Consider the following 117,424-nt stretch of genomic DNA (forward strand, 5'->3'; position numbering starts at 1 on the left):
GAAAAGGACCTTCTTGCATGGCACGGCTTTATTTTGGGGATTTTTGTCTCGTTTTTTTGTTTTGCCGGCCTCCGAAAACTTTATTTATTTATATATAGATTTACCCCATAGTTCAGCCTAGTCTCATGTTTGTTTGTTTATTTTGTGATATCATCATAAAAATGGGTCCCATTTTCATGATGGAGTCAAATTTCAGTCACTCTTTTAACCCTAACAGGAACCCCAGTACCTCCATACCACCTCACATTTCATGATGCCACCACAACCTAATAGATTAAATCAGTTTTCATGATGCCACACGAACGTGGCATGAGATTGGGTTGATACCGTGAGTTCAACGAGCTAAAGCTGTGACTAACTCGGGCAGATGATCAAAAAATTCCATGGGAGATGCTTGTTTCCTTAACATCTCACTGTAAAAAAAAAAAGAAAAAAAAAAAGAAATAACAGAAAATGCACTCAACTCAATTCAATTATGTGCAGGATTTCCATCTAATAAATATATGTAGCTCCAACTCAAATAAAGCACATCCATGAAAGATAATTTAATTCAGTTGGGGCTACATATATTTATTAGATGAAATCCAATCCAATGAGTCAGTTTTTTTGAGTTGCTTTAGTTCGATCAACTTAGATTAACAAGTTTCTTCAAAGTCATACATTATGTTTGACTGAGTTAAAACGGCCAATTAAGTCAACTCACAGTCTTAAGTTTAGTTAAAGTCCTAAATTTTGTTAAACTTGAGTTTACATATTGACTACACTGAAAAAAGAAAAAAAAACAAAACCCTACAGAAATTGTTTCAGTTGATGAAGCGTTAATGTATAAAGTTTATCTAAATCTAGTTAGATATTAAGTTTTAATTTAATTTAATTCCTACCAGGCTGCTCAAGGAAGCCCTACCATTATTTAATGCTTCGATCTTAAATATGATCAATCTATCTTTGTTAGTTGGCTATGTACCACAGGCTTTTAAGGTGGCAGTAATTAAACCATTACTTAAAAAGCCATCACTTGACCCAGCTATCTTAGCTAATTATAGGCCAATCTCCAACCTTCCTTTTCTCTCAAAAATTCTTGAAAGGGTAGTTGTAAAACAGCTAACTGATCATCTGCAGAGGAATGATCTATTTGAAGAGTTTCAGTCAGGTTTTAGAATTCATCATAGTACAGAAACAGCATTAGTGAAGGTTACAAATGATCTTCTTATGGCCTCGGACAGTGGACTCATCTCTGTGCTTGTCCTGTAGACCTCAGTGCTGCTTTTGATACTGTTGACCATAAAATTTTATTACAGAGATTAGAGCATGCCATAGGTATTAAAGGCACTGCGCTGCGGTGGTTTGAATCATATTTGTCTAATAGATTACAATTTGTTCATGTAAATGGGGAATCTTATTCACAGACTAAAGTTAATTATGGAGTTCCACAAGGTTCTGTGCTAGGACCAATTTTATTCACTTTATACATGCTTCCCTTAGGCAGTATTATTAGACGGTATTGCTTAAATTTTCATTGTTACGCAGATGATACCCAGCTTTATCTATCCATGAAGCCAGAGGACACACACCAATTAGCTAAACTGCAGGATTGTCTTACAGACATAAAGACATGGATGACCTCTAATTTCCTGCTTTTAAACTCAGATAAAACTGAAGTTATTGTACTTGGCCCCACAAATCTTAGAAACATGGTGTCTAACCAGATCCTTACTCTGGATGGCATTACCCTGACCTCTGGTAATACTGTGAGAAATCTTGGTGTCATTTTTGATCAGGATATGTCATTCAAAGCGCATATTAAACAAATATGTAGGACTGCTTTTTTTGCATTTATGCAATATCTCTAAAATTAGAAAGGTCTTGTCTCAGAGTGATGCTGAAAAACTAATTCATGCATTTATTTCCTCTAGGCTGGACTATTGTAATTCATTATTATCAGGTTGTCCTAAAAGTTCCCTAAAAAGCCTTCAGTTAATTCAAAATGCTGCAGCTAGAGTACTGGCGGGGACTAGAAGGAGAGAGCATATCTCACCCATATTGGCCTCTCTTCATTGGCTTCCTGTTAATTCTAGAATAGAATTTAAAATTCTTCTTCTTACTTATAAGGTTTTGAATAATCAGGTCCCATCTTATCTTAGGGACCTCGTAGTACCATATCACCCCAATAGAGCGCTTCGCTCTCAGACTGCAGGCTTACTTGTAGTTCCTAGGGTTTGTAAGAGTAGAATGGGAGGCAGAGCCTTCAGCTTTTAGGCTCCTCTCCTGTGGAACCAGCTCCCAATTCAGATCAGGGAGACAGACACCCTCTCTACTTTAAGATTAGGCTTAAAACTTTCCTTTTTGCTAAAGCTTATAGTTAGGGCTGGATCAGGTGACCCTGAACCATCCCTTAGTTATGCTGCTATAGACGTAGACTGCTGGGGGGTTCCCATGATGCACTGTTTCTTTCTCTTTTTTCTCTGTATGCACCACTCTGCATTTAATCATTAGTGATCGATCTCTGCTCCCCTCCACAGCATGTCTTTTTCCTGGTTCTCTCCCTCAGCCCTAACCAGTCCCAGCAGAAGACTGCCCCTCCCTGAGCCTGGTTCTGCTGGAGGTTTCTTCCTGTTAAAAGGGAGTTTTTCCTTCCCACTGTAGCCAAGTGCTTGCTCACAGGGGGTCGTTTTGACCGTTGGGGTTTTACATAATTATTGTATGGCCTTGCCTTACAATATAAAGCGCCTTGGGGCAACTGTTTGTTGTGATTTGGCGCTATATAAAAAAAAAACTGATTGATTGAATTGATACATGATGTCCATTTTCTTATCTGTCTTATGATATATGATTATGATATGTCCATTTTCTTGAGCCGCTTAGGTGGATAGGGAGAGTTCCCATGGGGTAAAAAAGCTTTTCAACCTACCAACCCTGGTTCTCAAGACCAGGCACCTAAGTGGCTCTACTCGACTCTATTCTACTCTTTTTTTTTAGATATTTAGATATACCTCAGTATACACTAGTAGAGTTCTACCTTAGAATTGGAATGTATTATAGAAGACATACCTTACTGAATTTTCATGAAGCGGAAGCGAGTCTACGACTACCCCAGGATGGTGCAGGTTACTTCCCCAGCCAAAACTGGTACCTGGCACACATTTACACCTGGTTGGACTCAGATACAATGCAGATGAAACATCTCATTGTTAAAAGGTCCCGGAGCTCTCCTTTCAGTGGAGTAAACCTAAAAACGTTGGCTGTGTATCTTCTAACCTGCTGCAGGAGAGATTCAGCACAACCTCCGCAGTGGGGAACCTGGTGCTCCACTCAACCTACAGTTACAGTGGCGTCTCAGATCGCAGGGCTGACCTGATATGCATTATCTGCTGGTATTTGAGTTCTGACTCACTGTGTATTTTGGTGCCCAGATGCTGCTTCCTTGATTTTTTTTTTTTTTTTTTTTTTTTGGACATGCATGCAGCGGTATGCTTGAATCCCTGCAGGACTACTTCCTATTGGTGTTAAACACTGTGAAATACAACACCACGGCGTGTAAAACCTGGCAAGATGAGCTCCATCGGTACTCCGCTCAGGCAACAGTTTCTCATTCATTCTGGGTGACAAAGCGCGAGGAGCTAGGCCTCAACCTTAGCTCAGTCCGTCTTTGGCGAGTACCAGAGGTGTGTGTTAATAATAGATGCATTTCTGAGGAGGGAAAGAGAAACAGAGAAACATGGGGGGGACAAGAGGAGGCGAAGCAGGAAAGAGGAGATAGAAGGTTTTCGAGAGCGGGAGGTGGCGAGGAGAGGGTGCGCGAGGTACGGAGAAGAAAGGCAGCGAGCTGCGAGTGAAAAGAGGGCACGGAGAAATATGAGTGAGAAACACATGAGGAGTGCAGGAGAGAGAACAGCAGGATTTGGAACACAGCCTACGGGCCTTCAGCGCATCTTCATGCAGAGAGGAGGAGGAGGCGATCCGGCCCTTATAGAGCCTCACTTGGAGGTCTGGCATGGAGCACATCAAAGTGACCAAATCAAGAACGCACAATCCTGACCCACTCCCCTGCTTCCCTCTTCACCTCCTCCATCACTCCCTCTCCTTCTTTGATTCATGCTCGCTCACTCACTCGAGCGATTCTCACAGCGTCATTGAAAAGGCCTCCAAAGCCCTGACCTCACGCATGTCAATCATTCCGAGGCCGACCTCCAGACAGACGGTCCGATCAGCACAGGCTGATTAGATATGCTGCCTGCCACGGGGTCAGGATCATGTGTTTTGATTACCACCCCCCACCCCCATCTCAACAGCAGCATCAGAGTTCCGTCGATTAAATCCATTATCTGCCGTCACTGCTAATGGACTTTGCGTTCCTTCATGAGACTTCAAGTTTATTGTGACGGCTTCTTTCTGGAGCACTTAAACTAACATGGACTCTCACGCCACAATAGCCCACTTTAATGACAATCATGATGTGGCGGGTGGGGGGGGGGGTCACATTGTGGTGTCTAATTTGTGGTCAATTGTCTTATTTAAGAACATCGAGGAGCCTCTTCTCACCAACTGAAGGGTCTATTAAAACCTCGCTGTAATGGGAATGTTTAATCAAAGAAGACCGAGGTCCTTCAACAAGTGTGTTTGCACGTTTCGCCGACCGTGGAGCTCCATTATCTCTGCGCAGCAGGCGCTCTTAGTCACACACGAAACATTATTGTTTCCCTGGCAGTTCAAGTCCTACGAGCTTCAGGCCAAATGTGACCAAAACACCAGTGATGTCCCTCACAGAGGGAGGCGTGGCGCCGTGTAAAATATGCACAGCCAATTCCAAAGAGTATGCATTATTGAGAGAAGTAAATGGGTCCAGGATGAACATCATGGCTCATTAATAGTGAATGTGATTACCGTTTCTGGGAAAACCAGCGACCTGGGCGAGTGTGGAGATAATTGAAATGGTCAAATCTAAAACTAAAGACTTCCTTGTTTACGCAGCAGCAACTGTTAATGTCCCATCAAACTCGCGATGAAAGCTGGTAACTAATGTCTCCTGCTACCTGCGAGCTCATACCCAAACCGAAAGGTGTTGTTTATTGAGGTCACTGTCCACCAGATGTCCACCAGATGTCACTCTTATAGTGTTTTGAGATATTGAAATGAATCATTAACTGAAACAATTGGTTGGTTATGTGCTTCAAGCGCTGATCCGGAAAGCAATTATCTGTTTTGATTCATTTAGTGACAGTTATTTCCAAAAGTGATTATTTGATTCAAATAAAACAAAACAAAACACTAAATGAATCAATTGTTTCAGGAAATAGTTTCAAAACACTTGAAACTCTGGTTTTTTTTTAAAGCAATTGTTTCATTTTGTGTTTTGTAAAAAAAAAAAAAAAAGAATCGTGTGCTGAATCAATTGTTTGGAATAGTTTTTGAGAATTTAAAAATGGCAAATAATTGTCTCTAACAGTTTAAAAGTCCTTTGAAACAGTAAATCATCTTCTGAAGCAATGTTTGCATTCAGAGTTTCAAAATTGCAAAATAGAGAATTGTTTCACGACATGATGCAATTGCTTCAGTTAGCAGAGAGCACCTTTTGAAACAGTGAATCGTTTTCTAAAATAACATTCATTTAGTGTTACAAGCTTTAAAAACAGTAAATCAATTTCTGAATAAACTATTATATTAAGTCAGACAATTCTTAAAAGGAAATCATTATCTGAGTCACTTGCTCTTTTTTATTTATTTTTAACTTTATGAAACAGTGACTCATTTATGAACCAAATCTCTGCTGTCCAATACTAGATGTCTTGAGCATTTTGAACCACTTTCTGAAACAATTGTATGTGTTGGTGCTGTGAACATTTCAAAACACATTTTCAAAAACAGTTAAAAAAAAATCATGTTTCAATTGTTTTGGAAGAGCAAGTCAGTTTTTAAGTATTTGGTTCATTTTGCTTGCCAAACCTTTTTGAAACAGCGAATCATTTTCTGAAACAAGTGTTACTTTAAGTGTTTTGAGCACTTCAAAACAGCAAATCATTTAGTGAAGCAAATGGTCACCTTCACGTTTCTGCCTCCTTTGACATAGTGGATCATTCTTCAAAGCAATTGCTTCATTTGCTGTTTTGAACATTTCAAAAATAGCGAATCATTTTCTGAAGCAATTATTATTTTACACTTTTGAGCACTTTCAAATATAAAAACATTTAAGCTTTTCTCATCATGGATCATATTCTTAAGCAATTGTTTTCCAAAAGAAATGTTTCATTCACTGTTTTGAGCCTCTCAAAACCGTGAATCATTAGCCAAAGCATCTGTTTAATTTATGCCTCAAAATGCTTGTGGCTTCCCCTCGGCTGGCTTTGCTGGGTCAACAGTCTGGAGGAGACTCATCCACTTTTTACAGTCTCAGCTTTTGGCTCAGCTATGCTTCAATTACCAGCAAAGCTTTGATGAAGCTGAAACGAGTGAAAATCCCATTAGAAAGTGGAGGGTTCTTGCTGAATGAAGGTCACACTCCAGGGATGCTGACTGAGTGGCTTCAACGCACACACGAGGAAAACAGACACCAGATTTGAGTTGACGTGAACCCAGATTATCACAGTGGCCCCCCCCCGAGGGGTTCCCACGCTGAAGTAACAGATGCTTCATCCTCTTCCTTTCCTCTCTTGCTGCCTCCCCTCCTTCACTTGCACATGCTCCAGGGTGATGGACGACAAAAAGGCCGGCTGCAGTTTACACCAGACATACCAGGCACCATTAGGAAGCATTTTCTCCCCATTTGCCTGATAGCTGCTATCGCTTATGGAGGTGATTTGCTCTCCATCTCTGCACTAAGAGTCCCCATTGATGGATCTCTCATTGATTAGCTGGTGTTTGGGATCACTGACAGAACGCTGCAGCGACCAAGATGTTCACATCAGCTGCAGCTATGTATCAGCTACCGGGGGGGTGTTTACACCTCTTTAAGGATCTGTTTTACAGTGACTTAGTAAAAGTGCTGATGCTGAGCTTGTTATTGCTTCAGGCTTCTGATAATGGAGGACGGGGAGCTGGTGGAGATAGTGGACAACATGGTTTTGACACCCAGCAGTGTTGTGTTCTAGTCCCCATCTGTGCCCTTCTGTTAGTTGTCTATCTGTTCTGTCTCCTGTCTGTCTGTCATCCCTGTTAGTTGTCTTTGTGTTCTGTCCCCTGTCTGTATGTGTCATCCCTGTTAGTTGTCTTTCTGTTCTGGCCCCTGTCTGTGCCTGTCATCCCTGTTAAGTTGTCTTTGTGTTCTGTCCCGTCTGTATGTGTCATCCCTGTTAGTTGTCTTTGTTTGTCATCCCTTTTAGTTGTCTTTGTGTTCTGTCCCTTGTCTGTATGTGTCATCCCTGTTAGTTGTTTTTGTGTTCTGTCCCTTGTCTGTATGTGTCATCCCTGTTAGTTGTTTTTGTGTTCTGTCCCTTGTCTGTATGTGTCATCCCTGTTAGTTGTCTTTGTTTGTCATCCCTGTTAGTTGTTTTTGTGTTCTGTCCCTTGTCTGTATGTGTCATCCCTGTTAGTTGTCTTTTTGTTCTGTCCCTTGTCTGTGTGTCATCCCTGTTAGTTGTCTTTCTGTTCTGTCCCTTGTCTGTGTGTGTCATCCCTGTTAGTTGTCTTTGTGTTCTGTCCCTTGACTGGGTCAGTCATCCCTGTTAGTTGTCTTTTTGTTCTGTCCCTTGTCTGTGTGTCATCCCTGTTAGTTCTTTCTGTTCTGTCCCTTGTCTGTGTGTGTCATCCCTGTTAGTTGTCTTTGTGTTCTGTCCCTTGTCTGCGTCTGTCATCCCTGTTGTCTTTGTTTCTGTCCCATGTTTGTGTCCCTATGTTGGTTGTCATTATGTTTCAGTTCTGTGTCCTCATGTCTGTCAGTTATGTGGTTTCCCTGTTTGCACTCTGTACACTTTTGAGTTCCATGTTAGCTTCTTATGTGGTGATTTGGTGTTTTTTTCCTTTTAGTTGGATTATTATTCTGAGATGTTTTTGGTTCTTCTCTCCTGTGTTTCTTTTGAGATTTGAGTCATTTTTGTGTGCAATAGTTTGTGTGCATGTGTTGTTTTCTGGACTCCCCTATTTCCCATGCACTCCACACCTGTCACTCGTTTGTTCATTTGTGTTTTTGTATTTAAGCCTGCACTGTTTTCTTTTCTGGTTGCCGGATTATTCTTTGTCTCTTTCCATTGATCAGTCATGACTTGTGTGTATCCCTAACACCCGCGTGTTTTGTGACACATAAATCACCTGTATTTCCACCTTACTCCTCATATGATTACTGCCTGCATTCTTGGATTCATTCAGAAACTGCAAACGCAACAAGTAGTCTCGAACTACTACATGTCAATCGGGTGCAATTCCTGCACACACAAATCTGTTGTTGGACTTTCACAACCAACCATCTGTCTTCCTGCACACTAATCTTACAGTGTTGCTGCAAAAAAAAAAAAAAAAAAAAGGTTTGTGCCCCTTGAGCATTTACATATACATATTTACATACTTTTTTATTACATCAAATGTGGTGGGAGAAAAAGAATTCAGGCTTCTTCATATCAATTCATTTTTTTGTTAAAATAATGCCATTTAAACTCACAGTGAAAGCCAACCATGACACCATGACAAAAACGCAGTAAAAATTCTTCATTATGTTCCCTAATTAATACGATGCAACTAAATCATCACTTTTACAGCCAGTTTTCTTTAGACAAGTCAGAGTCAACAATCATTAAGAAATATAAATGGTATGGCACTGTGTTGTAAATATGTCTGGAGTTGTCAGTTTTCAAAATCTGAGTGGCCATGCAAGGAGGAGACTGCAGGTGAGGGGAGCCACCAAGGCACCTATGACAACTCTGAAAAAGTTCTAGGCTTCTGTGGTTGTGACTAATGAATGCATACATAATGCAATGTTTTCCATCAGTTCTCCAGCTTCATGGTGGAGTACCACAGGGAAGGATTTTCATCTGAGAAAACAGATTTCCTCTGAGCTCAAGTCTCACATCTGTCTTCTGGCAAACTGTAGCTGAACTTTCTTGTCCTACTCTGTGCTACTTCAACATGAATGAAGCTGTGACTGGTGATGCAACAGATAAAAGCTGCATCATACCAGTCCTTCAGAGATATCTTGGTGGCTTCCCTCACTAGTCATCTTCTGGCAAGCTCACTCATATTTTGAAAACTGCCTACTTCAGACAAATTTACAATAAAGCCCCACACTGCTTGTTTTTCTGAATGATTGATGATTTGGAAATGTTCATCCACTCAACTTGCCTGAAGACAACTGGCTGTAAAAGTGATCATTTAGTTCTTGCACACTGTCAATTCTGCTTTGATTTTTTTGAATTATGTGACGTGACAGACGTGTTATGACTGAGTGTTTTAAAGGGCGTAATTTTGTAAATTTGAATATAAATAAGCCTTAATTCTTTGTCAGAAATGTGATGTCATAAAGCACCAAGCTTTTCACCGCACTGTATTTATTACTGAGTGATCCTGGTAAAGTGCACCTCTTAAGTTGAGAGTACTGCATTCAACGCAGGTTTCACACTAATGAGGAGTCAAAATCCCCACATATTGGCACGTTTGGAGATTTGCCCAAAGAACAAAAGTTGAGAACGTCTGGCATCTCTTCAAACATGAGGCTTTAAAACCCGAACTCGCAATGACAAACCTGAAGCGGCAAGGCCAAACGCATCTCTTGAAATGTAGATAGAATAGTCTTTTGAAGCTGGATCAACTTTACCGGCTGGGTGGGTCCACATCAGGACGTGATTAAGATTCTGAAACGAGCAGCCACCGAGTGAGGTGTGGTAAGAAAAAAATGTGATTTCATGACATTATCGGCATACACTGGTATATTCTACCTGTATATGTTCTTAAGAAAAGCACAGAACTGGTGATGCTGTAAGTTATAACATAATATTTAAAATTTAAGTGCGTTTTTGTGGCCCCCAGGAGGTGGAACAGAGTGTGAATACCACCACAGTACAATGTCCAAATCGCTTTAATTCAGCCAGTCAATAGGGCAGGTCAGTCTGAACTTACATATGTAGTATGTGATGTCATAAAGCAAAAAATGTTAATAAAAGAGAGGTTTTTTAAAGGGAAACCTGGATCTGAAGAACCATCTCTCCAGATTTTTGACTTAGTTTGACATTTTGGTTAAGATCAGAGTTTGTTCAGTTGGATCCTCCAGCATCTTGTTGGAAAATATTCCAGATGAAATACACACATGAATATGCACAAATTTTGTACATTACCTTTTTGTATGTTTCACTGTGTTTTTTGTGACATTAGGCTGCTTTCTGGCCATAATATTTCACCTCATGTTTGGATCCAGCCCTCGGGCCATCACCCGGAGACCTTTTAAATGAAGCAAATAAAGAGGATGAGAGATGAGATGGGTGCTGGGTAACGGAAAACAGAAAGTGAGATGAACAGAAATAAAAAAGATGAGCAGCTTTCCCTGCTGTGACACATGCTATTCTGACAAAAAAAAAGAAAAGAAAAATGGTCGTGACATTTAAATCTTTCGAAGACAACATTGGGATGTGTAATTATTGTTGTACACAGGCTGAGAATCTGCTGTACTGATGCTGACAGGGTGGAGTGTGCAGCAGTCATCCCTCTCTCTCTTTCTGTGTTACCGTGGCAACACATTTTCTGCATGGAAATAGCATCTCTTGCTGTGCCCACTACAAAAAAGGGGCCGTTTGGAAGGTTGAAACATAACTAGAATGGATTCAAGTTCAGTGACTTGACCTACAAATGGAATGGAGTTGCAGCAAGTGTTAGCAGGAAACCGGCCGCGCAATGAAGCAGCGGGTGGGATTAGTCTAACAGTAACCGACACCCAGGGTTGTTGTGGAATGCACAAACCAAATTCTGTACTTACACATATGAGTCTTGTGTACTGTCTTGAAACAATCCTGCATTTTAAATGCTTTGCAAGAAGAGAAAAATGAGTCCATGCTGTGAATTTTGTTAACGTAACTCAAAAACATTGAATGTTATCTATCGTCTTGTTGCTCTCCAAATTAAAAGACCATATCATGAGGATCAAACAAAAAGTTGCTTATGTAATATGCCATATACCTGTCTGCCAACTGCTGGACATTTCCAGGTGTGTTTCGGGGAATATTCTTATGCATGATGGAAATGAGGAGCAGGTGTGAATGATGTTACACAAGCTTGTCAGTTTTTTAAATTTTTAAAGCCTGGGTCTGATGATCTGAAACAGTCTGCAACGTCATTAGTTCTCCAAGTCAGTGGACAACTGTGAACGATGTTCACTCTGGTTGATTACTGATGACTGTTAAGTTTGCCATTGGTGACAAGGTGTTACAGTAAAAACCTGAGGTGAGGAAAAGTTTTTGCTGAGCTAGACTTCCCAGACGATGCTGTGCTCTTTGCAGAATCATTGGGCACCCTGGTTGCAGGATTTGAGAAGCTGAAGTAAAGTGTCTGGGTTTGTGATTTTCCTGGATCATGACTAAGATCCAACCTTTCAATGACTTCCTGGACTCGGCCACCAGAAGTGTAGCTCTATGTTGTAGAGGAAGAGCTCATAGTTGTGAGGTCACCAGACGGAGGTGTTTAGCAATGCCACTATTTTTGCAGGAGAACGATGGTCTAAGTGCTTTGAGTTCTGGTGCTTCCTGCCTTACTCTGCGGTTGAGACTTGGGCACTAGCTATTTAAGGCTAAGACTAGATGTCTTCGAGAACAGGTCTCTTCAAAAGATGCTTGGGTACCACTAGAATTACTTTGTGCCAAACTAACAGTTACTTCAGGAGACTCAAACGAGAAGCATCGCTTGCATTGACAGTCAGTGTCAACTCCAACATTTTGGCCCACGTGACGCATTTCTCTCGATATGATCCAGCACACAGGTACCTTAACGTTGAGGACCCCAGTGAACGGAGAAGACCAAGATGACACCCACCTCACTGCGGCACTTTGAGCAAGCATGAGTCCGGATTTGGATTTTTTCTGTGTTACCTAGCCTAAATTTAGCTTTAAGCTGGAGAATTTCCACATGCACTTGAAATCATAACTAGATAAACAAAATTTTCACATCGAATCAAAGTTTAAACATTGCTCATGCATGCTTTGCGCTGTATTCATATGTGCAAAATCGATTCCTGTCTGAGCACGTCCAAGACGCAAAGAAGCTCCTTGTATGCTGAAATAATAAAGCACACATCCACAATAATGTTACGAATTCATCGATATTCACAAGTGAAACGGTTTATTGAAAGAGTCTGGTTGTCTTATTGTTTTGCTAGCTGAAACGGTTTCGCGTGGAAAAACCTTTATTTGCTTGCAGCCAGAGACAAACTAATAAAGAGGATGCAGGAAGCCGAGACCGAATACGACACGGTGCTCTATTGCAGATAATCTGACACTTGGTCCAAGGCAGAGAGAGAGAAAAAGAATGCAAGACTAACACTGGAGGTAAACCAGCACCTCTGAATGCTGAAAAACAAACAAGTGTCTTGACTCCTTGGAGAGAGGAGCTGTAATGAAATAAGCATCTGAAAGAGAGCAGGTGTTGGAGGCTTGACAGACTTCAGCTGCATAACAAGTAGTGTCTGCTGTTGTCAATCAAAACAACCAATCCCGCGAGGAAACGCTCCCTTGGAAGAAGGAAAAAAGACACAGAAGCCACTCATCTCTCCCCCCAAGCGGAGTCTATGTCTGAATCAAGTTTGACCTGATTGTCTGTCTCATGGATTCAGAGGGATGGCAGACAAGTTAATAGTTAGTTATTCTCAGGTAAAGAACAGCACCTCAGGTTGTGAATTTCAAGCAGCCGTTCAGAGCTGCATGGAGTCTGAAGAGCACATAAACATCAAGAAATGCAGCAGAGCCGACTCGACGTGTTCGACAGCACAAACACCACGCTGCTCAGCTCCCTGTTGCAACCTCTTAATCACATCCTTCTACACAACAGACAGCGGGGACAAGCTTCCAAAAAGTCAAAATGTAGAAAAATGAGACGCTGTCCTTTCGATTATAACAGTGACAGTGGAAAAGAGATTCAGCACCATGGACAGCTCTAGCATCTGACTGAATATTATTGTTTTGCCAGCAGGGGGCAGTGAGAGCTGACGCAGGAAGGCCAGTATCAAGCCAGTTTAGCTAATCCCGCTGCCTGAGCAGAAAAGTACCGGATTTAGGGGTAAATTTAAAATTGTACGTGGACACCAGATGGAAGGAAATCTCAGCAAGCTGCCACAGCTTTTAAGTTTATTCACCTGAGATGCCGAGTGAGAAAGACTCCAGCGCAGGAAAGATTTTCACTTTAATCTTTAGGTTGCTCAACAGGCTCTGCTTTTATGTTTTCACCAACAAACTGTGCCTTGTGACATCATATAGAAAACATTGCAGGTGTGCCAGGATTTCAAACTACACATGTATAAACACATTACTGAATTTTCATGTATAAATTCTGACTATCCTCCACATGCACATATCAAGCATTTCAGTTGATTATACATAATTATAACTGAATTATCGTATTTACCTGAAAATGGAGTTGGCTGCCAAAGAGAACAGTATTTACATGTTGCTGCTATGATTAAAATCTAAATTATAGCTCAATAAGCAAACAATCAAATCTATCCTGACACTATGATGGTGCCACAACACTTTCAAATTAAAACACCATGAGCAAAAGCTGCAAAAAGCATCTGCATCAATTCAATAACAGGTAGCTGCATTATTCTTTTTTTTTCTGCAAATCTTCATAACTGTATTCTCAGTGTCTGCAAGTATATATTTTTTGGGACGCAACTATCCTTTGTTGCATTGCCGCATTTATAAATTCTGTATTTTCCAGTGTTTTCTTAACTTGGCAGTGCAGTAGCGCTTACAGGCCACCATACCTTTATAACCACCAAAGCTAAGCTTTAACCAGCAAAAACAAACAAACATTTCCCTGGAATGTTAGAATTAAATCACAAGTAATGTTCTTTGGTCAGTGCTCAGAAGCAATAGGACTACCTACTTTGTACCAAATAAACCACATTGTGATTGGTAATCTAAAGCAGGATAAATAATTGAACAGATGCAGCAGATTAACGTGCTTTTTCGACAGGGTTGGAACGACCTGTTTTATTGTGGGAAGCTGGGATACATGGTTGTTAATATGAATAAAGTAAGTTAAAGTCTGACATCTGCACAATACATTCTAACAGAAAATAAGTGATGGTCTTTCAGTCCATTCAACGTCGATTTTGGCTAGTTATTGAGACGAGCTCTGACTATATTACTCATTTGTCTGTGTAAGGACAGTTTACAGAAAACGAAGCAATTGTGACAAAGTTTCATCGCTTAACAATTTAAATCACACCTCTATATGCCTATGCAATTCAGTACAGCCATACAAGTATACACGATTATTTTATGGTTAGAGAAAAATACACCACCCCCATCCCCGTAAAAGGCAAGAAAATGCAACCGTACAAACTTTTAAGCTTTTGTGTGTAACACACAAAGGCCAGTGCTGTTTGTGATGAATGTGGCCTCAATCAGGACAAAAAAAAAAAAAAAACTTTTCACCATATGTAGCCTGAGTCAAGTATACAATATGCACACTTGTTGAAAATAAAAACTATGCAACAAAATAAAAATACCAATAACCACCGCATCCGTTTGTGGTAAAAATAAGTCTCTGATGTTTGTCCACTGGTTCCATCTTCTGGCAACAGAGTGCCACTGGAGAAAGACAGGGACTGTGGAGACCAGACTTTGGGAACGCAGCACTGTGTTCTTTGTCCAATGTGGCAGCAGAAGAGGGAGAGGCAAGAAAATCAGCTCAATGTCACTGCTAATCCAAGTCCTTTGATCTGTCATAAAGTTAGAGAAATCAAGAAGTCTCAAGCTTTTGAATCCACCTTCAAAAGACGTGTCCCGTGTGCTGCTGGGAAGTTTCTTCTTCTGCGAGGATGGCGTCTCATTGGTTGTTTTTGGCTTTGGCGTGTGTGAGAATGTGAGATTTTAGGTTGGTTGACTGAGCGAACTTCTTATTGCAGCCGTCGAAAGGGCAGACGTAGGGCCGGTCTCCAGTGTGGATCCGCACGTGTGTGCGCAGATTGAAGTCCAGAGAAAACCTTTTCCCGCAGCCCTCAAAGGTACACTAAAGGAAGAGACAAATGGAGTTGAATTTTGTGGGAATACATAGCCTTAAAATCTTGCACACTACAACATCTTCAGAAGAATGAACTCATTCATAAAATGGCTCATGTTACAGGTTTTCTTAACTGTGCACAGCCCCGATTTGATCACAGTCATGGAACACTGAAAATAGAAACTGTGCAGGTGTTAATTGGGATGCTAACCTGGAAGGGTTTCTCTCCTGTGTGAACAAGCTGGTGACGTTTGAGTTTAGAGCTCTCCACAAAGGCCTTGCCACACTCGGCGCAGACGTGCACACGTGGCCCGTGGGTGTGAAGGTGCTTTCTCATGGCTGAATTATCCCTGAACATCTTTGTGCAGCCCTGTGAAGCACAGAATTGCTATGTTCATGTTTTCGATTTGGTAATATGGGGAAAAAAAAAACTGATTGTGTTGGTTAATATTTGAGGGAAAACACCTATTATTTAAATTATGAACTGTGTGGCCCTCAGTGTTCCAGTTCTTAAAAACACGTAAAAAAAAAAAAAAAAAAAAAATCCAAGTAATTTTACTGATGCAAGGGCACACATTCATAGAAACCATTTACTCACTTTATGAGGACAAGCTATCGTCCTGGGTGCATCGTCCTCTTTGACCTTCCTGGGCTTCATTCTGTCCAAAGACAAGACAGGAAATACAAATTATCAATAGAAAAGCAAAACACAAACACAGATTTGAGTCACCATCACTGTGTAACAGCAGCGTCAAATCTAATCACCACCAAGTCAGCAGCCACAAGTACAAGCAACAGCCAGAATTTTGTTAAAAAAAAAAGTGACACCACCCACGAATGACACATTTGCACAATGACATCTGAAATAATGACAACACACTACACACACAGATCACTATATTCTGGTTTAATACATAACTGATCAAGCGCTGTGATGGTTTTGTTTAATTTTTCTAATCCCTCAAACATGCCTACAGAGCAGCACACATTTACAAACTGATACGTAGGGTTAAAAGTAAAATATAACACACCCATCAATGTAAAAAATAACAAGTACTTGTTATAGTGACTCCCAGGAGCAACAGAATATGAGGCGATCAGTGTCTGATTTAAATTACTCTTTCCCCACCTTGCACATTTTACATTTGTGACTGAGTTTTCCCTCTGCCACATGTTCACTATCTAAGTCCCCCCAAGGAAAGAACAACAAACACACTCACCTGGCAAACTCTGCCAGCTGTTTGGGATCTGAGAGGTCGATGCCTGGGATTCCACCAGGGGGCAGTTTCTTCCCTGTCATGTATTCGGAATAATCCGGTGGAGAGTTGTCCCCCACGATCTGCTCTTCCACCACCGACTCATGGTCAATGTCTTTATTATCATCTAAAAACACATTACAGAGACTGAACCGATAACGTACTACAATTTCTCTCAATACGAGGAGGGGGGCAGACCAAAGACATCTGTAGCTGACGCTGTCCTCACCGTTACCAGGAGTCACACTACTGTTACAACATTACACAGTTAATACGTAAAAATGATAAGCCACACTTTGAAAACATTCAAGTCATGTAACTTAAGATGTAGTACTGTTCTTTATCTATCCAGGGATTAATAAGTACAAAAATAATACTTCAAGTTAAAAATTTCCAGGATTTTTAAATGTTTCTCCTCTAGAATAAAGGACAGAACACAAAGTTCTACAAAAATGGTTGAAACTGGCAGAAAATGCTCTGAAATCATTTCAACATACATTCATACAACATACAAAAATAGATTTTCTGCAGTAGTCAATGTGATTTGTTGTTATTTATCAAATGTTTAATCGAATTTAACGTGATTGTTGTTTATCTTGTCCTGAGTCTGCATAATGTCTTTTGGACATTTTTCCCCAAGGTAGACCACAACCTGCCTAAGAGAAATTAAGATCGGATGATCAATTTCCCGACGGTCCTTAAACTGCTCATACGTACACATGAAAAGGACGAAATGCGAAACACTGACCCCTGCTGGACGATTCAGGATTAGGCACCCGTATTATGCTTACATATTTAAAAATTAGTCAGGCAGCGCAGGATCTGTACGTGCAGTAACACACTTAGCTTTGAAAATTTTAAACAATAAATCGGAAAAAGCTGCCCTCAGTTACAACACTGGAAACTTTACACTCGAGGCAAATTTTCATACGGTACTCAAATATAAAATAGTTGTTTCTCAAAAGACAGACATAGACACCATTTTAAATAAAGAATGAGTGGTTCTATAATTCACCTTACAAAATCTGCTCTACAAAAACAGACATTTACACTCATAAGTTGTTCTTTTATTAGAAGTACCAGCGGGTTTTAATGTTGCTCCAGATTGCCTAGCTAACGCGCTAACTTACCGTGAGCTAAGGCTAACTATGCTGAATCATTTAATGCAAAACAGCACATATTATAAAAAATTATACGCGTATTGTTTTTATATAATTTACAGTGCACTCTGACCTTACACTAGCTGTACGTGTAGATAAAAGTGCGCCGCAGTTTTGCGGCCTGCAGGTATTAGCCTGTACCCAGCCAGAGTCTCCTCCACCGCCGCCATCGCTGCCTGGCCGCGACTATCGCCATTTTTTCGGGGCCGCCGCCATACTTACTCGTCTTGGGGAATATGGCGGCGCCCAGCAACACCTAAAAACATGGCCTCCCTTCAAAACAAAAACATTTCGGTATGCCATAGAGAAGTTTGGAACCGAAAACGAGCATTATTTATCGGCTTTCACCGGCGGCGCGACGGAGCGCTCCAGGAATTAGTCAGGTGCAACAGGACAACGCCCTGGCACGAGGCCTAGCGCGGAGCTAACACCGAAGACGGGGGAAAAAAGCTCGACGTTACTTACCCGAAGCCCACATTGTGACCGAAAATTCCCCTTCCAGAGTCTTTATCTGCACCTGCTTTTGCTCCCATTTTCTCCCGCCGGCCTCGGTGCCGCTTAAATAGCTCTTTTTGCCCGATTTTTTCCCTCCGCCGCTGCCTCCTCGCCTCACACGACCCACCGAGCTCTTCCCGGCCACAGTCACCAGAGTCTGCTCGATGTACTCGTCCTCCACCCCGGGAGCAGGCACCGGGATCAGTATCTGGTCCTCGAAGCCTCCGCTGCCGCCGTCCCCGTGCAGGTCCGAGTCGTCCCCTCCGACCACCTCCTCCCGGGTCTGGACCAGGATCACCTCCTGGTGGTGCTGGATCGAGCTGGGGTCGTCTGTCACCAGCGGCTGGAGCGCGATCATGGGCTGCCCGTCGTCGTCATCATCATCATCATCATCATCGTCGTCTTCGTCGTCGTCTTCGTCGCCGACCACCGTGGTCTCGATGGTCTCCACCGGGATCGTTTCCACCTCTATCTCGTGCAGCTCCACGATCTCGGCCGGCATCTCCGAGCCGTCTGTCTCGATGTACAGCGTATCTCCCGATGCCATGTTGAATTCCGCCAGCTTGCCTGTTTCATTCACGCCGTGTTGTGCTCCTGAGTTTGTTTGTTTTTTTTATTATTATTTATTTATGGGACTCCCCACGCAAAACCACTCACACGCCCCCCTGAGCCTGTCCGTGTTTCTTCGATAACAACTCCTCTTCCCTGTCTCCGTCCCACGCCACTTCTCGTCGCCACTCTGCTCCCTCACGCCGAAGCATCGCGAGACTTCTTCTTCATCGTCGTTCGGGAGATTTGCTGCAGAGTTGGCGCATTACTGCCATCACGTGTTTGCCTTCGATAACTAAAGGAGCACTTAAAGCGCATTCCTCCGCCGTAGAGATTTTACTGTCGAAATTTCTCATACATATTTATGATTAGAGTTAGGAAGGGTATTTTTTAAATATAATAGGCTACAGATTACTAGTTACACTGATAAAAATGCAGTAAGAAATGCATCTATTTTAAATCTTTCATCAAAGTAATGTAATATTATTTTTCAAAAATTTTCTAACAAATGTTTTAAATTGGGCTGAAAAGTCTTAATAGAAATTCAGTCCTGATAGTCTACGTCCTATGACAATAATAAGTGTCAAAGTTTTATTAAAGGTTCATTAACACAATTTAGGAGTGTCACCTGCAGAGAACCTCTCAGTGTCCCCCCTAAGAAGACAGGGTGTGGCGGTGCAAATTCAAAATATGGACTCATCAAATTTGTCTCAGCGGCTTTGGGTGACCCACAGTGTTTGGAAATGTGCCACTTCGTGCAAGGAAATGCGACATAGACCTAATGGACATTTTACACATTAAATTGTTGTATTTTATCCACATGCAAATGTTGTGTAATCACCGATATTTTAACCAAACAGCAAACTTTGACGGCTTCACGAGAAGAAAAAGTTGCAGTTCCTTGACTGGCCACTTGAGGCTGCCTCCAAAACAGAGCACATTCCCATAGGAATCCATGTTAAAATGTCAAACTTTAAGGTACAAACATTCACAGCCTGGTACAAAAACAGTTTTGGTCTTAATAGATAGTCTCCACCTCCATGACAACTTGGGGGGGGCTGGATGAAGGATGAAGTGATCCACAGTGCACCACTATATGTCGCCAGTATCATGAGGCAGTTGGGGGCCAAGAATATCTTTGTTAAATTGTCTATTGTAAAGCATTTTGTTGCGGTACTTTGTATGTTTAATTGGGGGCGGCAAACGACTTTTCAATTATCAAACAAAATTTCCAGATCTTCTTACTTTTTAACCCCACAGTTCCTCCTTGTATGTTTTCAATTTAAGTTGAATATTGTTTGAATTCAGACTGTTTAACAACCAAATAAAATAATTATATCACACTGGCAACAGAAAATAGTAATTTCCATTTTTTTGTTTGTTTTTATAGATTAATTTATTTTCCAGAGTATGTCACTTTTTTCTTTTTCTTTTTACTAATTTAAGAGGCACTGCGACTTACACTCAAGTGCAACTTATATACCGAAAATCATGCATTTACTATTCATAATAATTAACTATTTATATCACTTTTACAGGAATGAAAGCACTAAACAAAATAAACTGCAATATTAAAAGAATAAATTCCAATAATAATAAGTACACTTCAGCAATGCACAAAAATCCCAAATTAATGAGCTCATAATACAGAAAAAGTTGTGACTTAAGTTATTTATGGGTTTTTCCTCTTCAAGAGGCCTTTTGTAACAAGTACAATTTATACACCAGAAAATATGGTCATTGTAAAAAATAACGAGATTATTGATAAACTGGGAAGAACTTCAAAGTATTTTAAAGTTTTATTTTACCCCAACACGTTCATTACAAAAAGCAGTTTATAAAAAAAAGCAGAGAGCAACATGAGCAGTAAACATATAGTGACAATTTTTTGTCATAATCATTGGGTGGGATAAAAAAAAAAAGAATTCAAGCTTATCCATATTACAATTTCTTTTGTCCTTTAAACGACTCCTAAATAAATCTCTGCAACATGACAGAAATGAGATAAAATGTCAAATCTGCAATATCAGCATGGGTAAGTATGAGCATCCTTTAATATAACACAATTAAATGATCAATTTTAAGGGTTGTTTTCTTTAGACATGTAAGGGGATGAGAACATGAACATCAACTCTGGCAGATTTATTAAAGAAATTCTTTTTAAAAAGAACATTCTTCAGTTTTCTTCTTGTTACATATTGGCATAGATCTCATCATAATTTCCTCCCACTTCAACCTGTGGAGTGGAAAAATAAAATGATCTTACTATTGTGGGGTTATGTCAGGAAGTCATAAAAAACTGCACCGTGACGAAAAAACAAACAAACAAACAAAACAGACATACCTCCATGTTGTTATATATACAGTCATTAGTGTCAATAGCAGACTTGTTGTCTTTGCGGTCATTATCTTTACGTCTTTCTTTCCTAGGGATAGAAAACAAAAATAGCTTAGTGTGAGCATGCGTGCGCACACACACAAACTATTCATTTAACTTCCACTTGAACCTTTGTGAACTTGGTGCAGTGGTGTATTGAGGAGGCCTCTGAGGTTTGTCTGACCCCATGACCTGCAGTGTTGACTGCTGAGCAGGTCTCCCCCTACTGGCAGAAAGAAAACATGCACTTAAGGAACTATTCGCCAGATTCTAACCATATATATATATATATCCAATGAGAACATAAAACATAGCACATAAAAAATATAAAAAATGAGTATGTAATCATATTCAGAAATTAACATTTTCTGGGAATTGCCAGTTTTCAAAATGTAAAGCGCACTGCAGTTCATTCCATACATTCTTATGAATGTTACTGTATGTATTGTACATTTGCAACAGGCCACCACTTCTGGAAGAGTGCTGCACACACACTTTTGCAGTTACAATTAAAAACGGCATTCTGATGTTCCATGAATTGCAAGTAAAATATATGTATGACTGTAAGTTTATATTATTTTGTCAGTATGATAATTGCATTAAGGACCTCTCTGGGCCCCTGTCAAACATGTGCCCCTAGAATTCTTCTTCCTTTTCAGTGCCCCTGATGCAGCCACTTCTGGAATTGCACATTCTTGGAAGTCATCTAGTATCGGAATCACCTCCATCTGCCCCAGCATCTGAAAATATGACAATTCTTGGAAAACATTCATCTCTGTATATCAGTTTTGCAAAACCGTACCTTTTTATAAGCAGCACCACGACTAACAAGATCACAGCTGCAACAGGCACACCAATGGCGACACCAGTGTAAATGTTCTTCATCTCATCTGTCCAAGTGGAAAACATTCTGTCATTTGTGTTGCGTTAACAGTCTGTAAACATCGCCACATACATACAGGTCATGCATGCTGATGTTGAAATATTTATTTCTTACCATGCACAAGTATAGAGAGCGTGACATTGGCGCTGCCCAGAGTGTTGTTTGCAAGGCACTGCACAAACCCAGAGGATTCAAAGTGTTGCCGCAGAGTGGCAAAGGTCAGAGAGCCGTGTGTCTCCACCGTAACATTCGGCAGGATGATAACAGAAAGAAGGAAATGAACAGTGCTTGGAGGACTGGACTCTGCAATGCATGTGCACGTGACCATTGTCTTATCCGAGGAGCAGGTCGAGGCCGTCTTAATCTCAGGAGCATCTGAAAGGATGTAAAATCAAAGGATTATGCTTTACTTACAAATTTGAGCTTGCTGGGAAATTCTAGACGTGTGCCAGGCTTGGTGCTAATCAGAGTGAGCAGCTTCAATTTACCCATAAAGTGTGTATGACTATGAATGTAAGCTCATATTTAGTTTGCTCTGAGCTGTCCGTTTCTCTGCTGTTACATATCGAGCTTCTCTGCACAGAGTGCGTCCCTGAAACGTCCTCTTTGCTATTTCTTTTCCCTTAATATCAACTCACACTGTACAGTGAGGACTTTAGAGGATTGCTGGTGCCGCCCGCCCTTGTACGTGACGTCACACTGCAAGAGCATGTGGTGATCAGCACGAGTAGGGTCAAAGGTCAGCAGTGAGGTGGCTTCCCACTGGCCCCCTTCGAGCTGCTGTGAGTGGAACTTGTGTTTTCCAGGGTGATTCCAAGTGAAGACTGGAGGAGAGGTGGGACAGCTGTGAGTCACGGTGCAGGACGCTGTCACCAATCGACCCATCACGACCTCCTTATCCACAGAAAACCTGATGGGATTTAGGTCATCTAGCAAAACAACAACAAAAAAAAAAAGAGAAAAATTTATTGTTAAATCGTGGAAGGTCAGCAGCTGTCTGCTGGGAGACTCAAAACACTGATGCAATCTTTTTAATTTGTCTCGTCCTCAAAATTACACAAAACTACTTTTAGTAACCTTCATGTTTAATTTTAGTGGCATCAAATTATTTTAATTAACATCACAAAGGAAAAGATATTTGCATTTTTGTATTTTACCCCAAAATAACCATTCGTTTTTTTGATTAATTCAAGTCGCACAAGTCAAAAATTGCATTGTGAAGAGAAAAATGTATACAGATTGTGCCTTTTTTTTTCTATGAAACTCCCTTTGCAACATAACACTTCCCTGAGGGTGAGTTCAACTATGGACAGGAACTCAGTGTAGCACATGTGCACACCACAGCGTGTGCTGTTAATTAACATAAGGACTTTTAAATTCCAAAAATAAGGAAGATGGAGAAATAAATGTGCATTGGACAACATATTGGATGTTACTTGACATCCAAATTATTTGGACAAAAGAAATCATCCATTTGATTTTTTTTAAAATCAGTCTTTAATTTGGGATTTCGTGCATTGTTGTATTGCACTTTTATTTTTTATTAATATTTTGTTTTGTGTTTTGATTCCGGCATAAGCCCTACATAAATAAGAACTGCTATTATTGTTAATGAACGTGTGACTTGTTCATTTATTTATTTATTGCTATATGAGGCCATGTGCCTCCCATTAAGTTAAAAAAAAAAATCATAACTTGTATTTTGGATATCAAGAAATAGTTCTGTTAGTTGTAAATGACGAAAAACTACAAAAATATTGTCATTTAAATTTTTCTAAACTTATAGCGTCAAACAAAAGTGGGTTAAAAATCCAGATATTCACGTGATTTGTGGAAACCACTTCATCAAAATATTACACACTGATTTAGTGCATTTCAAAATGTGAATTTGACTAATAACTCATTTAAACCACTTTAGTCTGTCCCTGTATGGAACAGTGTAAAATCAGATAAATCCAGATGACCTAAATTATAGTTAAATTCAAACAAATTAAAATAATTTGAATGCTGTTGAGACATATAAAGATATTAAAAATATCTTGCATGAAATAGATTATTTGTTCCAAACCCCAGCCCTATTTAACAATTACAGGTCAGTAAAACCAGTTCAATGTAAACTCTTTCAGTCTTGTTGCTGGGCAGCAGACCTTCCACCGTCCAGTACCTTTATTCTAACCCTAATCACAAACAAACCCCAACCATATATAGGGTGATGAACCAGTGTTGCAGAGTAGTTAAATATTTAATTTGTACCTACCAATCATTGCAATAGACACTGCACTCTCTTTGTAGGAGTATTTGTCATGATCTCCAATTTCAACCCTGAAATAAAATGGTCCAGTGTCGCTTAACTGCAGGGGGTCTATCTTTAGAGAACAGTTCTTGACTGTGGGGTCTCCCAGCAGCTCTGTCCGACCACTATACTCCTGCATCATCTGAGACCCCACTGGGTGATAGATAAATTTCATGTGATCCATCCAAATCCCAGAGAAGTGAGTGACCGGGTTCTGCGGTTCTGGGTAGGAGAAGATGCAGGGAATCACCACACAGGATCCAGGCAGGCCTTTAATTGAAGATGGCACCGTGGCCGTCCAAGGCAAGGGCTCAGCTTGAATTCCTGGAATAGAGAATGCAGAATACAACCCCTGGCAAAAATTATGGAATCACCGGCCTCAGAGGATGTTCATTCAGTTGTTTAATTTTGTAGAAAAAAAGCAGATCACAGACATGACACAAAACTAAAGTCATTTCAAATGGCAACTTTCTGGCTTTAAGAAACACTATAAGAAATCAAGAAAAAAAGATTGTGGCAGTCAGTAACGGTTACTTTTTTAGACCAAGCAGAGGAAAAAAATATGGAATCACTCAATTCTGAGGAAAAAATTATGGAATCACCCTGTAAATTTTCATCCCCAAAACTAACACCTGCATCAAATCAGATCTGCTCGTTAGTCTGCATCTAAAAAGGAGTGAACACACCTTGGAGAGCTGTTGCACCAAGTGGACTGACATGAATCATGGCTCCAACACGAGAGATGTCAATTGAAACAAAGGAGAGGATTATCAAACTCTTAAAAGTGGGTAAATCATCACACAATGTTGCAAAAGATGTTGGTTGTTCACAGTCAGCTGTGTCTAAACTCTGGACCAAATACAAACAACATGGGAAGGTTGTTAAAGGCAAACATACTGGTAGACCAAGGAAGACATCAAAGCGTCAAGACAGAAAACTTAAAGCAATATGTCTCAAAAATCGAAAAATGTACAACAAAACAAATGAGGAAAGAATGGGAGGAAACTGGAGTCAACGTCTGTGACCGAACTGTAAGAAACCGCCTAAAGGAAATGGGATTTACATACAGAAAAGCTAAACGAAAGGCATCATTAACACCTAAACAGAAAAAAACAAGGTTACAATGGGCTAAGGAAAAGCAATTGTGGACTGTGGATGACTGGATGAAAGTCATATTCAGTGATGAATCTCGAATCTGCATTGGGCAAGATGATGATGCTGGAACTTTTGTTTGGTGCCTTTCCAATGAGATTTATAAAGATGACTGCCTGAAGAGAACATGTAAATTTCCAGTCATTGATGATATGGGGCTGCATGTCAGGTAAAGGCACTGGGGAGATGGCTGTCATTACATCATTAATAAATGCACAAGTTTATGTTGATATTTTGGACAATTGAAAGGATGTTTGGGGATGATGAAATCATTTTTCAAGATGATAATGCATCTTGCCATAGAGCAAAAACTGCAAAAACATTCCTTGCAAAAAGACACATAGGGTCAATGTCAATGAGCAGATCTGATTTGATGCAGGTATTAATTTGGGGGATGAAAATTTACAGGGTGATTCCATAATTTTTTCCTCAGAATTGAGTGATTCCATATTTTTTTCCTCTGCTTGGTCTAAAAAAGTAACCGTTACTGACTGCCACAATCTTTTTTCTTGATTTCTTATAGTGTTTCTTAAAGCCAGAAAGCTGCCATTTGAAATGACTTTAGTTTTATGTCATGTCTGTGATCTGCTTTTTTTTTCCTACAAAATTAAACAACTGAATGAACATCCTCCGAGGCCGATGATTCCATAATTTTTGCCAGGGGTTGTAAAGACAAATGAAAGGATCGTGTGTGTTTCAAAGAACAAATTTTGTGACACATGTCACGGAAAGTCTAAATTGTCCTTACGGCCAGGTCATTTTTACAAACACAGGCAGAGAATCATGACTAAAATCCAAAGTATACTGACATATAAACCACAGATAATGAAAGGATCTCATAAAACTTCAAACCAAAAATGTAAAATATTGTTAATTTATCAAAAAGAATTTACCTTTAGAGCCCAGACACAGAAGAACAAGTGCCCATTTGATAGCGTCCATCTCGTCGTCTTGGTGTCAGATCTGTAAATAAAGTGGGAAATGTTTCCAGGCTGCTGTTGTGACATTTCCCCCTGATGTGTCCAGTTTCCATTCCACTTTTAAAAATACTATACATCATCCAGACCTTTGAGCTTCTCAGAGTTTTGCTTTGATTCTTGCCCGAGCTCTTCATTTATCACATTTTCTCTCTCTCTCTCGCGCTCTCTCTAGTAAATTAATTAAACATAAATGGAAATGCAATTTAAAAATGCTTATTTGATATCATAATAATTTCTGATATGGCTTATTGTATTTTCAGTATTTCCAGTATACTCTCTGTGTCAGCCACTTCCTTCTTTAGCAGAAAATTAGTTTTATTTTAATAATCATAGTTTCTGTAATTTTATTTTTATTTTTTAGATTTTAACCACTACGCAAAACCATAACCACTTACAATCACCATCAGTCCTACTGTTTTGTCCTGGGAGATAAAAATATAAAAGCATGCCTTAATTCTGAAGCACATTTAGCCTGCATAAATAAATAAAGAGGGAGAATAATATATATATATATATATATATATATATATATATATATATATACAAGGGCTGTCCGTAAAGTATAGGTCCTTTTTATTTTTTTCTAAAACTATATGGATTTCATTCATATGTTTTTATGTCAGTCATGCTTGCACCCTCGTGTGCATGCGTGAGTTTTTCCACGCCTGTCGGTGACATCATTCGCCTGTGAGCACTCCTTGTGGGAGGAGTCGTCCAGCCCCTCGTCGGAATTCCTTTGTCTGAGAAGTTGCTGAGAGACTGGCGCTTTGTTTGATCAAAATTTTTTCTAAACCTGTGAGGACACATCGAAGTGGACATGGTTCGAAAATTAAGCTGGTCTTCAGTGAAAATTTTAACAGCTGATGAGAGATTTTGAGGTGATTCTGTTGCTTTAAGGACTTTTCACGGTGCGAGACGTCGCGCAGCGCTCTCAGGCAGCGTCATCAGCCTGTTTCAAGCTTAAAACCTCCACATTTCAGGCTCTATTGATCCAGGACGTCGTGAGAGAACAGAGAAGTTTCAGAAGAAGTTGGTTTCAGCATTTTATCCGGATATTCCACTGTTAAAGGAGATTTTTTTAATAAAAGACGTGCGGACGGGTCCGCGCGTCGGGACGCAGCCGACGTGGCGCGGCGGCACAGGAAAAACACCTCCGTGTTGATAACCATTTGTAAAATCCAGTTGGCTTTTGATGGCTTTCAGTGGAGTGAGTATATGAGAAATTGTTTATCAGCTGGAGATGTTCCAACTTGTCCTTAAGGCTTCCAACAGAGGTGTTTTTTCCTGTGGCGGAGCGTCGCGGCGGCTGCGAGCCGACGCTGCAATCTGCCCGCACGTCTTTCACAACAAAAAATCTTCTTTAACAGTGGAATATCCGGATAAAATGCTGAAACCGACTTCTTCTGAAACTTCTCTGTTCTCTCACGACGTCCTGGATCAATAGAGCCTGAAATGTGGAGGTTTTCAGCTTGAAACAGGCTGATGACGCTGCCTGAGAGCGCAGCGCGACGTCTCGCACCATGAAAAGTCCTTAAAGCGACAGAATCACCTCAAAATCTCTCATCAGCTGTTAAAATTTTCACTGAAGACCAGCTTAATTTTTCGAACCGTGTCCACTTCGATGTGTCTCACAGGTTTAGAAAAAATTTTGATCAAACAAAGCGCCAGTCTCTCAGCAACTTCTCAGACAAAGGAATTCCGATGAGGGGCAGGACGACTCCTCCCACAAGGAGTGCTCACAGGCGAATGACGTCACCGACAGGCGTGGAAAAACTCACGCCATGCGCACGAGGGTTCAAGCATGTCTGATGTAAAAACATATGAATGAAATCCATATAGTTTTTGAAAAAAATAAAAAGGACCTATACTTTACGGACAGCCCTCGTATGTAAAAAACAAAATAAAAAATGAAGAAATCATTACAGTGTTTACTATAAGAATTATTATATCTCATTATGCACAACTAGGAAATGTGATGTAGACAAAAAATATATCACAATTGTTGGAATATCACTGGAATTGCAACTTTACATAAAATAAAAATAAAAAAATCATAAAATTATTTTGCCTTTTTTCCCCCCTCACATATTTAACAGAACAGCAGATAGCAGAAGATTTACAGAGGAATCTTTCAAATAGCGATACACGCCCCAAATTCGCCACAAATACTCCTTCGACATCACTTTTTGAAAAAGCAGACTATCCACTTGAATTTTCAATAGGTGGTCAAGTAGGGAGGGGTAAATGAATTTTGAAAAATGCAAATTTTGACACAGGAGTTAAAATTTAAAAATGCTCCAATCATACAGTATTTGTCTGATTATAAAGATTTCAAAAAGGTAAACTTTGGTCTGTCTGTGATTGAATTCTATGGAGTTATGGGGTAAAAACAGCAGAAATGGTGAAAAAGATCAATTTCAGTTTGTACAGGGGTTAAAGTTGCTCTATTTTCTGTAGAACATGATGCAAATGATTGATTAACAGGCTTTTACTTTGAATAGTAAACAACACAGTCAAAACTATATCGCTATATTTGTAGAGCGATATATAGAACTTTTAAAAAATTTAAAATCAGAAAGACAATTTATTACATTTCTACATAATTTTCATTTTCATGTCTGCTAACTGACTTTTCTGTAGAAATATTAATAATTGTGAACCTTTCACCGCAAACTCAACACACAAAAACCAAAATTCAAGTTAGACATCATCGATAAGACAAAAACCTTTAGAAAATGTTGGGTATTTGTGACGGTTATCACAAACTAATAGATTAAATCACTTTCGGTGGTTCCATCACAAACTGGCATGAGATCACGTTGACATCGCTTTGCCCAGAATTGAATTTCTAATAATAAAATCTCATATTAAGCTCATGAAAGTATTGATAAGAACAAGATTCCTGTACTCACAGCAAAAACAGCGACACAGATGCTCAGAATCACATCAAAATGTGTTTTAATATGTTTTACAAGACCACCTCCAGCATACAGATACACACACACACAAAAAGAAAGAGTGGGCATGTTCTAAATTTACACTGGCATTTCCTTCCTGCTCAACTCACAGCTTTGGCTCGAAGAGACAGAATTTGTGCACATGTTGTGCAGAGTGAAGTGTCACTTGGGGTCTCCAACAAAAGCAGTGTTCAGGGTCCCACGTTTGTCTGGCCATAAACCGTCTCTGTTTAGGGTGGTGAAGTCAACACGGGGGGCGCTGTGAGACACTGAAGGGTTTTTCTTCTTCTCAACACCCCAGGGGTCCTCCAGGTTCTCCTGCTTGTGGTGTCCAGAGTGCACACGTCTGGGTGTCTGGGCCATAAGGTCACCTCTGGATGTGGAGTTCCCCATTGCAGTCAAATCTGGAGAAAACGCACCAAAATCTTCATGCGCCCAAATCCACAGTGCTACCGCTGTAGGCCGTAGCTTGGTGTCTTACCTCTGGTTGTTGTGGTGATGATCTGACAGAGGTGGCTGGTGTTCTCCATTTAAGAAGTTCTTAAAAATTCAGTTAATCAACAATAAATCTAATCAGGGAGCTGTGACTGAGCTACAGGAATATAAGTCCATCAATGCTGATAAATGAATGTCAGACACAAAGAATTTTACATTTCAAAGGTTCCTTTTAAATGCTTTTAATTAATGTTTAGCTGCGAAACATCTTTGGTGATAATCACATCGACGTTGGAGGACACAAAGATCACTCAGGCAGAGAAATGTTGAATTAACCTCCAGAAGAAAAGCACATTAAAGAGGAACTTGTAAGCTGGATTCTATTTCACAGAATTGAAACTTCTTGTTCTCTGAAAGCAGCTGAATTAGAAGAAAAACATTTAGAAAACTTGTTTTTTGAAGATTGCATCATGTGTGTGTGAGCTGCATCTGTTCATACAAGATGTAACGTATGTATGTATGTATGTTATTAAGACACCTGAGCACCTCTATTAGTCATATAAAGAATGTTTTAACACAGTGCTACATTAATGTTCAACAACGTTAAAGGAGAATCCAACACTTTTTAAACTTATGCTCTATTTTTAGATTTTTGTGTGGTCATATTGCCCCTAAGGACAAAAATGAATTTAATCAATGCATTACTGAGTTAGAATACAAACAACACAGCAGGCTAACTGGCTAATTAATGTTATTGTGTGGGGCAATCGGGAACACAGAGTAAATCACTTCTTGTTGCCACATAATTAATAAAACATAATTATAAGTGTCTAGTAGCACAGACAACGTCTCTGCAGAGGTAAACGTAAGCATGTTTACCTTGATAAATGTAAAGAGCTTTTTAAGATAGTTGATTATATAGTTAGCCAACTATCTTAGAGACCTAACAGGGCTACTCTACAGGGTATTGTTCTATTGCGATCACCCACAAACCAAAAAACGGGATGAAACGGCGTAATCCATCTTGCCTGCTAACAAACTGACTTATAAAGTGCAGTCCTGGCAATCCACTTTAAAGTGAAAGAAATGAGTTGTGCCATCAGCCAAACATGAATCAAACCCCAACAAACACTTGTTAGGCTTCAAACCTTTACCCCGATGGAGCACGATCAAACAAGATTCAAACCGTAGTCACTACGAATTACTCGTTTTGAAGACGTTCCAACATGATTGAAGCCATTAAGACCACGAATACCTAGAAGTTACCAGGTACTATCAGCGATTTGGAGAATTGGGATGAAATTTTTTGTTTTAACAGTTTGAAAATTAGATCCCGATGTCGAATTTGGTGCTGTAACTACGGCTGTAACTACTATGTATATCAAGTTTGGTCATGATTGAAGTTACAAGAATGCTTCAAAACGAGCCTCGATTTGCTATTTGGGATTAAATCAAATCAAATCAATTTTATTTATATAGCGCCAAATCACAATAAACAGTTGCCCCAAGGCGCTTTATATTGTAAGGCAAGGCCATACAATAATTACGTAAAAACCCCAACGGTCAAACGACCACCTGTGGAGCAAGCACTTGGCGACAGTGGGAAGGAAAAACTCCCTTTTAACAGGAAGAAACCTCCAGCAGAACCAGGCCCAGGCAGGGGCAGTCTTCTGCTGGGACTGGTTGGGGCTGAGGGAGAGAACCAGGAAAAAGACATGCTGTGGAGGGGAGCAGAGATCAATCACTAATGATTAAATGCAGAGTGGTGCATACAGAGCAAAAAGAGAAAGAAACACTCAGTGCATCATGGGAACCCCCCAGCAGTTTAAGTCTATAGCAGCATAACTAAGGGATGGTTCAGGGTCACCTGATCCAGCCCTAACTATAAGCTTTAGCAAAAAGGAAAGTTTTAAGCCTAATCTTAAAAGTAGAGAGGGTGTCTGTCTCCCTGATCTGAATTGGGAGCTGGTTCACAGGAGAGGAGCCTGAAAGCTGAAGGCTCTGCCTCCCATTCTACTCTTACAAACCCTAGGAACTACAAGTAAGCCTGCAGTCTGAGAGCGAAGCGCTCTATTGGGGTGATATGGTACTATGAGGTCCCTAAGATAAGATGGGACCTGATTATTCAAAACCTTATAAGTAAGAAGAAGAATTTTAAATTCTATTCTAGAATTAACAGGAAGCCAATGAAGAGAGGCCAATATGGGTGAGATATGCTCTCTCCTTCTAGTCCCTGTTAGTACTCTAGCTGCAGCATTTTGAATTAACTGAAGGCTTTTCAGGGACTTTTAGGATAACCTGATAATAATGAATTACAATAGTCCAGCCTAGAGGAAATAAATGCATGAATTAGTTTTTCAGCATCACTCTGAGACAAGACCTTTCTAATTTTAGAGATATTGCATAAATGCAAAAAAGCAGTCCTACATATTTGTTTAATATGCGCATTGAATGACATATCCTGATCAAAAATGACTCCAAGATTTCTCACAGTATTACTAGAGGTCAGGGTAATGCCATCCAGAGTAAGGATCTGGTTAGACACCATGTTTCTAAGATTTGTGGGGCCAAGTACAATAACTTCAGTTTTATCTGAGTTTAAAAGCAGGAAATTAGAGGTCATCCATGTCTTTATGTCTGTAAGACAATCCTGCAGTTTAGCTAATTGGTGTGTCCTCTGGCTTCATGGATAGATAAAGCTGGGTATCATCTGCGTAACAATGAAAATTTAAGCAATGCTGTCTAATAATACTGCCTAAGGGAAGCATGTATAAAGTGAATAAAATTGGTCCTAGCACAGAACCTTGTGGAACTCCATAATTAACCTTAGTCTGTGAAGAAGATTCCCCATTTACATGAACAAACTGTAATCTATTAGACAAATATGATTCAAACCACCGCAGCGCAGTGCCTTTAATACCTATGGCATGCTCTATCAAAAGCAGCACTGAGGTCTAACAGAACAAGCACAGAGATGAGTCCACTGTCTGAGGCCATAAGAAGATCATTTGTAACCTTCACCAATGCTGCTTCTGTACTATGATGAATTCTAAAACCTGACTGAAACTCTTCAAATAGACCATTCCTCTACAGATGATCAGTTAGCTGTTTTACAACTACCCTTTCAAGAATTTTTGAGAGAAAAGGAAGGTTGGAGATTGGCCTATAATTAGCTAAGATAGCTGGGTCAAGTGATGGCTTTTTAAGTAATGGTTTAATTACTGCCACCTTAAAAGCCTGTGGTACATAGCCAACTAATAAAGCTAGATTGATCAGCTTCATCGAGATTCGATATACCAAATTTGGTGGAACTGCACCACTAGGTGGAAGCATAAAGCAAATTGTCATACACCTGATTTTCTCTTAAAGTACAAAGAGACACCTTCAGATTGTTCTAATCACTTTTAAAAATCATTTTAGAATAATTAAAAGGATATCAGTCGCATTCCTTGAGAGCAGCGTTGGAGCAATACAACAATGGACGGTCATGAAGGTGTGCAACAGACAAAAAGGCTGTTCATCGTGTGACTTGTTTTAAAAAAAAAAGGGTAGTGAAAACCATGATTGAAATAAAATATATGAGTGCCAAAAATGAGAAGGTCAGATGTACAAGTAGAAAACTAAATATACAGCTTCTGCATTTTTTCTGTAAATATCTGTGCCTTCTGCTAAATTCTTCATTGAACACTGTCCAAGTACTTCAGATTCATGGGAATTACAGTCTATTAAAAAACATGTTTGGTGGTGCAATCTTGCTGTATATTACATCTGGAACTTACCCCAAATTCCTCTGCACAAGGACAGGTTTGATCTATGGAATATACCTCATTGACACAAACGTAAAATCACATCACCCTTCAACATTCACAGGTCAGGTGTTTCCATACTTTTACGATCGTTATATCAAAAATATGTTTATCATCATAAGTTTTGAATGAGATTGGCGTTATGCATTGAATTGCTTTTTGTTATTTCTTCTCAAATGGTCCGCAAACAGTACTGGACAATTTTAAAGCTGCAGGATTTGGTGTCATCTATTGGTGACGTTCCAGACTGCATGATTTGACATCTTTATCCCAAAGCTCAGTGAATGGGAGTTCTTCTTGATCTCCTAATATTTAGGTGGTTGGCCAAAGAGTCTTGAGTTGCATTACTGCCATCACTTGGGCAGATTATGTTGGACCTGGAACACATAAGGATATATTGTAAGTGAATTACAAGAGGACATGTTTTATACTTACGTTTGTTTCTCTCTGGCCCTTGGTACCGGCAGCTCTGGTTCCGTGGTACATACTTACTTAGGCTACTTTCCCATCTTACGTCTCCTATCCAACCCCACACTGCTTAGTCCCATAAACACCGTTCTCATGAACACTTGCCACCAGCGGTGTTCATATTCTCAAGGTGCATTAACAGAATTGTGAGACTAAACCACACCCACTGTAACGCCCACATCCTCTGGGTCTTTCACAAAATGGCCATCATCTGTGAGGACCCAGGCCTGGTTTTCAACGTGACCTTCAATAAATTCAAAATGAGTACTGGGGGTCACACTGTTGTAATCAAGACCATTACAGTTTGACTGTGTATTTTCAAAGTAGGTAGACAGTTTAAGCACATGATCATTCAGTGTTTTTTAAGACATCTCTTTGACACATAATTTAATATTTTCAAATATACTTTCGAATATGATAAAAAAAAAAAATTATTTAACCATTATAAATGGAATTGTGCTGCTAGGATAGGCTCCAGCTCCCTGCCACCCTCAGCTGGAGTAAGCAGATGAAGATGAGTTAGTGAGTGAGCTGAAATTAATTCACAGACTTCTTTAATATTCTACATCTGTTGTTATACATCATTAATTGTCCCTTACCAATAATAATTGGTTCTATGACTTGTTTTCTGGTCTCTGGGTCTGTCCTTTTCTCCCTCTTGTGTTCCCATTCTGCATTATTCTGCCTCATGTGCTTTCAGTCTCAGTAATTTTCACAGCTGTCCAGAAGTGTTATATTCGTGTCTCTCTCTGTTATTGCCTTTGATGGATTGTTAAGCATTTTCCGTTTCCAGTGTCTCTTGTGATGCTCCACATCACTGCTTTTCTCTTAGGCCTTTGCTGCAATCCTGTGTTCTTGATATATACAGGGAGTGTTTTTTCTGTGGCTCTTGTGAGCACATGCAAAAAGACTGCCCCAACCGGTCAAACTACAACGCCCGTCCTTAGAAACTGGGCTAAGGGTGGGCCATAACACACACGCGGGGAAGCCCCGCAAATCTGCACGAATCCCAGTAACGATCCTGAGTGGGGATTTAACCCTTCACGCCCCAGCACTGGTAGACACGGGGTCAGAAGGGAATCTGCTGGACAGCAGATGGGCAAGGGAAGTAGGGCTCCCCCTGGTGGCTCTGCCATCACCATTGCAGGTGCGGGCACTAGATGGCACCCTACTTCCATTAATCACACATCAGACACAGCCCGTGACCTTGGTTGTGTCTGGGAATCACAGGGAGGAGATTGTGTTTAACATAACACCTTCTACCTCCCGAGTGATTTTGGGGTTCCCCTGGATGGTGAAGCACAATCCCCGATTGATTGGCCGTCTGGGTTGTGACACAGTGGAGCGAAACCTGCCACCGGGAGTGTTTAGGATCCTCAGTTCCACCCGGCATGACGGCTAATGAGGAGGTCAAAGTTCCCCCCAATCTGTCGGCGGTGCCAAAGGAGTACCGCGATCTTGCTGACGTCTTCAGCAAAGATCTGGCACTCACTCTTCCCCCGCACCGACCGTACGATTGTGCCATCGATTTGATCCCGGGCGCTGAGTACCCGTCCAGCAGGCTGTACAACCTCTCACGTCCGGAACGCGAATCAATGGAGACCTACATCCGGGACTCCTTAGCTGCCGGGCTGATCCGGAACTCCACCTCCCCGATGGGTGCGGGTTTCTTTTTCGTGGGCAAAAAAGACGGCGGACTCTGTCCATGCATCGATTACAGAGGGCTGAACGAGATTACGGTTCGCAACCGATACCCATTACCTCTGTTGGATTCGGTGTTCACGCCCCTGCATGGAGCCAAAATCTTCACTAAACTCGATCTTAGGAATGCGTACCACCTAGTTCGGATCCGGAAGGGAGACGAATGGAAGACGGCATTTAACACCCCGTTAGGTCACTTCGAGTACCTGGTCATGCCGTTCGGTCTCCAAGCTTTGGTAAATGACATCTTGCGGGACTTCCTGCATCGGTTTGTCTTCGTATATCTGGATGATATACTCATCTTTTCTCTGGACCCTGAGACTCATGTCCAGCATGTACGTCAGGTCCTACAGCAGTTGTTAGAGAACCGGTTGTTCGTGAAGGGCGAGAAGTGCGAGTTCCACCATACGTCTTTGTCCTTCTTGGGGTTCATCATCTCCTCCAACTCCGTTGCCCCTGATCCGGCCAAGGTTGCGGCGGTGAGAGATTGGCCCCAACCAACAAGCCAAAGGAAGCTGCAACAGTTCCTCGGCTTTGCGAATTTCTACCGGAGGTTCATTAAGGGGTACAGTCAGGTAGTTAGCCCCCTGACTGCCCTGACCTCCACTAAAGTCCTCTTCACCTGGTCGGATCGGTGCGAAGCCGCGTTCAGGGAGTTGAAACGCCGGTTCTCGTCTGCACCAGTTCTGGTGCAGCCTGATCCTAATCGCCAGTTCATAGTGGAGGTGGACGCCTCTGACTCAAGGATAGGAGCCGTGCTGTCCCAGAGCATGGAGGCCAACAAGGTTCTCCATCCTTGTGCCTATTTTTCCTGCAGGTTGACCCCAGCCGAGCGCAACTATGACGTGGGCAATCGGGAACTCCTCGCGGTGAAGGAGGCTCTTGAAGAGTGGAGACACCTGTTGGAGGGAGCGACGTTGCCCTTCACGGTTTTCACGGACCATCGGAACCTGGAGTACATCCGGACCGCCAAGCGGCTGAACCCCAGGCAAGCCCGCTGGTCTCTGTTCTTCGGGCGCTTTGACTTCCAGATCACATACTGCCCCGGGACTAAGAACCAACAATCGGACGCACTGTCCCGGGTGCATGAAGAGGAAGCCAAGGCTGAGCTGTCGGATCCAACCGAGACCATCATCCCCGAGTCCACTGTCGTGGCCACCCTCACCTGGGACGTGGAGTAGACCGTCCGGGAGGCCCTGGCAAGAAGGGACCGGCCATAAGAACAGATTGTACATCCCACCAGAAGCCAGAGCTGCCGTCTTGGACTTCTGTCACGGGTCCAAGCTCTCCTGTCATCCCGGAGTGCGTAGGACCGTGGCAGTTGTCCAGCAGCGCTTCTGGTGGGCGTCCCTGGAAGCCGACGTCCGGGACTACATCCAGGCCTGTACCACCTGTGCCAGGGGCAAGGCAGACCAAAGGAGAACCACGGGCCTCCTCCAGCCCCTGCCGGTGCCTCGTCACCCCTGGTCCCACATCGGCCTGGACTTCATCACGTGCCTCCCGCCGTCCCAGGGCAACACCGCCATCCTCACGATAGTGGACCGGTTCTCCAAGGCGGTCCACTTTGTGGCCCTCCCGAAGCTCCCGACGGCCCAGGAGACGGCAGACCTCCTGGTCCACCACGTCGTGCGTCTGCATGGGATACCATCGGACATCGTATCGGATCGTGGTCCCCAGTTCTCCTCGCAGGTCTGGATGAGTTTCTGTAAGGAGCTGGGGGCCACCATGAGTCTCTCGTCCGGGTACCACCCCCAGACAAACGGCCAGGCAAAACAGGCTAACCAGGAGCTGGAGCAGGCCCTTCGCTGCGTAACCTCCGCGCACCCGGCGGCCTGGATCGAGTATGCCCATAACAGCCAGGTCTCATCTGCTACCGGCCTCTCCCTGTTTGAGGCGTGTTTGGGGTACCAGCCCCCATTGTTCCTGCTTGTGGAGGGAGAGGTCGGAGTGCCCTCGGTCCAGGCCCACCTCAGGAGGTGCCGCCGGGTGTGGCGGACCGCCCATTCTGCCCTGTTGAAGGCTCGAACGAGGGCCAAGGCCCATGCGGATCGCCGGCGTTCCCCGGCCCCTGTGTACCAGCCCGGGCAGGAGGTGTGGTTATCTACCAAGGACATACCGCTCCAGGTCGAGTCACCAAAACTGAAAGGCCGCTACATCGGACCGTTCACCGTCCTCAGCCCGGCCGCAGTGAAGCCGGGGTTTCCAATACCTGGTGGACTGGGAGGGGTACAAACCCGAGGAACGCTCCTGGATGAAGAGGAGCTTCATCCTGGACCCGGCCCTCCTGGCTGAGTTTTACCACCGTCACCCGGACAAGCCTGGTCGGGCACCAGGAGGCGCCCGTTGAGGGGGGGGTCCTGTTGTGTGGGCCGCTGAAGAGGAGGTACTGCTGGCCCACCACCACCAGATGGCGCCTGCTTGAAGTGCGGGCTTCAAGCACGAGAGGGCGTCGGAGCAACGGAGAGTGACAGCTGTCACTCATCTTCCACATCACCATAAAAGCCGGCCTACAACTCCACCTCCCCGCCGAGAAATCAGCAACCAAGAGGTAACCGTCTCTATTGAGATTTCTCTGCTAAACTGAACTCTTCTTTGCAGCTGTTTGCCCTGTGGTATCCTTATCGGAGCTGGAGTAAGGGCGTTACCGCGACGACTTTGCATCACGCTCCATATCAGATAAGTGGTTACACAGGAGCTGCACGAGTGTGTGATTGGAGGTGGAGGTGCTCCCTCCTTAAAGAACATTATCTGTGAGTGGACTACTGAGTGTGCGGACTCACACCTGGATTTTCTCTGTTCTCTGCCAGCAGTACCAGGGTCGACAGCCGAAGGCAGAGGCCACCTGGGGAATCGGGACTTGGCGGCTCCGGTGTTCTTCAGGCCCGTTGGTGGTGGAAGCTGTGTGGGAATCAGCTCTTCTCTCGCCAGAGGTCTTCTATCTTCGAGCCTGCCCACACGTCACCTGGTGTATAATTGGCAATCCATATTTCTGTCTGTATTCCGTTGTGTTTCCACAACATTAAATTGTTACTCGTTGGCTTATCCATTGTCCGTTCCTTAGCGCCCCCTGTTGTAGGTCCGTGTCATGACACCTTCCCAACAGTTAAATACATATGATCACACTCAAAAGTTGAACCATCAATAATCATATTTCAACATTTTTCATTTAATAAACCTCAGAAAAATGTGCTAAATTATGCTATAAAAAAAACTGCAGGTTTGAGAAAAAAATTTGCTCAAGTTTTGTAACAAAATTACTTTCAGAAAATTTTGGAATTGGAAAAAGTAAAACCCATAATGATGCCAAATAAATTTTAAGCATACAAAAACAAAGACATCGAGCCTCATTTATCCAACACATTGTTCACAGTTTTATTTGAATTTGTGTTAAAGTTTGTTTTTTTGTTCTGACAAACCAGGAAGCACTTTGTTGAAAAAGGAAGAGAAAATGGTACTTTCCCGACATCCTTGCAGCTGATAAACATTTGATAAACAACATGGGCACAAATAGTGTATTTTAAATTTTTTTTTCTTCATGAGATTGCAAAAACATTACATCTCATTTGGCTAAAAGGATTAAAAAAAAAACTTCAAAAATGCTCCAAGTGACACAATGAGAAATAATTTTGCATGTGCTTGCAGGTGCATGTGAAACACAACCACATAAAAACAACATATAAATTATAGAAAAGTCGGACATAAAATAATGTGCAATAAATTATCATTACCATCATATTCTGATTGTCAGTTCCTCATTATAACCAATAAATTCACAGAATAACAACTGCCCATCAACATGAAACTGACAATCATAAACCTGACGGTAATAAAAAATAAACATAAAAAAAAATAAAAAATTTTTTGTCTTTTCCTTTAGGCGGTGAACAGAGGGCAAACTGGGCGGACAGACAAAAACACATTTAAATAAAAAGAGTGTGCCCCGTTTACGTCTCCTAACAAAACCAAATGTTACGCAGACATTTAAGTGTTACAGCAACGTTGCTGCATTGCTTCAACAGAAAGCGTCGACGTCACAGTTTGGGCCTCCTTCTTTTCCTCACTTCTCTTCCTCGGCAGCTGCTGCAGGCGGGCGACGGTTGGGAAAAGATGTCTGACGGGGCAGGGAGCGGCTCTCCAGGATTATGTCGTGCTAATTCGACTGAGTTCATGTCTAATGGCTGCAAGCGAGACAGAAAAATGGCGTCACGTGACACATGCAGGATGTAACAACATAATATTGTTTAAAAGGTGTTTCTAAAGCCTTATTAGGACGGGGTTCGTTTGACATGGGGAGGTGGGATAAAACAATTATTACCAGAATTTCTCAGTGTCTCAATGCTCCATTAGAGTCAATTTTAGGGACTGCATGCTCCCGTAGCGGTGAGGATTCTGCAGACTTTTACTGTCTCTAAAGCAATCCCTAGAAATGACCTCAGATTATTCTAAACCCATGAAGATTTATCCTCAATTTGATCACTAACTAACACAACTAAATTAAGGTGGTCAGTTTCCTTCTATTTTGTGTGATCAGATGAATAAATATTACAGATATCTTGTTAATGACATGAGTCCACCTCCCTGTATGAAACTGATCCCAATCTGAATAGGATTAAAGTTATTACCATAATACTTATTCGTCTATTATGGCTTTGCAAGAATTTTTGCTAATTTTATTTTATGCAATAACAGTAATAACAAAACCCAGCTCATGCAATAATCAAAATGCTGTCAACTTATTTTACAACATCAGTGCTCCGAGGAGAAATCACCCAAAATTATTTTGCTGCAGCTGTTGCCAACAGGAAGTGATACTGACCCCCACAATTAATAACTGTCAGTGACTCTAGTGCCATCTAGTGGTTATAACTCAATACAAAATCCCTCAAAGTTTCCCATTAAATACAGACAGAAAACAGAAAATAAAAAATAAAATAATCTTTAAAAAAGAAGGAGAAATACAAAACACACCATCAATGATTTCATCCTTTACTTTGTGCAATTCACGGAAAACGTCTTCCAAAATTTCCTAGTGCGGCACAAATAAAGGGGAAAAAAATAAAAAAGTTAAATAACATCACACTTTGTTTACTTTCTATGAGTAATCACAGGAAACAAACTGTTCAGTGCAGGAAATACTTTTTTTTTTTTACCTGTTTCATTCTATCGAGTTCTAACGAGTCTGTGTCACTGCCGCCCGCTGCTGGTCGTAGCCTGTATAAAAACAATAACTGGGGTCACATTACTGCTGTTGTTTCTGCTCACACACAACCAGCTTCTTCCAGCTCTCACCTTGAACCCATTGACCTGTCTGCAGAGTTCGCTCGCTCCCACGGTTTCTTTGCACCGTCTACACAAACGTGAAATTTGCAAATTATGCTTTAGTGATTGTGCTTAAAAAAAAACAAAAAAAAAAAACATAAGCAAGGATGACTGTGTTCCCATGCACCTGCGTTCTGTCCACCTCGAGTGCTGGGTGAGGGAGAATTTGGATCATCCTAAAAGACAAAGCAAACTAATCAACCTCCTCTTTAATCTTTGATTCCACCTGCAAAAATTAGTTTTATGACACATTATTGTAATCAGCGTTTCTGCCACAATTTTTATTAATTAGCTTTTATATTTTCAGCGCTGTGCAAAACAAAAAACAAAAAAAAACCTAATGCACAAACGATTTTCACAAATCACAGCCTCATACGATATCACACCATCATCTCTCAATAATCATCAGAAATCAAGCGGAAGCTTCATTTTAACTCACATTTTGGCCGTCGTCGGGCTTCTCTGAAGCCGCTTTCCTTCTGGGAGCAAAAAGAAGCCAAGTAAGAACAAGATTTAATATTTCAAATCCCTGGATTTCAACAAATATAAGATGTGCAGAAATAATAATCACAATGGACACACTGAGCAAATATTATTCATCTTTTCACAAAGCTACTATGTCACAAAGCATCTTAATGAGGTCAGAAATGCACCACAGGTAATGAGGTCGAGCTTCCTTAAACACAATGATTTTCAATCACCTGTTGCTTTAAGCGGGAAGGAGCTGTTACTGGCCCCGCCTACTCACGCCTAATTTGCTTCTCTACGTGCACAAATGAAAGCTCGACCACATTTAACTGCATTGAAACAATGCAAACTACTTTGATCTCGATATCCTGACCTTCGCGCCAACAGAGCATTCATCTCCTCCATCAACCCGCCGCTCCCTCCACTCGTTCGGTTGGCATCGTTTTTGGCACCTGAAGAGCTGTCCTCAGGCTGGAGGGAGGGGAGAAGAGAACAAGAAGAAACACAGCAAAGGTCACAACCTAGATTTTGTTGCAGTTATTTCTGTTAATCTGACGACGGTGTCTCACTCTTTGAACACGGCGCAGTTTGGCTCCGGCGAGCATGGCGGCAAGTCCGCTCGGGGCGGGGTGGTCGTCCGCGTGGCCACCTCCGCCTAACGGGAGTGGAGGAGGGAGAGGAGGTTGCGGCGTGCCTCCCGAAGGCGGCGGAGGTCCGGGTGGCGGTGGAGGGGGAGGAGGGCCGCCACCCGTGCTGATTGGTGGAGGCACTACTGGAGGAGCTACAGAGAGCACAGCTGGGTGGCTTTGGAAAGAAGAACCTGGACAAAGAGGCAGAGATCAGACTCACTGTCTTACTGTTGATGAAACGCATGACCCGAGCATGCTGAGGTGAACTTAAAATTAGCACCTGAATTGGAGGAGCGTCGCTCCCGCTCGATGTGCGCCTGCATCTGCTGCTCCATCATCTGCCTAAAAGGACAACAGAACAACGGAGAGCGTGGTTTACTGCAGCGGGAGCTGACTGGGTGCACAATAGAGAAAAGACGCAGCGAGAACAGATTCTGCACCACAGACTTCAGTGTGGAAAGGAAAAAAAACCCCAAACAATTCAAACTTGAATTATGTTTGCAGAACTCGTCTGCTTCAGACTGCAGCACCGACATTCTCCAAAACATCTTTATTCCTCTTTAGTTTGGTGCCATTTTAGTTATTTTAATCTGCAGGGATTATACTGGTGAATTTGGGGACGGACACAGAGAAAGAGATGAGAAAGAATTAAAGAAATAAAAGGTCAAAAGTTCCAGAGGAAATGTGCTGAGGCAGCAGCGCCACACAGAGGTCAGTCACGTTACTGCACAGGAACAGACAAACATCCGCCGCTGCTACAGCCGTAATCCCTTGTGCCGCTTCGGCACACAGCAGAGATACAAGCACACAACTTCGATCCTATTTGTTCCCTTAAGCCGCGACATTGGAGCAGGTTTAAAACAGGAACAAAGAGCTGTTTGTGCCCGACTGCAGTCTTAGGGATGAAAAATGGAGGAGAGGCTGCTGGGGAAGTGATGGAAACGGCCTCAAGCATCGCTTTGAATACTTGAGTGTCTACAATCTGCCACTGCAACCGGGAGGAAAAAAAAATACATTATTTTAAAAAGTTTTGTCTATTTTTACCTCTGAGAAGGAGGTTACATTTTCCACCCACATCTGTTTCAAGGAAAAACTACCCAACTCACTTTCTTTGAACCTGGAGGAGACATGGTGCCAAAGAGGAAACCATTAAATTCTGGAGGGGATTTGGATAAAGATCATTAGAAGGGACATTCCCCCGCCCCCCAATTTTCAAATTATGACAAATAAAGCATTCAGGTTGGAAGAACGCCTCTTCCTTGTACTGCCAGTTGGGGTATTTTCACACATAAGAGACAGAAATATCCAAATAACACCAGTGAATTTGCACATGCTGCAGGTCCAGACTTCAGATTACATGCACACTAGGTAGGAATAGGATTTTAGGTAACTTTTTTCTTGCATGGACTCGTGACCACTCGTGCACCATCTCACCCTCTACCACCCATAAACATGCTCATTTTGAGGGAAAACAAGTAAGACCTCAGATGCTGGAGCCTTTTGGGTGCAGATGTGGACGAGCCCCAATTCACTTGGACCCTATTATTAAACAGAGTCATAAGTCTTGGTTTTCATGAACCTGGATCTTTTGTTCCTACAACTGCTGCTACCACCACGTGACACACACACATCACACACCCCAACCCATCTGCTGCACTTTTAGCAAGTAGCTGCCACAAGTTCTCTAACTTGTAATACATATAAGGGGGCGCAAGTGAGCTGACAGAGTGGATGAGCCAGAAAACAAGCAGAATCAGTACCACAGAACCAGGCCCATTAAATCCATCATACACAAATGGATATGTATTTTTTTTTAAATTGCTCCAAATTTTGAGGCATAAAAAACAAAACAAAAAAAAAAACCAAAACACTTTTTTTTTTTTTTTTTGCTTTATCTATCTATAAAAAAAAACAGAAATTTGAAAAGCACAATAAGACTATCTGAAGTAATAATATTTATTAAAATAAATTTAATTCACATTTGGGTATTTATTTGTCATATGTAATAAATGTTTGCACTTCTATTTGCTGTTCAAAGTGTCATCAAAATATCTATTTCTTTCTATTTCTTTATTTCTGTTCATTTTTTGTGGGGGGGCAAGAACATCTGGAATTCCCACAATAGCTTTAGCTGGAAAACCTTGGCAGTGGAGTGTTTACCTGGCTCTCTGAGCATCCATCTCTTCTGAGGTTGGTCCGTTCTGGAGTTGGCGCTGAACAGCTGGACCTAAAGACAAAAACAAAAGGATGGAGAGAAGAGAAAAAGAAGCTGACCTTAATATTCTACTGCACTGGAATGTTAAATGAAATTAGTGCCACTCCAGTTAATTAAATATCCAGTGACAACAGAATTAAACAACACTTAACTATGTTTTATCGGTTCTATGATGACGGATGTGCAGAGAAAAGTGTGCACATGGAAGATGATTTCTTCATCTGCACTAAGACATAAATCATATTTTCCAGATGAAATCCAAAACTGCCGTCACAGCACTCATCCTGTTACCCACAAAGCTCTGTCAGACATATGATGCTTCATTTGAAGGGTGACCTGCCATCAGACAACAACACTCCCACATAACGCTCCCATGTACGCATCAACAGTGCAACAAAGAGGCGTGGTTTGTATCCGTGCCACTCCCTCTGAGAAGACAGATCTAAACTGGAAGCAAAGGATGTTAGTGATGACAGTGTGTCAGCAGCAGGTGACAGACATGCCCCTCCAGGAGATATTAGCTAAAAAAAAAAAAAAAAGCAAATAAATAAACACATAGGTGCAGTTAGTGTTGAACAGAGGGAAGGAGTGGGGAGGCAGTGTCTCTGATGTCTCCATAGTGAATTCTGGCATTCATCAGGGATGTGTTCTGGTTCCTTCACTGCTCAAGGTTTGCATGGACTGAGTCTTGGGTCGAGTTGTGCAGTCCAGCGGCTTAGGCGGCGAGGAAAGGTTTACTGACCTCAACTTATCGGACAACGCTGTGACCACTGCAGAATCAATGAATGCCAAGATTGCAGCACTGTTTTTAAATAGTCATTTTCAATTCTTGCATCTACCAACAAGGTCACTTTTCCACCTGCATCTGCAGGTTGGTCTGCGGTTTCACATGCTTTAATGCTCACAAACTGAGTAACCCAACTTCAGCATTAAAACAAAAAACAAAACAGCGCAGGCAGGAACTTTTGGCTTTAAGATGTCAGATTGTACATGTTGGCATAAATGATTTTCATCAAGCTTGGTGAAATCTCAATCATCCTCTGCAATATATTCCATTAAATATTGGATCATGATGAGTAAGGAAAGCCCAGACTACTTAAGGCACAGAATCTGAGTATTATTTGCTTTTACATTGCATGATGGGGAAAAAGTTCCCTTGCAATGAATGCATGTTTGAAAACAACACAGTCTCAAAATAACAAAAATAATTTCTGTGATGGTCACTTTAAATAGAAAGGACCTGCTGCTAGTCACCCCCCGTCCCAATCTGTCCATCACTATAGGAGTGTCTTTGAGAACAAGCCAGCATCCACATATTAATTATTCTGTTATACATGTTCCTGAAATCTTAAATAAACAAATCATTTCAATCCAAATTTTGCTTAGAGGAGGAAACTTTTTTACATTTAAAGAAGGGATAAAATATGTATATCGTACAATATGACACATTTTAACTCCTGGATCTTTACCTAAATACAATGTATTCTTCTTATAACAATCAACATTTCCAAAACTTTCCTCAACGTTAGCTCACTGGTTTCCAGAGTAATCAAAAACAAACAGGTCTGGTCTCCTTGGTGAAGATGGCGCCACTAATCAACGATCCACACACTTCTCAGACCTCACAGCGTTTAAACGCTGTCAGAATAAACAGCTAACATCAGAAGAATGGCATGCACAAAATCAACCACAAACCAGAACTTTACCACGTACACGACATTCTGAAGAAGAAGAATCGGCTGTAACACACACACAGACACTGACAGACCCACTCCCCGGTGACCATCTCTTGCCTTCAGCTGCCTCCTCTTTCTCCTGCATCACACCCCCCCCACTCCTCCTCCTATCCTGAGTATCATCTGTCATCTTCTTGTAACCCACACCTCCAGGCAGCATCAGCGCAGCGTGCATCTCCTGGTTAATGTTTCAAAAAGGTCGGGTTTGTCTGGAGGCTGCAAGGTGATGCACGTACTTCAGAGATCCACACTGAGACACGTGCGTAGGAACCATCTAATGAGCTGACAAGTCACTCAAAGCCATGTGTGGTATTTAGAGACGGTATACATACTGAACAAATCACTGGTTTCCAGACTAAAAGGGAAAATATTCAGTGGGTTCTAATGTTTATATCTCTAGCAATATTTCTTTCACAGCTCAGTTTGGTTTTGCTCAGAGGGTTAGAACATGGGTTTTGGCATAGGTACACACTCTGAGTGCTCCTCTGTGACACACGATTTCCACTTATCTGCCTGGTGAATGTCTGCAGATTAGCTCTCTGTGTATTGAGACTTCTGTGTTTTTGATCTTGGCTTTGTCTCTCTATTTGTTCTATGCTCCTTGCCTGCTCTTGAGCGCGGGGTCCGGGGGACGCCTCCTTAATGACTCACTCTAATTAAGAGACTGGAAGGATCTGCAGAGGGACACACGGCGCTGCAGCAGCAGTAAAGAGTGGCACGCTGCGACGCTCACCCTCCTGTTCTCATTCCCCTAGGGAGTTCTTCTGGGCACATCCAATTGGGAGGAGTCAGACTTAAGACGCACTTATTTTCCCTTTCGTATGGCTAGCATACTGGCGTAGTATGTTACTATGGTTTTACTCTTTTAAATTCATTTTATTAGGAAACAGAGTGGGCCGCGGCCTCAACTTTATCTAAAATCTGGGTCTTTTAGTGAAGCTTAGAGCTAGTGGCTGGCAATTCCATTAGTATTTCTTCTGTTTTTCTTGTTGATTAATGCTGACAAATTATACTGTATTTGTGGTCTTTCTGATGCCTGATTCTGTTTTTTTTCTCTCTGTTTGAGGTGTGGCTCCATCCAGAGATGGGTGTGGTCTCTACTTCTGCAACCCTCCCGTCCTGTGACTTGGCAAAATTTCCTGTGTATTTGTTTTGTAAATTATTCTGTAAATTGTGTCGGTAGCATGGCCCAAGCAGAGGGTCACCCCTTTGAGTCTGGTCTGCTTGAGGTTTCTTCCTCAAATCATCAGAGGGAGTTTTTCCTTACCACTGTCACCTGTCTGCTTGCTGTGGGGGTTGGTAAGGTTAGACCTTACTTGTGTGAAGCGCCTTGAGGCAACTTTGTTGTGATTTGGTGCTATAAAAATGAAAATAAATTGAAATAAATTTTGTCTCTCCCATATTTATACATTTCTCTCACACATGCACAACACTGCCTGTATTTTGTGGATCAACCACAGAAATATGTCTTAAAATAGCAGTGCAGTACAGTTTGAGAAGTAATTACAAATTGGGATCTCGACCTTTACTGTAGGTCATTCTGTTATTGTCTGATGAGGATCGTGTGTCACTTATCAGGAGTCCAGACAGATGCAGAACAATGAAGAGGCACTGATGTGCTTCTACTATGCAAATGCAGCATTTCTGGTTTTCCAGTTATCATATGACTATAATGAAGTCACCACAATCAAATTAAACATTTATTTGTGCTGCTGCAACATTATAGAGCACTGGCTTTGCTTTCTGAGCATCTTCACAGTGCGCAAAATGTGCACTGAGGGACTGCTCACCTCCATCCTGAGCGCTGAGGACGTTGAGGGCAAAGAGCATGGCATTAGAGAACGTGGTGGCTTCCTCCTTGCTGGCAAAGTTGAGGCCGTAGACCTGTCTAGCATCCCGCCATTGGTGGAAGGTCGGGGTGGCCTGGTTATACTTGAGACCCTTCACTATGGAGTAGTTGATAACCACCTGTGAGAGAGGACAGTGAACGTAAAACTGCAAACATTTGACTGATTTTTCTCAATAAAAAGGTCCTATAAATTATTTTGTGCCACTAGATGTCACACTTAAAGCACCAGCATCTCAATTACCAGCTCCCCCCACTTGTTTTATTTATTTATTTAATTCAGCAAGGCGTTACCAAGCAACGTAGTTTGTTAGTGGGAGTAATTCCTGGAAAGTCGCTATTTTCCAGCATCTTCAATACACAGCATGATGTGGCACATGCACTAAATGCGCAAGTGTGGCCAATTCATGAAAACAAGGAACAGAAAAGCTCTTATTACAACACACACAGAGGGAGTGTTGCTTTATTTTCTGTGCAGGACCCCCATTAGACCACCAAATAACTGATGTCAGGAATATTAATGTTTAAAATGTCACTGATTGGACCTTGAAATTCAATGGCTTGCCCATGTCTGTTTTACATCAGGTCTTGTGCATTTGAACATAAAGTAGCCAACATGTACTTGATACTTTCCTACCACAAGTATTCTCCAGGAAATCCTCCTACAGCGTTGCTTTGTGTGTTACTTCAAAAAGAAGAACTACAGTTCCAACACAAACAGCTTGAATGTTGTGTATGTTGCAATCTTCCTGCTGCAGGATGAAATTCACTGAGATTTCCCCACATGGCAGCATGCGGACATTACCTGCTGGTCCTGCAGTTTGACGCCCACCACTCTGAAGGTGTTGTTGGCAGTGTTGTGGTAGATGTTGATGCGGCTGAATCCCTGCTGTCCGGGTTTGATCGGCACCCACTTTTTACTGGTGTCATCGTAGACCATGACTGAGGCCCGCGCCTGGCAGATACTCTGCTCGCTAGGAATAAAACAGGCGGAGTTCAGCATGTGCAGAAAAAAAACAAAACAAAAAACAAAACCCTAAATATGCAGTTCAACAAATCAATTAATTTAGTGCTCATTCTGGGAATGATTATGATAATCATATGATATGATAATCATGGCATGCATATAATACACCTTCATTTAGCTTCAGTCCAGTTCATCATTTTTCACATTTTCTAAGGTGCTCAGGTTTAACGTGTCAGATTTATCCGAATAAATTGTCACCTGGGTGCATCTGAAGTTACCATTGTATGTTGAAAAATTGTAAAACACCAAAAACACCAAAATGGAAGATGTGGCTGCAAAAAGAAAGTAAACAATTATGGAATTCTTTTTGGTGCAGAAAGAACGATGCTGACCAGATGGCACTTTATAAAGACTGCACTGCAGAGTCATTTTTCAGCTACAAAAATAAAGGAAGAGAAAATATACCCCATTTAAAATAAATAAATCACTAATTCTACAATGCTTCATTCTTTTCCAATAGAGCTACTCAAGCAATCTGGTGAAAGTTTCTGTATTTTTTTTCCCCCTTTGCTATGCTGTATAACCAAACACCTAAAAGTAAAATAAAGGATTTATTTTTTGCTTCTGTGGTGGTCTGGTGTTCCTGAACCATGTGTTTCATGAATCATCAAAATAGTAGGAATGTTGGGAAAGTGTAGTGACACGGACCCACAACAGGGGGCGTAAATGAACGGACAATGGAAGGAGTCAAATTATAACACTTTACTGGTGTGAATGTCACAACCAAACACAGCAGAATCAGAATGTGCAACAGTCAATTAATAAAAGGTGTCGTGTGGGCAGGCTCAACGATAGGAGACGCCCGTCTGGAAACGAACCGGAACCACACGATTTCCAACGCCACCCGAACCCGAGGAATACTGGAGCCGCCAAGTCCCGGAGTCCCCAGGTGGCCACCTTCCTGGCGTGTCGGATCTGGTACTGCTGGCAGAAAGCAAAAGACAGTCAAAGGGTGGGTGTGTGAACACCCAGTAACAATGGTGGGAATGCCACCTCCACCTCTCACTCAGCGCGTTGCAGCGGTCTCAGCTGAAAAGGAGCGCCGTCTTGCACAGCCTCCTGAAAAACGACCGGTTCTCCTGCAAACACTCACAATAATAGATTTATCGATCTCACAAAAGGGGCTGAGAGTATTACCTCCAGATGAAGATGATATCTCGGCAGTTTGGTGGAGGTGTCTTCCTGCTTTTATACCAGATGTGTTGATTAGTGACAGCTGTCACGGATGATGGGTGACAGCTGTCACCACGGCTTGTTCCTGAGGCGGCAGCGCCCTCTCGTGCCTGAAGCCCGCACTTCAGGCAGGGCGCCTTCTGGTGGTGGGCCAGCAGTACCTCCTCTTCTGGCAGCCCACACAACAGGACCCCCCCCCTCAACGGGCGCCTCCTGGCGCCCGACCAGGCTTGTCCGGGTGGCGACGATAGAAATCGGCCAGGAGGGCCGGGTCCAGGATGAAGCTCCTCTTCACCCAGGAGCGTTCTTCGGGTCCATACCCCTCCCAGTCCACCAAATACTGGAAACCCCGGCCCATTCGACGGACGTCCAAAAGCCGGCGAACTGTCCAAGCCGGCTCCCCGTCGATAATACGGGCAGGAGGCGGCGCCGGACCGGGTGCACAGAGGGGTGAGGTGTGATGCGGTTTTACCCTGGAGACATGAAAGACCGGATGGATCCGCAGTGAGGCCGGGAGTTGGAGCCTCACTGCGGTAGGACTGAGGACCTTGAGGATGGGGAAGGGTCCAATGAAGCGGTCCTTCAATTTGGGGGACTTGACCTGGAGGGAATGTCCTTGGTGGAAAGCCACACCTCCTGCCCGGGCTGGTAAGTAGGGGCCGGGGACCGTCGACGGTCTGCATGGGCTTTAGCCCTCGTCCGGGCCCTCAACAAGGCCGAACGGGCGGTGCGCCACACCCGACGGCATCTCCGCAGGTGGGCCTGGACCGAGGGCACACCGACCTCTCCCTCCACCACAGGAAACAAAGGGGGCTGGTATCCCAGACACACCTCGAATGGGGAGAGGCCGGTGGCAGAGGACACCTGGCTGTTATGAGCGTACTCGATCCAGGCCAGATGTTCACTCCAAGCCGTCGGGTGTGCGGAGGTCGTGCACCTGAGGGCCTGCTCCAACTCCTGGTTGGCCCGTTCGACCTGTCCGTTAGTCTGCGGGTGATACCCAGACGAGAGGCTTACAGTGGCCCCCAGTTCCCGGCAGAAACTTCTCCACACCTGTGAGGAGAACTGGGGACCGCGATCCGAAACGATGTCTGTTGGTATCCCATGCAGCCGGACAACATGGTGGACGAGGAGATCCGCCGTCTCCTGGGCCGACGGGAGCTTCGGGAGGGCCACGAAGTGGGCCGCCTTGGAGAAACGGTCCACTATCGTGAGGATGGTGGTGTGCCCCCGGGACGGCGGGAGGCCCGTGACAAAATCCAGACCGATGTGGGACCAGGGGCGGTGAGGCACAGGAAGTGGCTGTAGAAGTCCCTGTGCCTTCTGGTGGTCAGCCTTGCCCCTGGCGCAGGTGGTGCAGGCCTGGATGTAAGCCCGGACATCAGTCTCCAGGGACGCCCACCAGAAGCGCTGCCGGACCACTGCCACGGTCCTACGCACCCCTGGGTGGCAGGAGAGTTTGGACCCGTGACAGAAGTCCAGGACGGCAGCCCTGGCCTCTGGTGGGACGTATAGTCTGTTCGTCGGTCCTGTTCCGGGATCCGGGCTCCGTGCCAGGGCCTCCCGGACGGTCTTCTCCACGTCCCAGGTCAGAGCAGCCACGATAGTGGACTCCGGGAGAATGGGTTCCGGTGGATCCGACAGCTCGGTCTTGACTTCCTGTTCATGCACCCGGGACAGGGCATCCGATCTTTGGTTTTTGGTCCCGGGGCGGTAGGTGATCCGGAAGTCAAAACGGCCGAAAAACAGTGACCAGCGGGCTTGCCTGGGGTTCAGTCGCTTGGCGGTCCTGATATACTCCAGGTTCCGGTGGTCAGTGAAAACCGTGAAAGGCACCGACGCTCCCTCCAGCAGGTGTCTCCACTCCTCAAGGGCCTCTTTCACCGCAAGGAGCTCTCGATTGCCCACGTCATAGTTCCGCTCTGCTGGGGTCAACCTGCGGGAAAAATAGGCACACAGGTGAAGAACCTTATCGGTTTCTCCGCTCTGGGATAGCACGGCTCCTATCCCCGAGTCAGAGGCGTCCACTTCAACCACGAACTGGCGAGCAGGATCGGGCTGCACCAAGACCGGTGCAGTCGAGAACCGGCGTTTCAACTCCCTAAACGCGGCTTCGCACCGATTCGACCAGGTGAAGGGAACTTTTGGTGAGGTCAGGGCCGTCAGGGGGCTAACAACCTGACTATACCCCTTAATGAACCTCCTGTAGAAATTTGCGAAGCCGAGGAACTGTTGCAGCTTCCTACGGCTTGTCGGTTGGGGCCAGTCTCTCACCGCTGCGACCTTGGCCGGATCCGGGGCGACGGAGTTGGAGGAGATGATAAACCCCAGGAAGGACAAAGAAGTGCGGTGAAACTCACACTTCTCGCCCTTCACAAACAACCGGTTCTCCAACAACCGCTGCAGGACCTGACGTACATGCCGCACATGGGTCTCAGGGTCCGGAGAAAAGATGAGTATATCATCCAGGTATACGAAGACAAATTGGTGCAGGAAGTCCCGCAAGACGTCATTAACCAAAGCTTGGAACGTCGCGGGGGCGTAGTGAGGCCGAACGGCATGACCAGGTACTCAAAATGACCTAACGGGGTGTTAAATGCCGTCTTCCATTCGTCTCCCTTCCGGATCCGAACTAGGTGGTATGCGTTCCTAAGATCCAACTTTGTGAAGATTTTGGCTCCATGAAGGGGGGTGAACACTGAATCCAACAAAGGCAACGGGTATCGGTTGCGAACCGTGATCTCGTTCAGCCCCCGATAATCAATGCATGGACGAAGACCGCCATCTTTTTTTCCCACGAAAAAGAAACCCGCTCCCATCGGAGAGGTGGAGTTACGGATCAGCCCGGCAGCTAAGGAGTCCCGGATGTAGGTCTCCATCGATTCGCGCTCAGGTCGGGAGAGGTTGTACAGCCTGCTGGACAGGAACTCCACGCCTGGCAACAAATCGACGGCACAATCATATGGACGGTGCGGGGGAAGAGTGAGTGCCCGATCCTTGCTAAAAACGTCAGCAAGATCGTGGTACTCAACCGGCACCGCCGACAGATTGGGGGGTACTTGGACCTGCTCCTTCGCCTGGGAACCGGGAGGAACCGAGGATCCCAAACACCTCCGATGGCAGGTTTCGCTCCACTGTACCACCACCCCGGACGGCCAATCAATCCGGGGATTGTGTTTCAACATCCAGGGGAACCCCAGAATCACACGGGAGGTAGAAGGAGTCACAAAAAACTCAATCTCCTCCCTATGATTCCCCGACACTACCAGAGTTACTGGTGGTGTCTTGTGTGTGAGTAAAGGGAGTAGGGTGCCATCTAGTGCTCGCACCTGCAATGGTGTAGGTAGCGCCACCAGAGGGAGCCCTACCTCCCTGGCCCATCTGCTGTCTAACAGATTCCCTTCTGACCCTGTGTCTACCAGTGCTGGGGCCTGAAGGGTTAAATCCCCACTAAGGATTGTAACTGGGAGTCGTGCGGCAATATGTGTGTGTCCACGTGAAGTTTTTGGCCCACCCTAAGCCCAGTCTCTAGGGGCGGGCGTTGGTGTTTAACCGTTCGGGGCAATCGCTCAATTGATGCTCCATTGAGCCACAAACAAAACACGCCCCGCGTGGAAACCTCCTCTGTCTATTAGGTGGTCTAAATGTGGCCCTGCTCATGTCCATAGCTTCGTCAACAGGGGGAGCTGTCGCCCCACGGGACGTAGAGGCCAGGGAGCGTGGGAAGGGCGGACCCTTCTTGGACCCGGAAGGAAGAGGGACGGCGCGCGCCCGGCCACGTCCTTCGTCTCGTTCCCGACGGCGTTCCTCCAACCGATTGTCTAACCGTATAACGAGATCAATAAGCCCATCTAATTCCCGCGGTTCATCCTTGGCCACTAGGTGCTCCTTTAGGACTGACGACAGTCCGTTTACAAAGGCGGCGCGGAGCGCAGCGTTATTCCAGCTGGACCTCGCAGCCGCGATGCGGAAGTCGACTGCATAAGCGGCTGCGCTCCGGCGTCCCTGTCTCATCGACAGCAGCACAGTTGAAGCGGTCTCTCCCCTGTTAGGGTGATCAAACACAGTTCTGAACTCCCTCACAAACCCAGTGTACGTGTGAAGGAGCCGTGAATTTTGCTCCCAAAGCGCTGTAGCCCAAGCGCGTGCCTCTCCCCGAAGCAGAGTGATCACATAAGCTAATTTGCTTGCGTCTGACGCGTACATGACGGGACGTTGTGCGAAGACGAGCGAACACTGCATAAGAAAGTCCGCGCACGTCTCCACACAACCTCCGTATGGCTCAGGAGGGCTTATGTATGCTTCAGGGGATGGTGGGAGGGGTTGTTGGACCACCACTGGAACATTAATATCTAGCACAGGATCGACAGGAGGAGGAGCTGCAGCAGCGCCCTGAGCGCTCGCCGCCACTTGCGCGGAGAGAGCCTCCACCCTGCGGTTCAGGAGGATGTTTTGCTCGGCTATTTGATCCATTCGAGCCGGTGAGAATATGCTGTAGCTCACCAATCACGCCTCTTGCAGATGCCTGCGCTCCCTGCTCTCCCATTGGTTGTTCAACAACCTGGTGACGCCCCTCGGAGTCCATGACGCTGGCCGAGATATCCTGTTGGGAAAGTGTAGTGACACGGACCCACAACAGGGGGCGTAAATGAACGGACAATGGAAGGAGTCAAATTATAACACTTTACTGGTGTGAATGTCACAACCAAACACAGCAGAATCAGAATGTGCAACAGTCAATTAATAAAAGGTGTCGTGTGGGCAGGCTTGACGATAGGAGACGCCCGTCTGGAAACGAACCGGAACCACACGATTTCCACCGCCACCCGAACCCGAGGAATACTGGAGCCGCCAAGTCCCGGAGTCCCCAGGTGGCCACCTTCCCGGCGTGTCGGATCTGGTACTGCTGGCAGAAAGCAAAAGACAGTCAAAGGGTGGGTGTGTGAACACCCAGTAACAATGGTGGGAATGCCACCTCCACCTCTCACTCAGCGCGTTGCAGCGGTCTCAGCTGAAACGGAGTGCCGTCTTGCACAGCCTCCTCAAAAACGACCGGTTCTCCTGCAAACACTCACAATAATAGATTTATCGATCTCACAAAAGGGGCTGAGAGTATTACCTTCAGATGAAGATGATATCTCGGCAGTTTGGTGGAGGTGTCTTCCTGCTTTTATACCAGATGTGTTGATTAGTGACAGCTGTCACGGATGATGGGTGACAGCTGTCACCACAGCTTGTTCCTGAGGCGGCAGCGCCCTCTCGTGCCTGAAGCCCGCACTTCAGGCAGGGCGCCTTCTGGTGGTGGGCCAGCAGTACCCTCCTCTTCTGGCAGCCCACACAACAAGGAAAGAAAAAATAAAGGCCCCCTGACACTTGCACAACTTTTATGCACGCATGTCGTCGTGACGATCCCACCCGTTGTGTTCCCTGCTGGATGTCGTTCTTTGTTCCACTGGTTGCCATGCGCTGTGTGCTGGATACTGCGTATATGAAATAATTATTTTGTAATGGATTAATAATTTTCTCTGTGAATTGTCTGTTGAAAACAGGTCTAATCACTTCCTGAAGCACAAAGGAGCACACCAGCCAGAGCTGTTTTGTTGCGCGGGCTGAACGAGCTGGAGAAAGCATTTGGAGCCATCTAAAATGGTAATTATTTGTCATGTTAATAACCCTTTTTTAAACAGGCGCCGACGCGCCTCTCACGTTCAGTCTACACCCGTTAAAGAAGAGTTTACTCTCCTGCATGACACAAGGTGTGCAAGTGCGTACAAGTGTCAGGGGGCCTTAACAGCATAACAAAAGAATGCCTGTTTCTTCACATTGAGATAACTCAGCTGTCTTATCTTGGGTTACATTAACAATCTAATCCAAGTGCTTTTCCAGCATCTGTTGGTGTTCTTAACAATCAGGTTGAGAGTCCATCATTGTCCTGATGTGCCAAACAGTGACACAGACGTGTGTTACAGGCAATGCCCCTTTTTGAGAGTGGTCATTTATGACCTTCTCAGAGGGGGTTTAAACATGTGCTGAATCATTGCAGGTCACAGAAAGAAAACACACAAACGCGCAGAGAAGAAACATAGGGGAAAAACTGACTTGCAAATGAGAGTAACAAGAAGTGATCCATTTGTATCCGCCTGCTTGCCAAATTAAAATTAGTGGATCAACACCTGAGGCAGAGTGAAATCACCGCATCAGAAGGAAAAATCAGAGAAGAACCAGCTTGAAAATGTAGAGACAGCATCAACTTGCTGCTTTCTTCATATCATCAATCAATCATCATCCAATTTTTCTCCATCATTTTCTTTAAAATCAAAATTCAACACTTGTTAAAAACATTTGCACACAGGACCAGGAACCCATGAGCAAACTGAATAAGGAACACTTATTTTAAGCAGGAGGTACAAAATAACTTTATCCCAGGTTGAAGCACTTTGCAGCTTGGATCTATGCACACTTGGAATGAACCAGAGAACCAGCAGGGCGGCAACGTTTTTCATTTATTTATTTAACTTGATGACACTGTTAATTTTTAAAAAGGCAGCTGGTGCTGAAAATGGCATCTAAAACCTAGCAGCATAAATAAATGAGGTTCTTCTGCAAAAAAGAGACCGGAGCAGATAAGAAGTGAGTGAGTGCAGATAAAGAAAGATGGCAGCTGTGACGGAGAGGAACAAGAAAAGTTTCTCCTGACGGACAGTTATGAGACACATGCAGACACAGGATGTTACACGCCACACCTGTTAAAAATTCACAACAAATCTGCAGGATGCAATAAATCAGATCCTTTTGAATTTGCCTCAACAGCATCATTCACCCACCCACCCACCACACACACACACAGCATCATGCACTCAGACACTCAAAATGAAATCATGCTTGAGCTGTCCTCAACCTGTCCAATGGATGCTGCAGAACAGTCGAGTCTACAGGGATATATATAAATATATAGACGAGGAAATCTCGAGAGCTGCTCAGAAATTTCTAATCACTTCTTGGGGAAAAAACCTAAAACCAAACTCTCTTCTGCTCTCCTGTCTTGAGTCCCACACTCCTGACATTTATGATCCAAGAACAGCGATTAAAATTTCAACCCTCTGTCTCTCTGAATGTCACGAGAGGCTGATCACAGGCGGCGATGATGAGCGACTGGGTTCAACACAATCTTCTGAAGCAAAAAGCATGAAAAAGCAATGCAGAATCAGCAATCTGCTGCAGCACTTCTCTGATGCTCAGCTCTCAGTCTGCTGACTGCGAGGAACTTAAAAGCAAATGATCAGCGTGTTGTCTAAACTCAAGGCAGCTAGAAACTGTTGAGATTTCAAATGACTTAAATGATATTTATTTTTTATATAAGAAACCTACTGCATGAATCCCAGTGTGATTTATGGCTGTAAGTACTGTGAGGCTGTAGGTTCTTTTGCATGAACGTGTTAATTGCTCTGTGTGGTTGTCAGAGGTCAGATTAATGAGGTTTTGCAGTGATGAGAAGATGAATTATTCATCCACACCATGGAAAGTTTGCAGGGTTACATACTGGGAAGTGGAGACAGAGAAAACAAGCGATGTCCCCCACCTGTAAAAGCATTCATATGATTAAAGTGTTTCAAACTGGTGTACGCATTCTGGTGATGTGGCTTTGAATGTGACCTACACAGAGGTCACATGGGTCACAGCTCATGTGGTAACTCCTCCAAGATTTAGGTCTAGAGAGCACATACATCTGATATCAAAGTGATAACTGGAAGCACTGATGGATTATTGTGGGGATGGTTCAAAATAACCCTTTTTAACAGGTCACAAGGGTCACAGAAGTCAGATAGGTCATAAAGCGATCAAGAACCAACTCATCCATCATGCTAACGTAGATATCTCGAGGTTAAACGCAAAATGTGCATTGGGCACGTGCGTGATAATTCATAGGAATATGCACAAAACATCATGCTTAGTTTTAGTATCACACAAAAAACATCAGAATCCTTTGAAACTGGACAAAATGTGTGGTGTGAGATTTTTTTCATAGATATCCAATATGGCGGAAGTTGACATCAATGGATCAGTGAACTCTCCTTGACCAGATATACCCAATAGTAAAAATTTGTGAAAATATACCATATAGTGCAAAGGTTGCATCTGTAAAAACCTTTCTGAATCTGACCTGTTGGTGGCGCTGGATTGCTGGAGGTTAAAGGTGGGAAAAATTGTGATACTCATGATATTGCGACATTTGATTTTACGATGGCTACGCTAGCCAAACATGTGGAGGCCAAGTAGCTGTAACAATTAAGCAGACATTGGCCCACCCCAATAAACTATTTATTTTTTACCACATTACATCAAGCAGAGTTTGCAGTTGACTTAACAAAATGATTTGATTATTAATTACCAAATACGCAATATCCTGAAAAAACAAAAAAGGGGAAAAAACAAACAAAAAACCCCTCCAAAATATGATTTGCATTGCTTTTGTAAGTATGACTTATGACATACAGCCTCTAGAAGTGTATTATTTAATTTCTTAAAAAAACCTATATAATTGCAATATTTGTAGTGTCGAATGTATCGTAATACGTATTGTATCGAGAGACAAGTGTATCGTCCCAGCCCTACTGGAGGTGCAGAGACCTGATTTAAAGACGGGACTGTCCACAGTAGATGTGTTGAATTCCACAGCTTTTTACCACATGGGTATAAGTGTTGCACTTTTCTGTATCCTCTGTCACTGTTGGTCAGCGGGTGGGTCGGGGGTTGGAATACTACACTGATTTTAGAAACGAAGATGTAACGACATTGGACGAAACAGAAAGCTTATACCATGTAAGAAATGTTCGAAATGGTAAAGTCACTATAAAGATTTATTCCTGTTGACAGGTGCGTCCTCACATCGCTGCTGGATGATGAAAGCAGCTGCTCACACCTGGACCTCTTCTCTAACCAGGAGCATCAAAATGATTTGTTCCCCTGCTTCTATTTCTGGGATGTCTGCTGTAAATTCACTCTGTAAGAATCACATCTCTGATGAATAATGAAAAGCGCAACAGTTGCTGACTGACAGAGCAGAGAAAACGCTTCATCTCCGCGAGGAAAGAAATACTGGATGTCGCGGAGTCACTTCAGTCCATCATTACTTCTGTCAAGGAGGTTACGTTGTCACTGACGTTTGTCTAATTTTAAGAAGATTTTTTACTCCCAATTTGTCAGCCATATCCGTAACATTTGGTGGAACCATCAATCTTAAAAAGGGGAAGAAACCCTTGAATTTTTATGATCTGCGGGTTTGGAGGGCATCTTTTACATGGGGATCAAGCTGCTTATGAACACGTCGGTCAGATGACTAAATTTAACTCATTGATAAAAGCTTAAGTGAAAAATCCTTCTATTTAGGTCAAATAGTGCACACGTGTCACTTATATAAGAGACAAATCACATGCTGAAGCATGAAGCATAATTAGAACTTTGATGATCATCACTCTCTTTGATGCATTGCCAAAAGAGAGACGGAGGTGGAAGTTAAATTTAGCAGAAGAACTGCTAAGGTAATGATATTTTTGCAGGAGAAATGGGATCACACTGATGGCTGCAGGACTGCTGCAGCTGAATTATACTCCTTTTTCTTCCTTTTTTCCCCTGTATGCTCTGAAGTATGAATGCATTCGTAGCCACCGGTGCGATGTCAAATCCGGCACTTAACAACCAAAATCTTAGTAGCAGTAGCCATTGGGAATCTTGGGTGTATTTTTGGCATTCGTGACTTAATGGGTCCCATCTCGAGGATCTAGGGCACATGGTGTAAATGCACAATGCAAATCCATTTATGGTGATAGTGCAGGCACACAAACTGGGGTACTATGTGCAAAGCATTTGGGTTATCCACTTCATTATTCATAGGTGTGTTGTAGTTCAATCGTAATATTAACCTATCTGAGTGGCACCTGCCATCACCTTAAAGCAGGAATGCAAAAGTGGTAAGATGTCTGGCGCATTAATGGATTAGCACCAACCTGTTAGAGAAAATCTGCAGACAGTGGCCACCAAAGCTCCCTGTGGTGACACATTGAAGCAGTCGAGTGAAGTTTTGTTCACCATGAGTGTTTAATTTTATTTCATTTAATGGTTGTTTTCAATTCACTTTGTTGTGCGCATTATGGCCGATGTGTGTGTTGGGGAAAGGGGCTGGTGTGTGTGTGAGAGGATGGCGAGGTTTTCAACACCAGTTAACTTTTCAACTACACATCATTACAATGGAAAATGTACATATTCTTGATGCAACAGCTTTAAACATGACTGCATATTAACATATTATTTATCACTTGCATCACTTGAACAGTAGACTTTTAAAATGAGTTTTTTCCTTCCTCCATCCACTCAAGTTTATTTTTTCTGACAGTGGCCATAACACACCATCATAGGTCTGTAAGGTGCCTCCGAGTGTCCCACCCTTTAAATAAACAAACAGTTCTGGACTTCAGACCAGGTTTTGGTGGTCAGAAGCGCAAATACTTTCTGGTGACGGATGATATTAGCGCACCTTTGCAGTGTCTCATTACACCTCATGCTCATGGATGCACAAGATGAGCTCAAGTGTAATTGGTATTGACAGAAAAAGTGCACTAGCATGAAAACGACAACCACGTTGAATGCGCAATGACACCTGTGTTACAATGTGCCGGGTGCAAGCCATATGATTTCTCTGCTGCTCTGCCTCGTGTGAACACACTTTTCTAAGTAGTTAGCTATGAGCGTTTGCATATGTCACTCGTGGTCTAGGTTTTAGTGTAATCAGTGTTGACAGTGGGCATCGTGTTGGGCTCAGCCTCCGTCCACACTGCAGACAGGCAGCAGAACTTACATGAGCCTGCAGACATCACAACATTAACACTTCTGTGGTGTTCCAGTTTCTTGTGTCTTCACAACAGAGACACGTTCCCATAATAGAACACTGCCAAACACACATCTGTATGCAAATCTGCTCACATGCACACTCAATATTTGCTGCATTCACGTTTAAGCAAATAAATAAATAATAAACTTCAGTTTAATGTACAACATAAACCAGCACAATTTGTGGTCACTGACTAAATTTGCAGACAGTGCAACCATACAAGTCACCACAAGGTTCAGACATCTGAAATTTAACAGTTAAAAAAAAAAAAACGTTTGCACGTCGTTATTCTTTAAATTAGCTTATCAATATGTGATAGTGTCAAACTACAATATTCTGAATATAAAGTGTCTTAACAACCATTCTTGAATTATGGCTGTTGACTGACATAAATTAACCTAAATGTATGTGTAATCCTCACAATACTTAAATTTTTACCACAAATTTTTACCTTTGAAAAAATTTCAAGGTGTAAGTCTGGTTAGAAGTGGCATTTCATAAGCTCAAAAAATATAGATCAAAAGTGCTTTTCAATGATAAAATCAAATCTGCAATTGCCTAAATCCGTAATATGTAACAGATGTGGATCAAACTGTTCATTGAGAGTGCTAGTTTACACCTCATCGTTACAAATGGGAGTTACTGAGGCACTTTTGACTGAGATAAAATGCAAAATGGCTTTTCAATATTAAATTCAAATGTCCACAAAATCTACAATCCGGATCAGATCTGGATCAAACTTTGTCGGGTGATAGTGAGTGCCAGTCTGCACCTCAGTTTCAAATATGAGAGTGATTGGGGCACGTTTGTTCAAGATATAATGTAAAATATACATTATATGGGGTTTTCAATGTTAAATTTAAATTGCCACAAAATCTGTATCTGGATTAGATCGAGATCAAACTTTGTCAGTTGATACAGGATACAATCCTACAGAACGCTCTCAAATATGAAGAAAGCTGATCTTTTCTGACAGTTATGAATTTTTAAAAATTTGTTCAGTTTTAAAGGATAGTAATTTTTCCAATTTTCCAAGATTTTTCCAGACTTTGACCTATGACACTGAAAACGGAATCAGTTCTTGCATATCAGGATTTGAATACTCTGTAAAAAAATTCATAATGAAATTTTGTGGGTTACAGGCTGTTCACAAACAGAGAAACAGTGAAAAGCGCATACTAGATATGATGATAGAAGGTCTAGAGGTTAGAATGGTGGGCTTATGAGCAGAGGATCCTCTGTGGAACTCTCTGTTATACAGGATAATCAGTAAGGTGCCCTTGAGCAAATTCCCTAATCCCCAATTTTCTCTCAGTCTGCAGTGGAGAGCCTTGCATGGTGTATGGATGAACATGTAAATATGAGGCAACACTGTGAAGAGCTTTGAGTTTCTGCATCGGATGCAAAAATAAAATTTCCCATTTATCAACCACCTGCTTTGCATAAATTTACCCTCTCGTTCTGTGTTTTACGGTGAGCTGGAACCAACATGCTGACAGCAGGCTGCAGCAGCTGCCATCAGGAGATCAAAATATCCTCAGCTGATTTGATGGATTAGCCTGTGCAGAGATGCTACTGAAGCCAGTGCAAGATGTTAATACACAGTAACCCTTCCGATAACAAGTCAGTGGGGGAAGACAAAGTGAACCGTGTCCAGAAAGACCAGAGCATTCACATTTCCACTGTGTGTGATGCTATTCAGATATAAAACAGAGGCTACAAAATGCATCTTTAGGTTTGTAAAACCAAGTGTTATTTGAGCGCGGTGGTGTACAGCGGCAGAATTATGGACTAGAGACCTGACATCTCTCTTTTATAAATAATATTTAATCACTGTGGAAGATGGTCCTGCATGAGCCACCCTCCAATGACAGGACCCTTGATGCTCTGCTGTAGTTTCTTCTTTCGATGATGAGATAAGGCTGCAGACAGCTTCCCCACCATCCCCTTCATAATGGAAGACAGCAGCACATTACTCTCACACAGAGTGTGGAAACGAGAAATCTACTTGTCTGAAGTCATAAGATCGATGGACAAAGGTGTTGGATGATGATGATACCTTTGTAGGAGAACAAACTCCACGTCTTTAGGGTTCTGGTGCTTCCCATCTTAGTTACTTGTAGTTGGACACTAACCAGTAACTTAAGGCAACAACACAATGTCTTTAGTAGAGAAGCTTGAATCTTCGACTGGACTGGGTTGCTTGACGCGAGGACGTTTCACTTCAAAGCGCAGAAGCTTCCTCAGCTAAAATTCTTGCTCTGGTAGTCTGACTTCTGTCTTGAGAGAGAGAACTCTTTCTCTCAAGACAGAAGTCAGACTACCAGAGCAAGAATTTTAGCTGAGGAAGCTTCTGCGCTTTGAAGTGAAACGTCCTCGCGTCAAGCAACCCAGTCTAGTTGAAGATTCAAGCTTCTCTACTATGGAAACCACTTGGACAACTGAAAGCCTTCACAGAAATATCAAGTCTCATCAGAGGATTCTTGGTTATCGCTGGAATGACTTGATGTAACACAAGCAGTTACTTAGTGAGACGCAGATGAGGCATATCACTTGCGTGGGGAGGGAACGTAAGTGACAACTTTTTTTTTAGCCATCAGACATATTGGTCATGATCCATATGTAGATGCCTCAGCTTTGAGGACACCAGGGGATAGAAACGGCCAAGGGGACACCCATGTTTCATCTTTTGCAACAGATTACTACTGCAATTACTTTAAAGAGGTGGAGATGGATTGGTTCTTTGCCTGGGTGGTTGCCATCCATAAACAATGGTGGTCCCATGGTGTGGTGAATACAGCAACCTGCAGCACCTTTGTGTACTCCCAGACATGGCGACTTGACATTTTAGCTACAATATTTCTGATCTGAAACCACCCCTCCCACGTACCTGGAACCACCACTGTCATCGCTTAATGCTTCAATGTACATCTTTTATTTTTATTTATTTATTTTGCCAAGCACAGAAAACCCAGTTTTTTTTCCTGCATGTTAGCAAAGCGCAATAAAAAGGGTATCGTTTTCACTGTCATGAGTGTGTGAGACTGTGGACAAGATAACTAAAAACTGACTGGACAGATTTCTTTCAAACTTGGTGGGAATATTATTTAGATAGCCATCTAGAGGTGAATAGGTTTTAGTTTGGTGAAAACTCAAGGAAAACATTGTCTGACAAGCATCTTTTTGTATATCTTAACAACCAATAAGCCTAGATGGATGTTCTAAGGCATATATCGATCAGCAAAATATTCCTGATTGATTGGTCGTTATAACAAAGTCTTACATACTCATAAACACAACTACAGGCACATGTACGAGTATATTTACATCATGGCGTGCAGAGTGTGCTGCCCTCTGATGCCTTTTATTTTATTCTGGAATAATGGATGTTTTCTCTAGGATCTTTAAAGGTGACAGTTTGATGCATGCTGATGAAACTGGCGCAAGCATGCTGTGGCTTATTTGCAAACCAAATCATTCTCCTTTGAGGTTTGTTGTGCTCATTAGCAAAAACAACAGTTGTTCACTTCACCTCGATACGATCACCACACACACTGCAGCAGTGACCTTGAGACTCCAGACTAAGATTTAGCTCCATCATACTTGGCTAACGTTACCGCCTGATGTTTCTGCAGACTACAACACAAAGCCTCGACTAACACGTGCTCCAAGCTTCATCACCTTCATCCTGTTTGTCACTATCGCCCATCATCTTTTATGAATTAGCGGGTGCAAATCACGACTGCCAAGTCAAAATATTCGATCACCTTGAAGGCATGGAGAGAGATATATATATTTTTTATGTGGTGGTTCGGTAGTGATGAAAGAGGATAAGACAGGGTGACAGAAAGTATCTTTGTGTGCTGAAGCCAGCTGCTGAGGAGGAACAGCCAAATCCCAAGCGTTAGCTGGCAGAACAATTCTCACCACAAACTGTTTGTCTTTTTTCCCAACTCTTCAACAAAATGCTCTCTGTTTTGGGCGACACCAGGAAAATGATGGAGAATCCCCAATCTGAAAACCAGCCAAAAATACTGCACAATGAAACCTCTTGTATGCATGCATGCATGCATGCAGGATGTGTCTGTGTATTTAGACTCGTACTGTGCGTGCCTATGAGCATCAACTGAATGAAACATCAAAGCTGTGCTATAAAACAGAAGAACAACTGACAGCTTAAACATTTATAAGCGTGCCAGTGCAGAACAACATTAGCGATGAGCCTGAACTGGAGCTAAAGCTCAGAAATTCAGAGAAAATGAGATAAACTGCACTAAAACTGTCACTGCAATCCAACCGCTGGGGCCAGTTGGCAACATGATGAGCTACTTTAGTTAAATGCTATTAATTTCGCTCCCAAATGAAAGTCTAAACATTCATCAGCTGTCAGAGTGCGTCAGTGAAGATGCTCAAATTCGGCCCACTGTGGAATCGGTGAAAGTACAGCTCGCTGGCGCGTGAAAAAAGTGAGAAAATAATATGCTCCAGCAGGAGAGAGAAAACATGAGGCGAGTCAAGCTGTAGGAGTGATAGCAAACCATCAGCACCACATCACACTAAATGTTTGTCATCTGTCAGCGATAACACCAGGATCCTAACAATATCCATCCTTACTGAGCAAGTTAAAATATGTTCATAAATAGGAGATCTTGTGTCCAAGAAAACCCAGCTGTTTGATGTTCAGAAGCCACTGAATCTGATGCAAAAATCTAATTAAGTGTTTTAAATATATAATTTTAAAAAAGGACTATTTTTTTCAAAAATATAATTGCTTAAAGCTCAAACGGCTGATCTCCCCCCCCCACGCCTCAAAATCCTAGCTATGCCCCTGGATTTTAGCTGGACAACATTCAAGTGGGTTCATTTGTTTAAATGTAACTTTGAACTCATCAAACCAATAAAAATACTGTATAAACTGCTGCAAGATGTTTATAAGAGGCACTCCTTCAGAAACATTCAAGCTGAATCACAGCAAAAGGCCACTGTTTTGTGGTTGAACAATCATGAAGGCAATGGCCTTTGAAAGGACTCTAATTTAAACATCTGACACAAAAATGTAATGTTACCATCCACATGTTTGCAGACTATAAATCAGTGGTCAGCTATTACTGAATATAACTTGCAGTGTGTGTGTGTGTGTGCATGCACATGTATCTGTCTGTGGGTCAAAAAAAAAAAAATTATATATAATATATATATATATATATATATATAATTATATATATATATATATATATATAAATCACAACGAGCCTGGAACCATGTTTATCCATGTTCCTGTGAAAAATGGTCCAGAAACGTAAACTGTCAGGATGGCTTGCAGACTGGTTACATAAGCAGCTTGTCTGCTTGCGTATTTGAGGTTTGGTGGTTAAAAAGCGGGTGGTGGGGGAAGAGGAGGTGGAAAAATGTGAGGCAGGAAGAGCAAGAAGAAGCAGAAGCAACAGGAGAGAGAAAAATGGGTCTACAATGACAGCAAACCTTCAAAACAGATAATTCAAAGTATAAACCAAAAAGTCCGACTTAAAATGGAAAAAAATCTAAAAATAAATGACCTCCAGTTGGTTTACAAGTTTTTGTTTGGAATTCAAGTTCACTCAATCACTCTGTCCTACAGAGAAGAAACACAACACCGAAAAGCACAAATGTTCTGTCTTACAAAAGACACAGTAGATATGCGTATTGTGCAGAAATATCTTATTGGGGATGGAAAACTGGTTGTAATTTATAAATTACCATTGCAAATGAAATTCTGATCTATTTTATACTAACTGGCTCTTAACACAAACTTGTTTGGACAGTAAGATCTAACAGAAGCCCCTCCAACAGACACAGTGAGCAAACGTTATTATTTAAGTGGTTTGGTCTTTGCCCATCACAAATACAGATCTGAACCACCAACAGTCCAAACAGTTCATGAAGCATTTCTGCATTTTTGGTTTGATTCTGTCTGAAGGTTTCTGAAGAGCTTGCAGGGATGAGGTTTTATTTACTGCTGCTCCACATGATCACGTCCAGAATTTAAGAGTTTGCTCAAGCTGGAACAGGAATGCTGAGACACCGAAAAGACCCAGCGGTAGCAAATCTTGTTGGGCTAGTGGAAAGAGACATCGAGGGGTTTAATGTGTGGGCAACAGGAAGATCAGGTACTCTCAGGTTTTACAATGGGCCAATAAACTCGTGCCTTATTAAGGGTGTTGGATGAGAAAACGCTGGCTTGAGATTAATTTAAGTGGTGTGTGTTTGTGATTGTGGTTTTGAGCCACATATTTAATTTACGAAGTCATAAAAGCAAGATGTAACATCAGCAAAATGGGTGGTACACATCGTCTCAGGAAGTGAAATGCTGTTTTATGTTGGATGAATTCTTCCATCAGTCACCGTGAGGTTCACCCCAAAATTATTCTTGATTGTCTCAGAGAAAACTTCATTCTGGATAATTAACAATGAAGTGAGAACTGTGTGTAACCTTGCTATTAGGAGAGTCAGAACTGTGATATTTCCACGCCTTCACTCGGTGCTTTTTGTCTTTGCAAAGACGTCTAAATCCTCCGACATAACAGAAGCATCAGCTGAGAAGATGCATGATCAATGGAGCCCCAATGAGACTGCTGCCACAAACAAACATGTTAATCTGCTGTGAACTCGGTGTAACCCCCACACACAGCTGTGATTCAGTTCCTGCAGATGAGACTTGAATCCTGAAGGCGTGTGCAGCTCTCGCCTTAAAGGACACTTCACATGTAGCACCAAAGGCATCCATTAAGGAGCCAGACATTCCTGTCTAATTCCTTTATTGTGGAAATTTTGAGCCCGGCTCAGCGTGCGCTTGTTAGAATGTATAATAAAACATCCAGTGCCTCAGGTCATCCACGTATACAGTCAATTGAAGCACCACTGTAAACCCTGTTGGCTTTAGCTTCTGAGTGAGTAAGGCTGCGTGCCAACAGGTTCATGATTCTTAACAAATAATTAGAATAATAATAACCTAAAGTTGAGTTTGAGGTGGTCAAACTGCACATTAAATCAAGAAAGCAGGGCAAAAATAGACTCAGATACAAGTGGAATGGACATAGTTGAAGGTGTCTAATAGATCTTACTGTGGACCGAAAGTAATGATGCCTCCCCCCATATTAGCAAGTTTAACTACAAGGTTATTACAAAAAAAGGTGCCTTAGCACTTAGAACCTCACACTGTAAAACACTGATTGAACAGTGACCCATTTAAAAAATAAAATAAAGAAATAAGACAAAGACACCCATTTTCACAAGGCTTCTTGCCCATCTCAACATGCATGATTGAAATACAGTGCATCCAGAAAGTATTCCCAGCGCCGCACTTTTTCCATACTGTATATTGCAGCCTTTTTTCAAAATGGATGAAATAAAAATTTTCCCCTCAAAATTCTACACACAATAACCCATAATGACAATATGAAAAAGTTTTTTTTTTCTTTAGATTTTTGCAAATTCATTTGAAAAAAAAAAAAAAAAAAAACCCAACAACAACTAAGAAATCACCTGTACATAAGTATTCACAGCCTTTGCCATGAAGCTCAAAATTGAGCTAAGGTGCATCCTGTTTCCACTGATCATCTTTGAGATGTTTCTACCGCTTAATTGGAGTCCACCTGGGTTAAAATCAGTTGATTGGACAGGATTTAGAAAGGCGCACATCTGTCTACATATAAGGTCCCACAGTTGACAGTGCATGTCAGAGCACAAACCAAGCATGAAGTCAAAGGAATTGTCCGTAGGCCTCTAAACAGGATAGTCTCAGAAACATTTCTGCTGCTTTGAAGGTCCTAATGACCTCCATCATCCATAAATAAATAAATGGAAGAAGTTTGGATCCACCAGAACTCTTCCTACAGCTGGCCGCCTGTCTAAACTGAGCGATTGCGCCTTATTCAAGGAGGTGACCAAGAACCCGATGGTCACTATGTCAGAGGTCCAGCATTCCTCTGTTTACAGAGGAGAACCTTCCAGAAGGACAACCATCTCTGCAGCAATCCACCAATCAGGTCTGTATGGTAGAGTGGCCAGACAGAAGCCACTCCTTAGTAAAAGGCACATGGCAGCCCACTTGGAGTTTGCCTAAAGGCATCTGAAGGACTCTCAGACCATAAGAAACAAAATTCTTTGGTCTGATGAGACAAAGATTGAACTCTTTGGTGTGAATGCCTTGGGGCATCGGCAGTTTATGTAAGTCAATTTTCCGTTTTATGGACAATAAAGTTTTATCTTATCAAGTTTGGAGGAAACCAGGCACCATCCCTACAGTGAAGCATGGTGGTAGCAGCATCATGCTGTGGAGATGTTTTTCAGCAGCAGGAACTGGGAGACTAGTCAGGATTGAGGGAAAGATGAATGTAGCAATGTACTGAGACATCCTGGATGAAAACCTGCTCCAGAGCGCCCTTAACCTCAGACTGGGGTGATGGTTCATCTTTCAGCAGGACAATAACCCCAAGCACACAGCCAAGATATCAAAAGAGTGGCTTCAGGACAACTCTGTGAATGTCCTTGAGTGGCCCAGCCAGAGCCCAGACCTGAATCTGAACATCTCTGAAGAGATCTCAAAAACGGCTGTGCACCGACGCTCCCCATCTAACCTGATGGAGCTTGAGAGGTGCTGCAAAGAGGAATGGGCAAAACTGCCAAGCTTGTGGCTTCATATTCAAGAAGATGTGAGGCTGTAATTGCCGCCAAAGGTGCATCAACAAAGTACTGAGCAAAGGATGTGGATACTTAGGTACATGTGACTTCTTAGTTTTTATTTTTAATAAATTTGCAAAAACACTTTTCATGTTGTCATTATGGGGTGTTGTGAGTACAATTTTGAGGGAAAAAATTAATGCACTCCACCCTCACAGGGTGTATTAATTAGCCCCAAAAACAATGCGGGGTGGCCCTCCGGTGTTGCCACAGCCTGGCACTCTATATAACCTCTAACTGATAAATGTCTTACATGGTGGCAATGCCTTATTTGAATGTCCACCTTTACAACAAGGAAGAAATGGCAGGAAATGATTTGGTATGTCTAGTTGCAAGCCAGAAAAAGCTACAGAGACATGAAAGAGATCTGAGAATCAGTCAGCCACCACGAAGGGAGCTTAAAAAAAAATGCACGCATCTACATTTGGCACAGGGAGAAAAGGTCCCCAGCAAAGAGAAGATTGCAGGTGAAACGTTAATCACATTAGCTAAAAACAGGGGTCTTAATCAAATTTCATGGGGTGCCACTAGCCAGGTTGTTATGACAGTTTTGAAACGGTCTCAAAGACAAAAAGACAACAGGAGTGGATGTGAGAAGGGGAACAGAGGGAGAGAAGGGTGAGGCGGTGGCCTGAGGCTGTGCTCTCTCTTCCCTTGACTCCATTTAACTGCTGCTACTGTGCAGCTTCCCACAAAGACGCACAAATGTTTGCATGAGGTTTAACAGCTGAGCATTTGCTGAAGGCATTAGGTTAAGTGATCTCGTCTGCATCTAAAACTGTCATTTGAAAATGACATTTTAATGGCAAACATTTTATCAGACACGCTTGCTATTTGCAAAGTAACACATATTTGTGACTTCAATGACCCAGAATATTCACACAGTCCCAACAGTACCTTCTCTTGCATCGTTATATTTGACATGGGTAGCAGAAGCTGCCATTAATCTGTCAGAATACAGAACACTGAGTAAATAATGCCGACAATTGATCTGTTGGAATCCAGAGAAACAGACGTGCATCATCTCAAGGCAGCATTTTACAACACAGCAGCTTTTAGATTTACATGAAAAGGAATGAGCTGAGGGGGAAATTTTATTCATTGTTTCATGGGTGGAGGTCAGAAATTCCAAAGACATCTTGATTTAATATGAGGTTCATAAAATGGAGAAAAGACCAGTCATTTCTACATGAACCTTTTTCCTTTTTTAAATAATGGTACATCACAGTCACATATCCCTGCTATTTGACTTGGAACCCTTTGAGGTAAACTCATCTGTAACGTTATCTCTGTTTTGGACATCTGACCCCTTGAGAATCTCACTCCACTGGCTAAAAACAGAAACAACAGCTTTGGATTTCTGGTCAACTTCTAAGATCTAAGCAATTAGTTTAAATGAAGTACGAAGAGTGTACTGCTTTGTGATTCATAAAGGATTAATACGTATGTTTTAGAAAATCCCAATCATGAATCCATTAAAATTCAGTGGAGTCCATACCTCCAGGTTGTTAACGTGGCAACCCATAAACGATAACTGATAATATTTTGTCGTCCGACACTTGCTAGATGGTTAGTTAATATCTGGATGATGGTGGATTAGGATCAGGTGTGGTTTCCACGGATGCAAATGCACCACTTCCAACTGAGGTGCAGTGGTTACCAAGGCCACAGCTGCTTGTTAAATTTTGTGGCCAAAGAACCTCCAAAACACTGAGGTGATCTGGTCTGACAAAGTAACGCAAACAATCAAAAAAAATTAGCAACAACAGTAACATCTACTATATTGCGCAGAATAACAATTGTGCCATGTTTAAAATTTGTTCACAATATTGTAATTTTTTTTTACTTTTTCATTGTGACACAGAACTTGATAGCATTGAAAAATTGGTAATATTTGCTCTTTTACATTTTTAAATACAGACCAACTTCAGAGCATCTGTAGGAGGTTTCATTTCTTCTTCTCTCCATTCAGTTAATATTTCACACTGAATAATCACGTATGCATGTATGTGTGTATTTGACTACATACATATTCTGTTTCTATATGTGCTTCTAAAGGATGGACCACTGCTGGTTGCCATGGTTATCTGGCTGTACTGGGCGAGTTCCCTTCAGTGACTATAGATTCCAAGATGGCGCTAATATTTCTCCTCCACAATGTGCCAAACCAAAACCCCACCCTCAAACCTGTTTCTTTTGTGAAACTCACACTGGCTCCACCTTTCTCCTCAATCACCACTTCAGTCTTCCATCCTTCTTCCCTATTTTATCATGCAATTTTCTCCAGTTTTGGCAGACAGTAGTTCTTTCTAACGATATGATTTCCCCCCCCCTCACTGTAGTTGAACCAGTAGGTTTTCTGAAGTGGTGCTGTGCCCACCAGGAGCGAAAGATCTCAAGACTCCTTTGGTGCCATCAGTGAATACTTCAAGGCCGTGACAGTGACACACTGCAGCCACATAATAAAGCTGCTGCAGCAGGGAGCCCCGGCCACGCTCAAAGCTTCTTAGTGTGGCGGAAACTCTGAAAGCTGCACTAATCAGAGCTGTTAGAGGAGGAATTGACAAATATATCACACAGCAGATTACCAGAAGATCTCAAAATAATGCATGTACATACAAGCCCAAAAAGGCCTAAGTAAAGCTTGAGGTGGAAAGAAAAATACTTTCTCCAAATAGTCAGTTGAACAACAGTAGTTCTTTAAGAACTGATCTTCTAAATTGAATTTAAATGGCCCCTAATAACAGAAAGTGGCTTTAATCAGTTAAAACTAAAAACAGTCCGTCTAAGAGCAGATGGCTCAGACTGCTTTTAATTTTCCCTATGTGATTTGGCTCAGTGGTAGAGTTTTTATCCTCCAACCAAAGGGTGAGGACATTAAATCTGTTACTCCTTTCTGTCTGTCTGTGTCCTTGAGCAAGACAAACTCAAAATTGCTCCATTTTGAGGATGTAGTTAAAATCTACAGCTGTGTCTACAGGTGGTCCCAGGATGTACAAATCCCAACATGGTTGATGGCAAAGCTACTCTTACACCAGGCAGAGTTTGGCGGCGTAATAGGCCGAGCACACCTCAGCTGATTTCCCCAAAAAGCTCTTCCGAGCGCTGCATCTTCCCAAGCCACTCAGGAAGGTTTTATTCGCTCGCCCCTGGCTCCAGATGGTCAGGTGCAACTTGAAACACCACCAAGCAAACTTGGGTGTGCATGCTCGTCCTCAACTCTTGATATCTTGGGGTAATTATTTTCTTGCTTCGCCTTAAAATTAAGATGTTGAGGTGCGTCGAACCTGCAACACATAACGAGACTATAAACAGCAGACGTGAAAATATTCACCCAGCTTGAAACCACATGATGATGGAAAATGGCATGGCATTGTGGTGTCAGACCAAGAGGAATGTGCAAAGTCAAAGTTGGATTTATACTGGCGATATGTAGCTGCCAAAACAAAAAAATACTTGGTGGTTTTTAACTTTTGGTTCAGAAGAAAAACTAAGTAACTTGCAAGAATCTTCTAAGGGTTCTGAGAAATCAGTCATACGAGTATACAACCATTTTCTGACATTTTACAGATTATCGATGAATCAATTTGTAAATAAAATAACAGATTAATCATTAATCAAAATAATCATTTGCTGCAGCCCCAAACAGCATCAGGTCTGAGTTTTTGCATGGCAAAATGAAATTGAATGAAACGGCTCGGCAGCACAATCACATTTCAAACAGACAAAGAGCAGGGAAGCTGTTGCTTATCTGAGCATGCGTTCTAAAGTGCTCTGCAACCATGACGGCAGGCGTCGGCTGTGGATGCAACAAGGCACCCTGAGCGCTCGCACTGTTCATTGCAGAAGAGTCGCAAGACAAGAAAGAGAGGGAGCACAGATCACAAACACAGAACAAAGAGTCACAGAGGCAGGCGGCACCAGGCCACAGAGCCTGGGGAGCAAATACAACAGAACTGCAGCACTGTTACCTCCTCCGTCTGAACTTGGCAAACGCCTTGTAGGCCATTATTGCTCGCTGCTTCCCCCAGGAACCTTTACACTTTCTGCACATTAGCATGCAGTACCATCCCCCTGCAAGGGCTTCTAGTGCCGCTCATCATACACAGAAATGCCTCCTGTGCTGCAGCAGCAGCTGGTGATCTGTTCTGGTGTTATTATGAAATTGTCAGACAAAGCTACAAGGCAGACGATAGCGACTACAACAAATGGACTCCACCTTTCTGAGCATTCCTACATCTTGTCGCCTACCTGACTTTGAACTCTGTGAGCTGCGGTTGAGCCCCCGGTTCTGCACAGTAGATCTGGGGGAAGTAGAATCGGTGAGACTGTAGGTTGACATCCATGGTGCCTGATTACAAAAATTTTTTAAAAAGTCTTTGTCTCAGCTGCTTTGTCTTCTGGTGTGGTCACCTTCGCCAATCTAGAATTTCCTCACTGACAGTTTGCTAAAGATCAGGATTTAACAGCAGCAGCATCCACAGTCCCCTCTCTGAATGCTTGCAGGCCCAGAGCGCTACCACCGGCGAGGCATCCCCCTCCTCTTCATCTCCTCTGCGCACGGAATACTCAATCACCTCCGCCGCCCGGCCCCGAACAGACACACTAACCTATTTCCCACTGTACAGTCAGCAAGTGGCCGCGCAGAACAAAGATGACTCCAGCAAACGACGCCGCCTCCTCCAGAGGGATGCACACAAAAAAATACTCCCGTGTCTCCAGTCACCAGTTCATCCTTTAGCTTGGGGAGAACAAAAGCAGCAAATTAAGGGAAAACTAAAGAATAGGTGGAAAGAAGCGTAAAATATGAGCACACATCCGGAGAAGAGAGTTTTTAGAGACGGTATACATACTGAAAATCACTGGTTTCCAGACTAAAAGGGAAAATATTCAGTGGTTCTAATGTTTATATCTCTAGCAATATTTCTTTCACAGCTCAGTTTGGTTTTGCTCAGAGGGTTAGAACATGGGTTTTGGCATAGGTACACACTCTGAGTGCTCCTCTGTGACACACGATTTCCACTTATCTGCCTGGTGAATGTCTGCAGATTAGCTCTCTGTGTATTGAGACTTCTGTGTTTTTGATCTTGGCTTTGTCTCTCTATTTGTTCTATGCTCCTTGCCTGCTCTTGAGCGCGGGGTCCGGGGGACGCCTCCTTAATGACTCACTCTAATTAAGAGACTGGAAGGATCTGCAGAGGGACACACGGCGCTGCAGCAGCAGTAAAGAGTGGCACGCTGCGACGCTCACCCTCCTGTTCTCATTCCCCTAGGGAGTTCTTCTGGGCACATCCAATTGGGAGGAGTCAGACTTAAGACGCACTTATTTTCCCTTTCGTATGGCTAGCATACTGGCGTAGTATGTTACTATGGTTTTACTCTTTTAAATTCATTTTATTAGGAAACAGAGTGGGCCGCGGCCTCAACTTTATCTAAAATCTGGGTCTTTTAGTGAAGCTTAGAGCTAGTGGCTGGCAATTCCATTAGTATTTCTTCTGTTTTTCTTGTTGATTAATGCTGACAAATTATACTGTATTTGTGGTCTTTCTGATGCCTGATTCTGTTTTTTTCTCTCTGTTTGAGGTGTGGCTCCATCCAGAGATGGGTGTGGTCTCTACTTCTGCAACCCTCCCGTCCTGTGACTTGGCAAAATTTCCTGTGTATTTGTTTTGTAAATTATTCTGTAAATTGTGTCGGTAGCATGGCCCAGAGTCACCCCTTGAGTCTGGTCTGCTTGAGGTTTCTTCCTCAAATCATCAGAGGGAGTTTTTCCTTACCACTGTCACCTGTCTGCTTGCTGTGGGGGTTGGTAAGGTTAGACCTTACTTGTGTGAAGCGCCTTGAGGCAACTTTGTTGTGATTTGGTGCTATAAAAATGAAAATAAATTGAAATAAATTTTGTCTCTCCCATATTTATACATTTCTCTCACACATGCACAACACTGCCTGTATTTTGTGGATCAACCACAGAAATATGTCTTAAAATAGCAGTGCAGTACAGTTTGAGAAGTAATTACAAATTGGGATCTCGACCTTTACTGTAGGTCATTCTGTTATTGTCTGATGAGGATCGTGTGTCACTTATCAGGAGTCCAGACAGATGCAGAACAATGAAGAGGCACTGATGTGCTTCTACTATGCAAATGCAGCATTTCTGGTTTTCCAGTTATCATATGACTATAATGAAGTCACCACAATCAATTAAACATTTATTTGTGCTGCTGCAACATTATAGAGCACTGGCTTTGCTTTCTGAGCATCTTCACAGTGCGCAAAATGTGCACTGAGGGACTGCTCACCTCCATCCTGAGCGCTGAGGACGTTGAGGGCAAAGAGCATGGCATTAGAGAACGTGGTGGCTTCCTCCTTGCTGGCAAAGTTGAGGCCGTAGACCTGTCTAGCATCCCGCCATTGGTGGAAGGTCGGGGTGGCCTGGTTATACTTGAGACCCTTCACTATGGAGTAGTTGATAACCACCTGTGAGAGAGGACAGTGAACGTAAAACTGCAAACATTTGACTGATTTTTCTCAATAAAAAGGTCCTATAAATTATTTTGTGCCACTAGATGTCACACTTAAAGCACCAGCATCTCAATTACCAGCTCCCCCCACTTGTTTTATTTATTTATTTAATTCAGCAAGGCGTTACCAAGCAACGTAGTTTGTTAGTGGGAGTAATTCCTGGAAAGTCGCTATTTTCCAGCATCTTCAATACACAGCATGATGTGGCACATGCACTAAATGCGCAAGTGTGGCCAATTCATGAAAACAAGGAACAGAAAAGCTCTTATTACAACACACAGAGGGAGTGTTGCTTTATTTTCTGTGCAGGACCCCCATTAGACCACCAAATAACTGATGTCAGGAATATTAATGTTTAAAATGTCACTGATTGGACCTTGAAATTCAATGGCTTGCCCATGTCTGTTTTACATCAGGTCTTGTGCATTTGAACATAAAGTAGCCAACATGTACTTGATACTTTCCTACCACAAGTATTCTCCAGGAAATCCTCCTACAGCGTTGCTTTGTGTGTTACTTCAAAAAGAAGAACTACAGTTCCAACACAAACAGCTTGAATGTTGTGTATGTTGCAATCTTCCTGCTGCAGGATGAAATTCACTGAGATTTCCCCACATGGCAGCATGCGGACATTACCTGCTGGTCCTGCAGTTTGACGCCCACCACTCTGAAGGTGTTGTTGGCAGTGTTGTGGTAGATGTTGATGCGGCTGAATCCCTGCTGTCCGGGTTTGATCGGCACCCACTTTTTACTGGTGTCATCGTAGACCATGACTGAGGCCCGCGCCTGGCAGATACTCTGCTCGCTAGGAATAAAACAGGCGGAGTTCAGCATGTGCAGAAAAAAAACAAAACAAAAAACAAAACCCTAAATATGCAGTTCAACAATCAATTAATTTAGTGCTCATTCTGGGAATGATTATGATAATCATATGATATGATAATCATGGCATGCATATAATACACCTTCATTTAGCTTCAGTCCAGTTCATCATTTTTCACATTTTCTAAGGTGCTCAGGTTTAACGTGTCAGATTTATCCGAATAAATTGTCACCTGGGTGCATCTGAAGTTACCATTGTATGTTGAAAAATTGTAAAACACCAAAAACACCAAAATGGAAGATGTGGCTGCAAAAAGAAAGTAAACAATTATGGAATTCTTTTTGGTGCAGAAAGAACGATGCTGACCAGATGGCACTTTATAAAGACTTGCACTGCAGAGTCATTTTTCCGCTACAAAAATAAGGAAGAGAAAATATACCCCATTTAAAATAAATAAATCACTAATTCTACAATGCTTCATTCTTTTCCAATAGAGCTACTCAAGCAATCTGGTGAAAGTTTCTGTATTTTTTTTTCCCCCTTTGCTATGCTGTATAACCCAAACACCCTAAAGTAAAATAAAGGATTTATTTTTTGCTTCTGTGGTGGTCTGGTGTTCCTGAACCATGTGTTTCATGAATCATCAAAATAGTAGGAATGTTGGGAAAGTGTAGTGGACACGGACCCACAACAGGGGGCGTAAATGAACGGACAATGGAAGGAGTCAAATTATAACACTTTACTGGTGTGAATGTCACAACCAAACACAGCAGAATCAGAATGTGCAACAGTCACTTAATAAAAGGTGTCGTGTGGGGCAGGCTCAACGATAGGAGACGCCCGTTCTGGAAACGAACCGGAACCACACGATTCCAACGCCACCCGAACCCGAGGAATACTGGAGCCGCCAAGAGTCCCGGAGGTCCCCAGGTGGCCACCTTCCTGGCGTGTCGGATCTGGTACTGCTGGCAGAAAGCAAAAGACAGTCAAGGGTGGGTGTGTGAACACCCGTAACAATGGTGGGAATGCCACCTCCACCTCTCACTCAGCGCGTTTGCAGCGGTCTCAGCTGAAAAGGAGCGCCGTCTTGCACAGCCTCCTGAAAAACGACCGGTGTCTCCTGCAAACACTCACAATAATAGATTTATCGATCTCACAAAAGGGGCTGAGAGTATTACCTCCAGATGAAGATGATATCTCGGCAGTTTGGTGGAGGTGTCTTCCTGCTTTTATACCAGATGTGTTGATTAGTGACAGCTGTCACGGATGATGGGTGACAGCTGTCACCACGGCTTGTTCCTGAGGCGGCAGCGCCCTCTCGTGCCTGAAGCCCGCACTTCAGGCAGGGCGGCCTTCTGGTGGTGGGCCAGCAGTACCTCCTCTTCTGGCAGCCCACACAACAGGACCCCCCCCCTCAACGGGCGCCTCCTGGCGCCCGACCAGAGCTTGTCCGGGTGGCGACGATAGAAATCGGCCAGGAGGGCCGGGTCCAGGATGAAGGCTCCTCTTCACCCAGGAGCGTTCTTCGGGTCCATACCCCTCCCAGTCCACCAAATACTGGAAACCCCGGCCCATTCGACGGACGTCCAAAAGCCGGCGAACTGTCCAAGCCGGCTCCCCGTCGATAATACGGGCAGGAGGCGGCGCCGGACCGGGTGCACAGAGGGGTGAGGTGTGATGCGGTTTTACCCTGGAGACATGAAAGACCGATGGATCCGCAGTGAGGCCGGGAGTTGGAGCCTCACTGCGGTAGGACTGAGGACCTTGAGGATGGGGAAGGGTCCAATGAAGCGGTCCTTCAATTTGGGGGACTTGACCTGGAGGGAATGTCCTTGGTGGAAAGCCACACCTCCTGCCCGGGCTGGTAAGTAGGGGCCGGGGACCGTCGACGGTCTGCATGGGCTTTAGCCCTCGTCCCGAGCCCTCACAAGGCCGAACGGGCGGTGCGCCACACCCGACGGCATCTCCGCAGGTGGGCCTGGACCGAGGCACACCGACCTCTCCCTCCCCACAGGAAACAAAGGGGGCTGGTATCCCAGACACACCGAATGGGGAGAGGCCGGTGGCAGAGGACACCTGGCTGTTATGAGCGTACTCGTCCAAGGCCAGATGTTCCACTCCAAGCCGTCGGGTGTGCGGGAGGTCGTGCACCGAGGGCCTGCTCCAACTCCTGGTTTGGCCCGTTCGACCTGTCCGTTAGTCTGCGGGTTGATACCCAGACGAGAGGCTTACAGTGGCCCCCAGTCCCGGCAGAAACTTCTCCACACCTGTGAGGAGAACTGGGGACCGCGATCCGAAACGAGTCTGTTGGTATCCCACTGCAGCCGGACAACATGAGTGGACGAGGAGATCCGCCGTCCTCCTGGGCCGACGGGAGCTTCGGGAGGGCCACGAAGTGGGCCGCCTTGGAGAAACGGTCCACTATCGTGAGGATGGTGGTGTGCCCCCCGGGACGGCGGGAGGCCCGTGACAAAATCCAGACCGATGTGGGACCAGGGGCGGTGAGGGCACAGGAAGTGGCTGTAGAAGTCCCTGTGCCTTCTGGTGGTCAGCCTTGCCCCTGGCGCAGGTGGTGCAGGCCTGGATGTAAGCCCGGACATCAGTCTCCAGGGACGCCCACCAGAAGCGCTGCCGGACCACTGCCCACGGTCCTACGCACCCCTGGGTGGCAGGAGAGTTTGGACCCGTGACAGAAGTCCAGGACGGCAGCCCTGGCCTCTGGTGGGGACCGTATAGTTCCTGTTTCGTCGGTCCTGTTCCGGGATCCGGGCTCCGTGCCAGGGCCTCCCGACGGTCTTCTCCACGTCCCAGGTCCAGAGCAGCCACGATATGGTGGACTCCGGGAGAATGGGTTCCGGTGGATCCGACAGCTCGGTCTTGACTTCCTGTTCATGCACCCGGGACAGGGCATCCGATCTTTGGTTTTTGGTCCCGGGGCGGTAGGTGATCCGGAAGTCAAACGGCCGAAAAACAGTGACCAGCGGGCTTGCCTGGGGTTCAGTCGCTTGGCGGTCCTGATATACTCCAGGTTCCGGTGGTCAGTGAAAACCGTGAAAGGCACCGACGCTCCCTCCAGCAGGTGTCTCCACTCCTCAAGGGCCTCTTTCACCGCAAGGAGCTCTCGATTGCCCACGTCATAGTTCCGCTCTGCTGGGGTCAACCTGCGGGAAAAATAGGCACACAGGTGACGAACCTTATCGGTTTCTCCGCTCTGGGATAGCACGGCTCCTATCCCCGAGTCAGAGGCGTCCACTTCAACCACGAACTGGCGAGCAGGATCGGGCTGCACCAAGACCGGTGCAGTCGAGAACCGGGCGTTGCAACTCCCTAAACGCGGCTTCGCACCGATTTCGACCAGGTGAAGGGAACTTTTGGTGAGGTCAGGGCCGTCAGGGGGCTAACAACCTACTATACCCCTTAATGAACTCCTGTAGAAATTTGCGAAGCCGAGGAACTGTTTGCAGCTTCCTACGGCTTGTCGTTTGGGCCAGTCTCTCACCGCTGCGACCCTTGGCCGGATCCGGGGCGACGGAGTTGGAGGAGATGATAAACCCCAGGAAGGACAAAGAAGTGCGGTGAAACTCACACTTCTCGCCCTTCACAAACAACCGGTTCTCCAACAACCGCTGCAGGACCTGACGTACATGCCGCACATGGGTCTCAGGGTCCGGAGAAAAGATGAGTATATCATCCAGGTATACGAAGACAAATTGGTGCAGGAAGTCCCGCAAGACGTCATTAACCAAAGCTTGGAACGTCGCGGGGGCGTTAGTGAGGCCGAACGGCATGACCAGGTACTCAAAATGACCTAACGGGGTGTTAAATGCCGTCTTCCATTCGTCTCCCTTCCGGATCCGAACTAGGTGGTATGCGTTCCTAAGATCCAACTTTGTGAAGATTTTGGCTCCATGAAGGGGGGTGAACACTGAATCCAACAAAGGCAACGGGTATCGGTTGCGAACCGTGATCTCGTTCAGCCCCCGATAATCAATGCATGGACGAAGACCGCCATCTTTTTTTCCCACGAAAAAGAAACCCGCTCCATCGGAGAGGTGGAGTTACGGATCAGGCCCGGCAGCTAAGGAGTCCGGATGTAGGTCTCCATCGATTCGCGCTCAGGGTCGGGAGAGGTTGTACAGCCTGCTGGACAGGAACTCCACGCCTGGCAACAAATCGACGGCACAATCATATGGACGGTGCGGGGGAAGAGTGAGTGCCCGATCCTTGCTAAAAACGTCAGCAAGATCGTGGTACTCAACCGGCACCGCCGACAGATTGGGGGGTACTTGGACCTGCTCCTTCGCCTGGGAACCGGGAGGAACCGAGGATCCCAAACACCTCCGATGGCAGGTTTCGCTCCACTGTACCACCACCCGGACGGCCAATCAATCCGGGGATTGTGTTTCAACATCCAGGGGAACCCCAGAATCACACGGGAGGTAGAAGGAGTCACAAAAAACTCAATCTCCTCCCTATGATTCCCCGACACTACCAGAGTTACTGGTGGTGTCTTGTGTGTGAGTAAAGGGAGTAGGGTGCCATCTAGTGCTCGCACCTGCAATGGTGTAGGTAGCGCCACCAGAGGGAGCCCTACCTCCCTGGCCCATCTGCTGTCTAACAGATTCCCTTCTGACCCTGTGTCTACCAGTGCTGGGGCCTGAAGGGTTAAATCCCCACTAAGGATTGTAACTGGGAGTCGTGCGGCAATATGTGTGTGTCCCACGTGAAGTTTTTGGCCCACCCTAAGCCCAGTCTCTAGGGGCGGGCGTTGGTGTTTAACCGTTCGGGGCAATCGCTCAATTGATGCTCCATTGAGCCACAAACAAAACACGCCCCGCGTGGAAACCTCCTCTGTCTATTAGGTGGTCTAAATGTGGCCCTGCTCATGTCCATAGCTTCGTCAACAGGGGGAGCTGTCGCCCCACGGGACGTAGAGGCCAGGGAGCGTGGGAAGGGCGGACCCTTCTTGGACCCGGAAGGAAGAGGGACGGCGCGCGCCCGGCCACGTCCTTCGTCTCGTTCCCGACGGCGTTCCTCCAACCGATTGTCTAACCGTATAACGAGATCAATAAGCCCATCTAATTCCCGCGGTTCATCCTTGGCCACTAGGTGCTCCTTTAGGACTGACGACAGTCCGTTTACAAAGGCGGCGCGGAGCGCAGCGTTATTCCAGCTGGACCTCGCAGCCGCGATGCGGAAGTCGACTGCATAAGCGGCTGCGCTCCGGCGTCCCTGTCTCATCGACAGCAGCACAGTTGAAGCGTCTCTCTCCCCTGTTAGGGTGATCAAACACAGTTCTGAACTCCCTCACAAACCCAGTGTACGTGTGAAGGAGCCGTGAATTTTGCTCCCAAGCGCTGTAGCCCAAGCGCGTGCCTCTCCCCGAAGCAGAGTGATCACATAGCTAATTTGCTTGCGTCTGACGCGTACATGACGGGACGTTGTGCGAAGACGAGCGAACACTGCATAAGAAAGTCCGCGCACGTCTCCACACAACCTCCGTATGGCTCAGGAGGGCTTATGTATGCTTCAGGGGATGGTGGGAGGGGTTGTTGGACCACCACTGGAACATTAATATCTAGCACAGGATCGACAGGAGGAGGAGCTGCAGCAGCGCCCTGAGCGCTCGCCGCCACTTGCGCGGGAGAGAGCCTCCACCCTGCGGTTCAGGAGGATGTTTGCTCGGCTATTTGATCCATTCGAGCCGGTGAGAATATGCTGTAGCTCACCAATCACGCCTCTTGCAGATGCCTGCGCTCCCTGCTCTCCCATTGGTTGTTCAACAACCTGGTGACGCCCCTCGGAGTCCATGACGCTGGCCGAGATATCCTGTTGGGAAAGTGTAGTGACACGGACCCACAACAGGGGGCGTAAATGAACGGACAATGGAAGGAGTCAAATTATAACACTTTACTGGTGTGAATGTCACAACCAAACACAGCAGAATCAGAATGTGCAACAGTCAATTAATAAAAGGTGTCGTGTGGGCAGGCTTGACGATAGGAGACGCCCGTCTGGAAACGAACCGGAACCACACGATTTCCACCGCCACCCGAACCCGAGGAATACTGGAGCCGCCAAGTCCCGGAGTCCCCAGGTGGCCACCTTCCCGGCGTGTCGGATCTGGTACTGCTGGCAGAAAGCAAAAGACAGTCAAAGGGTGGGTGTGTGAACACCCAGTAACAATGGTGGGAATGCCACCTCCACCTCTCACTCAGCGCGTTTGCAGCGGTCTCAGCTGAACGGAGTGCCGTCTTGCACAGCCTCCTCAAAAACGACCGGTTCTCCTGCAAACACTCACAATAATAGATTTATCGATCTCACAAAAGGGGCTGAGAGTATTACCTTCAGATGAAGATGATATCTCGGCAGTTTGGTGGAGGTGTCTTCCTGCTTTTATACCAGATGTGTTGATTAGTGACAGCTGTCACGGATGATGGGTGACAGCTGTCACCACAGCTTGTTCCTGAGGCGGCAGCGCCCTCTCGTGCCTGAAGCCCGCACTTCAGGCAGGGCGCCTTCTGGTGGTGGGCCAGCAGTACCTCCTCTTCTGGCAGCCCACACAACAAGGAAAAGAAAAAATAAAGGCCCCCTGACACTTGCACAACTTTTATGCACGCATGTCGTCGTGACGATCCCACCCGTTGTGTTCCCTGCTGGATGTCGTTCTTTGTTCCACTGGTTGCCATGCGCTGTGTGCTGGATACTGCGTATATGAAATAATTATTTTGTAATGGATTAATAATTTTCTCTGTGAATTGTCTGTTGAAAACAGGTCTAATCACTTCCTGAAGCACAAAGGAGCACACCAGCCAGAGCTGTTTTGTTGCGCGGGCTGAACGAGCTGGAGAAAGCATTTGGAGCCATCTAAAATGGTAATTATTTGTCATGTTAATAACCCTTTTTTAAACAGGCGCCGACGCGCCTCTCACGTTCAGTCTACACCCGTTAAAGAAGAGTTTACTCTCCTGCATGACACAAGGTGTGCAAGTGCGTACAAGTGTCAGGGGGCCTTAACAGCATAACAAAAGAATGCCTGTTTCTTCACATTTGAGATAACTCAGCTGTCTTATCTTGGGTTACATTAACAATCTAATCCAAGTGCTTTTCCAGCATCTGTTGGTGTTCTTAACAATCAGGTTGAGAGTCCATCATTGTCCTGATGTGCCAAACAGTGACACAGACGTGTGTTAACAGCAATGCCCCTTTTTGAGAGTGGTCATTTATGACCTTCTCAGATGGGGTTTAAACATGTGCTGAATCATTGCAGGTCACAGAAAGAAAACACACAAACGCGCAGAGAAGAAACATAGGGGAAAAACTGACTTGCAAATGAGAGTAACAAGAAGTGATCCATTTGTATCCGCCTGCTTGCCAAATTAAAATTAGTGGATCAACACCTGAGGCAGAGTGAAATCACCGCATCAGAAGGAAAAATCAGAGAAGAACCAGCTTGAAAATGTAGAGACAGCATCAACTTGCTGCTTTCTTCATAAATCAATCAAAATCATCCAATTTTTCTCCATCATTTTCTTTAAAATCAAAATTCAACACTTGTTAAAAACATTTGCACACAGGACCAGGAACCCATGAGCAAACTGAATAAGGAACACTTATTTTAAGCAGGAGGTACAAAATAACTTTATCCCAGGTTGAAGCACTTTGCAGCTTGGATCTATGCACACTTGGAATGAACCAGAGAACCAGCAGGGCGGCAACGTTTTTCATTTATTTTATTTAACTTGATGACACTGTTAATTTTTAAAAAGGCAGCTGGTGCTGAAAATGGCATCTAAAACCTAGCAGCATAAATAAATGAGGTTCTTCTGCAAAAAAGAGACCGGAGCAGATAAGAAGTGAGTGAGTGCAGATAAAGAAAGATGGCAGCTGTGACGGAGAGGAACAAGAAAAGTTTCTCCTGACGGACAGTTATGAGACACATGCAGACACAGGATGTTACACGCCACACCTGTTAAAAATTCACAACAAATCTGCAGGATGCAATAAATCAGATCCTTTTGAATTTGCCTCAACAGCATCATTCACCCACCCACCCACACACACACACACACAGCATCATGCACTCAGACACTCAAAATGAAATCATGCTTGAGCTGTCCTCAACCTGTCCAATGGATGCTGCAGAACAGTCGAGTCTACAGGGATATATATAAATATATAGACGAGGAAATCTCGAGAGCTGCTCAGAAATTTCTAATCACTTCTTGGGGAAAAAACCTAAAACCAAACTCTCTTCTGCTCTCCTGTCTTGAGTCCCACACTCCTGACATTTATGATCCAAGAACAGCGATTAAAATTTCAACCCTCTGTCTCTCTGAATGTCACGAGAGGCTGATCACAGGCGGCGATGATGAGCGACTGGGTTCAACACAATCTTCTGAAGCAAAAAGCATGAAAAAGCAATGCAGAATCAGCAATCTGCTGCAGCACTTCTCTGATGCTCAGCTCTCAGTCTGCTGACTGCGAGGAACTTAAAAGCAAATGATCAGCGTGTTGTCTAAACTCAAGGCAGCTAGAAACTGTTGAGATTTCAAATGACTTAAATGATATTTTATTTTTATATAAGAAACCTACTGCATGAATCCCAGTGTGATTTATGGCTGTAAGTACTGTGAGGCTGTAGGTTCTTTTGCATGAACGTGTTAATTGCTCTGTGTGGTTGTCAGAGGTCAGATTAATGAGGTTTTGCAGTGATGAGAAGATGAATTATTCATCCACACCATGGAAAGTTTGCAGGGTTACATACTGGGAAGTGGAGACAGAGAAAACAAGCGATGTCCCCCACCTGTAAAAGCATTCATATGATTAAAGTGTTTCAAACTGGTGTACGCATTCTGGTGATGTGGCTTTGAATGTGACCTACACAGAGGTCACATGGGTCACAGCTCATGTGGTAACTCCTCCAAGATTTAGGTCTAGAGAGCACATACATCTGATATCAAAGTGATAACTGGAAGCACTGATGGATTATTGTGGGGATGGTTCAAAATAACCCTTTTTTAACAGGTCACAAGGGTCACAGAAGTCACATAGGTCATAAAGCGATCAAGAACCAACTCATCCATCATGCTAACGTAGATATCTCGAGGTTAAACGCAAAATGTGCATTGGGCACGTGCGTGATAATTCATAGGAATATGCACAAAACATCATGCTTAGTTTTTAGTATCACACAAAAAACATCAGAATCCTTTGAAACTGGACAAAATGTGTGGTGTGAGATTTTTTTCATAGATATCCAATATGGCGGAAGTTGACATCAATGGATCAGTGAACTCTCCTTGACCAGATATACCCAATAGTAAAAATTTGTGAAAATATACCATATAGTGCAAAGGTTGCATCTGTAAAAACCTTTCTGAATCTGACCTGTTGGTGGCGCTGGATTGCTGGAGGTTAAAGGTGGGAAAAATTGTGATACTCATGATATTGCGACATTTGATTTTACGATGGCTACGCTAGCCAAACATGTGGAGGCCAAGTAGCTGTAACAATTAAGCAGACATTGGCCCACCCCAATAAACTATTTATTTTTTACCACATTACATCAAGCAGAGTTTGCAGTTGACTTAACAAAATGATTTGATTATTTAATTACCAAATACGCAATATCCTGAAAAAACAAAAAAGGGGAAAAAACAAACAAAAAACCCCTCCAAAATATGATTTGCATTGCTTTTGTAAGTATGACTTATGACATACAGCCTCTAGAAGTGTATTATTTAATTTTCTTAAAAAAACCTATATAATTGCAATATTTGTAGTGTCGAATGTATCGTAATACGTATTGTATCGAGAGACAAGTGTATCGTCCCAGCCCTACTGGAGGTGCAGAGACCTGATTTAAAGACGGGACTGTCCACAGTAGATGTGTTGAATTCCACAGCTTTTTACCACATGGGTATAAGTGTTGCACTTTTCTGTATCCTCTGTCACTGTTGGTCAGCGGGTGGGTCGGGGGTTGGAATACTACACTGATTTTAGAAACGAAGATGTAACGACATTGGACGAAACAGAAAGCTTATACCATGTAAGAAATGTTCGAAATGGTAAAGTCACTATAAAGATTTATTCCTGTTGACAGGTGCGTCCTCACATCGCTGCTGGATGATGAAAGCAGCTGCTCACACCTGGACCTCTTCTCTAACCAGGAGCATCAAAATGATTTGTTCCCCTGCTTCTATTTCTGGGATGTCTGCTGTAAATTCACTCTGTAAGAATCACATCTCTGATGAATAATGAAAAGCGCAACAGTTGCTGACTGACAGAGCAGAGAAAACGCTTCATCTCCGCGAGGAAAGAAATACTGGATGTCGCGGAGTCACTTCAGTCCATCATTACTTCTGTCAAGGAGGTTACGTTGTCACTGACGTTTGTCTAATTTTAAGAAGATTTTTTACTCCCAATTTGTCAGCCATATCTCCGTAACATTTGGTGGAACCATCAATCTTAAAAAGGGGAAGAAACCCTTGAATTTTTATGATCTGCGGGTTTGGAGGGCATCTTTTACATGGGGATCAAGCTGCTTATGAACACGTCGGTCAGATGACTAAATTTAACTCATTGATAAAAGCTTAAGTGAAAAATCCTTCTATTTAGGTCAAATAGTGCACACGTGTCACTTATATAAGAGACAAATCACATGCTGAAGCATGAAGCATAATTAGAACTTTGATGATCATCACTCTCTTTGATGCATTGCCAAAAGAGAGACGGAGGTGGAAGTTAAATTTAGCAGAAGAACTGCTAAGGTAATGATATTTTTGCAGGAGAAATGGGATCACACTGATGGCTGCAGGACTGCTGCAGCTGAATTATACTCCTTTTTCTTCCTTTTTTCCCCTGTATGCTCTGAAGTATGAATGCATTCGTAGCCACCGGTGCGATGTCAAATCCGGCACTTAACAACCAAAATCTTAGTAGCAGTAGCCATTGGGAATCTTGGGTGTATTTTTGGCATTCGTGACTTAATGGGTCCCATCTCGAGGATCTAGGGCACATGGTGTAAAATGCACAATGCAAATCCATTTATGGTGATAGTGCAGGCACACAAACTGGGGTACTATGTGCAAAGCATTTGGGTTTATCCACTTCATTATTCATAGGTGTGTTGTAGTTCAATCGTAATATTAACCTATCTGAGTGGCACCTGCCATCACCTTAAAGCAGGAATGCAAAAGTGGTAAGATGTCTGGCGCATTAATGGATTAGCACCAACCTGTTAGAGAAAATCTGCAGACAGTGGCCACCAAAGCTCCCTGTGGTGACACATTGAAGCAGTCGAGTGAAGTTTTGTTCACCATGAGTGTTTAATTTTATTTCATTTAATGGTTGTTTTCAATTCACTTTGTTGTGCGCATTATGGCCGATGTGTGTGTTGGGGAAAGGGGCTGGTGTGTGTGTGTGAGAGGATGGCGAGGTTTTCAACACCAGTTAACTTTTCAACTACACATCATTACAATGGAAAATGTACATATTCTTGATGCAACAGCTTTAAACATGACTGCATATTAACATATTATTTATCACTTGCATCACTTGAACAGTAGACTTTTAAAATGAGTTTTTTCCTTCCTCCATCCACTCAAGTTTATTTTTTCTGACAGTGGCCATAACACACCATCATAGGTCTGTAAGGTGCCTCCGAGTGTCCCACCCTTTAAATAAACAAACAGTTCTGGACTTCAGACCAGGTTTTGGTGGTCAGAAGCGCAAATACTTTCTGGTGACGGATGATATTAGCGCACCTTTGCAGTGTCTCATTACACCTCATGCTCATGGATGCACAAGATGAGCTCAAGTGTAATTGGTATTGACAGAAAAAGTGCACTAGCATGAAAACGACAACCACGTTGAATGCGCAATGACACCTGTGTTACAATGTGCCGGGTGCAAGCCATATGATTTCTCTGCTGCTCTGCCTCGTGTGAACACACTTTTCTAAGTAGTTAGCTATGAGCGTTTGCATATGTCACTCGTGGTCTAGGTTTTAGTGTAATCAGTGTTGACAGTGGGCATCGTGTTGGGCTCAGCCTCCGTCCACACTGCAGACAGGCAGCAGAACTTACATGAGCCTGCAGACATCACAACATTAACACTTCTGTGGTGTTCCAGTTTCTTGTGTCTTCACAACAGAGACACGTTCCCATAATAGAAACACTGCCAAACACACATCTGTATGCAAATCTGCTCACATGCACACTCAATATTTGCTGCATTCACGTTTAAGCAAATAAATAAATAATAAACTTCAGTTTAATGTACAACATAAACCAGCACAATTTGTGGTCACTGACTAAATTTGCAGACAGTGCAACCATACAAGTCACCACAAGGTTCAGACATCTGAAATTTAACAGTTAAAAAAAAAAAAAACGTTTGCACGTCGTTATTCTTTAAATTAGCTTATCAATATGTGATAGTGTCAAACTACATATATTCTGAATATAAAGTGTCTTAACAACCATTCTTGAATTATGGCTGTTGACTGACATAAATTAACCTAAATGTATGTGTAATCCTCACAATACTTAAATTTTTACCACAAATTTTTACCTTTGAAAAAATTTCAAGGTGTAAGTCTGGTTAGAAGTGGCATTTCATAAGCTCAAAAAATATAGATCAAAAGTGCTTTTCAATGATAAAATCAAATCTGCAATTGCCTAAATCCGTAATATGTAACAGATGTGGATCAAACTGTTCATTGAGAGTGCTAGTTTACACCTCATCGTTACAAATGGGAGTTACTGAGGCACTTTTGACTGAGATAAAATGCAAAATGGCTTTTCAATATTAAATTCAAATGTCCACAAAATCTACAATCCGGATCAGATCTGGATCAAACTTTGTCGGGTGATAGTGAGTGCCAGTCTGCACCTCAGTTTCAAATATGAGAGTGATTGGGGCACGTTTGTTCAAGATATAATGTAAAATATACATTATATGGGGTTTTCAATGTTAAATTTAAATTGCCACAAAATCTGTAATCTGGATTAGATCGAGATCAAACTTTGTCAGTTGATACAGGATACAATCCTACAGAACGCTCTCAAATATGAAAGAAAGCTGATCTTTTCTGACAGTTATGAATTTTTAAAAATTTGTTCAGTTTTAAAGGATAGTAATTTTTCCAATTTTCCAAGATTTTTCCAGACTTTGACCTATGACACTGAAAACGGAATCAGTTCTTGCATATCAGGATTTGAATACTCTGTAAAAAAATTCATAATGAAATTTTGTGGGTTACAGGCTGTTCACAAACAGAGAAACAGTGAAAAGCGCATACTAGATATGATAGAAGGTCTAGAGGTTAGAATGGTGGGCTTATGAGCAGAGGATCCTCTGTGGAACTCTCTGTTATACAGGATAATCAGTAAGGTGCCCTTGAGCAAATTCCCTAATCCCCAATTTTCTCTCAGTCTGCAGTGGAGAGCCTTGCATGGTGTATGGATGAACATGTAAATATGAGGCAACACTGTGAAGAGCTTTGAGTTTCTGCATCGGATGCAAAAATAAAATTTACCATTTATCAACCACCTGCTTTGCATAAATTTACCCTCTCGTTCTGTGTTTTACGGTGAGCTGGAACCAACATGCTGACAGCAGGCTGCAGCAGCTGCCATCAGGAGATCAAAATATCCTCAGCTGATTTGATGGATTAGCCTGTGCAGAGATGCTACTGAAGCCAGTGCAAGATGTTAATACACAGTAACCCTTCCGATAACAAGTCAGTGGGGGAAGACAAAGTGAACCGTGTCCAGAAAGACCAGAGCATTCACATTTCCACTGTGTGTGATGCTATTCAGATATAAAACAGAGGCTACAAAATGCATCTTTAGGTTTGTAAAACCAAGTGTTATTTGAGCGCGGTGGTGTACAGCGGCAGAATTATGGACTAGAGACCTGACATCTCTCTTTTATAAATAATATTTAATCACTGTGGAAGATGGTCCTGCATGAGCCACCCTCCAATGACAGGACCCTTGATGCTCTGCTGTAGTTTCTTCTTTCGATGATGAGATAAGGCTGCAGACAGCTTCCCCACCATCCCCTTCATAATGGAAGACAGCAGCACATTACTCTCACACAGAGTGTGGAAACGAGAAATCTACTTGTCTGAAGTCATAAGATCGATGGACAAAGGTGTTGGATGATGATGATACCTTTGTAGGAGAACAAAACTCCACGTCTTTAGGGTTCTGGTGCTTCCCATCTTAGTTACTTGTATGAGTCGGACACTAACCAGTAACTTAAGGCAACAACACAATGTCTTTAGTAGAGAAGCTTGAATCTTCGACTGGACTGGGTTGCTTGACGCAAGGACGTTTCACTTCAAAGCGCAGAAGCTTCCTCAGCTAAAATTCTTGCTCTGGTAGTCTGACTTCTGTCTTGAGAGAAGAACTCTTGTCTACACGGGTCAAGACAGAAGTCAGACTACCAGAGCAAGAATTTTAGCTGAGGAAGCTTCTGCACTTTGAAGTGAAACGTCCTCGCATCAAGCAACCCAGTCTAGTTGAAGATTCAAGCTTCTCTACTATGGAAACCACTTGGACAACTGAAAGCCTTCACAGAAATATCAAGTCTCATCAGAGGATTCTTGGTTATCGCTGGAATGACTTGATGTAACACAAGCAGTTACTTAGTGAGACGCAGATGAGGCATATCACTTGCGTGGGGAGGGAACGTAAGTGACAACTTTTTTTTTTAGCCATCAGACATATTGGTCATGATCCAGTATGTAGATGCCTCAGCTTTGAGGACACCAGGGGATAGAAACGGCCAAGGGGACACCCATGTTTCATCTTGTTGCAACAGATTACTACTGCAATTACTTTAAAGAGGTGGAGATGGATTGGTTCTTTGCCTGGGTGGTTGCCATCCATAAACAATGGTGGTCCCATGGTGTGGTGAATACAGCAACCTGCAGCACCTTTGTGTACTCCCAGACATGGCGACTTGACATTTTAGCTACAATATTTCTGATCTGAAACCACCCCTCCCACGTACCTGGAACCACCACTGTCATCGCTTAATGCTTCAATGTACATCTTTTATTTTTATTTATTTATTTTGCCAAGCACAGAAAACCCAGTTCTTTTTTCCTGCATGTTAGCAAAGCGGCAATAAAAAGGGTATCGTTTTCACTGTCATGAGTGTGTGAGACTGTGGACAAGATAACTAAAAACTGACTGGACAGATTTCTTTCAAACTTGGTGGGAATATTATTTAGATAGCCATCTAGAGGTGAATAGGTTTTAGTTTGGTGAAAACGCAAGGAAAACATTGTCTGACAAGCATCTTTTTTGTATATCTTAACAACCAATAAGCCTAGATGGATGTTCTAAGGCATATATCGATCAGCAAAATATTCCTGATTGATTGGTCGTTATAACAAAGTCTTACATACTCATAAACACAACTACAGGCACATGTACGAGTATATTTACATCATGGCGTGCAGAGTGTGCTGCCCTCTGATGCCTTTTATTTTATTCTGGAATAATGGATGTTTTCTCTAGGATCTTTAAAGGTGACAGTTTGATGCATGCTGATGAAACTGGCGCAAGCATGCTGTGGCTTATTTGCAAACCAAATCATTCTCCTTTGAGGTTTGTTGTGCTCATTAGCAAAAACAACAGTCTTGTTCACTTCACCTCGATACGATCACCACACACACTGCAGCAGTGACCTTGAGACTCCAGACTAAGATTTAGCTCCATCATACTTGGCTAACGTTACCGCCTGATGTTTCTGCAGACTACAACACAAAGCCTCGACTAACACGTGCTCCAAGCTTCATCACCTTCATCCTGTTTGTCACTATCGCCCATCATCTTTTATGAATTAGCGGGTGCAAATCACGACTGCCAAGTCAAAATATTCGATCACCTTGAAGGCATGGAGAGAGATATATATATTTTTTTATGTGGTGGTTCGGTAGTGATGAAAGAGGATAAGACAGGGTGACAGAAAGTATCTTTGTGTGCTGAAGCCAGCTGCTGAGGAGGAACAGCCAAATCCCAAGCGTTAGCTGGCAGAACAATTCTCACCACAAACTGTTTGTCTTTTTTTCCCAACTCTTCAACAAAATGCTCTCTGTTTTGGGCGACACCAGGAAAATGATGGAGAATCCCCAATCTGAAAACCAGCCAAAAATACTGCACAATGAAACCTCTTGTATGCATGCATGCATGCATGCAGGATGTGTCTGTGTATTTAGACTCGTACTGTGCGTGCCTATGAGCATCAACTGAATGAAACATCAAAGCTGTGCTATAAAACAGAAGAACAACTGACAGCTTAAACATTTATAAGCGTGCCAGTGCAGAACAACATTAGCGATGAGCCTGAACTGGAGCTAAAGCTCAGAAATTCAGAGAAAATGAGATAAACTGCACTAAAACTGTCACTGCAATCCAACCGCTGGGGCCAGTTGGCAACATGATGAGCTACTTTAGTTAAATGCTATTAATTTCCGCTCCCAAATGAAAGTCTAAACATTCATCAGCTGTCAGAGTGCGTCAGTGAAGATGCTCAAATTCGGCCCACTGTGGAATCGGTGAAAGTACAGCTCGCTGGGCGCGTGAAAAAAGTGAGAAAATAATATGCTCCAGCAGGAGAGAGAAAACATGAGGCGAGTCAAGCTGCAGGAGTGATAGCAAACCATCAGCACCACATCACACTAAATGTTTGTCATCTGTCAGCGATAACACCAGGATCCTAACAATATCCATCCTTACTGAGCAAGTTAAAAATATGTTCATAAATAGGAGATCTTGTGTCCAAGAAAACCCAGCTGTTTGATGTTCAGAAGCCACTGAATCTGATGCAAAAATCTAATTAAGTGTTTTAAATAATATAATTTTTAAAAAAGGACTATTTTTTTCAAAAATATAATTGCTTAAAGCTCAAACGGCTGATCTCCCCACCCCCACGCCTCAAAATCCTAGCTATGCCCCTGGATTTTAGCTGGACAACATTCAAGTGGGTTCATTTGTTTAAATGTAACTTTGAACTCATCAAACCAATAAAAATACTGTATAAACTGCTGCAAGATGTTTATAAGAGGCACTCCTTCAGAAACATTCAAGCTGAATCACAGCAAAAGGCCACTGTTTTGTGGTTGAACAATCATGAAGGCAATGGCCTTTGAAAGGACTCTAATTTAAACATCTGACACAAAAATGTAATGTTACCATCCACATGTTTGCAGACTATAAATCAGTGGTCAGCTATTACTGAATATAACTTGCAGTGTGTGTGTGTGTGTGTGCATGCACATGTATCTGTCTGTGGGTCAAAAAAAAAAAAAATTATATATATATATATATATATATATATATATATATATATATATATATATATATATAAAATCACACAACGAGCCTGGAACCATGTTTATCCATGTTCCTGTGAAAAATGGTCCAGAAACGTAAACTGTCAGGATGGCTTGCAGACTGGTTACATAAGCAGCTTGTCTGCTTGCGTATTTGAGGTTTGGTGGTTAAAAAGCGGGTGGTGGGGGAAGAGGAGGTGGAAAAATGTGAGGCAGGAAGAGCAAGAAGAAGCAGAAGCAACAGGAGAGAGAAAAATGGGTCTACAATGACAGCAAACCTTCAAAACAGACTAATTCAAAGTATAAACCAAAAAGTCCGACTTAAAATGGAAAAAAATCTAAAAATAAATGACCTCCAGTTGGTTTACAAGTGTTTTTGTTTGGAATTCAAGTTCACTCAATCACTCTGTCCTACAGAGAAGAAACACAACACCGAAAAGCACAAATGTTCTGTCTTACAAAAGACACAGTAGATATGCGTATTGTGCAGAAATATCTTATTGGGGATGGAAAACTGGTTGTAATTTATAAATTACCATTGCAAATAAAATTCTGATCTATTTTATACTAACTGGCTCTTAACACAAACTTGTTTGGACAGTAAGATCTAACAGAAGCCCCTCCAACAGACACAGTGAGCAAACGTTATATTATTTAAGTGGTTTGGTCTTTGCCCATCACAAATACAGATCTGAACCACCAACAGTCCAAACAGTTCATGAAGCATTTCTGCATTTTTGGTTTGATTCTGTCTGAAGGTTTCTGAAGAGCTTGCAGGGATGAGGTTTTATTTACTGCTGCTCCACATGATCACGTCCAGAATTTAAGAGTTTGCTCAAGCTGGAACAGGAATGCTGAGACACCGAAAAGACCCAGCGGTAGCAAATCTTGTTGGGCTAGTGGAAAGAGACATCGAGGGGTTTAATGTGTGGGCAACAGGAAGATCAGGTACTCTCAGGTTTTACAATGGGCCAATAAACTCGTGCCTTATTAAGGGTGTTGGATGAGAAACGCTGGCTTGAGATTAATTTAAGTGGTGTGTGTTTGTGATTGTGGTTTTGAGCCACATATTTAATTTACGAAGTCATAAAAGCAAGATGTAACATCAGCAAAATGGGTGGTACACATCGTCTCAGGAAGTGAAATGCTGTTTTATGTTGGATGAATTCTTCCATCAGTCACCGTGAGGTTCACCCCAAAATTATTCTTGATTGTCTCAGAGAAAACTTCATTCTGGATAATTAACAATGAAGTGAGAACTGTGTGTAACCTTGCTATTAGGAGAGTCAGAACTGTGATATTTCCACGCCTTCACTCGGTGCTTTTTGTCTTTGCAAAGACGTCTAAATCCTCCGACATAACAGAAGCATCAGCTGAGAAGATGCATGATCAATGGAGCCCCAATGAGACTGCTGCCACAAACAAACATGTTAATCTGCTGTGAACTCGGTGTAACCCCCACACACAGCTGTGATTCAGTTCCTGCAGATGAGACTTGAATCCTGAAGGCGTGTGCAGCTCTCGCCTTAAAGGACACTTCACATGTAGCACCAAAGGCATCCATTAAGGAGCCAGACATTCCTGTCTAATTCCTTTATTGTGGAAATTTTGAGCCCGGCTCAGCGTGCGCTTGTTAGAATGTATAATAAAACATCCAGTGCCTCAGGTCATCCACGTATACAGTCAATTGAAGCACCACTGTAAACCCTGTTGGCTTTAGCTTCTGAGTGAGTAAGGCTGCGTGCCAACAGGTTCATGATTCTTAACAAATAATTAGAATAATAATAACCTAAAGTTGAGTTTGAGGTGGTCAAACTGCACATTAAATCAAGAAAGCAGGGCAAAAATAGACTCAGATACACAAGTGGAATGGACATAGTTGAAGGTGTCTAATAGATCTTACTGTGGACCGAAAGTAATGATGCCTCCCCCCATATTAGCAAGTTTAACTACAAGGTTATTACAAAAAAAGGTGCCTTAGCACTTAGAACCTCACACTGTAAAACACTGATTGAACAGTGACCCATTTAAAAAAATAAAAATAAAGAAATAAGACAAAGACACCCATTTTCACAAGGCTTCTTGCCCATCTCAACATGCATGATTGAAATACAGTGCATCCAGAAAGTATTCCCAGCGCCGCACTTTTTCCATACTGTATATTGCAGCCTTTTTTCAAAATGGATGAAATAAAAATTTTCCCCTCAAAATTCTACACACAATAACCCATAATGACAATATGAAAAAGTTTTTTTTTTTCTTTAGATTTTTGCAAATTCATTTGAAAAAAAAAAAAAAAAAAAAAACCCAACAACAACTAAGAAATCACCTGTACATAAGTATTCACAGCCTTTGCCATGAAGCTCAAAATTGAGCTAAGGTGCATCCTGTTTCCACTGATCATCTTTGAGATGTTTCTACCGCTTAATTGGAGTCCACCTGGGTTAAAATCAGTTGATTGGACAGGATTTAGAAAGGCGCACATCTGTCTACATATAAGGTCCCACAGTTGACAGTGCATGTCAGAGCACAAACCAAGCATGAAGTCAAAGGAATTGTCCGTAGGCCTCTAAAACAGGATAGTCTCAGAAACATTTCTGCTGCTTTGAAGGTCCTAATGACCTCCATCATCCATAAATAAATAAATGGAAGAAGTTTGGATCCACCAGAACTCTTCCTACAGCTGGCCGCCTGTCTAAACTGAGCGATTGCGCCTTATTCAAGGAGGTGACCAAGAACCCGATGGTCACTATGTCAGAGGTCCAGCATTCCTCTGTTTACAGAGGAGAACCTTCCAGAAGGACAACCATCTCTGCAGCAATCCACCAATCAGGTCTGTATGGTAGAGTGGCCAGACAGAAGCCACTCCTTAGTAAAAGGCACATGGCAGCCCACTTGGAGTTTGCCTAAAGGCATCTGAAGGACTCTCAGACCATAAGAAACAAAATTCTTTGGTCTGATGAGACAAAGATTGAACTCTTTGGTGTGAATGCCTTGGGGCATCGGCAGTTTATGTAAGTCAATTTTCCGTTTTATGGACAATAAAGTTTTATCTTATCAAGTTTGGAGGAAACCAGGCACCATCCCTACAGTGAAGCATGGTGGTAGCAGCATCATGCTGTGGAGATGTTTTTCAGCAGCAGGAACTGGGAGACTAGTCAGGATTGAGGGAAAGATGAATGTAGCAATGTACTGAGACATCCTGGATGAAAACCTGCTCCAGAGCGCCCTTAACCTCAGACTGGGGTGATGGTTCATCTTTCAGCAGGACAATAACCCCAAGCACACAGCCAAGATATCAAAAGAGTGGCTTCAGGACAACTCTGTGAATGTCCTTGAGTGGCCCAGCCAGAGCCCAGACCTGAATCTGAACATCTCTGAAGAGATCTCAAAAACGGCTGTGCACCGACGCTCCCCATCTAACCTGATGGAGCTTGAGAGGTGCTGCAAAGAGGAATGGGCAAAACTGCCAAGCTTGTGGCTTCATATTCAAGAAGATGTGAGGCTGTAATTGCCGCCAAAGGTGCATCAACAAAGTACTGAGCAAAGGATGTGGATACTTAGGTACATGTGACTTCTTAGTTTTTATTTTAATAAATTTGCAAAAAACACTTTTCATGTTGTCATTATGGGGTGTTGTGAGTACAATTTTGAGGGAAAAAATTAATGCACTCCACCCTCACAGGGTGTATTAATTAGCCCCAAAAACAATGCGGGGTGGCCCTCCGGTGTTGCCACAGCCTGGCACTCTATATAACCTCTAACTGATAAATGTCTTACATGGTGGCAATGCCTTATTTGAATGTCCACCTTTACAACAAGGAAGAAATGGCAGGAAATGATTTGGTATGTCTAGTTGCAAGCCAGAAAAAGCTACAGAGACATGAAAGAGATCTGAGAATCAGTCAGCCACCACGAAGGGAGCTTAAAAAAAAATGCACGCATCTACATTTGGCACAGGGAGAAAAGGTCCCCAGCAAAGAGAAGATTGCAGGTGAAACGTTAATCACATTAGCTAAAAACAGGGGTCTTAATCAAATTTCATGGGGTGCCACTAGCCAGGTTGTTATGACAGTTTTGAAACGGTCTCAAAGACAAAAAGACAACAGGAGTGGATGTGAGAAGGGGAACAGAGGGAGAGAAGGGTGAGGCGGTGGCCTGAGGCTGTGCTCTCTCTTCCCTTGACTCCATTTAACTGCTGCTACTGTGCAGCTTCCCACAAAGACGCACAAATGTTTGCATGAGGTTTAACAGCTGAGCATTTGCTGAAGGCATTAGGTTAAGTGATCTCGTCTGCATCTAAAACTGTCATTTGAAAATGACATTTTAATGGCAAACATTTTATCAGACACGCTTGCTATTTGCAAAGTAACACATCTATTTGTGACTTCAATGACCCAGAATATTCACACAGTCCCAACAGTACCTTCTCTTGCATCGTTATATTTGACATGGGTAGCAGAAGCTGCCATTAATCTGTCAGAATACAGAACACTGAGTAAATAATGCCGACAATTGATCTGTTGGAATCCAGAGAAACAGACGTGCATCATCTCAAGGCAGCATTTTACAACACAGCAGCTTTTAGATTTACATGAAAAGGAATGAGCTGAGGGGGAAATTTATATTCTATTGTTTCATGGGTGGAGGTCAGAAATTCCAAAGACATCTTGATTTAATATGAGGTTCATAAAATGGAGAAAAGACCAGTCATTTCTACATGAACCTTTTTCCTTTTTTAAATAATGGTACATCACAGTCACATATCCCTGCTATTTGACTTGGAACCCTTTGAGGTAAACTCATCTGTAACGTTATCTCTGTGTTTTGGACATCTGACACCCTTGAGAATCTCACTCCACTGGCTAAAAACAGAAACAACAGCTTTGGATTTCTGGTCAACTTCTAAGATCTAAGCAATTAGTTTAAATGAAGTACGAAGAGTGTACTGCTTTGTGATTCATAAAGGATTAATACGTATGTTTTAGAAAATCCCAATCATGAATCCATTAAAATTCAGTGGAGTCCATACCTCCAGGTTGTTAACGTGGCAACCCATAAACGATAACTGATAATATTTTGTCGTCCGACACTTGCTAGATGGTTAGTTAATATCTGGATGATGGTGGATTAGGATCAGGTGTGGTTTCCACGGATGCAAATGCACCACTTCCAACTGAGGTGCAGTGGTTACCAAGGCCACAGCTGCTTGTTAAATTTTGTGGCCAAAGAACCTCCAAAACACTGAGGTGATCTGGTCTGACAAAGTAACGCAAACAATCAAAAAAAATTAGCAACAACAGTAACATCTACTATATTGCGCAGAATAACAATTGTGCCATGTTTAAAATTTGTTCACAATATTGTAATCCTATTTTTTTTTACTTTTTCATTGTGACACAGAACTTGATAGCATTGAAAAATTGGTAATATTTGCTCTTTTACATTTTTAAATACAGACCAACTTCAGAGCATCTGTAGGAGGTTTCATTTCTTCTTCTCTCCATTCAGTTAATATTTCACACTGAATAATCACGTATGCATGTATGTGTGTATTTGACTACATACATATTCTGTTTCTATATGTGCTTCTAAAGGATGGACCACTGCTGGTTGCCATGGTTATCTGGCTGTACTGGGCGAGTTCCCTTCAGTGACTATAGATTCCAAGATGGCGCTAATATTTCTCCTCCACAATGTGCCAAACCAAAACCCCACCCTCAAACCTGTTTTCTTTTGTGAAACTCACACTGGCTCCACCTTTCTCCTCAATCACCACTTCAGTCTTCCATCCTTCTTCCCTATTTTATCATGCAATTTTCTCCAGTTTTGGCAGACAGTAGTTCTTTCTAACGATATGATTTCCCCCCCCCTCACTGTAGTTGAACCAGTAGGTTTTCTGAAGTGGTGCTGTGCCCACCAGGAGCGAAAGATCTCAAGACTCCTTTGGTGCCATCAGTGAATACTTCAAGGCCGTGACAGTGACACACTGCAGCCACATAATAAAGCTGCTGCAGCAGGGAGCCCCGGCCACGCTCAAAGCTTCTTAGTGTGGCGGAAACTCTGAAAGCTGCACTAATCAGAGCTGTTAGAGGAGGAATTGACAAATATATCACACAGCAGATTACCAGAAGATCTCAAAATAATGCATGTACATACAAGCCCAAAAAGGCCTAAGTAAAGCTTGAGGTGGAAAGAAAAATACTTTCTCCAAATAGTCAGTTGAACAACAGTAGTTCTTTAAGAACTGATCTTCTAAATTGAATTTAAATGGCCCCTAATAACAGAAAGTGGCTTTAATCAGTTAAAACTAAAAACAGTCCGTCTAAGAGCAGATGGCTCAGACTGCTTTTAATTTTCCCTATGTGATTTGGCTCAGTGGTAGAGTTTTTATCCTCCAACCAAAGGGTGAGGACATTAAATCTGTTACTCCTTTCTGTCTGTCTGTGTCCTTGAGCAAGACAAACTCAAAATTGCTCCATTTTGAGGATGTAGTTAAAATCTACAGCTGTGTCTACAGGTGGTCCCAGGATGTACAAATCCCAACATGGTTGATGGCAAAGCTACTCTTACACCAGGCAGAGTTTGGCGGCGTAATAGGCCGAGCACACCTCAGCTGATTTCCCCAAAAAGCTCTTCCGAGCGCTGCATCTTCCCAAGCCACTCAGGAAGGTTTTATTCGCTCGCCCCTGGCTCCAGATGGTCAGGTGCAACTTGAAACACCACCAAGCAAACTTGGGTGTGCATGCTCGTCCTCAACTCTTGATATCTTGGGGTAATTATTTTCTTGCTTCGCCTTAAAATTAAGATGTTGAGGTGCGTCGAACCTGCAACACATCATAACGAGACTATAAACAGCAGACGTGAAAATATTCACCCAGCTTGAAACCACATGATGATGGAAAATGGCATGGCATTGTGGTGTCAGACCAAGAGGAATGTGCAAAGTCAAAGTTGGATTTATACTGGCGATATGTAGCTGCCAAAAACAAAAAAATACTTGGTGGTTTTTAACTTTTGGTTCAGAAGAAAAACTAAGTAACTTGCAAGAATCTTCTAAGGGTTCTGAGAAATCAGTCATACGAGTATACAACCATTTTCTGACATTTTACAGATTATCGATGAATCAATTAATTTGTAAATAAAATAACAGATTAATCATTAATCAAAATAATCATTTGCTGCAGCCCCAAACAGCATCAGGTCTGAGTTTTTGCATGGCAAAATGAAATTGAATGAAACGGCTCGGCAGCACAATCACATTTCAAACAGACAAAGAGCAGGGAAGCTGTTGCTTATCTGAGCATGCGTTCTAAAGTGCTCTGCAACCATGACGGCAGGCGTCGGCTGTGGATGCAACAAGGCACCCTGAGCGCTCGCACTGTTCATTGCAGAAGAGTCGCAAGACAAGAAAGAGAGGGAGCACAGATCACAAACACAGAACAAAGAGTCACAGAGGCAGGCGGCACCAGGCCACAGAGCCTGGGGAGCAAATACAACAGAACTGCAGCACTGTTACCTCCTCCGTCTGAACTTGGCAAACGCCTTTGTAGGCCATTATTGCTCGCTGCTTCCCCCAGGAACCTTTACACTTTCTGCACATTAGCATGCAGTACCATCCCCCTGCAAGGGCTTCTAGTGCCGCTCATCATACACAGAAATGCCTCCTGTGCTGCAGCAGCAGCTGGTGATCTGTTCTGGTGTTATTATGAAATTGTCAGACAAAGCTACAAGGCAGACGATAGCGACTACAACAAATGGACTCCACCTTTCTGAGCATTCCTACATCTTGTCGCCTACCTGACTTTGAACTCTGTGAGCTGCGGTTGAGCCCCCGGTTCTGCACAGTAGATCTGGGGGAAGTAGAATCGGTGAGACTGTAGGTTGACATCCATGGTGCCTGATTACAAAAATTTTTTAAAAAGTCTTTGTCTCAGCTGCTTTGTCTTCTGGTGTGGTCACCTTCGCCAATCTAGAATTTCCTCACTGACAGTTTTGCTAAAGATCAGGATTTAACAGCAGCAGCATCCACAGTCCCCTCTCTGAATGCTTGCAGGCCCAGAGCGCTACCACCGGCGAGGCATCCCCCTCCTCTTCATCTCCTCTGCGCACGGAATACTCAATCACCTCCGCCGCCCGGCCCCGAACAGACACACTAACCTATTTCCCACTGTACAGTCAGCAAGTGGCCGCGCAGAACAAAGATGACTCCAGCAAACGACGCCGCCTCCTCCAGAGGGATGCACACAAAAAAATACTCCCGTGTCTCCAGTCACCAGTTCATCCTTTAGCTTGGGGAGAACAAAAGCAGCAAAATTAAGGGAAAACTAAAGAATAGGTGGAAAGAAGCGTAAAAATATGAGCACCATATCCGGAGAATGAGAGTTTTTGTGAGACAGAGAGATGGAGATTGAGCGAGAGATCTTCGGTGCTGCGAGGCGTTGCCCTTGCACTGCCTCTCCTCCCTGTCTCATTGGTTTGCCTCCTCCCTTTCCATCCCCCCCCCCCCCTCCCCTTCACTCATCTCCCCTCTTCCTCCACTCCCAGCTGTGACAACAGTCCCCCGGAGGCTGTTGGTCCTGCCCCTCCTCCTCTGCGCTCACAGACTGGTGATGGCGAGAATGCGTAAACCCGGATGGAGCGAGAATAGGAGACGAGGAGGAGGAGCAACAGATTTTAATTCATCTGATGGCTCACATCTTTCTCGCCAATCACGTGAGATGGACTGCCACGATGGGGTGGAGCTCCGGATACAACTCGCACACACACATACACACTGATGTGACAGCTCACGCTGGATGTTCATTAACAAAAAAGGGTCAGACAGTAAGCACTGCACTCCTCATTCGAAACCTGGGAATATAATCCCAAATTAAATTAAACACTAATTTACCATAACTCATTTCAGATGCATGGTGACTGCATTACTTATCTGGTGCTTGCAAGAGTGGAAAATAGTGCAACGTCAACATTTATCTTTTTGCATGTGCCCGAAATGATGTGAAGATTGTGCAGAGATAGTGTGCATGTGGCTGCAACTCTAATCTGCTGGATACATTCCACACCACACCACACCAGCAACCAATAAAACCCTCCCATATTTACTGCACATCCTCTCACATTGCAGAAAAATGTCTGACCGTGGTCTCTTTCTAGTACAGCACACCCCACTTGCTCATGCATTACACGCTGTCCAGCCGCCAACAGGCTATTTTTATTGATCGGTCTAACTGCAAAACTGTCACATGACACATTTGCTCTGTGATCAGTGAGGATACCATTGCATAGACGTTCACTTGCCTACAGCTGCATTTGGCTTGAATCTGACTTTGATAGATTGGTGCATGTCAAATTTCTTAATCCTGTCAAGATCCACGTGACATTACACTATATTTGACCCCTTCACGTCAGATACCAGCGACTGCTTGCAGTAAGTTGCGTCATGTAGCTTTTCCCACAGAAACAAGGTGCACGCTTTCCAGAGTAAATTAAATAAATTAAAATAAAACACTTTTCCTGCAGTGTTGCATCTCTCCATCTGTCTAGTCACTGTTCCCAACATCATCATATCATCTTTGACAGACAATTTTAAGAGTCTACATGAAAGACAGCTCAGATGCTATTTTTACATTTTTCTCTTGTTTGATTTCAAATTAATTGATTTACATTAATTGATTTATTTAGTCACTCGTACATTAGTGGCTGTGAGATGCTGTGCTTTATCGTAAATAAATTAATAAACTGTCTTGTCTTGAGCAGGTGAAATTATCTCAAACTATCAATCAATCAATCAATTTTTTTTATATAGCGCCAAATCACAACAAACAGTTGCCCCAAGGCGCTTTATATTGTAAGGCAAGGCCATACAATAATTATGTAAAACCCCAACGGTCAAAACGACCCCCTGTGAGCAAGCACTTGGCTACAGTGGGAAGGAAAAACTCCCTTTTAACAGGAAGAAACCTCCAGCAGAACCAGGCTCAGGGAGGGGCAGTCTTCTGCTGGGACTGGTTGGGGCTGAGGGAGAGAACCAGGAAAAAGACATGCTGTGGAGGGGAGCAGAGATCGATCACTAATGATTAAATGCAGAGTGGTGCATACAGAGCAAAAAGAAAAAGAAACAGTGCATCATGGGAACCCCCCAGCAGTCTACGTCTATAGCAGCATAACTAAGGGATGGTTCAGGGTCACCTGATCCAGCCCTAACTATAAGCTTTAGCAAAAAGGAAAGTTTTAAGCCTAATCTTAAAAGTAGAGAGGGTGTCTGTCTCCCTGATCTGAATTGGGAGCTGGTTCCACAGGAGAGGAGCCTGAAAGCTGAAGGCTCTGCCTCCCATTCTACTCTTACAAACCCTAGGAACTACAAGTAAGCCTGCAGTCTGAGAGCGAAGCGCTCTATTGGGGTAATATGGTACTACGAGGTCCCTAAGATAAGATGGGACCTGATTATTCAAAATGCCAAATGTTTCCTGCCTGATGAAAAACATGATGCAACATTAAACAGACAAAGAAAGAAACAAGAGGGACATGTACACATTTAGCTCACTAAATGTATTTAAATGTTTTAAAACTCCTTTACATTTTTAAAACAGAACAGCTAGCCTCAGCTTAGCTGTCCTGCTAGCTGCTGTTCTGCCTGTTCCACAAAGTCCAAACAACTGGCATGCTGAGCAGCATGATTATAATCCCTCGTTTTTCCAAGTGTAGTCTTTCAGTTTGAGCACGATTTATTAATTTCAGTTGTTCTCTAAGACATCCAGCCCGTCATTCTCATTCCGATATTCACCTTCTGCTTCTTGTATTACAGCAGTTAGCATCCAGCTTCATGGCGCATTACTGCCATCTTTTACTCAAGAGTGTGAATCACAGTTCCTCTTTCAGATGAGTATATGGGTGGCGGCCAAGCGATTAAGTGCACTTAAGTGACCGACTGAAAATTTGTAGAATGCTTCAAGTTACGGTAATGTCTTCTACAAACAGCACAGTTTGCTGTAATTCTGTAGCACAGATCGGTTAACTTTATTTTCATCTAACAGTCTACCCGCTTACACGTTTTACATTTGTCTGATTTGTCTTATGACCAACGCCCCTGGTCCCAAATTTTGGTCCCACCTGATACAGTAGAACCAACAGCGTAATTAGAATGCCCCAAGGATTGGGATTACAGGCACAAACTTTGCCGAATTACTAAATACACTGGCCTACTTGTTAAAATTCTTATTATTACAACTACACTTAATTTCTGAATTAAAGATTTGCTCACAATCTAGGCCATGTCTATTCACATTACTTACATTTTAAGAAAAATGAATGTGCCACTGCTGAATGTGCTTCAAATTTTCAGCCATACCACCCAACCAAAGTCAATACCATGATAATTGGTGTGCTCAGCTTAGTATCTCTACTGTGTAGGAAATGCTCTTATTCCACTCTGAACCTGTCATGTTTAAAGTGACCTAGTATTAAAAAGGGGATGTTGACCTAATCCTAAAATTTACAATAAACTAATATATCTTTAAACAAAGCTTTTTAAGTGGGTGAGAGTCTGCACTATTTGCTGCCTTTATTTCAAAAATCAGATTACACTGGACCTCTAGATGTGATGTCTTTTACTCCAAGTACAATTTCATCATTGACATTATGTGCATACTACACAAAATATAAAAGGAGCTGGAAAGAAAAATGGAGAATTAAATGAGTAGAAGAGCAAAGAAGAAGTTAAAGACCATCGCGTCAGAAACACGGGACTGAATTTCAGAAATTTCACACACTGCCTGACTTACACAAGCTAATCGTATTCATGATGCCACACATCAATGGCAGCTGGCAGAGGAGCTGCAGAGACGGAGGGAGTGATTTACGTCTCATTCACAAAGATTTGATTACACGCATCCATGTGGATCAGCTTCACAACTCACTGTGCATAATTATAACTCATAAACCCCACTGTTTTCACCCTTTGAAAAAGTAATCCAATTACTGATTACTGATTACTCCTTGAAAAAGTAACTTAGTTACTTTACTGATTACTCAATTGTAAAAGTAACTAAGTTAGATTACTAGTTACTTTTTTAGTTACTTTTCCCAGCTGCCGACAACAACCCTCTGCCACCTCAACATGACAATGATACCTGTTTTGCCAAAACTCACTTTATAGTCACCCTTTCTTGACTTCAATGAAAATAAATACTTGTTTTATAAAAAGTAAAATAAAGACGTCTTTCTTGACCTCATATTTAACTGTTGACAGCACTGTAACAGTAAAACTTGCAATTTCGAACCTACATTGTTTATAAAGGTAACTATTAAATTCTAACATTTTTCTAACATTTAAATTCTCTCTAAACATTTTACTTGTCGAAATTATTATTATTTTAAGCAATATTAGTTGTAGTAAAAAACGGCTTCAAAATTGCAACTTTAATCTAGGGGTGTTGTGCGGGGGGCACATCCTTGCCCCACGACCCCATTCCATCTAGATTCGCCCCTGCTTTGGCGTTTGAGCACAAAGAATGGATAACATTTATTTATGCAGAAAACATGACCAGATTTACAGGTAAGAAAGTTTTATTGCGTTTTCACATCATGTGGTCCTCAGAAAGAGAGTTTAGGTGCATTTGAGTGGAAAATAGTGTTAGTTGTTGACGTGTCGCGGAGGATCAGCTGTTTTTAACGACCAGATACAGAGCGGCTCAGCTCACAATTCTAAATAAAGGAGGAAAAAAGTATAAAAATGTCTTTGTAAAGCTCAGTGCAGGTGTGCTGATCACCGCGCTTTAAGAGGTGAGGACGAGTCGAGCAGCTGCAAAAAACCGCGGATTAAAAGCTCACAGCTCGCTTAAAGTGGGCAGTTCAGTCGAACCCCGACCCCCTGCCCACGGACCAAGTTTAATGCTGTTATCGACCCACAATGAAAAATAATAGTAACGCACAGTGACATGGAGAAGTAACTTTAATCTGATTACTGATTTGGAAACATTAACGCGTTAGATTACTCGTTACTAAAAAAGTGGTCAGATTAGAGTAACGCGTTACTAAGTAACGCGTTACCGGCATCACTGGTTATAATACAGATTCACAACAGAGATGAGACACATGACCTCACACCTGACACTGGATGTCTCATCGTGCACCTCGTCCTTTTGCATTTTGTGTTATGGATGTCAGACTGCATATTGTCAAATGTGCATGTTGTTACTCATTGATGCGACGCGGATGCAGCATTGTGCACAGGCGTGACTCAACCTCTGAGCAACAACTTCCGCAACACTGAAGTCCATCTTTCCCCTGCTACACACAAGGGAAAAATAAAGGCTGTTAGAGCATGCAGATAGAGTACAGCAGTCCTTTGCAGTTTGCAACGACGACAAAAAGACAAAGACAAAATATGAATAAGAGATTCATAAAAGTGAATCAGCTTCTTGCAGCTTTCGGTTAACAGATGGCACTTTGTTCCATTTTAGTTACAGTTAGCTTTGTTAATGATTCAAAATGACTAATTACAAACAAATTATTGCTCATATAAATAAATGTAATGCAATAAAGACACGCACATCCAAAACACGTAAAAAGGCGTGCAGAACCATGAAAAATTGTACCAAAGATAGAGACTGAATGATCTGCACATCCACAGCACTCCGATACAGAAAAAGCTTTATTTAGCAAAAAGTAACATTTCGGGGGACCTGCCCTTCGTCAAAGTTTGTGCCTTTAAGTCTGACGAAGGGCAGGTCACCCGAAACATTACGTTTTGCTAAATAATGCTTTGTCTGTATCGGAGCGCTGTGGCTGTGCAGATCATTCGGTCTCTATCTTTCATATAAATAAATTAACAAATTGCATGGTTCAGATTTTATTGCACTCCAATAGTTTTGGTATTGTGTGGAAGTGAAAGTTAAACACGGAATGCATGAGGCTGCACGCTACACTAAAGACCACCCTACATGTTTGCACATTTTCTGCATTAAATCAGCACAGTTGCAATCAAAGCTGGTCACCATATGGGTCACGCACATACCACCAACTGTTCATGTTAATACACACCAAGCAGTGTCAATAATATTGGCCTAATGGAGCTCACGTTTCTTCTTTTTTCTTTAAAGTACATGGTGTTTCAAAAAATTTTATATCATCTGAGATGTAAATATCTGATAACTACGTTGTTTAGCCAAATGAAACTAAACCGTCATTTCAAATGGCAACTTTCTGGCTTTAAGAAACACTATAAGAAATCAAGAAAAAAAGATTGTGGCAGTCAGTAACGGTTACTTTTTTAGACCAAGCAGAGGAAAAAAATATGGAATCACTCAATTCTGAGGAAAAAATTATGGAATCACCCTGTAAATTTTCATCCCCCAAATTAACACCTGCATCAAATCAGATCTGCTCATTGACACTGACCCTATGCCATGACATTGACCCTATGTGTCTTTTTGCAAGGAATGTTTTTGCAGTTTTTGCTCTATGGCAAGATGCATTATCATCTTGAAAAATGATTTCATCATCCCCAAACATCCTTTCAATTGTCCAAAATATCAACATAAACTTGTGCATTTATTGATGATGTAATGACAGCCATCTCCCCAGTGCCTTTACCTGACATGCAGCCCCATATCATCAATGACTGGAAATTTACATGTTCTCTTCAGGCAGTCATCTTTATAAATCTCATTGGAAAGGCACCAAACAAAAGTTCCAGCATCATCACCTTGCCCAATGCAGATTCGAGATTCATCACTGAATATGACTTTCATCCAGTCATCCACAGTCCACAATTGCTTTTCCTTAGCCCATTGTAACCTTGTTTTTTTCTGTTTAGGTGTTAATGATGCCTTTCGTTTAGCTTTTCTGTATGTAAATCCCATTTCCTTTAGGCGGTTTCTTACAGTTCGGTCACAGACGTTGACTCCAGTTTCCTCCCATTCGTTCCTCATTTCTTTTGTTGTACATTTTTCGATTTTTGAGACATATTGCTTTAAGTTTTCTGTCTTGACGCTTTGTCTTCCTTGGTCTACCAGTATGTTTGCCTTTAACAACCTTCCCATGTTGTTTGTATTTGGTCCAGAGTTTAGACACAGCTGACTGTGAACAACCAACATCTTTTGCAACATTGCGTGATGATTTACTCTCTTTTAAGAGTTTGATAATCCTCTCCTTTGTTTCAATTGACATCTCTCGTGTTGGAGCCATGATTCATGTCAGTCCACTTGGTGCAACAGCTCTCCAAGGTGTGTTCACTCCTTTTTAGATGCAGACTAACGAGCAGATCTGATATGATGCAGGTGTTAGTTTTGGGGATGAAAATTTACAGGGTGATTCCATAATTTTTTCCTCAGAATTGAGTGATTCCATATTTTTTTCCTCTGCTTGGTCTAAAAAAGTAACCGTTGCTGACTGCCACAATCTTTTTTTCTTGATTTCTTATAGTGTTTCTTAAAGCCAGAAAGTTGCCATTTGAAATGACTTAGGTTTTGTGTCATGTCTGTGATCTGCTTTTTTTCTACAAAATTTAAAAACTGAATGAACATCCTCCGAGGCCGGTGATTCCATAATTTTTGCCAGGGGTTGTAATATAGCAGAACAGACCGAAATGTTGAAATGGAATCTTCAAATTACAAAATAACATTTTTGAATTGTAAAACTACAGCCGTAGCTCTGTACAATTGTGTAGTAAAAGAATTACAATAGCATCAGTACTGGTTGAATGTTAAAAAGAGAATAGGGGCATAAATAATGGAAAATATCCCCAGAAACCTAAAACAAAATCAACAAAACTAACAGGAAATGCTATTTATGTCCTGGGATCTTAAAATGTTATGGTTGCCAATCTAGGGTGAGCACTCAAGAAGTTATACCAAGTTCAAAAATGTGAGTTCATCACCCAGCAAGTTATTTTTTGGTGTTTGAACAGTAAATGAACTGTGGGCGAAAAAAAAAAAGAAGAATAAAAGTACTGACTTTTAAAATAATTGTCTAATGATCATTAAATGAGACAAATGGTCATCCTCCAGTAGAAGCCTCATAACTCAGGATCAAAAGCAGAAATCAGACAGTGTGGTGCTATCAAACGCAGAATCAGTTCTTCATTCCAAATCCCAGACAGAAAGCATCAGTCTGAGCTTTACTGTCCCTGACATTTACACCAGAAATCTACCTCCCCACAGCTGGATATCATAGAAACTACTGCAGCTAATCTTGACAAATCAGAAACAGATGAAACGGAATGCTACATTAACAGTTTCCAAGGTTTAGTTTTTGTTCCAATTCAAACGTCAGAATAAATTTCTCCACACAGGAGCCTACTCAATTTCCAGAAGTCAACACTGCCAGAGGAAAAGGTATGTTGACAAAAACTGTGAGGCATATACCACATGGCACACCTCCATCATACAAAAATGCAATCTGACTAAACACGGCAGATTTTTGGGTTGTAAACACCGCTGTATAATTTAATGTGCGCTGCTTTAGCATGTTCTCTTTCAAAGCTGTTGTGATTTTTTTTTTCTGCTACTAGATGTCGCATTCTCTCCATATTTCAGGACATAAGCAAAGCTCACCTTCCTGCACACACAACCCTCCTCCTTCTGCATTGAGAAGAAGGAACAGCAGTTGGAACCAGGACTGTAGTCCAACCAATCTTGGTCAGAGGCATTTTTACAGTCTGGATATGGTTTCTGGAGGAATTTCTAAGTAGTTGCTGTCTGTCATCTTGGGGGAAAAAAAAAATCAACAGCTATTTGGTGAGTATAGCAAGTACTGCTGGCTTTTTAAATGTGGACAGGGGGAAGGGTTTCACAGGGTGGGACTTGCATGCACATGTGGAAATCTAATGCCCTAAATGTGCATGTGTGGCTGACCAAGTGTATAAATAGGGGGCAGAAAAGCTCAGTGAACAGAGGGAGTGCTATGTCAGTCTCTGTAAACAACACTATTAAGCCACTAAATCTTTGCTTAAAAATAAGTTATTGGCTGCTATATTAATACTTAAAATATGAATAATTACAGCCCCTTTGAACAACAGAGCAGATACTGAAATTGCAGTTCCAATGATGTTGTATTATTTATGTCAAATGTCTGCACAGAACAGTTCTCTTTGCCATAACAGTGCATAAACCCAGTCTTGTGTGTTTCCAGTTTTGGTTTCTCTCTGAATGAGATCAATGCTCGCAGCATGAAGACATTTGATATAAAAGACCTGTGATATAAAACATGCACCCACACAATGGAGCATGGAAAGTTGTGTTCGCTATTAAGTATGTTACTGCCTCTAACAAATAACAGCATCTCAAATGTAAAACAGAAAGATGAGTGCAGCCGGGGAGCATTGATACGCCATGTACTGTAATATAACCGTATCAAATCATATGGTTTTCGAAATGAGAACCACAATATCATGAAAAGTTAACTACTGCATAAAAATTTGAATGATTTCTTGCAGAAAAATCCAAAATATTTGTAATTATCTACAGTTATGATGACTGTATACATGCATTTTATTACTTGGAGTAAAGAAAAATAAAAATTTTTGAACATGATTAAAATTCTTTAGCTCAGAAGTCAAACATAACTGCCACATATACAGATAAACTCTAACTGCAACTTTGGAATAAAACCCTCTATTCATATAAAATATAAGACAATATATAATATTAAAAAAGCAGATCAAAGCAGATAACCAGTTTATATACACAGTTACACAGCAGATCAAGACAATGTTTTCAATTGACATTTTTTCATTATAAACAAAGCGTAGCTGTTACAAATGTCTCAAAACACCATTTCATTCAATTTGATCACTTTTACGATTACTAGCATTTATTCTTATAGTCTGTAACCGCCACAAAATGCCGCTTACATATGGAATAAACATCCAGCTGACCCGGACCACACCCACCTCGCGCAGCACCAATCTTTCATCTTATTGGTTAATTGCCAATGAATTGGTCTCACACTCTGGCACTGATTGGTCCTCAGCCTGGAAGGCGCACGCGCGCACATAAGCGCTCTGTACCACCCAATCAGTCACAATTAAACCATCATGATGCACAGCCATTCTGCACGTGTAGTCTGGTTGCCATGACAACACCGCCCCTTTCCTCTGCAGACAACCTCCAGGTGACACATCAGAGAGCATAAACAAAAAGTCGGCTGTTTGATAGCATGTGGCTAAAACCTAATTATTATAAACACAAATTGCACCACTATCCAAACCCCGTGAATTCCTCCGCAAGGTCCAAGAAAGACCTGCGTTTGGTGCGTTCACTCACTGTGAAGCAAAAGCGCACAAAATACCACACTGCGGCTTACCTCATGGTCCTCTGCGGTCCGCCTGAATTCAAATGTTGTCCTCAAAACGATCCGGCAGCTGTGATGCCAAGCGATGCTGCCCCGGCGGCCGGAGCCTGCAGCGGCTGCGCTGGATGTGCAGATGTTCAGGGCGGGGGGAGCAAAATGCTACGTGCTAACGCGGCTAGCCGCAAGCTTTCAGGGTCTCCACGGCGTTTTCCAAACGAAATATACTCTGCGATGTCCGTCAGGCGGCCGGCGCGTCGCTCGAAGCCATTTCAGAGGGCAACATGCTGCTGTCCGACAAGCAACGAGAAGCCGGGTGGAGAGTCTGACAGCTCCTTCTGATGCGCTGCCATCTTTCCCACCGCGCGCGCGCAAGAGAGAGAGTTTAGTAGCGCGAGCGCAGGAGTGATGCGGCTACCGCGTGGGCAGGTATAAAAACGAACGCACCCTCCTTAAAGATCTAAACGGACAGGAAAAAAAAACGGAGGGTTACAACGTATAAACCGCACTTAAAATTGTTAATACGGTGGCTCTTAAGTGCACAACACAAGATTTCAAGGGAATGACCGCTAGAGGGGGCATGTGGACATTCGATTTAAGCTGCGTTCAAAACACTCAGAAGGTCGGAGGTTCTAACTAGAGGTGGGTGGATCGATCCTAATATCGATACCAACGCTGGTATTGATATTGAACGATCCTCGTGTAAAAAGATCAATACTCAAGCCTTTTTCTCTCCCGCACGCACTGACTGCTGCGCACACAGATTCATCAAAGTCTACTCTCTGTCTGTAAGAGCAGTGCTGCTCTGTGTCACACAACATGGAGCAGCACACCCTTGTATTGTGGTTTGTCAGTCCTCTACCTCAGGAGATTTTGTTTTAAGTTGTGTTGAGTGATATTTTTTTAAACAAAAATGTTGATTGTGATAATAACCTATTTTGGTGTCATGCACAATGCTTGGCAAAATTCTATCCTAGGTCTTTTGGATCCTTTGGATCTATGAAGCTTAAATATGAAAAGGTATCAGCATCGATATCGGCGATACTGGGCCTGTATTTACTTTGTATCGGATCAATACCAAAATTCCCGGTATCGCCCACCTCTAGTTCTAACTTGTTGCTGGGAACAGTCCCCCTAAAAATCAGTCGTTCCCCACCGATGACGCATTTCACAGATTAACACTAGAGATGGGCGATACAGGGAATTTTGGTATTGATTCAATACCAAGTAAATACAGGCCCAGTATTACCGATACCGATACTTTTTCATATTTAAGCTTCATAGATCCAAAGGATCCTAAAGACCTAGGATAGAATTTCGCCAAACATTGTACGTGACAACAAAATACTTTATTATCACAATCAACATTTTTGTTTAAAAAAAAATCACTCAACGCAACTTAAAATCTCCTGAGGTAGAAGGCTGACAAACCACAATACAAGGGTGCGCTGCTCCATGTTGTATGACACAGCACAGCACTACTCTTACAGACAGAGAGTAGACTTTGATGAATCTGCATGCACAGCAGTCAGTGCATGCGGGAGAGAAAAAAAAGCTTGAGTATCGATCTTTTTACAGGAGGACCGTTCAATATTAATACCAGCATTGGTATCGATGTTATCGATATTAGTATTGATCTGCCCACCTCTAATTAACACCTCGTTTCTGCTTCAAACTGCACACCAGTCATCATCTATCCCAGCGACAGATATCTGAAACTTTTGTGCAACAATCATTTCCACATAAATTCAGCATTATTTCATAATAAAAGGGCAGAAGCGATCAGAGCGCTGCGGATAAACGAGCTGCTAGCTGATGTGTTCACTGCACATAGGACGGTCACCTTGTTTCTGCTTAAAACTGACTTTAGTATGATTTAAGAGGTTTTATCTTTATCATCTGATGGTTAATAATCCCATTAATCCATTTGATAGCTTTGGGTGAAGAGATTCCATCTCAGATATGCCGCTGTGGTCCAAAATGATGCATGCGCAGACGCAAAAGGCGGACCAATTTTTAGGGATGGACCATTCGGTCTGCGACACAGTTGTAGCACACTGAACGGTCCACCCTTAAAAATCAGTCTGACCTGCCTCCACTGCACATGCATCATTTCGGAACTCAGCAGCTCGTCTGAGATAAAGCGATCAAATGGATTAATGGGATTATTAACCATCAGATGATAAAGGTAAAACCCTTTTAAATCATTCTAAAGTCAGTTTTAAGCAGAAACAATGCCATTTTAAGCAGAAACCAGGCGATACTCTGTGACGCTTTGAAATGACCGACGTGCAGTGAACGCATCAGCAAGCAGCTCATGTGGCTGCGGCGCTCTGATGGCTTCCTCCGTCTTTTATGATGAAATAATGCCGAATTTTTGTGGAAATGATTGTTGCACAAAAGCTTCAGATATCTTTTGCTGAGATAGATGATGACTGGAGTGCAGTTTGAAGCAGAAACGAGGTGATAACCAGTGAACAGCGGCTAATGACGCATGTGCAGTGAAGGCAGGGCGGACCAATTTTCAGGGGGGACCATTCGGTCGGCGATGCCGGGTTGGAATTTTTGCTCGGAAACTCCTGAAGAAACAGAGCAACCTGAGGATTCTGAGTTGGCGTTACAGCCATGGCAGCCGCGTTTGCAACTAATAATGTTCCGAATGTTGAAAATGCATCTTCAAAATGAAATTTTAACAAGATGTTACTGCGATATGTAATACATTATATGCATAATTAGCTAGCAGCACCACACTTCAACAAAAAACATCTTTGCCAGTTTAATTTTTTAAGGCCAAAAGGAAGACTGTGTGTGTTGTGCCACCTGCTGGGTGGTTCAGGAATGTGCATCCTGTGCCCTATATGACTCTTTATAAATTGTTCCTTTTGTTTTGTGTTTCAATTATATTATTTATTAATTCAATTCAGAGTTCCAAACTAAAACAGTAAAGTATCATAACACACAAAGATAACAGGCTAAAGCTGAATGAATTAATTATTTGTAGCAATTAATTATTATTTACTGGAAACAGCAACTTCTCATAACCAATATAAAACTACACATGCACTCAGTTCTCTTCCCCCCCATTGCTTTGTTTCTGATCCTTATCTATTAAGGCTAAACAGCGACACCTACAGGGCGCTGGTGAAAACAGCCCCAGCTATGTAAACCGATTTTGCAACATTTGACTCATTTAAGTAAGGAATACAGTTGAAAATGAAAATAAATGACAAGAAAAGACGATGTTTTCAAAGTTATGTTCTTCTCTGCAAGTGCAAATTTACTCAGAAATGTATTTCAAAACAATTTTGTGATGTTTTTGTGCAGTTTTTCTAATACCAACAGCCACCAATGAACAATAAAAATAAAAAAAATCCACAAAAAGTCGAAGACATAAGAATATAACTGTATCCCTACAAATAATAATAATAATAATAATAATAATAATAATAATAATAATAATAGGTATCCAGGTATTTAGTAGTTCTTCCTTTGACCAGTAGAGGTCCTCCTAATTTCCCAAGAGCGCAAAAGTGAACGTCCGTTTTTAGTACGGTACAAACATCCAGTAAAACAAAAGATTAAAAAAAAAGACAGTTAAAAAGCTTGTCCAGTCTTTTAGCTGATTATTTTTATGTTTTATTAGTACAACGTTAATGCTTGTATGCTTTTTTTTTTTCCGTGAGAGAATCTCTGCCAGGGTCTGTGTCTTTCATCTCCACCAGAGGGAGCTAAAGCGTTGCGCTCGCTGCCAAATGATCAAGTTGAGAGGAAATTACAACTGACAACTTTCATTATTTTCATTAAAACACACTCATACATACACACACACACACACACACACAAAACATTACATAGTTAGGATTTATGAAGTTTTACTTATTGTCAGTCCAGTTTGCAAATTGGAGCTGAAGTGGAACATGCTGAAAGAGAGGAGACAAGATGGTTTATGCTCCAATTTATCTCCTAATCTGCCTTTCTTTGCAAGATTCACATCTTTCGGTATTTATTTTGCTCACATTTTTAGTGGAAAATGTGCTTTTGGACATAGTTTCTGCATTTAGTGTTCAATGAATGTTTCTCCAAATGGAAAAGGTCACAACATGATGTTAATCAGGTTTGTGTTTGTCAAACTGTACAGGGGGCTGTTTGAGGCCCTGCAGGGCAATTTGGACAATCCAAAGAATTTCACTGTTTTCTTCTCTCAGAAGCAGATCGGACATAACTATACCAGGCAAAAAATACTCTGTATTCCACAGATTTAGTCAGGATTGTAGGTATTCAAACCCTGCACCCACACACAGAGCGGAGGTTTTCCCAATAGACATGAGAGAAAGAAGAGCCATTCCATTAGCTTTCAGCACACTGTATTTTATTCTTTGACTTGTGATTTAAACTTGAACAAGCCTTTTTTTTTTGGCTGGTTGCAGAGCATACTGTACAGTATATTAGCTCTGCAGCCTCAGCCACAAAACTGGGAAACTGGTACAAACACAAAAACACAGAAATCCTTCAGTGCAAAAAGGAATTTATGCAATCACATGGCCTAACTGCCAAACAAGCAAATACACTGAGACACAAAAGGGGAACAGTTTAAATACAGACATGCAAAAAGAACAATATGCAGGTACTAACATCAAAAAGTGGATCTGTGACTCCAATATTTACCAGAATTTACTCACAGTTTAAAGTAAATCATGTTGCTTGGCATGCATGCTGCACTAAGAACTCATTAATTACAAAAAGCAACCCTGTATGGTGGCCCTGAAGTGCAAAAGACAACA

General features: G+C 42.8%; 4 protein-coding genes across 8 annotated transcripts; all 4 read right to left on the bottom strand.

Annotated features, from left to right (window-relative positions):
• Window positions 1-14,088: 14,088 nt before the first annotated feature.
• On the bottom strand, window positions 14,089-18,786 carry LOC117502825 (transcriptional repressor protein YY1-like). Of its 2 annotated transcripts, none has more exons than XM_034161939.1 (5): window positions 18,005-18,786; window positions 16,344-16,506; window positions 15,722-15,782; window positions 15,335-15,493; window positions 14,089-15,132 (listed from the first exon to the last, which is right to left on the bottom strand). In XM_034161939.1, the coding sequence occupies exons 1-5, from the start codon at window positions 18,579-18,581 to the stop codon at window positions 14,950-14,952; spliced, it is 1,143 nt and encodes a 380-aa protein (XP_034017830.1). In that variant the 5' UTR covers window positions 18,582-18,786; the 3' UTR covers window positions 14,089-14,949. The 2 variants fall into 2 exon arrangements, with proteins under 2 accessions (XP_034017830.1, XP_034017831.1); XM_034161940.1 differs by having other exon boundaries at window positions 16,344-16,494; window positions 18,005-18,785.
• Window positions 18,787-20,746: 1,960 nt separating this feature from the next.
• LOC117502824 (myelin-associated glycoprotein-like) lies at window positions 20,747-29,214 on the bottom strand. 3 transcript variants are annotated; one of them, XM_034161938.1, is made up of 9 exons: window positions 29,181-29,214; window positions 26,182-26,251; window positions 24,101-24,460; window positions 22,482-22,772; window positions 21,958-22,218; window positions 21,763-21,850; window positions 21,091-21,186; window positions 20,928-21,009; window positions 20,747-20,819 (listed from the first exon to the last, which is right to left on the bottom strand). In XM_034161938.1, exons 2-9 carry the CDS (start codon window positions 26,228-26,230, stop codon window positions 20,775-20,777), a joined length of 1,272 nt encoding a protein of 423 aa, XP_034017829.1. In that variant the 5' UTR covers window positions 26,231-26,251; window positions 29,181-29,214; the 3' UTR covers window positions 20,747-20,774. The 3 variants fall into 3 exon arrangements, with proteins under 3 accessions (XP_034017829.1, XP_034017827.1, XP_034017828.1); XM_034161936.1 differs by lacking the exon at window positions 20,747-20,819 and having other exon boundaries at window positions 20,863-21,009; XM_034161937.1 differs by lacking the exons at window positions 20,747-20,819; window positions 29,181-29,214 and having other exon boundaries at window positions 20,863-21,009; window positions 26,182-26,367.
• A 9,768-nt stretch (window positions 29,215-38,982) lies between these two features.
• On the bottom strand, window positions 38,983-74,021 carry LOC117503046 (ena/VASP-like protein). Of its 2 annotated transcripts, none has more exons than XM_034162206.1 (13): window positions 73,903-74,021; window positions 48,654-48,822; window positions 47,793-47,970; window positions 44,212-44,278; window positions 42,332-42,393; window positions 41,992-42,242; window positions 41,796-41,893; window positions 41,394-41,430; window positions 41,082-41,130; window positions 40,925-40,982; window positions 40,786-40,846; window positions 40,604-40,661; window positions 38,983-39,813 (listed from the first exon to the last, which is right to left on the bottom strand). In XM_034162206.1, exons 1-13 carry the CDS (start codon window positions 73,995-73,997, stop codon window positions 39,776-39,778), a joined length of 1,221 nt encoding a protein of 406 aa, XP_034018097.1. In that variant the 5' UTR covers window positions 73,998-74,021; the 3' UTR covers window positions 38,983-39,775. The 2 variants fall into 2 exon arrangements, with proteins under 2 accessions (XP_034018097.1, XP_034018096.1); XM_034162205.1 differs by having other exon boundaries at window positions 41,394-41,433.
• A 1,831-nt stretch (window positions 74,022-75,852) lies between these two features.
• LOC117502775 (ena/VASP-like protein) lies at window positions 75,853-102,674 on the bottom strand. The gene is made up of 3 exons (XM_034161890.1): window positions 102,153-102,674; window positions 76,810-76,978; window positions 75,853-76,128 (listed from the first exon to the last, which is right to left on the bottom strand). Exons 1-3 carry the CDS (start codon window positions 102,245-102,247, stop codon window positions 75,853-75,855), a joined length of 540 nt encoding a protein of 179 aa, XP_034017781.1. The 5' UTR covers window positions 102,248-102,674.
• Window positions 102,675-117,424: the final 14,750 nt, after the last annotated feature.

This window comes from Thalassophryne amazonica, chromosome 21 (assembly GCF_902500255.1).
Source record: "Thalassophryne amazonica chromosome 21, fThaAma1.1, whole genome shotgun sequence".
NCBI lineage: Eukaryota > Metazoa > Chordata > Actinopteri > Batrachoidiformes > Batrachoididae > Thalassophryne > Thalassophryne amazonica.

Coding starts and splice junctions, on each gene's coding strand:
- LOC117503046 (XM_034162205.1), bottom strand. CDS start 73,997: ATGGATGTCAACCTACAGTCTCACCGATTCTACTTCCCCCAGATCTAC. Junction 42,243..42,331: donor GCGACGCTCCTCCAATTCAG/GTGCTAATTTTA, acceptor CTCTTTGTCCAG/GTTCTTCTTTCCAAAGCCAC. Junction 39,814..40,603: donor AAAGGATGAAATCATTGATG/GTGTGTTTTGTA, acceptor TCTCGCTTGCAG/CCATTAGACATGAACTCAGT.
- LOC117502775 (XM_034161890.1), bottom strand. CDS start 102,247: ATGGATGTCAACCTACAGTCTCACCGATTCTACTTCCCCCAGATCTAC. Junction 76,979..102,152: donor CTCACAGAGTTCAAAGTCAG/GTAGGCGACAAG, acceptor TTTTATTCCTAG/CGAGCAGAGTATCTGCCAGG. Junction 76,129..76,809: donor TCAAACTGCAGGACCAGCAG/GTAATGTCCGCA, acceptor CCTCTCTCACAG/GTGGTTATCAACTACTCCAT.
- LOC117502825 (XM_034161939.1), bottom strand. CDS start 18,581: ATGGCATCGGGAGATACGCTGTACATCGAGACAGACGGCTCGGAGATG. Junction 16,507..18,004: donor GGTCACAATGTGGGCTTCGG/GTAAGTAACGTC, acceptor ATGTGTTTTTAG/ATGATAATAAAGACATTGAC. Junction 15,133..15,334: donor CAGGAGAGAAACCCTTCCAG/GTTAGCATCCCA, acceptor CTCTTCCTTTAG/TGTACCTTTGAGGGCTGCGG.
- LOC117502824 (XM_034161936.1), bottom strand. CDS start 26,230: ATGGACGCTATCAAATGGGCACTTGTTCTTCTGTGTCTGGGCTCTAAA. Junction 24,461..26,181: donor TCTGTGTCTGGGCTCTAAAG/GTAAATTCTTTT, acceptor TCTCTATTCCAG/GAATTCAAGCTGAGCCCTTG. Junction 22,773..24,100: donor AGTGTCTATTGCAATGATTG/GTAGGTACAAAT, acceptor TTGTTTTGCTAG/ATGACCTAAATCCCATCAGG.